The following is a 143,829-nucleotide window of genomic DNA, read 5'->3' as shown; positions in this document are numbered from 1 at the left end:
TCTCTCTCTGCCACATCTCCAGAACTGCCTAATGAACTGATAGCGTGTATCTGCTTTACTGAGACAGCGCTCACTCCACATATTGCTCACGTAGGAGAGCCGATGTCCCACCGAAGTATCCTTCATCCAGTTAGCGATTCCGCGCGCCGCCCGCGGTCCCGTCGCGCATACTTATCCGTTGACCGTCTCAGAAGAAATGGCCGCTTTTCTCAGGGATCGTTCGTCAGGCTGACGCCCCCCGCGAGCCCGGTGGCCCGCTCTGAGACATGGACCGCGGCGCTGAGCCGCAGCGAGGTGTAACTGAGGCGGCAGAGTAAAACTGCGGAACTGCCGGCGCGCGGCTCGGGTGACCGATGGGTGTCGAGACGCACGAGCGCCGATGCCAAGGAACCCGGCTAAATCAGGAAGCTCGGATTTCAGTCTCAAACACGTGAGCTGAACCGCTTGTAGAAGGCAGCTTCGAAGGGTCCCCCGAGATATTACACTATCTTTTATCTTACACTACCCGCTGGCGGTTATCCATGTCCAATAAGGCGACTTCAGCCCTCTGTTTTCACACACACACACACACACATTGCAGTCGGGTAACGCCACTTTTCCCTCAAGTCCATTTATCACATTGTTTTGGATTGAGTGTGCATGTGTTGGTATTGCAGCAGGGGGTGGGGTCTGGAATGGACCCTTCTCACACAGACTGCAGTAGAGTGTAAAGGCGGAGTGCCTCTCTGTACAGCCGAAGGGCGCTGAAAGCGTCGATTTTAATAGTCACTTGCACCGCATGCTGAGAGAACCGCTGTGCGCCTGTGTGATTATACAGTCACAGCGGTGCTGTGTCAGCGCAGCGTCAAACCTCCTGACTTCCTGCCCCAGAGCGAGGTGGACTCCCGCACCGCGGGCAGCTCGCTGACGGACAGTGACCGGGCAACGTGCGTCTTCTTCAGCCGCGCGCGCCGGTAGCGTCGGCATGAACGCGGTCACGAGCGGTCAGGAGCGGTCACGCCCGACCGGCCCACAGCTGCACACGGGGGCGTCTGCGTAACCCCGCCAGGGCACCAGCTGTTTCCCCCTCAGAGGCGTCTGCGCGGTGCGTTAGCCGCGCTCGGCTAGCGGTGTGGAAAGCGAGCCCGCCGCCCTGGTCTCTGCCCTGCCTGCTGTCACACATGTGACATACAGTGACGGGTGGTGGGGGGATGGTGGCAGGTGTGTGCTGTGTGTTTATTACTGTGGAATGAGGAAGCATACCTCTGTGTTGATATAACGGTGTGTTCTGGGGGCGTGTTCAGTGTGTGAGGTGAGACTGATGACACCGTTTCTAAGACAGGACAGATAGGAAATGAGGCGTGTCCTTTTCTCTCCTGATGGCTCCTGACACGCCGTCTCTTTTCTCTCCTGATGGCTCCTGACACGCCGTCTCTGCCCCTCTCCCCTCCCCTCACCCCCAGGCTCTCTGCACACGGGCCGTAGCTCCCCGCCTCCTGGCAGCGTCCCGGAGGAGCAGCAGCTAATCGCCAGGCAAGGCTCCTACACCAGCATCCACAGTGAGGGGGAATTCATCCCCGAAACACTGGACCAGAGAGTGAGTCCCAACCTTATCCCCAACCCCCATAACCTAACCTCAACCCCAACCCCAACCCCCATAACCTAACCCCGACCCTAACTCCCAACCCCAACCCCCATAACCTAACCTCAACCCCAACCCCAACCCCCATAACCTAACCCCGACCCTAACTCCTAACCCCAACCCTAACCCTAACCCCCCATACCATAACCCCAACCTCCTTACCCTAACCTCAGCCCCAACCCCCATAACCTAACCGCAACCCTAACCCTAACCCCCCATACCATAACCCCAACCTCCTTACCCTAACCTCAGCCCCAACCCCCATAACCTAACCGCAACCCTAACCCTAACTCCCATACCATAACCCCAACCTCCTTACCCTAACCTCAGCCCCAACCCCCATAACCTAACCGCAACCTGAACCCTAACTCCCATACCATAACCCCAACCCTAACTCTAACCCCCTTACTCTATGTATCCCTTTTCCTTACCCGTAACCACAGCAATGAGCCCCCCCATTACCCCTCTGCTTCGATCCCCTAACCGAATAAGGGAACTGGATGGTAGTGTAATATACTGGTTAGACGAACTGGTTTTGTAAACTAGAAGTTTCAGGTTCGATTCCCAGCATGGTAACCTTGAGCACATAACCTACTTTCCATACAGTGCATATCCAGCTGTATACATGTATGCATGTTATGTAAAAAATGAGGTTTAAGAGTGAGTGCTAAGAAGCGACTGCTAAATTCCAGTAATGTGAAGTAATGTAATAGAGAAGTGCTAATCACAGTCTTAATCTTTCACCGGGAAGGCGGATTTAATGAGAGGATAATGTGTACTGGTGATAGAGTTGTGTACTGTGAAATGAGGAAGTGCTCTCTGTTGGAGCTTGAATCTGTCACCTCTCTCTGACACTGCGCTTATCAGATCTCAGGATAGACACGCTGTGTATTGTCTGAGAAGAGCAGGGTAGAGGCCTGTAGACTGAGAGCTTGGTGGATTGATGATCGGCCCTGATCCTTTCAGGTCCTGGATCCCTTTGGGAGTGGAGACGTCTCGCTGTCTGACAGCTGTCAATCACTGGATCAAACGCTGGACAGGTGCGTGAGCAAGTGTCTGTGTGTCTCTGTGTGTGTGTATGTGGGCGTGTGCACTTATGTGTGTCTGTGTGTGTGTATGTGGGCGCGTGCACTTATGTTTGTCTGTGTGTGTGTATGTGGGCGTGTGCACTTATGTTTGTCTGTGTGTGTGTGTATGTGGGCGCATGCACTTATGTGTGTCTGTGTGTATGTGGGCGCGTGCACGTATGTGTGTCTCTCTGTGTGTGTGTATGTGGGCGTGTGCACTTATGCGTGCCTGCATGTATACTCGTATGTACATGTGTGTGTGCGTCTGCATTTGCTTATGTGTGGTATGCGTGTCTGTTAGTGTGTGTGTGTTATGTCTGTCTGTGTGCATGTGTGTATGTGTGTGTGTGTGTGTGTGTCTGCATGTGCTTATGTGTGGTATGCGTGTCTGTTAGTGTGCGCATGTTATGTGTGTTTGTGCCTGTGTACATGTGTGTGTGTGCTTGTGCTTCTACATGTGCTTATGTGTGGTATGTGTGTCTGTGTCTGTGTGTGTTTGTGTGTGTGTGTGTGTTTGTGTGTACGTACATGTGTGTATGCATGTGTGCGTGTCAGTCTGCCCTATTTAGCTGTAGTGGCAGTCCACATGCGGGCTAACCAGGAAGCCCCCCCATCTCCCCCTCGCACTACCATGGTGTAGCCAGATGCGGCAGTACCTGAGCGGGTCTCATCTCGACCCTCGGCCCAAAAACAATGACAGGAAATAGCTGCGTGGAAACCCCCCCTCATGCCCGTTGGCCCACATTTCCCTGCCCCACTTCAGTGTCCCTCACACTGAAACGGGGACTGCACAAAGCCGAGCGTTCACAGTGTTCAGGTAAAACCGCGAGTGGCGCTCGCCCCGAATGTTTGTCTGAATGCGCTGTATCCAGGTGCTGTCAGAGGCAGGGTCACCCCGCTGTAAATAGCTCCAGCGCGGAGCCGTGTGACAGGATCCGGTCACCTGCAGGAGCCGAATGTAGGGCAGGCTGTGCTGTGCGGAGCTGGGGGGGAGCTGGTGGGAGCGGAGACGGAAATAGCCTCGCTCATTTGTCTTCTCCCGCTTATATCTGTCATTCCAGCCCACCGTACTCCCAGGGCAGCCGGGACAATAATTACCTGAACATCGGCTGCGAGTACAAAGGTGAGATCCAGAACGCCCTCTGGGAATCGGGAAATTCCCGTGCCTTTAACCGCCTGTTAATGACAGCGGCTTTTTGGCGGCTGCAAGCCGCGGGCACGAGACTTTAAAAGATTTACGCAGAGCAATTAAGCATTATAAATGTAGCTGTCATCTAAGAGAGGCCCTTCACTTCATAATAGCGCATAGTGAACATATTCTACGAGTGCCATGAATAGTATGAATGAACTCAGAATATCATTGCTTTGCTGAGATGAGGGTCTTACACGGTACTTTTTGTATATGTGTGAGCTTTAATTGTATTTGTACAGATTTCCTAGCTCAATATTTTAATGGGGAAACTGTGTGAAACAAATCATGCATTAAAATAAATTTCCTCTCAATTATGCAAATGTTTATACACACTTCAGAATTCAGTTAGGCTGCTTGCCAAGTAAATGAATGGTAATAGTACATGAGAATTTGTCAAATATAATAAACCTTTGTTGTCTAGTCAGGATGTAATGTGTTGTGCAAACACTGCAGTAGGAGAAATAGCAGATTGGGAGCATTCATGTACTGCTTCGTCAAGGCTGTTAAATACAGTGATCTGTCCATGCATGCTTGTTATTTGCAAATTCAGTGCAAATTCAAATGAGAATGTAGCGGTTGACATAGTAACACAGATGCACAGTTACAGGCAGCCTTGCAGAGCCGCAGGGGTGTAATGCGATACGCAGTCGCACATGAACGTGCATCAACAGATGACCCGCTGATGAACACACTAACTCCTACTCAACCTGTACACATTCGTACAATGCTAATATCGTTAACTCAACCTGTACACATTCATACAATACTAATATTGTTAACTCAACCTATACGCATTCATACAATGCTAATATCGTTAACTCAACCTGTACACATTCATACAATGCTAATATCGTTAATTCAACCTGTACACATTTATACAATGCTAATATCGTTAACCTGTACACATTCATGCAATGCTAATATGTTGACATGTACAGTATGCAAACTTTGAAGAAGTACAGATGTTATGCACACACATGCACTGATTCAGTCTCCCACGTGTGTAGAGCAGATGACAAACACATGCTCAAGCACATGCTCACACACGTGCACACGCACACACACGCACACAAACACACACACACACACACACACACACACACAGCATTCTTCTACCAGTGATATAAAGCTGGACAGATGGATTAAAACATGTCCTCAGTTTCCAGACCGAGGGATACGAGGCGTTTTGCTTTTTAGTTTTCTTCCCTCCCCTGTAAAACAGACGTAAATAGTTCTGTCTCCATGGGAGACCGCCACACAAACAAGAGAGGAGAGCATTAGTCTTCTCAATTAACAGCTGTTTTCAATCCCAGCAGGCCTCAGTGCTGTGCCTCTCAGCCGCTCAGCCTGTAAAACTGGCCCAGCGCGACGTCAGGCAACCCTCAGCGGTCCGCAGCGGTCGAACCCGCCTGCGATCTCTCACTGCGAAAGGGGAAAGACGGCTGAGCGTTCAGCGTCCGGCTCTGTCGGATCGGGACCCTTTCCGCTGCCCGTCTGCAGGCCGTCAGGCCTCTTTCATCCGGCCGGGTCCCGTTCCGTTTATTCGCCGTTTAAGAGTCACACGGCGCTGCTTTGATTAGATGTATTCAGCGAGCGGGCGGTTGAGAGTTCTGCTTGCGCTTGCATTGTGCTAACGCTGTGCTCCACTGCCCCCCCTGCAGGCAGACACAGGAAAGGCGGGACGTTCCCCAGGCAGTTTCATCTGTCCAGTCACAGGTTGGATGACGGTGAGTCCAGCCCTGGCCGGCGTGTGGGGAACACATGTAGTTTTGTCTACGTGTTTGGTGATGGTTTTGACCTTATTCAGGAGAACATAAAAGTGTTTGGTGTGTCAGCCACAAACCAAAAGATAAACTCACACCAAACAATGGTGGTCAGAATGTATTTTACTTACTTTTAATGGCTTGCAGTGGTCAGCTGGACCAGGGCCTATGCAGTGTAAGGATTTATGTTTCCCTAGTTTATCACACTGCCTTTCTGAAAGGTTCCCAGGTCTGCTTTGAAGAGGGGTGTACAGAGAGAGAGAGAATGGCATTACACGCTAAAATTGCCCTGGTTTATTCTTGGAAATGAGCACTGAGTCAGTTATTTGGCTGTGACATTGTGCGTGTGTGTGTGTCCAGGTCGGAGGACCTTCCCTCGCAGTTTCATGCCTCAGGAGAGCCTGTTCCCACCGGTCTGCTCCAGTCGAACCCGCAGCTTCACCGGCGACAGCACCCTGCAGTACTGCGACCTGAACTTCCTGGGCTGGCCCTCCGACAAACCCAGCCCTGACTCCCCCACTAACTGTGAGCCCTCCTGCCTGACACAGCGCCCACTCTTCAATCACAATAGAGCAAGAAAGCCACCAGTGTGAAAGCTATCAGCCATGCTGGTTCTTGCATTCATTGATAACTTCAATTTGTATTTCTCATTATGGACTAAGGAATGATTTTAGAATCAGAAATGCATTAAATAATTAGACATACTTTGAGAATGCCTTCAGAATTTGATTTGGCGTGAGACGAGGCAACACTGCACTCCCTCTCTCAAAAAAAACTGCTCCCAAACAGGAAGTAATCGAGTAAATTAATGTTTTGAATTTTCCTCCTACTGGATAAAAACTCTTGGTACATTCTGGTACTTTGTCAGTGAACAGAAATGCGGGTCCTTCACAGTGCTCTGAGCGTCTGTGATCTGATTGGCCTGAGATTGGTCATGCCTCTGATTGGTGCTGTTTTCCTCCAGCCTCTCGCGCTCCTGTGAACTGGCGTCTGGGGAAGATGCTGGGGCGCGGCGCGTTCGGAGAGGTGTACCTGTGCTACGACGCAGACACCGGCCGAGAGCTCGCAGTCAAGCAGGTGCCCTTCGACCCCGACTGCCAGGACACCAGCAAGGTGAGCCTGCGTCCGGCCTGAAGGGCCACCGTGTCTCTGTTCAGGGCGGAGAGGCACCCGTAGGGTGTAAGAGCTCTGTGAATGTTTGCGTTTCGATTTCACTGAACTGGCCAGCGCCGGTTATGACATTATTAATAAATGCTTGAAATGCTTAAAGAAAGAATGCATGAGCAAGTCAATAAGAGTTATTTCATGAATGCTTACAATGTGCAGGTTGTGGAATGTCAAGCACAGAACTCCCCCAGAAAAAGAAAAATATATTTTGCAGCGATCACAAACCCCCTGAATCAGAAAACCTGAATCATGGCACTCTGGAACACTTGTGTCCAAATGTCCTCCCTGATAAGGAATAATCATTTCTGGAGTTATTAGGAAGACTACTGAGTTGTGGTGGGAATTATGAATCACTCTGTTCAGTTCAGTACAAAGATTCTAATCACTGACTAATTTGTTCACTGGTCTATTCAGGAAGTGTACAAATAGTCCAACACTCTACTTGGGTGGGTCAGTAAAATCCCAACCCCTGTTCTCACTGGATCTGAGTACCGATAGGCTGCCTCACGGGTGAGCCAGTCTGTGCCACCCAGCCACATTTTCTTTCTTCCCCTCTAGAAGGCCCGTGTTTACCGCTGGATGCGCTAGAGCAATGACGCCATGTTCCCTTTTAGAGATTGTTTGTTCACACTGCTCACATGCTGTGGCACCCCGCCCCTCTCGCTCTGTGCAGGAAGTGAACGCTCTGGAGTGTGAGATTCAGCTGTTGAAGAACCTGAGGCACGAGCGCATCGTGCAGTACTACGGCTGTCTGCGAGACCCAGACAGCAGGAAGCTCTCCATCTTCGTGGAGTTCATGGCAGGGGTGAGTATGAGCCTGGAGACACTGAGAATCCCCTCAGGAACCAGGCCCGGCAGGATTACTGCGCAGGATGTGCCTTTGAACTAAAATACCATATAAACTGATTCATCCGACTAAATTATTCACAATTCATTATGCCAAATTTGATTATTTGATCGTTGAACATCGGTGGGGTGGAATATCCTTTAATGCTCAATTTAAGCAAAGGTAATTAGCTGATTATAAGAGCTTTTTTTGTTTTACAGCGCATGTGTTTGAGAGGACTTGCTGTGATGTCCCTTGATGGATGATGTTGTAGCGGTCACTGAAGGTCTTAGTCATGCACTGTTTGAGTGTGAGGGGAGGGGGTGTTTATGTTACAGAGGAGGTTCCTGGCAGCTTTAGGCTTTTACAACCAGGCCTTGGCCATGCTTTGTTCCACTACATTAACCCAGTCTGGGGCCCCCCTCCACCACCTCAACACCTCCATAACACTCTTTCGTGGAGGTTGGGGTTTGGGAGGGGAAGCTTCCGATAAGGAAAGAGAGATCTTTCCAGAAAGCGCGTTCCTGCAGACTGCAGCGGAAAAGCAGCCCTCTTTGTGTCTCCATGTGTGCTTGACTTGTGTTTATGTGTGTGCGTGCGTGCGTGCATGCGTGCGTGTGTGTGTGTGTTTGTGTGTGTGTGCGTGCGTGTGTGTGGGTGCGTGTGTGTGCGTGTGTGTGTGTGAGCGACTGTTTTTCTCTCTGTGTGCTTGGCTTGTGTGTGTGTGTGTCTGAGGGAGACTGTTTTTGTCTCTCTGTTTGCTTGGCTTGTGTGTGTGTGTGTGCGTGTGCATGTGTGTGCCTGTGCATGTGTGTGCACGTGTGTGGGTGTGTGCATGTGTGTGTGTGAGAGACTGTGTTTGTCTCTCTGTGTGCTTGGCTTGTGTGTGTGTGTGTGTGTGTGTGTGTGCGTGTGTGCCTGTGATTGTGTGTGCGCGTGTGTGGGTGTGTGCATGTGTGTGTGTGAGAGACTGTGTTTGTCTCTCTGTGTGCTTGGCTTGTGTGTGTGTGTGTGTGTGTGTGTGTGTGTGTGTGTGTGTGCCTGTGATTGTGTGTGCATGTGTGTGTGTGAGAGACTGTGTTTGTCTCTCTGTGTGCTTGGCTTCCCCCTCCAGGCATCTGTCGAACACTTTTCTTGTGAAAAATAGTTTCCATGCTGGGCATGGAAAACAGGAAACAAGGGAAAAAACAGCACATCTCGAGGTGTTCTTTTTGGGAAAACTATTTACCGGAGTCTCAGTGTACCATTCTCACAGTGGCGTATTAGATGTGGAAGAACCTAAGGACCTGTTATCAGAACTGTGCAGTTTATGTCTTAAGCAGATGTCATACCCCTGGCCTGGTGCTTAAGCAGAACTGCCCCAGTAAATCGGCATCTATATGAAGTTTTTACAAACAGTAAACAGTAACCCAGCCTAATATAATTCAGCATGTTCCCCGGGACTCTGCCAAGAATACTGCTGTACTGTTCTGTCTTTCAGCGCCGACAGAGGAGAAATTAGAAATACAATTCAGCAGGAAACTAATGGAAAATCAATTGTATAAATATTCATAGCACTGCATTAATATGTAATTTTTTGACAAGCCCGCTCTAGCACGGGATCTGCTGTGTGTGTGACCCCTTCGGGTGCGTGTTTTTGGGACAGGGCTCGGTGAAAGATCAGCTGAAAGCGTACGGTGCGCTGACGGAGAAGGTGACGCGTAGATATACTCGGCAGATCCTGCAAGGGGTCTTCTACCTCCACAGCAACATGATCGTGCACAGAGACATCAAAGGTAACGTGCACCTACTGAAATGACATTTGCTGTTTTAATCTATATCTTGGTTTTGTAAGACTCCGGTGTGATCGATTAGATACCCAGATGGGTTGTCTGTGTAAATCGGAAATGAAATTAAAAAAACAATCCTCAATTTACGACTAGAAGACTACAGAAGGTCTGCAACCAGGCAGTCCACAAACAGGAGCTGTTTAGTTTGTATTTATGATAGGGGTGGATTATATTGGGCGTTTCCCATGATACTTGTTTTTGGAACTGAAAAGGGTGGCAGGAACAGATGAGGCTTGATATGTTGTCTTCAGTCTATGAGAATCACACTGCCAGGACGTGGAGCTATAGTTTGTGGGACCGATGAGTCACTGTTCAAATAAGAGGCGTCTCACAGCTGGGCGGTGCAGAGCAGGGTGAAACAGAAAGACCTGCCGGTCAAGCATTAAACTCTGTGGGACCTTCAGCTGCTTAGTCTAATATTCACATATAGATACAGAGGAATAATCCCATGCTGATAGATGGGTTTGAATAAAGCTCCTACCTCCTTTGACACAAATATTGTGTGTCATTGACTTGCTGAAATAGAATCTTCGGTTACTGTCGAAAAGGACACTCATTTCAAACTGGAGTTTTTGTTCCTGTGCGAGAACAATAACGCATCGTTCATATTGAGGAACCCCTGTTGCTTCTCTTTTTATGAAGCAGATCTGATTGTGCAACTCTGTGTCCTGCAGGCGCGAACATTCTTCGGGACTCCTCTGGGAATGTGAAGCTGGGTGACTTCGGTGCCAGTAAACGCATCCAGACCATCTGCATGTCTGGGACAGGGATCAAGTCTGTCACCGGCACCCCGTACTGGATGAGCCCGGAAGTGATCAGTGGAGAGGGATACGGACGCAAGGCAGATGTCTGGTGAGGAATCTCCACGGCCGTGCCTTTGACTCATTAACACCACGCGCTCTAATACAGCGGCCTTTTTCTATGAGTAACAATGCCGATCGCTCGGTTGACACAGGTGTTCTCCACCCCAGATTAGAGTCTGAATCACTCATTGTTCTGCAGAAACTGTGATGAAGGATCGTCTTATTGCATAATCCTATGAACATTTTTTTGGGCCAAATAGTAATTTTCATGTTTTTAACATGTATAATCAGATTTTACCTTTCACTGCCTAGATATTGCATGAAGCCGGCCTGTAGCGTAGTGGTTAAGGTAAATGTCTGGGACACCAAGGTCGGTGGTTCTAATCCCGGTGTAGCCACAATAAGATCCGCACAGCCGTTGGGCCCTTGAGCAAGACCCTTAACCTTGCATTGCTCCAGGGGAGGATTGTCTCCTGCTTAGTCTAATCAACTGCACGTTGCTCTGGATAAGAGCGTCTGCCAAATGCCAATAATGTAATGTAATGTAATGAAGCCAGATTTTCTTACAGATTTCGCCAGACATCGGCAGCTTGATATGAAACCGTATCTACGAAACTTCACTTATCCACTTATGTAGACTGAGAACCGCCTTGGGCCTTTCAGCGGGCCTGAGTTCCTCTGATAACCTTAACCCTGTAGTCCCAAGTGCCGGAACAATGACGTGCGTGTGGCACCTGTTTAAATGCTAATCCATTGTGTATTTCAGGTTCTCTATTGACTTTGCGTTTTTGTTGGTGTACAATGAGCTATCTTTAGAGATTATGTCATTTCCTGGCCAAAACTTTCCCATCTATGATATCTTTAAGTTTCATAAATGTCACTATGCATTTAAAAATATGAGTTTAACTTCCTAAAGTGGTGGTTTGGCATCTGCCATCCAAAGATTTTTTTTAAAATAATTAAGAAAATCTGTACTTTTGGAGTCATGCGGTAATTTAAAGTTAATGTCAAGTTTAATATTATGAATATCCCCAAATAAAGCTGTGATATTGCCTTGTTGTCTGGGAGACAGCTTGGCTTGGTGGACGGGATTCCTGCATTACCTCATCCCAAACCCACTCAACTCGTTTGTAAATCTCTTCTGTGTCAACATTCAGCTCAGGATATCTCAGAAAAAACTTCAGGGCAGCTCATTATCTACTATATACTTAACATTAGTCTGCCTAGAATAAGCTTGACCTCCAGTTACATTTATGCTTGATTTAAGCTGACCAGGTGGTGTGTGTGTGTGCGTGTGTGTGTGTGTGTGTGTGTGTGTGTCTCAGGAGTGTGGCCTGTACAGTGGTGGAGATGCTGACCCAGAAGCCCCCGTGGGCGGAGTTTGAGGCAATGGCCGCCATCTTCAAGATCGCCACCCAGCCCACGAAGCCCTCTCTGCCCGAGAGCGTGTCCGACGCCTGCCGGGACTTCCTGCGGCTGGTGTTCGTGGAGGAGAAGGGTCGGCCCACCGCCAAGGAGCTGCTCAGCCACCCCTTCATCCTGGGGGGCTTCTAACCAGCGCCCACCCCCGCCCCTTCCCACACCTCCACAAGCACGCTCTGACCTCCAGAGTCACCAGCAAGTCCCAACAACATGGCCTCCGCAGGGCTCTGGCTGACCGGCCACGCTCACAGCCCTGCCCCCCTCGCCCGCAGTGGGTACAGGGTGTCCCAGACAGGGCCGGGCGTGTCGCTACCCCCTTGCGAAATTAAGCTGTCGCTGCGCGTTCCTTCTCCAGAGCGAGAAGGATGAGTTTGGCTTAGAGGGGATGAGCCCCGCCCCAGTATGCTGCCATGGCGGCCCCATTTTACCACTTAGTGGTTGAAAGATACAATGCTTATGCATTTAGCTGAAAACGGTCGGAGTGTACGCCTTCCACTGACAAAGCACTTCTCTTTCTTTAGTGCCTGGCAACACTGTAGTAAGAGCTGTCAATCATTCATTAGATGCCTTATGCCCTAAACTCAGAAGCCAATCAGAAATGCCATTGCTATAGAAAAACAGCTAGTCATGTGATAAGGAAGCGTTCTCTGCCCGCACTGTAAAACTGTCCAATTTAAATCAGCTCTAATCATGTACATTTTGCCAATAGAGTAAATTCAATCCCTATTGAACTTGTACAAACTTACAGTTGAATTAACTCTGAACATTTTAATGTGAAATGATTGGGTATGGAGTTAATGGGTTTACCATATTAGCTATTATTAACGGTAATTGGACTGATGTTAAAATTTGCCACAGTGCATGTATTTCTTGCCTACAGAAGTGAATGTTTTGTCTTGAGAAGGTCGCACACACCTACATTGTACTGTATTATTTTAAGTGAGCTCCCTTACTCAAAAATGCGCACTCAAAAAGGACCCTTATGAATTAATCTAACATTTTGTCCTTGCACTTTTTATTGTATATTCATAAGGAGAACAATTTGTAGAATAATCTATTGAAATTGCAAAAGAATATTTTTGATAATATAAAATACATTTTTTATAATTTAATAACAAAAGCTGTTTTTATTGGTCACTGAAATGTTTACATAGGAATAGGAACCTCCTGTAGGTTACATGTTGTAAATAGGGAGAAGGCAAGCAATACTCCCAACACAGTGAATTAGGTCTCTGGATTGGATTAGGCTGATCTGCATGTGAATCATCCAACATCACACAAATGACCAAAGACGGTCAGTGAACTCACTCCAGTAAAGTGCTAAGGCCAGTTCATATATGAAATGTGATCTTTATTAAATTGTCCCTTTGGTTGCTCCAAAAAGCAGTTAGAAATTAACCACATAAAAACACGAACACTATTTCCCCTGACGGGAAATGTAATACAGTGCTAAATGTTGTAAATGTGTAGGAAAATACATTTGCAATATCTAAAAATGACGATAATTTCTCATATGCTCATTTGCTCATATATCGTGTATCATCATATATCATATAAGTCATGCTGTATCTTGAAAATATATTTTACTATATTTTCAGTATATTGCTATTTCACTACGATTTATTGATTTGGGGAATTCTCTTCTTATTTAGTCCCAATAATTTTAATTATCCTACAAGTGAACATTTTGTCCCTCAAAATAACTATGCACACTTTAATTAGAGTAACAGTTGCTTTGTTTAATTTGACTGGTGTGATAGCCGGTGGAAATTGTATTATCATACAGAAAGTAAAATAGTTTCTTCAGCCTGTCACCGTAGATCCCCTCCTCAGACCCTGGGACCACTGATGTACGCACAGAAGGGCGCCCGGTCTTGGGTTCACTTTGCTTAATGCTCAGTTCATTTATTTATTTGATTCTCTATGAAGTATAGATACTGGATATATGAGCCCAGATACATTTTCCCTCGAAGCAACCCCAGGGACATTTTAAAAATGATCGTAAACGAGCGTACAAGCGGTGTTCCGCCTCGTGTTTTTTTTAAAAACAGATCTTCCCGTGCAATTTTATTAATTGCACTTGTGCTGCAAGTTAATTGCTCCATTGCGTGATTACTCCTCTATATACACAACGTGAGCAGAAAATATTTTTCCTGAAAAGGAGAGTTGCTGTCACGTGGCTCATCAAACACAAGCTTAATTTTAAAATTGAAATCAAAAGATCTTGTTTGGAGAATTGTGAGTCATATTTTCATAATTCCATATGAAATCTATTTTTACCAGTTTGCCTGAGCTGATCTTTTTTGTCCTTATTCAGTGTCCTGGTAGGCAGGCAGGGCAGAGTGTTTCTCCTCCAGGATGCACTCTGCCAGTTTCCTGTTTCCTTTCCAGTCAGTTATGAGGTGCAGTCTCTGCAGAGGGTGGACTGTGCAGTCACTGTAGTGGTGGACTGCTGCACGTGTAGGTAGACGCAGGCCGTGCAGAGTGGTGTCTCGTGCGTTTATTGTGCGTCTCGAGGAGAACCCTGCGGACAGGAGCCCTCCCTCCCTCACTCCGACCAGCGACGCTGCCCTCAGCATGGTCCGGATCTGGTGGCTAAGAACGAGTGATTTCACAGGACAGCTCACCTGAAGCTCCGTTTGACGTTAAGCTCATAATTTATCATTTATATTATATTATTATATAATTTTTTGGTGTATTGGGGCAGAACATTCAAATTGCAAATGAACTGGGACTGATTTTTGAAGATGTAAAAGATGTAAAAGACTTGATATTCCACACGCAATTCCTTGAAGGGTGATTAATAACCAGAGCTGGTAATGTATTGTTTGTGCCTTCTACAAATCTGATCTTGAAAGAAATACATCTCTTTCATGTGCATTTGATGCTGAATGTGTATTCACTTTTATACGAAGAGGTTGAGTCCAGGACTTTATTCTGTATATTGAGACGGTTTGCTTAGTCTTGGCAGATTATAATGAAGATGATTGTAGAGGAGGTATATCACTGAATGAAGGGTGGGATGGAATGGTTTTGAGTGAGGCTCAGTGACATTCATAGGCCTTCCAATGACAAACCACGGACAATTTGCCAAATAAGGAATTATTGTTCAAGGAAGATGATGAAATACTTTTTCTTTCCACTTGCCAACCAACAGCATCCTCCCACTGTGGGGGTCAACTTTATTACACACACACACACACACACACACACACACACACACACACACACACACACACACACACACACTCATACTTACACACCCCCTTCCCAGTTCACCACTTCATGATACGATGTCAGTCATCCCCACCTCCGACAATGAGAAAGATAAAAAATATATAAGAATTATTATATATTAATAACAAAACAAGATCCCCTAACAAGAAAATACATGGACAAACAAACTTCAAATGATTGAATCCATGAGACAGACAGGAATCACATTAACAAACAGACGAGACCTAATAAGAGACAAGCACAGACATGAGGCGAGCATTTAGCTAATATTATAAACTGAACTGGTACTGGCTATCTTTTTATTATAATTTGTATACTAATGTTCTCGGATGGTATGGTATGGATGGGTGCATTTGGAAGCATTTGGGGAAATTCTTGTATTTTAGGTGTGAAATCGAGGAGTTTGTGGAATTAGCTCATTGGCAGCTGTTGGGAAACAGTGAATGGTATCCATATTTCATAAAATGATTGTATTTGGAGAGTGCTGTTATTTTATCCATTGAGATGTGTTTTGTCAACAAGTTTAACTATTGAGATGTATTGACTTTGTCTGTGCTTTATCCCTTCATCCATATTTCCAGTTGACTATTGTTTTTTTTGTTTGTTTTGGCAATAGTTAAGGTGATTAAGAATGGGTTGTTGATGTTTAGGTGATGGTTCAGTTCAGACAAGTCTCCAAGCAGGCACAGGGCTGGGGGAGTGGAATGCTATGGCCCAGAAGAGTGGATAGTTTGTTTATTATGCCTTTTTACAGAATAGTCTGATTGGGGGGCAGAACCAGGTGACGAAAACTATGTAATATTTCCTGATGATACCTGAATTGTTTTCAAATATGTTTCCAGGTGTATCATCCTTGTAGTCATTCCATTATTTTAAATTGAAAGTTATTAAGACAGTTTCTTTGTCTTTGTCTTTTTCTTGGGAGTTCAGTATTCACTGTGAGAAATGATGCTCCCTCTCTGCAGCTTCCTAAAGTATGGTAGATTGTATTTCTGGGGAGTCATTCAGATCAATAAAGGATATCCACTAAAAAATCCATCCAAATCCATTAAGAAAATGTTTTAAAATGATGTATCTTTCAGAAGTGTTTAGTTGAATCGCCACCTAGTGGAAGGTTTGAGTTTGGTTTTATTCATTAGGTTGAAACTACTTGGCTCATCTGATATGATTGTGAGATGAAATGGGATTTTTTTTTAACCGCCATCTATCACCCAGGCCTAGCTCAGTCATATACTGTGAGTGCCAGGGTCTATAATTGTTTGGATTAATAACTCAAAATTGCAAATGAACAATGAATGATTCGAAATGTGAACAAGTAGAATTGAGCATGATGATATTCCACACTCAATTCCTTGAAGGGTGATTAATAACCAGAAGTGGTAATGTATTGTTTGTGCCTTCTACAAATCTGATCTTGAAAGAAATACATGTCTTTCATGTGCATTTGATGCTGAATGTGTATTCACTTTTATACGACGAGTTTGAGTCCAGGACTTTATTCTGTATATTGAGACGGTTTGCTTAGTCTTGGCAGATTATAATGAAGATGATTGTAGAGGAGGTATATCACTGAATGAAGGGTGGGATGGAATGGTTTTGAGTGAGGCTCAGTGACATTCATAGGCCTTCCAATGACAAACCACGGACAATTTGCCAAATAAGGAATTATTGTATAAGGAAGATTAAATAAACTCATTTTTTAAGAGCACAATGTTTTGAGTTGTGTATTTTTTAAGACCACAAAATAGAAGACGTGATGAGGAGATCATAATTGGGTAGAGTGATCCTCGTCTGTGTTTATTTTATTTTTGAAAGTGCTCTCTTCCCCACTTCTCTGACGTAGTCAGCACTGCTCAGGGAAGTGGGAAACCTGGGTTCCTGTTTGAGCTGTAGAGCTGGCTGCAGTGGTTAATCAATGCTGATGTGCTGTGGTCAGTCCTTCCTCAGCCACTGCCTCCACCCTCCTCCCTCCCTCCCTCCCTCCCTCCCTACTCTTATTACTATCCATCTCTCCTCCCTTTCCTCCGTTCCCTCCTCTGTTTACACCTGCCAAGACTCTGTTTATCTTCCTTATCTGTCTTTCATCTCATTCTCTTCACTCTGGAGTTCCCCTTGTCACTTTCCCTCCTTCTCTGACACTTAATTTCTGCTGTTCCACCACAATCTCCCTCCTTGTGTGAGGACTGTGTCAGCTAACAGGGCCTAAACGACATCCAAGTACATTTACATGCATACTATTCTTTAAAAAATATATAATTATTCACTCCTTTTGTCCCCATTCCATGCTCTATTGGTTTGCGCTCTGTCTAAGGTATGTAGTGGCAGACGTGCAGGTTGACTGACGTTTCCTCTCAGCTGAATTTAGTGCACTTGAAGATGGTAAGGAGAACAAGGTGATATTTCTAAAGAGGGACTAGATATAAGGCAGACATATGCACCCTCGTCCACCAATTCTAGATGTTTCCAGGCCAGTTGAAGATAAAAGTGTTACATGACCAAACTCATCTGTCACCTTGCACTGCAAAGATAGATCATCATTACTGATTTACACTGAATACGCACACAGCGATAGCGGCCCAGGTACGTTTGTATAGGGCTGGTTTCCTGCATTACTCTGCTAGACTGACACCAGCTAGATACAGATCTCAGTTGGCTGAACAGATACAGACGGATAATGTCTCTGCACAGCCCTAGTGCCTACGCTTATTACATTCCATTAATACCACTCTGACACTTCCAAAACAAAATGTTAACGTTTTTTTATTTCCATTCTGTGTCCTCAGCGTCAGTCATATCGCATCATGCATTCTGCACATTGGATAGACATTGCCCTCTGCAGGTAAGCAATCATGAAAGAAAATAACTCTTGACTGCACTCTAGTGACTCTAAATATCACACAGTGGCCAAACTGCATAATGTGCCCCACTGCTTGGAAAATTACAATATTCTTTATTAGCTAGTGATGTTGTACGCATCCTTCGAGAAGGAGCACAGATCCTATCACGGTGACTTCAGATAGATTTTTTTTTAGAAATGCTATCCAGGGAGAATAACTGAACAGAGCATGAAGCGAAAAGCAACATATAAAAGGCGGAACTCCATTTGGCACTGAAAACACAGGACCCCATTCCAACCCAAAACAATTAACACTGAAGATTTTACTCAAGAGGTGAGAGGCTAACCGTATGAAAAAGCATTCACAGTTTAATGCAACAATTTATCATAAAGAGCCATGTGTCATCAATTATTGTATAAAAAAAATCATGAGAAAGGAAAAATATTTTTAGGCCCCAGTGATCCTGGACATTTTATTTGGTGAATTCAGTCTGAGATAAGCAGGATGGCTGTGCTATATTCTGAGGGTAGATTCCAAGTGTGATTGAGAAATCTGTTCAAGCTGTCGCATCCCAATGGAGCTTTTGAAAAATAATATGAAAAAACGAATCTCTTGAAATAATACAATAAATGTGTTATTTCTCCTCTGTAAATTACATTACACAACAGGCAACCGATAAGCACATTTATTCATTCTTTATTGGACTGAAAACTTAACGGGATTCTGTGAAATTTGTTATGTTGTTTTGGCACGGAGGGCACAATATTAATTTTGTGGAGTTGCTTTAAAGTGGAGACCAGCCAGCCTCCTCACTTAACCTTTTTAAGATTTTAGAAATAGACTTGAGCTTCATAATGCAGTGCCAGTTGTGCTTAATTTTGTACTTAACTTTAACTGAATTATTTCTAGTAACTTCATCAAAGCTGATGTCAGGAGTTGTAATTTTAAATAAAATATGTGAAGTCAAAGTCAGTGCAGTGCTTGAAATGTGCACTAGCTTCATCCCAGCTGTTTTTATTTTATGTTAATAGTGATAATTACATTACATTACATTACATTATTGGCATTTGGCAGATGCTCTTATCCAGAGTGATGTATAGTTGATTAGACTAAGCAGGAGACAATCCTCCCCTGGAGCAATGCAGGGTTAAGGGCCTTGCTCAAGGGCCCAACGGCTGTGCGGATCTCATTGTGGCTACACTGGGATTTGAACCACCAACCTTGCCTGTCCCAGTCATATACCTTAACCAGTACACTACAGGCTGCCCCTAAGATAAGAAGGGAAACCCATCCTTCAACTGCTTTTAACAAATTGCTGCTTTTATTGCTTTTCTTATAAACTCATTCCTTTCATATGAATCTTTTTGCTGACTTAAATGTTGACACTAGAAAACAATGATCTGTTTGTGAGGGGGCTATGACGTGCAGTAGCTATGGCAACCAGGCAGAGGAAATGGCCCCAGAGAACAGGAAGCACAATATGATCAAACAAGGATGAGACCATGTCATCACCAATACTAAAAAAAAAAGTATCCTCCTTTCCTCCAATCGGAGATGAGGTGCTTGTGGAGGAAAGGAGGATACTACCCCCAGGAAGTATTGCACCAGGTTCCAGAAGGGCTATCAAAAGCATAGTTCCATGCCTTCATGTGATTTTAACATTTAATGAAATTGAAATGATAACATGTGGTAAGGAGGTGAAGGTTGCAGCTTCAATTCCCAGTTAGGACACTGGTGTGGCGTTGAACCCTCGAGCAAGGTATTTAACCTGATTCCTTCAGTTCATATCGAGCTGTATAAATGAATACGATATAAGAATATTAAATGTTGAGTAAATGGCTCTGGATAAGAGTATCTGCAAAGCAGCAGTTTTAACTAATCAAAGTCATCGCCAACACATCAACTGCCTCAACACATATGCAAGCCATGCCTGTTTTAGGAAGGCAAGAATACGGCAGCATTTGTGTCTGTAAGTGGCGGACATTCCAAATGGGGAAGACCAATTTGTTATGTTAAGAACATTATTATATTCTCAGAAGCCAGGCTTGTGAAAACCTGCATTAATACTTAGCTGCTTATAATAGTTGTCCTTTTGTCACCTCCAGCCTAAATGCACTGGTGTGAATCATTGGTTAATTGAATGGACGGGTGGACACATTTTGTTCTGAAAAATGCGGTTGCGGATTTTATCTGATTCATCAGAGGAGTTATATAATAGTGTAACAATGAGGACTGGTGCAGAGGGCTTTGCTTTGTCCACCTCCCAGGCCTCTGTAAGCCTCTCCTGTAGTCAGCCACTGGGCTTTTCTAGATGGTAGAAGGGTCAAACAAATCACACTGATCTTGAATTAATGATAAAAACGCTCAAAGTGCAGCATCAGACATACTATTACATTCCTTTCATTTTGGTTCTCAACCTCCTGAGACCCAGCAGAGAAAAAGTCTAAATTATGGCATAATACAAGTATCTTGGATGACAAAAATATGTTGCAGTGAAAGTATTGTCATTATTGTGGTATAGTTTTCATCATTGTAGAATATGTGGTTCTTCTGATTAAGACCAGAGACTCATGTCCCAATTCACTTGCTAGGTCTTGGGATAGGTTTCTGGAGAAAATATGCTTACAGCAGCAGTACATAGCTGCCAAAGGTTAATCTCTCCCTCGGTACACCATCATATGAAACACAAATAACAGACTGTGCTTGTCTGTGGAATGGCAGAAAACTTTAGAGAAAAGTCTGTATTTCAGAACAACTACTGAGTCAGATGACCTACCAGGCAAAACACTAGAATAAAAACTGAAAAGCAAACTATCATTTACATTTGACTGAAAGGCAGCATGACACCCAGCTACCAATACAGACAGCCTGAAACGTAGTGGTTAATGTACATGACGGGGACCCGCAAGGTTGGTGGTTCAAGCCCCGGTGTAGCCAAAATACACAGCTGTTGGGCCCTTGAGCAAGGCCCTTAACCCGACATTGCTCCAGGGGAAATCGTCTCCTACTTAGTCTAATCAACTGTAAGTCGCTTTGGATAAAAGCGTCAGCTAAATAACTTTAAGGTAATGTAATGAAACCATACTGCGACTGAGAGGAATTATTCATCATTTTATTGTTCTCGCAGATTTACTTCATGATTCTGCAAAAAAGGATTAAAAAATAAAATTATACTCAATTTACTGATATTCTACAGGAAAATTTGATTGGTAAATCATATATTTTTATTTCTGTGGTAGTACTTTGCAAAAGAACGGATTTTTCTAAACAATTAAATAAATACAGTGCAACAATAAAATATCTGTACACATTTGGCACTCATAACAGAGGGTTCTCAAACACAGTATATTTGCAGTAACATTATGGTCATAATAAAATAATAGTTCATTGTTAACTTAATTTCTAACACTGAATGTGTACTTGATAAATGCAGTGTATGTAACTTGATATTTTTGGAGTGAGTTGATGAGCTGTAATACCACTACCTCTACACTGCGAGGCAGCACAGGACAGACTATTAACAGCACAAAACAAAACCTTCTGTTATGAAATGAATCTGGGACAAGATCATATGTGGCTATGAATTGGGCCCCCATTGTTCATTAGTCCCCATGTTCTCTCAGTTTTAAATTAACTGCTACCACACCAACTTTCTGGGGATTCACTGGACTCAATCAACAGCTACAGGGAGGCCTGTAGCGTAGTGGTTAAGGTACATGACTGGGACCCGCAGGGTCGGTGGTTCGATCCCCGATGTAGCCACAATAAAGTCTGCGTGGCCCTTGAGCAAGGCCCTTAACCCTGCATTGCTCCAGGGGAGGATTGTCTTCTGTTTAGTCTAATCAACTGTATGTTGCTCTGGATAAGAGCGTCTGGCAAATGCCACTAATGTAATGTACTTCTGTACAATGGTAAAACATAAAACATAAAACATGAAATAAAAGCCTACCAATGCCTTATAAACTTTTCTTTATTTAGTGAGGATTATAATCTATTTTAGATTTGACAGGCAGCATCATATACTCAAGTGTATAAACAACACAGATGTTCAAACAGGATTTATTTGTTTCTTTTAATTTAAATAACTTACTCACTGTTAAGTGTAGAGTTGACTCACATAAGGGTAAGTATATAATGGCTAAATTGTCCATTATAAATGGGGAGCACAGGGAAACTAATTTTAAGTCATTTCCCTTTCCTGTAGCCCCATCCCCACTTCTTCCTGGTGGATGCTTGAGCCGGTCTGCAACAGGGAGGGATTTCACTGGCAGGCTTATGCCATCTCATGATAGAGGCTGTAATGGTGTCAAACACACACAAAAACAAAACACAATGCAACATGATTAGATCTCCGTTAGATTCAGAGCAGTGAACATATGCACAATAGATAGACAGTAGAGTGAGCCAATCTTGCTGAGCGTCAGCGTCTTTTCTACAGGACAATTATCAGATGAAAAATGTAAACGATAATGCCTACGCTACCAAGCAACACAGACAGAGCCGTTTCACGTAGGCTACATGGCTAAACCGGTTCGTTTCTTGACGTTTTGGGATAGACTCAATATTATTGGTTTCACAAGGCGAGGACACAATTAGCCTTTTATAACTGCAGACAATGTGGCTTGTTACAGTTTATCGAACTGTGGATGGATTAACTTTTTGAACAGTATGACGCTGATCATGTGAAAGCAGCTTTAGAAGGAATTTTACATGGTAGAACCGAAGTTGATATTGTGGCCAAAATGTGGCCTGGTCTGACCGTCGTGATTTAGCAATAGCCAGCATGTTCAGGTGATATTACCTCTGCGCTGGAAGCTTCTTGTACTTTGCAGAGGGTGGAAACTGGCATGGTCTTCGAGTAGCCCATCCGTTTTAAGGTTCGGCGCGTTGTGTGTTGAGAGATGGTCTTTTGCATATTACTGTTGTAAATAGCTGTTATTTCAGCATGGGTGGCCAATCTGTCCGCTTGAATGATTGTATCGATTATCTTCTCACCTATCTCATTAACAAGGCGTTTTCGCCCACATAGCTTCCGCTGGCTGGATGTTTTTTTCTTTTGGCTCCATTCTTTGTACACTCTAGAGACTGTAGTACGTGAAAATCCCAAAAGGGCAGCTGTTTGTGAGACACTGGCACCACTACGCCTGGCACCAACAATTGTACCACGGTCAAAGTCGCTTAGATCGGACGTCTTGCCCATTATAATGTTCAGTCGAACAACAACTTCTCCTACTTTGTAGTCTTTGCATTTAATAGTGGATCACACAAAACAACGAATCCACTTCTTCTTGTCATTTAATGGCGAAAGCTAACCAACGTTTAAGGTGCATACCACCACCTACTGTACCGGAGTGTGTAGTTCATTGCAACGCTAATTTATGTCCCAGTCGTTCTAAAACTCTATTTTCTAACCCTGTGTTTCTATGAAAATACTGCTGCACTTACTTTCCGCATTCCAGCATCCACAATATCCAGCCTTTCTCATTTAAATTACATAACCAGTGATTCTCTTCATCATACTTGCAGTGCAATATGTGTTTTTTCTTCTCCATTGCATTCCTCACATACTGTACATGGAAAGTCTACCCATTAAAAATGCTGCGTTTAAGCCAGTGTAATGAGATATTTCCCTTAAACGAATGAACAACAAAAATGACCTGGGTGTTTATTTGCTATGCATAATACTTATCATTCAGTATTGAATGAATTCCACAACTTACTTATTTGGATTACAACTGGATTTGTTTTTTTTCCCTTTTTAAAAAAATAAATAAATTATTGTTATTGTTAATATCCTCTGTTGACATGGCATGGGTCAAAATTATTCACATTTATTTATGTAGTATTTCATGGATGGCGGAATGTGTTGTGTTTGTTGTATCTTTGGAAATAACTAATTTATAATTTTATATTCCAGATATTCGCATGCATTAGGCCTCATGCAAGAGCAACTCGTACGAACACATTCATTGTTAAATCGCTTGCACAAGTTATTTAAGAGAACGTGGTGTTTCCTCGAATTTTTTATTGAATTAGATTATTCTTCAGGAACAAAATTTACAAGTGGTCCCGACCTGTCGTAGAAATAATGTAAGCAAAGCCTTCCATTAATTGTCTGCGGAGAGTCTTGCAGCGTCAATTATGTAAATATTAATTCACATTTCTCATGCATATGCGCATTTAAGAACAGGTGGGTTTTCGTGGTCATTTAGGAGCCTTTGTTGAATCCAACGCGACACTCATACGAGCCCTTCTTACAGAAAAAAGAAGCGTCTCATTCATGCACTAACACACCAACGGTGATTGGCTGCCATGCAAGGCACCGACCAGCTCGTCAGGAGCAATTCAGGGTTAGGTGTCTTGCTCAGGGACACACCCTCTGACAGCCAGACGACTGCTCTTACCTCCTGAGCCAATCTTTCAGTAACCATCCTTTCCATTAATTTCCCTTCCTGATCTCCTCTGCACTGAATTGTTTCAGATCTTTAAACAAAATGTAACATCCGACAAAGGGAAACTGAGTCAACACAAAACTTTTTTTTTTTTTTTTTTTTGGAGGGCACTGTACTTTTTCATTTAGAAAGAATAATAGCATATTATACGTTTGTCAGGTAGCACAGTTTCCTCAAATGTATAGTTCAAACAAGCTTTATTTGTTTATTGTAATGTTTAGATAACCCACTGTATGTTTTGACTGACATAAATAGATATATATATATATATAATATATATAATCTTGCAGATCAGCATCTTAGCTTTCAAATGCACACACTTAGGCGTGCACAAAAATATATAAAAAATATATATAATTTGCCACATGGTGGCGAAAGGTGAAATTGCATATGATAATTTGAGGCTCCTAAACAAATTCTCAGGAATAAGTTACTGTACTAAAAGTCACAAAGAAGTTCAAGTATAAGCCTAAGTATACTTTCCTGAAGTGTATAATAGTTCAAAAGCGAACCAAGTAAGCTTTCTTATTTTAAGAAAGGATGCTACAATAGCGTGCTTATAAAACTTTGTAGATTTCACCTTGTCAAAGTTCCCTCCAGCCTAAAACTGACTATTCAGTAGTATCATACTGTATGATATCATGAACGACATCGCAGCACCACTCTATCATAAATTTAAGGGAGAAACTAGGTAGTACTTATGAAAACTGAAGTGAGCCCCTCAGCAGTGTTTTTGGGTTGTTTAAACTGACTGCACAGGCAAAGATTGTATTATAATCACTAATGTCTCAGCTTACTGAGACATTAGTGATTATATCTCTTTCCACTTTGTTTTGTTGTCAATCCTGAAGGATAGTGTACCTACATATTGCCTCTTGGACTTTCTGTCCGTTTCCCCACAAGGTCCATTCTGATCAGTTCAAATAGTTCAGACACCTATGCAGTTCCAAAACATTTAAATGGTAAATGGTCTGCATTTATATAGCACCTTTATCCAAAGAGCTGTATAATTGATGCTTCTCATTCACCCATTCACATACACACACACCAACTGGCTGCCATGCAATGCACCAACCAGCTCGTCATGGACAATTGGGGGTTTGTTATCTTAGTCACGGACACTTCGACGCACCCTGGGCAGGATCAAATCAAATCCGACTGTTCTTACCTACTGAGCCAATGTCGCCCCCATTTAAGAGTGGACAAGGAAATCTTGGTAACTTTATATACAAAGAGGCATGATTATATGAGGCTTACTTGAGCTGGTATCTATTCATTTGGCATTTATATTTTTGTCATTTGGCAGACGCTTTTAATCCAAAGCGACTTACAAGTGCATAGGTTCTACCACAAGTCAAAGCATCACATCCAGAACTAGGAAAATACACATGGAATGCTGTTCTAAACATATAGTCGTCATCATAATTTTTTTTTATTTTTATTTTTTTGGGGGGGGGGTTAGACAAGGATAGGGATATCAGAAAGGAGGGGCGGGGAAATCAGGAGGGAGGAAAGGTAGAGTTTGAAAAGGTGTGTTTTGAGTCTGCGTCGAAATAGGGGGAGGGATTCTGCTGTCCTGACAGTGGTAGGCAAGTCATTCCACCACTGAGGAACCAGAACGGAAAACAGGCGTGAACGTGCAGCTCGACCGCCAGGTGCACGTAGAGAGGGAACCATAAGGCGACCAGAGCTGGCAGACCGGAGTGGTCTAGCTGGGGAGTAGGGAGTGATCAAGGAAATTCTTCCCTACATAATCCCCTTAAACCTTGACCCGTATGCAAACAAGAGAGAAAGGTTTAATTCAGGAACAACACATCCTTATCAAAATGACCATAGGCTCACCACATAGTGGACTTAAGGAGATATGTTTGACACCACTGGATACCAGAAACAACCACAATAGAGCCGTACCAAGGGAGGGGAGTCCCAGTAGCACTAGGTGACTCTACACACAGACTGCTGTGTTCCGACTTTCATTACAGCCTTCCTTTCCCTGTACTCAGCATCCTTTTTGTGTTGTTTTATTAAAACCTGAAGGTAGTAAGTCAGAGTCGATACATCCAGTAACGCCAGTACTGATGCTGCCGTGGCTCCCTTGAAAATCAGGTCCCAGTGTGTGTCTTGGTAGTTCCCCTTTATTCCTGAGGGCGCATTAAGATAGTTGTGAATTCTCTGAATCAATCCCTTCTCATCTGCATTTATCTGTGTAAACAGGTATGGCCACAACAAACATTAATGTGTGTGTTGTATGGTTGCATGACAGTGGAGCAGTGATGGCATTCTTAACTATGTGTTACATTTTTACAGGCAGTTTGCATTCCCATTTGTATCTCTTACATACACAAATACCTTATTTAACATTTTTGTCAGTACAATTGCCACAAATAGCTTCATTATCTATTGACACCCAAACCCTTCTGTACCCTTATGGTTTGAAGTGTGTATTGACAGTCCTTTGTGTTATGTGCAGCAGCAGAATTTAGATAAAACGTAGCTAAAACTTGTTTAAGCTGCTGCAGTATTGAATTCATGTCCTCATAGGTCATAACTGGAACTGTATGAGAGATTTCTGACTATGTTATATTCTATGCTATGTTCTGACTATGACTATGTTATACTTTTTGCTGTGTTTTTCAGCCTTGGTCTTTGTCTAGCAGCACCCCCACCCCTCGACCAGCAATCCCTTTTAAAATGCCCAATCTTACCACAGTTGTGGCAAGCATCTCGAGACTCCTTACGACCCTGAGCAGAAGGAAAGATTTCTGACTGTGTTACAAATTTTACATTACATTTTACATTTTAGTCATTTGGCAGACGCTTTTAATCCAAAGCGACTTACAAGTGCATAGGTTCTACCACAAGTCAAAGCATCACATCCCGAACTAGAAAAATACACCTGGACTGCTGTTCTAAACATATAGTCGTCATCATAATTTTTTTTTTTTTTTTTTTTTTTGGGGTGGGGGGGGGGGGGTTAGGCAGGGATAGGGGTATCAGAAGGGGGGGGCGGGGTAAATCAGGAGGGACAAATGTCCCTGTGTTCTTGTACCTTGGTCTCTGTCTAGCAGCACCCCCACCCCTCAACCAGTAGTCCCTTTTAAAATGCCCTATCTTACCACAGTTGTGGCAAGCATCTTTCAACATCTTATGACCCTCCTTTGTGATGACAGCTGAAACCTTTTCATTAATGGGGGCATTTACAGTTTTTGATTCAGCCAAACTTGTCCTCAGTGATGCTAACTGTTGGCGCATTTCAATGTTATTATGTGCTGCTAAACAGCGCTCTGCCTGTCCTACTGCAGACTCACTTCTCAGAGCCTCTACAGTCTCCCCAAGTGTTTCAATTGTTTGCTGCTGTTCAGCACACAATTTCTCTGCTACTGACAAATGGCGTTTTAATTCTGTTTGACCTTGCAACAGGGCTGTTAGTACATTTGCGTGTTTATTTTTTTAACTTTTACATTTGCTATTATGCTGTTCACATGCTTCCTCAAGCCAAACTAGAGGATCAGATTTTTCTAACAGAGATCCATAGGATCCCTCTTTGCAATGTTTTGCAATATACTCAATGGCATACTCCATTATCCTAGGTTCTGAGTACACCTATGTACAAAATACCTACTGTGGTCGTTTAACTCAAGGACACAGGATAAATGTGGGATACCCTGCTTGTACTTTTTCCAAAAAGTCCAGTTCCTCTACAAACACACCTCCCGTTTAACCCTGTGAATCTAACTTCACTGCTAAACAGGTCAGAACAATATATCTACTGTGTACAATATACCAACTGTGGTGGTTTACCTCAAGGACACAGAATAACCGTGGGATACCCTGTTGGTACGTTTTCCAAAAAGTCCAGTTCCTCTACAAACACACCTCCCGTTTAACCCTGTAAATCTCACTTCACTGCTAAACAGGTCAGAACAATATATCAACTGTGTACGATATACCAACTGTGGTGCTTTACCTCAAGGACACAGAATAACTGTGAAATACTCTGCTGGTACTTTTTCCAAAAAAGTCCAGTTCCTCTACAAACACACCTCCCGTTTAACCCTGTAAAGCTAACTTAACTGTTAAACAGGTCAGAATTTACGTATTAAATTCACAGGAGAATTCTCATGCCTAAGTCTTGAATTTACTCCTAAATCTGTGCTATTTTGCTCACCTCTGCCACAGCTGACAAATCTCACTGTTACACAACCATAAAAATCTATTATCCACAGCGGGATAATGCAGAAAACCTGTAATACAAAAGGTCCCAAGGAAAATTTGTCGAAAGAGAGATTGTGATGGAGGTCCAGTCTGTCTTGTTTCCTTGCAGCAGCAAAAGGTCTATCTTCTCTCCATGTAACAAACAATGTCCTGGCTTGGTGTGGCTGTGCGAAAGTTCTTGGATTCTTTGTTGATAAACAAATTGGATGGTGTGGATTTTCTTGATGGAAAAAAATAAGTTCTCCAATCGTCCCCGCTTTTCCTCCGTCGCTGGCTCGCCAATAATGTAGGAATTTTGTGAAGTAAAAGAAGTAGTCCGATATTCAGGTTAGCAACAATGTATTAAGATAGCAAAAATAGTCTTTAATTACAGTATGAAGCATACCGGGTAAAAGCAAGGCAGTTCAATTACAAACTCATGTTACAAACGAATGAGCTTTTATGCCCCAAACCTCCTGATGTAAAATACAGGTAGTTGTCCCTGATTGGGTCACAGGCAGACAAATACACATTATTTTGTATGCATATGATGTGATCAAGGAAACCAAATGGTCATTGTCAGCAAAGCAGAGTGAAACCCCCTTGATCATTCAGTATGGGCTTCCTAACCCTCCTTGATCATTCAGATTGAGGTGTTAGGTGACCATCCAAGAACAATGAAGCAGGCAATGTATTCTTCCCTACAGTACCAACTATGGATTTTCCACTTAATTGAGGTGGAGTGGTGCTGGGGTGTCTTTCATGTTGAATAACCAACATAAACTGATGCTGTATGTGCACTTACATTGGTGTGAAAAAGTGTTTGCCCCCTTCCTGATTTCTTATTTTTTTGCATGTTTGTCACACTTAAATGTTTCAGATCATCAAACAAATTTAAATATTAGTCAAAGACAACACAAGTAAACACAAAATGCAGTTTTTAAATGAAGGTTTTTATTATTAAGGGAGAAAAAAAATCCAAACCTACATGGCCCTGTGTGAAAAAGTGATTGCCCCCTAAACCTAATAACTGGTTGGGCCACCCTTAGCAGCAACAACTGCAATCAAGCGTTTGCGATAACTTGCAATGAGTCTCTTACAGCGCTGTTGGCCTCTCATCTTTGCAGAATTGTTGTAATTCAGCCACATTGGAGGGTTTTCGAGCATGAACCGCCTTTTTAAGGTCATGCCACAGCATCTCAATAGGATTCAGGTCAGGACTTTAACTAGGCCACTCCAAAGTCTTCATTTTGTTTTTCTTCAGCCATTCAGAGGTGGACTTGCTGGTGTGTTTTGGATCATTGTCCTGCTGCAGAACCCAAGTTCGTTTCAGCTTGAGGTCACGAACAGATGGCCGGACATTCTCCTTCAGGATTTTTTGGTAGACAGCAGAATTCATGGTTCCATTTATCACAGCAAGTCTTCCAGGTCCTGAAGCAGCAAAACAGCGCCAGACCATCACAATACCACCACCATATTTTACTGTTGGTATGATGTTCTTTTTCTGAAATGCGGTGTTACTTTTACGCCAGATGTAATGGGACAAACACCTTCCAAAAAGTTCAACTTTTGTCTCATCAGACCACAGAGTATTTTCCCAAAAGTCTTGGGGAACATCAAGATGTTTTCTGGCAAAATTGAGACTAGCCTTAATGTTCTTTTTGCTCAGCAGTGGTTTTCGTCTTGGAATTCTGCCATGCAGGCCATTTTTGCCCAGTCTCTTTCTTATGGTGGAGTCATGAACACTGACCTTAACTGAGGCAAGTGAGGCCTGCAGTTCTTTGGATGTTGTTGTGGGGTCTTTTGTGACCTCTTAGATGAGTCGTCGCTGCGCTCTTGGGGTAATTTTGGTCGGCCAGCCACTCCTGGGAAGGGAAGGTTCACCACTGTTCCATGTTTTGGCCATTTGTGGATAATGGCTCTCACTGTGGTTCGCTGGAGTCCCAAAGCTTTAGAAATGGCTTTATAACCTTTTCCAGACTGATAGATCTCAATTACTTTCTTTATCATTTGTTCCTGAATTTCTTTAGATCTCGGCATGATGTCTAGCTTTTGAGGATCATTTGGTCTACTTCACTTTGTCAGGCAGGTCCTATTTAAGTGATTTCTTGATTGAGAACAGGTGTGGCAGTAATCAGGCCTGGGTGTGGCAGTAATCAGGCCTGGTGTGGCTAGAGAAATTGAAATTGAGTTTTGATAAACCACAGTTAAGTTGTGTTTTAACAGGGGGGCAATCACTTTTTCACACAGGGCCATGTAGGTTTGGATTTTTTTTCTCCCATAATAATAAAAACATTTAAAAACTGCATTTTGTGTTTACTTGTGTTGTCTTTTACTAATATTTAAATTTGTTTGATGATCTGAAACATTTAAGTGTGACAAACATGCAAAAAAATAAGAAATCAGGAAGGGGGCAAACACTTTTTCACACCACTGTATCTGCAGGCTTTAAGACTTTAATACATCAAGTAGACAATACTCAAGTACAGAAATGTATTATCTAATAAAATACTGAAGTAGTAAGCCACTAGTACTCACTGGATGTTTCAGTTCAGTTTTTAGTTGTATTGTTATACAATTGTTAGGCAGTACGGTTATTTAGTGTGGCGGAGGTATGGATATTGATGGTGTATAGCGCTGGAAATGGTTGGCTAGTGGTTAATTAGGAATCCACATAGGTGGCACCGAATAGGCCTTAACGATGCCAGTGGGGTTAGTTACAACCTTAGTGATCAGGGAGGTCTGTATGGTACTGATGTTCTGTGCATGGGTCACACTTGTGGTAAGTGAGCACCCTGTTAGTCGGTTGGTGTATACGTTTTTGATTGTTGCTTAGTTATTTTGTTGGTATGAACTACGATTAGGAAGAGCTGGGCCTTATTCTAAGCACAAAAAAAAACATTTTAAAGTGGGTCAATTTAGTAGTCAAAATCAGACTAGCAGCCTTCTATTTAAACTTGACATGTAGCAATACGTCTACACCTGCTGGTCAGGCACTCCTCAGAGTAAGAAGATATTTCCTCTTCAATCATTGCTTGAGTCGAAAGTGCTGCGACGGAAACAGCGATAGATTCGCTTGATGTCACATCTGCCCAGAATGTAAACAAAAACGTAAACCAGTGAAGCATTCTTCCTGCTAACAATTTTTACGACAATGTAACGGAGAAAATATGTAATATTATGGCCAAAATGTGACCTGGCCTGACCAGACTGATGTGATTTAGCAACAATCAACCCACTCAAGCGATATTAAAGTTATTTTGGCTCCATTCTCTGTACACTCTAGAGCAGGGCTGCCCAACCCCATTTCTGGAGATCTACCGTCCTGTAGGTTTTCATTCCAACCCTAACAAAGCACATCATATTCACCAGCTTGTTGAGCCCCTAATTTGTAGAATCAGGTGTGTCACATTTAGGGTCACATCCTCGGCGTCGCAGACTGGTTCTGGGGACGTGGAACGTCACCTCTCTGGTGGGGAAGGAACCGGAGCTAGTGCGGGAGGCGGAGCAGTACTAACTAGATATAGTTGGGCTCACCTCCACGCACAGTACTGGTTCCGGAACCAAACTCCTGGAGAGGAGCTGGACTCTGTTCTTTTCTGGAGTTGCTCAAGGTGAGAGGCGCCGGGCAGGTGTGGGGATACTCACAAGCCACCGTCTGAGCACCACTGTGTTGGAGTTCCACCCGGGGAAAGCCTCTCTGCAACTATGTGTCACTGGGGGGAAAGCTCTGACTGTCATTTGTGCTTATGCACCAAACGGCAGTTCAGAGTATCCGGCCTTCTTGGAGTCACTGGGCGGCATCCTGGAAAGGGTGCCACCTGGAGACTCCATAGTTCTGCTGGGCGACTTCAACGCTCACGTGGGCAATGACGGAGAAACCTGGAGGGGGGTGATTGGGAGGAATGGCCTGTCTGATCTGAACCCAAGTGGTGTTTTGTTATTGGACTTCTGTGCTGGTCATGGATTGTCGATAACAAACACCATGTTCGAGCATAGGATAGCTCATAAGAGCACCTTAGGCCAAAGATCAATAATCGACTTTGTGGTCGTATCATCAGACCTGTGGCTGTATGTCTTGGACACTCGGGTGAAGAGAGGAGCAGAGCTGTCAACTGATCACCACCTGGTGGTGAGTTGGATCAAGTGGCCGGGAGGCTGCCGGACAGACCCGGTAAACCCAAACGTGTAGTGAGGGTGAACTGGGAACGTCTGGCGGAGGCCCCTGTTCGCGAGGTCTTCAACTCCCACCTCCGGAGGAACTTCTCGCGCATCCCGGGGGAAGCTGGGGACATGGAGTCCGAGTGGGCCATGTTCAAAGCCTCCATTGCAGAGGCAGCAAGCAGGAGCTGTGGCCAGAAGGTCATTGGTGCCTGTCGGGGTGGCAACCCAAGAACCCACTGGTGGACACCAGCAGTGAGGGACGCCGTCAAACTGAAGAAGGAGGCCTTTTGGGCTTGGCTGGCCTGGGGGTCCCCTGAAGCAGCAGACTGGGTGGCCAGAAGGGCTGCGGCTTCGGCAGTCGCTGAAGCAAAAACCCGGGTATGGGAGGAGTTCGGGGAGGCTATGGAGAAGGACTTTCGGTTGGCCTCGAGGAAGTTCTGGCAAACCATCCGACGACTCAGAAAGGGAAAGCAGGGCTTGTCTCAGGCTGTTTTCAGCAGGGGAGGAGAACTGCTGACCCAGACTGGGGATATTGTCGGGCGGTGGAAAGAGCACTTTGAGGAGCTCCTGAACCCGAACAATACGTCCTCTGTGGAAGAGGCAGAGCCCGAAGACTCGAGGATATCTGCACCTATATCCCTGGCGGAAGTTGCTGAGGTAGTCAAAAAGCTCCTCAGTGGCAAGGCGCCGGGTGTGGATGAGATTCGCCCTGAGATGCTGAAGGCTCTGGACATTGTTGGGCTGTCTTGGCTGACACACCTCTTCAGTGTCGCGTGGAGGTCGGGGACAGTACCTGCAGAGTGGCAGACCGTGGTGGTGGTCCCCATTTTCAAGAAGGGGGACCGGAGGGTGTGCTCCAATTATCGGGGTATCACACTCCTCAGCCTCCCTGGGAAAGCTTACTCTAGGGTGCTGGAAAGGAGGCTCCGACCGACGGTCGAACCTCGGATTCAGGAGGAGCAATGTGGCTTCCGTCCTGGTCATGGAACAGTGGACCAGCTCTTTACCTTGGCAGGGTTGCTGGCGGGGTCATGGAAGTTTGCCCATCCAGTCCACATGTGCTTTGCTTTCGACCGTGTCCCCCGGGGAACCCTGTGGGGTGTACTGCAGGAGTATGGGGTACTGGGGCCATTGTTACGAGCCATCCGGTCCCTGTATAACCAAAGTGAGAGCTGTGTCCGCATTCTCGGCACAAAGTCAAGCACGTTTCCTGTGGGTGTTGGACTCCACCAAGGTTGCCCCTTGTCACCGGTCCTGTTTGTGGTATTCATGGACAGGATCTCAAGGCGCAGCCGAGGTGAGGAGAGTGTCCGGTTTGGTGACCTCAGAATCGCATCTCTGCTTTTTCCGGATGATGTGGTTCTGCTGGCTTCATCGGACCGTGACCTTCAGCACGCACTGGAGCGGTTTGCAGCCGAGTGTGAAGCGGCCGGGATGAGAGTCAGCACCTCCAAGTCCAAGGCCATGGTTCTCTGCCGGAAAACGGTGGATTGCTCCCTCCAGGTTGGGAACGAGTCTTTGCCCCAAGTGAAGGAGTTCCAGTATCTCAGGGTCTTGTTCACGAGTGAGGGTAGAAGGGAGCCTGAGATCGACAGGCGGATCGGTGCAGCGTCAGCAGTAATGCGGGCGTTGCACCGGACCATCGTGGTGAAGAGGCTCTCGATTTACTGGTTGATCTATGTCCCGACCCTCACCTATGGTCACAAGCTTTGGGTAGTGACCGAAAGAACGAGATCGCGTATACAAGCGGCCGAAATGAGCTTCCTCCGTAGGGTGGCCGGGCTCAGCCTTAGAGATAGGGTGAGGAGCTCAGACATCCGGAGGGAGCTCGGAGTAGACCCGCTGCTCCTTCGCGTCGAAAGGAGCCAATTGAGGTGGTTTGGGCGTCTGATCAGGATGCCTCACGGGCGCCTCCCTTTGGAGGTTTTCCGGGCTCGTCCAACTGGGCGGAGACCCCGAGGTAGACCCAGAGCCCGCTGGAGAGATTATATATCTCTCCTGGCCTGGGAACGCCTCGGGATCCCCCAGGAGGAGCTAGAATACGTTGCTGTGGAGAGGGACGCCTGGAATACCCGGCTTTGCCTACTGCCTCCGCGACCCGACTCCGGATAAGCGGGTGATGATGGATGAATGGATGGATGGATTAACGTTACATTTCTCACATACTGTACATCAAAATCCTGTCCAAGATGTTGCATTTAAGCCAGTGTAATAAGAAAGATCAGAGTCTTGACATAATTGCATCTAATATTTTAAGCCCCAGAATGCATAACATGAGATTTTGGATTTAATTAAAATAAAAAAAGATCATTACAAGGCATTAACAAAATGTAAATAGAAATAGAAATGACCCATATTCATCTATATATATAGCATTTTGTGCATGCCTGAATGTTTATTTGCTCTGAATATCTCTGAAACTTTTTTCCATGCATCATTTAATATTGCAGCTATTCAAAATACATTGTGTTTTCTACATCAAAAATGAGTGTTTCTTACTTACTGAGTAAAATTAGTGAGTAGAAACATTTGACCCTTGTATTTAGTCAGGAACATTATTTGCTGTCGACCTGTGAAATATCTTACAACTCTGCAGAACTTCTTTACATATCTGCTACATGCAAGTTGTTTTTTTACATTTCCACAGCTGTCCATGTTAGCTTACCTTATTAACTAGCTTACTAATAGAATAAAATAGTTGACTATTTTGAAGATTTGCAGCCATCGATGTTCATAATGGAAGAACTATATGCAACGTTCACAACAACAAACAGGTTGTTGGAATTTATCTTGAATGAATGCCCTCCAACAAATGCACGCACACACATCAAGGTGACATTAGCTCAGGAGGTAAGAGCGGTCATCTGGCATTTGGATTATTTTGCTTCTTACCAGCATGCTTCCTGTTTGTAGTGAAATCACATTTTAACGGGGATGCTCCTCAGTGCTATATTAAGTTTCACAGAAACCGTCTCTGTTGTTGCTGGTGTTGATAAGGTTGGATTCCCTGCGCCAGCATGTATCTCTCTTTGTGGGCCACTCTCTTTAACTACCACTGTAATGTACGGCCATGTGCTATTGTTTCACAAGCCGAGTGTGTATGACAATGAGGAGAGCTACAGCAGAGGGCTCAGAATGAGACGATATTCACCCACTGTGCACTTAACTTTCTGTGCCGTTTATTTCCTGATCACAACCTTTGTGCGTGTTTGAGGACATGGTTGTTCTCAGTAGTGTTTTGCATGTTGTGTGTTTTCCCTAGACCTCACGCCCCTAAGTGAAGGTGTCAGTGCAGCATAATGGTGAGGGAACAGTGGGTCTGATTCCCAGGTTGGGTGCTGTTGTTGTATCCTTGAGCAGGGTACTTAACCTGAACTGCTTCAGCTGATGGCCAGCTATGTAAATGAACTGTATGTAAATAATGCAAGCTGTATAAGTAGTGTAATAAAGCAGTGACTCTTAATAATAAACAGTTACACAGTGACTAGAGAGCAAAATCAAGCCATGTGAAATCGCAAAATTCTTTCTCTCGGTGTTGGAGTAAAATGAATAAATATTGTCACCAAACTGCCAGCTATTACACTTTTATTCCTTTTTGAAATACAGGGATCCTTAACTGAAAAACAAAAAAATTGCACACAATGTTACAAAGTGACAGAAGAAGTTTCTCTGGTTTTTATTGTGAAAACACATCTCACAGTCCAAGGTAGACACAGACAGAAGGAATAACAAAGAATCATAATCACTTGTAATATTTGTATAATTCTGAATAAATATCTGATTGAGGTTGAATTTTGTCTCAGAAAAGCCCAGATGCCCCCTGTGCAGAGAACAGCAGGCGGTGCTGTTACTTTAATGCTGGCTCATGTCAGTCCATCATAGTCGTTATATATTATATTTTTGGAGCGAGTTGATGAGCTGTAATACCACTACCTCTACACTGCGAGGCAGCACAGGACAGACTATTAACAGCACAAAGCAAAACCTTCTGTTATGAAATGAATCTGGGACAAGATCATATGTGGCTATGAATTGGGCCCCCATTGTTCATTAGTCCTCATGTTCTCTCAGTTTTAACTTCTACCACACCAACTTTCTGGGAGATTCAAGTCAAAACAGCTACCGTCTCATTCAACTTTGATCTCGGATCCCAATGCCTTATATATAAAGAACAATAAATTACACTCTACTATTTATTTTCTTTTGAAGGGCACTGTAATTTTTTATTTCGTGAGGATTATAACCTATTTTAAATTTGACAGGCAGCATCATATATTTAAGTGTGTAAACACAGATGTTCAAACAGGATTTATTTGTTCCTCTTAATTTAGATAGTGTAGAGTTTTGACTCACATAAGGGTAAGTATATAATGGCTAAAATTGTCCATTATAAATGGGGAGCACAGGGAAACATATTTAAAGTAATTTCCCTTTCCTGTAGCCCCATCCCCACTTCTTCCTGGTGGATGCTTGAGCCGGTCTGCAACAGGAAGGGATTTCACTGGCAGGCTTATGCCATCTCATGATAGAGGCTGTAATAGTGTCAAAACACACACACAAACAAAACACAATGCAACATGATTAGATCTCCGTTAGATTCAAAGCAGTGAACACATGCATATTAGATACACAGTCAGCTAATCAGCGTCTTAACTCATCTAGATGCATTTCTTTGTATTATTTTGAAGCATACTGTGTATTCAAATCTAAAAAAAATATGCCATATGGTGCCAAAAGGTGAAATTGCATATGATGAGAAAATGTATGATATTCCTGAAAGTTAGGATCTATGTGCAGCATCAAAATCAACTTAATTTGATTTAATTTATGCTTCGTATATGTTATTTTTGATGGAAATTCGATGATTTTAGAATGATTTGCTGATGTGAAAGCAGCTTTAGAATTAATTTTACATGGTAACGTAGAACCGATGTTAATATTGTGGCCAAAATGTGGCCTGGTCTGACTGACGTGATTTAGCAATAACTAGCATGTTCAGGTGATATTACCTCTGCGCTGGAAGCTTCTTGTACTTTGCAGAGGGTGGAAACTGGCATGGTCTTCGAGTAGCCCATCCGCTTTAAGGTTCGGCGCGTTGTGTGTTGAGAGATGGTCTTTTGTACATTACTGTTGTAAATGGCTGTTATTTCAGCATGGGTGGCCAATCTGTCCGCTTGAATGATTGTATCGATTATCTTCTCACCTGTCTCATTAACAAGGCGTTTTCGCCCACATAGCGTCCGCTGGCTGGATGTTTTTTGTTTTTGGCTCCATTCTTTATACACTCGAGAGACTGTAGTACGTGAAAATCCCAAAAGGGCAGCTGTTTGTGAGACACTGGCACCACCACGCCTGGCACCAACAATCGTACCACGGTCAAAGTCGCTCAGATCAGACGCCTTGCCCATTATAATGTTCAGCCGAACAACAACTTCTACCACTCTAGCCTTGTTTTCATTTAATGGCGGATCACAAAACAACAAATCCACTTCTTCTTGTCATTTAATGGTGAAATTTAACCAACGTTTAAGGTGCATACCACCACCTACTGTACCGGAGTGTGTAGTTCATGTCAATGCTAATTTATTTCCCCTTTTATTTATTTATTTATTTATTTATTTATTTATTTTCTAAAATTCTATTTTCCAAGAAAATTCCACATTCCAGCCCCTCCATCCACAATATTCCTCCCCAATCCCACCTCTCTCATCTAAATTACATAACCAGTCCTTCTCTTCATCATACTTAGTGTAGTGCAATATGTGTTAAACATTTTATTCTGCATTACATTACAAGATCACTGTACATCAAAAGTATGTCTCTACCCATTAAGATGCTGCGTTTAAGCCAATGTAATGAGATCTGAGTCTTGACGTAATTACATCTCATCTTTCCTTAAACCCGAGAATGAACAACAGAAATAACCTGGCTGGGTGTTTATTTGCTATACCTCTGTAATTAATTTTATACACAACTTACTTATTTGAATTACTACAAGGCACTGTTTTTTATTTTTTCCCTTTTTGTTTTTGTTTTTAAATAAAAAACTTTTTGTTACTATCCTTAGTTGGCATGGCATGGGCCAAATTACCCACATTTATTTCTATAGTATTTCATGGATGGCTGAATCTGTTGCGTTTGTTGTATCTTCGAAAATAACGAATTGATCATTTTATATTCCACATATTCACATGCATTAGGCCTCATGCAAGAAGCACTCATATGCACACATTCATTCTTAAATATCTTTAAGAATGCATACTTTGCATGAGGCCCATTGTGTTTTTCTTCATCAAAATAATTATTTAAAATTACTTACTTTCTGACTAAAACCAGTTAGTAGGATCATTTGATCCTTGTGATGTTTAGACAGGAACATTTTGCTGTCAACCTGTCAAACATCTTACAACTCTGCAGGACTTTACTCATTTGCTACATATACACTGCCTGTAAAAAGCTTGGGGACAGTGACTCAATTTGTGTTGTTTTGGCTCTGTACGAAGGCAGACCAGATTTGTAATGAAACATTGAATATTTTTATTGATGATGAATAATTCATGAGGATAAAGTAGACTGTCACCTTTAATTGTGTGTGTAGGAATGTGTAGGAATTGCAGTATATTGTATATTACTCATTAATACTGAAGTAGAATTTAATCTCTCAGTAACCATCCTTTCCAATACTTTACAGACAGTGTCATAAATCTATATTTGCCCCCTTCTTAATTTCCTCTACACTGAATGGTTTCATACCTTTAGACAAAATGTAATATTAGACAAAGGGAAACTGAGTGAAGACAAAACACTATTTTTAAATTAGCATTTTTTTTTTTCGTTTTTTTTTTTAAGGGCACTGTACTTTTTCATTTAGAAATAATTATAGCATATTATACATTTGTCAGGTAGCATAGTTTCATCAAATGTACAGTTCAAACAAGCTTTATTTGTTTATTTTAATATTTAGATAACTCATTGTGTGTTTTGACTGACAAGTAGATAATGACTAAATGTTCTATTTTAAATGGGGAGCACATACTGTAGAAGCTTATTCAAAGTTATTTTCCTTTCCTATAGCCCGAGCCCCACTTCTTCCTGGTGCATGCTTCAGCTGGTCTGCAACAGCACTTCTGGTGTACATTTCTCTGGACACTTTTCCATCTCATGACAGCAGCTGCAATAGTGTCACAGAAACAAATACAACATGATTAGATCTCTGGTTAGTTTCAGAGCAGTGTGTACAATAGATACACAGTAGAATGAGACAATCTTGCGGGTCAGCATCTTAGCTTTCAAATGCACACATTTAGGTGAGCACAAATGTTAATTGTTAGAGAAATAATTTAAGTAAACAATTTCTATGTATTGTCTGTTGCTTTAAAGTATATAGTAAAATGGAAAAATATATAATTTGCAACATGGTGGCGAAAGGTGAAATTGCATATGATAATTTGAGGCTCCTAAATGAATTCTCAGGAATAAGGTACTGTACTAAAAGTTGCAAAGAAGTTCAAGTATAAGCCTAAGTATACTTTGCTGAAGTGTATAATAGTTCAAAAGTGAACCAAGTATGCTTTCTTATTTTAAAAAAGGATACTATAATAGCGTGCTTATAAAGCTTTGTAGATTTCACCTCAAAGTTCCCTGCAGCCTAAAACTGGCTATTCAGTAGTATCATACTGTATGATATCATGAACAACATCCCAGCACCACTCTATCATAAATTCAAGGGAGAAAGTAGTACTTATGAAAACTGAAGTGAGCCTCAACAGTGTTTTTGGGTTGTTTCAACTGACTGCACAGGCAGAGATGTTATTATTGAGAAATCATTGGAAATACATGATGATAAGACTGATCCCTGATTTCCCTCCTCATTTACGAGCCGCAAACATATAGAGAAATTCCACAATGCATTCCAGTAAATCCTCAAATTGTGTCCGGGATTCTATTTGAAGCCGGCCTCGGATAATAGCCGGGGGCGTGGTCGATTCGGACAAATAAAGGCCGGCCCCTAAATACAAGCCGGGGTAATATTGCCTACCAGTAAGGCGATCAGTCCATGAGCACTAGAATCATTGTTTCGATTTAACTCAATGAAATAAAAGAGCTCTTCTTAATATTTTATATTGTTGGTTGGTTTAATACTGTTGCCAATGAAAAGTCGTTGTTCTACACCATGGGTCTCCAACACGTTGCTCTCAAGCTACCAGTCGCTTGCCGCCCCCTTCTGAGTAGCTTGCCAAAGGCTGAAGCAGTATACATTTAAACACAATTGTTGCCGCGAGGCATTCCAGCATACGATCTTAATAAAAAGTAAATCAGGCAAAATAAACAATTAACTCAATTTAGGCTACTTGGCTAAGGTTTCCATGTATTTAGAGCACAGCGCACGTTCAGTGAATGAATGAATGCGTTTGCCTTGGCTCGCAATAAACAGACGGGTGGAAATCCCGACACTCTTTCAACTACATAAAACTTAACAGTGAACCATCAAATACCCCCCAGATTTCAGTGCCCATCAGTCCCAACATTTAATAAAATCAAAAAAATCAATAAAATCAAACGGTCCAAAAGTAAATTAAATCCCAAACCAAAGCGAAAATCTTTTGATAGTCTATCGGTATGCTGCTCCAAACGAAACGCATGTCTCACAATAAAACGCACTTTAGGAAAAAAAGATCCTTAACTTGCCGTTATCTACGCTAATTTGTTATTGTTAATGAAGGCGTGTCTGGCAAGTTGTTATTTTATGAAGATTCTGGACTTACATGTCATTTATTGTGTTTGAGAATATTTGCAATAAACTAAGTTTGTTAAGACTGACACTATGACTTACCAAACGGTGTTCCTGATTAGCCTACACTAATTGATTTCTGAACGGTTACAGGAAGTGTTGAGCAGTGTTGGCCCAGTGTTAGCCTTTTACTTTATTTCTAAGAATAAAATTCTACAACAGAAGCCTAATAATAAATAAAGGCCTGCCTCGAATGGTCTGCACTTATATAGCACCTTTATACAAAGAGCTGTATAATTGATGCTTCTCATTCACCCATTCACATACACACTCAAGTCTGACTGGCTGCCATGCAATTCACCAACAAGCTCGTCATGGGCAATTGGGGTTCGGTATTTTACTCAGGGACACTTCGACACACCCTGGGTGGGATCAAATCAAATCCAACTGCTCTTACCTCCTGAGCCAATGTCGCCCCCATTTAAGAGTGGACAATAAAATATTGGTAACTTTATATACAAAGAGGCATGGTTATATGAGGCTTACTTGAACTGGGATCTATTTCTTTGATGTTTTATAAACATGGCTGAGGCTCACTTCACATTTCTTATGTACTATTGATTTTCTACTTAATTCTATGATGGAGTGGTGCTGGGGTGGCTTTCATGTTGAATAACCAGTAAGTATATACTGATGCTTATATGTGCACTTATCTGCTGGCTTTAGTACATCAATTAGACAATACTCAAGTACAGAAAATTATTATCATCAGGAATGTCTGTGTGGTACTGTTGTTCTGTGCATGGGGACCACTAGTGGCAAGTGAGGCCCCTTTTTAGTCGGTTGGTGCATACATTTTTGATTATTGCTTAGTTATTTTGTTGGTAGGAACTATGATTAGGAACATTTGAGCTGGGCCTTTGTGCACAGCCCCCCGAATTATAAGCACAAAAAAATATCATATCCTGTGTACCGTAAAAATGGATCCATTTAGTACCAAAGTTGTCGAAGTCAGACTAGTAGCCTTATATTTAACATGTATTTTTTCTATATTTTTTGATGCATGGTAAGTTTGATCTAAATGCAGCGACAGTCTCACAGTAAGACATTTTAGCCAGCGCTTCAATCATTGCTTGAGTCGAAAGTGCTGCGACAGAAACAGCGATAGATTCGCTTGATGTCACATCTGCCCAGAACGTAAACAAGTCAAGCATTCTTCTTCAACCATTTTTACGACAACGTAACGCAGAAATGACGTTGATATTGTGGTCTGGCCTGACGTGATTTAGCAACAATAAACCCGCTCAGGCTACATTAAAGTTACCTCTGCGCTGGGACCTTCCTGTTCTTAGCAGAGGTGGAAGCTGGCACGGTCTTCTTGTAGCCCATCCGCTTCAAGATTCGGCGCGTTGTATGTTTAGAGATGCTCTTTTGCACACTACTGTTGTAAATAGCTGTTATTTCAGCATGGGTGGCCATTCTATCAGCTTTAATGATTGTATCGATTATCTTCTCACCTGTCTCATTAACAAGGCGTTTTCGCCCACAAAGCTTCCGCTGACTGGATGTTTTTTGTTTTTGGCTCCATTCTCTGTACACTCTAGAGACGGTAGTGCATGAAAATCCCAAGAGGGCAGCTGTTTCTGAGACACTGGCGCCACCACGCCTGGCACCAACAATCGTACCACGATCAAAATCGCTTAGATCAGACGCCTTCCCCATTCTACTGTTCAGTCGAACAATAACTTAAACCACTTTTTCGTCTGCTATGCGTTTAATGGCGGATCACAGAGCAACTGCTCCACTTCTTCTTTTCATTTAAAGACGAAATATAACCAGTGTATAAGGTGCATACCACCACCTACTGTACCGGAGTGAGTAGTTCATTGCAATGCATTGCAATATGTGTTAAACATTTTATTTTGCATTACATTCCTCACAAGGTGTATTTCTGAACAAGAGTTCAGAATTTCAGCTTTTATTTCCTGGTATTTATACCTAGATGTGTTAAACTACTTAGAACTTAGCACCTTCGGTATCAGACCACCCAATTTTTAGGTGAACAAATATATTGAAAAGTAAATTAAATGAAAAGTAAATAAAACTTAATATTAAGTAGCATATCCCATGCTTGCAATAACTGCATCAAGCCTGTGACCCACTGACATCACCAAACCGTTGCATTCTTCTTTTGTGATGCTTTTCCAGGCTTTTACTGCAGCCTCAGTTGTTTTCTGGCAACTCTGTAAGTTGGCAGACATAATGTTTTTGTCGACAACCATACAGAATTCATCCTGCTGCTACTTTCATCCATGTAACTCATCCGGCTGCTACCTGATGAGTTACATCATCAATAAAGATTAGTGAGCCCACTCCAGAAGCAGCCATGCAAGCCCAAGCTATGACAATTCCTTGACCGTGCTTCACAGATGAGCTTGTATGTTTTGGATCATGAGCACATGCCTTCTTTCTTCACTTTGGCCTTTCGATCACTTTGGTAGAGGTTAATCTTGGTCTGAACAGTCCATAAAACTTTGTTCTAGAACTTGGCTCATCTCTTTGCAAATTGTCATCTCACCTTCCAATTCTTACTACTGATGAGTGGTTTGCATCTTGTGGTATAGCCTCTATATTGCGGCTCCCCAAGTCTTCTTCAAAAGGTTGATTGAGATACCTTCACCCCTGCCCTGTGGAGATTGTTTGTGATGTCACTGACTGATGTTTTCAGGTTTTTCTTCACAGCTTTCACAATGTTTCTGTCATCAACTGCTGTTTTCCTTGGTCAACCTATTTGATGTCTGTTCCTCAGTACGCCAGCAGTTTCTTTCTTTTTCAGGACATTCCAAGTTCTTGTCCAAACTATCCCCAATGCTTGGGCAATGGCTGTGATCGATTTCCTCTCTTTTCTAAGCTAGAAAATGGCTTGCTTTTCTCCCTGCTCTTCATGTTGTTTTATCTTTTCCCAAACAAATGCAGTCTTCACAGGCAAAACGCAAAACTAAAACCAAGAGTAAACATTCAGAACTATTTATTGTTTAACCAATCAAACAGGATTTTATTTTATTAAGGATGCCCATTAGCTGGTGCCATAGCAACCAGCTAGTCTTCCTGGGGTCCACATAAAAACATTCAAAAACAATCACAAGTAAAATCCACACACAATAGATGATGACAAATAACAAATTACAAATAGACAAATGGGACACCTGAGATAGCTTACAAAACAAAACATAACATAAAACAGCACAGCCAGCAAAACAAATTACAATCTTAAACAAAATTTCATTTAAAAAAATAAAAAGATTTACTATAAATGTGGCATTTACTATAAATATTTCGAGGCAGGCCATTCCAGAGATATTGATCAATAAATAAAAGATTGCAGTAAAGCATTAGTTCTCAGATGAGGCTATACAAGCTGACCATTGTCAGACTCTAGTGTTATGATCGTGCACAGTATTACTATAAACAAATTGTTCCAATAAAAAACAGGAGTTTTACTACTAATGACTGACTTGAACAATACAAGTGTATTAGATGACAACCTATTCTCAACTGTAAGCCAGGAGAGGCAAGCATGCATTCGATTCGAGTTAGTGAACAACCCAGAACCAACCGTGCTGCCCTGTTTTGGACAACCTGGAGCTACCTGTGCTCACAGCACATGACCAGATCATAGAACAATCTGAGGACGAGCAACTAAGGAAGCACATTTCCTCAAAATACCAACTGCTCTTCCCATCTTTGAAACAATATAATTGATGTGATGACACCAAGATAGAGTGCAATACAGCATCAATTTGATATTCACTGGCATTTTTATGCTTTAAATCAATGTGTTATCATCTCAGATTTAAAGTTAAACAAGTTGAAACAGTTGAATTACATAACTTTAAATCAAGCTTTGGTCTTCTAGATAACCTCTAGATAATCTGTGCTCAAAACAAACTATTATTCGACGGGTGTTTCCGTGTACAGATCTGCCCAGTCTGAACTCTGGAGAAAGTTATGTCTCTAACTACCTCAGGGGAGAGTTTGAGGTTATTGGACATAAAGTCTCTTACAGTTTTTTCAGGGTAGGTGTTATCCTCTCGGATGCCAGAAAACATCAAATTGTCTTTCATCTCCCTGCACTGTATATCCAGTAACATCTCTTTCATGCGCTTGTTATCCAAGTTGAGAGACGGCAGATTGTTGTACCTTGGCTATTGCACCTTTAGAAAGGCATTTTCCTTTCTTAAGTCCTCAATCTGCTTTTGACTAAACTCCAACTGGTTTTCCAAGTCACGGATGTCATGTTGTAGTACATCAAGGATATCCAACTTGCTTAGTCTAGCGTTGATTGATTCAAACACTGATGCATCCCGGTTCACCCGCACTCTCCGACAAATGTCAGTGGGATTGGAGCCCTGTAGACAGGAGTTTGTCCGCAGCCCTTTCAGCTGCCGCCTTGTCACTGCTTTTGTTAGGCATCCCACAGCAGGCTAGAACCTTTCATCAATAAAATGGGGCACAAAAGGACACATCTGGGCAACAAGAAACACCAGTCAGTCACATGTTCCAATACTTTTGCTCACCTAAAAATTGGGTGGTCTGATAGAAATGGTGACATGATCTAAGTTCTTTAGCAAACCTATATAAAATTACCAGGAAATAAAAGCTGAAATTCAGATCTGTCATCTGATGTACATCCTTTGACCTCAAACTCAATTGTCTTCAGTGTATAGCAAAAACAAAGGAATTGCTGTTCCAATACTTTTAGAGGGGACTGTAGATAAAGGGAAAGTGAGTCATCACAAAACACAATTTTTAAATTATCATTTCATTTATTTTTTGGAGGGCACTGTACTTTTTCATTTAGTAAGAATTATATCATATTACATGTGTCATGTAGTATCGTTATGTGTATGTAGTTTTGACTGGCATAAGGGTAAGTAGATAATGACTAAATGTTCTATTTTAAATGGGGAGCACATACTGTAGAAGCTTATTCAAAGTTATTTCCCTTTTTGTAGCCGACCCCCACTTCTTCCTGGTGCATGCTTCAGCTGGTGTGCAACGGCACTTCTGAAGATAGCAGCTGCAATAGTGCCACACACACACACACAAAATACAACATGATTACATCTCTGGTTAGTTTTAGAGCAGTGGACACGTGTACACTAGATACACTGTAGAGTGAGACAATCTTTCTGATCATCTAGATGCATTTCAAAAGCACACATTTAGGTCAACCATTTCTATGTATTGCCTGTTGTTTTGAAGTGTATCACCTAATTATTATTATATTATAATTTGCCACATAGTGCTGAAAGGTGAAATTACATAGGACAAATATTTTCTATGGATTTGTGGCTCTTAATCATTGAAAATACATTAAATTAAGACATTACCTTATTCTAGATTTCCCATCCTCATTTAGGAGCCCCAAACCTTCCACAATGCATTTCAAGTACATTGCTACATCCTCCACTGGCTTAGACCTTAGTGGTTAAATCTCTACCCACATTGTTCTGTAGGCTTGGATACATTAAGCTCACTTGAACTTGGATGTTTTTCTTCTGGCACTGAAAGGAGTATCAACACAAAAATATATCTGACGCTCACTTTTCTTATGTACCAACTATGGGTTTTTCCACTTAATTCTATGATGGAGTGGTGCTGGGGTGGCTTTCATGTTGAATAACCAGTAAGTATACTGATGCTTATATGTGCACTTATCTGCAGGCGTTAGTGCATCAAGTAGACAATACTCAAGTACAGAAAATTATTATCTACTAAAATACTGAAGTTGTAAGCCACTAGTACTCATTGGATGTTTATGTTTTGAGTTGTACTGTTATATAATTGTTTGGCAGCAAGGTTGTTTAGTGTGGCAGAGGTATGGATATTGGTGGTGTATAGTGCTGGAGATGGATGGCAGGTAAGGCTAGTGGTTATTTAGAAATCCACACGGGACTGGTGGCACCGAATAGGCCTTAATGGTGCCAGTGGGGTAAGTTACAACCTTAGTCATCAGGGAGGTCTGTGTGGTACTGATGTTCTGTGCATGGGGCAGACTAGTGGTAAGTGAGCACTTGGTTGGTTGGTGTATACGTTTTTAATTGTTGCTTAGTTATTTTGTTGGTAGGAACTATGATTAGGAACATTTGAACTGGGCCTGGACACAGCCCCCCCTAATTAGAAGCACAAGAATATTAACATCACATCCTGTGTAATGTAAAAATGAAATTGACATGTAGCCTACAGTGCTTTTATTTTTTGATGCATGGTTTGACCTAAATGCAGTGACAGCATGCCTTTTTTCCCCAACAAATATGATATGATTGACACCGTGGGAACAGGTCTACACCTGCCGATCAGGCACTCCTCACAGTAAGAAGATATTTTAGCCAGCGCTTCCATCATTGCTTGAGTCGAAAGTGCTGCGACGGAAACAGCGATAGATTCGCTTGAAGTCACATCGCAGAATGTAAACAAAACCGTCAAGCATTCTTCACCGTAAGAATTTTTACAACGTAACTGACGTTGATATTGTGGCCTGACCGACGCATTTAGCAACAATCAACCCGCTCATGCGACATTGAAGTTACCTCTGTGTTGGGCGCTTCTTGTACTTTGCAGGGGGTGGAAACTGGCATGGTCTTCGAGTAGCCCATCCGCTTTAAGGTTCGGCGCGTTGTGTGTTTAGAGATGGTCTTTTGCACACTACTGTTGTAAATAGCTGTTATTTCAGCATGGGTGGCCAATCTGTCCGCTTGAATGATTGTATCGATTATCTTCTCACCTGTCTCATTAACAAGGCGTTTTCGCCCACATAGCTTCCGCTGACTGGATGTTTTTTGTTTTTGGCTCCATTCTCTGTACACTCTAGAGACAGTAGTGCATGAAAATCCCAGAAGGGCAGCGGTTTCTTTGACATTGGCTCCACCACGCCTGGCACCAACAATCATACCACGGTCAAAGTCGCTCAGATCGGACGTCTTGCCCATTCTAATGTTCAGTCGAACAACAACTTTGTCGTCTTCTAGGCGTTTAATGGTGGATCACAGAACAACGACTCATCCACTTCTTCTTGTCATTTAATGGTGAAATTTAACCAATGTGTAAGGTGCATACCACCACCTACTGTACCGGAGTGAGTAGTTCATTGGAATGCAAATGTATTTTCCCCAGCATTAAAATTCGAAACATTTTCTTCTATATTAACGTTACATTTCTCACATACTGTACATCTAAATCCTGTCTACCAATGAACGATGTTGCATTTAAGCCAGTGTAATAAGATCAGAGTCTTGACAAAATTGCATCTAATATTTGAAGCCCTAGAATGCACAACATGCGTTAAAGATGACAAGCCCAAGTATTTATTACTCTTTAATTGATTTTTATCATTTTACACTTAATGAATTCTTAAAATAAATGAAAAACGATAATTACAAGGCATTAAACATTTTTTATAAATTGTTTCAAGGAACAATATTCATTTCTATAGCATTTCATTCATGCATGAATGTTTATTTGCTATATCTCTGAAAATAACTTTTTTCAATGTATCATTTCAAAATACATTGTGTTTTCTACATCAAAAATGAGTGTTTCTTAGTTTCTGTGTAAAAATAGTGAGTAGGAATATTTTACCCTTGTGTTTAGTCAGGAACATTATTTGCTGTCGACCTGTTAAATATCTTACAACTCTGCAGGACTTCTTTACATATCTGCTACATGCAAGTTGTATTTTACAAAAAATATATCTCAGAAATGTTTTGCAAAGTTGTGATGGCTTTCATACATTATCCTTTACATTTCCACAGCTGTTCATGTTAGCTTACCTTATTAACTTGCTTGCAAATACAATGAAATAGCTTACTATTTTGAAGATTTTCATTACTGTTGATGCCTGCCCTGCTCTCAGAGATTAAGTCATCCATTGATGTTCATAATGGAAAAGCTATATGCAAAGTTCACAACAACAAACAGCTTGTTGGAATTTATCATGAATGAATACCCTCCAACACATCAGGGTGACATTAGCTCAGGAGGTAAGAGCGGCCGTCTGGCAGTTGGAAGGTTGCCGGTTTGATCCTCTGCCCTAGGTGCGACCAATTGTCCCTGAACAAGTCCGTCATATCACTCAGTCTAGTCTAGATAGGTTCCGTGATATTTGTATACTGAAGTTACCATATTTTCTGGGAGTGTCAAGTGATCGCCTGGATGGGTGGCCGTCCATAAACCAGTTTCTGCATTCTACGGTGGAGTTTGAGTGCCCGTTACCTTCTGGGAAAGATTCAAGCCAAACACGTCCAGTAACGTCACTGGAATTTATAAACTTTATATGGCATGCCTCTTTACAGTACAAAAACAATGAAAATACTGCATCCGAATACAGTGAGGAGGTCAAAAGTCATGGTCTATGAGATGAGTAATAAGGCCTGAGGTCCTATGGTCACAAATATTAATTGAATTCAACACAATTAGTTGTGCTGTGAAGGTGCATTAAGTGCAATGGATGCACCCACTGTATGGGTGACGAAATCCTGATGAAAGTCAATGTACTGGTTTGTATTTTGTCTGAAAGAATGGAATCTGCCTGATGTCAATTAAATACATTTGTTTAATTAATTCCTAGATAAAGACTCCTTAATGGAAGCATTTTCTCACAAAAGTACATAATGTTTGACAGTAATTATAATTGTGTTCAATTCAACTTTGTGACCACTAAAAATGCAGAATCATGATGTACGTTATAACACAGTCATATACATGCTATTTAATAGAACACATTTATTTAAATGTAACGCATACAAAGCATCTTTGTTCATTTCAACATTTAGATATTTAATTGCATCTGGTTCACTGACATCCATTGTTTGTTTCAAGCATGTAATGTTCGTGAAGCATCATTGATCACTGTGCTTTCCAATCGTCTCAAAGCCGTAAATTGCTTTTTAATACAGTAAGATCAATCTCATCCAAATGGAGGCCATTTAATCATTACCTCCACAGCACTTTGACAGGGATAACTTGGAACAAGACGATTAAGAACCGGAGCCATTATGCTCAACAATTTGTAATTGGTTCACTAGACACGAGTGGAATCCGGCGTGGTCTTCTACAGCTGTAGCCCAACCGTTTCAATATCCAACGCGTTGTGCGAAGAGAGATACTCTTCACCACGCCACTATTGTAAACAGTGTTTTCGCCCACATGACTGCCGCTCACTGGATGTTTTCTGTTTATTGCGTTTAATGACGGTATAAAACCAATGTTGAAGTTGCATACCACCACCTACAGTACCGTTGTGTGTAGTTCATTTCAATCCATATTACCAATATGATATTCCCCCATCATTTTAAAATCCAATTTTCTAATGATATGTCTCTAAAAAACTAGTGCTCTGTATTTGTTTCCCACATTCCATGCCTAACATCCATCCAAATCCCACACAGTCCAACTTCTCTCACCCAGTCTATTACATGGCTATTGAAATAGGCCTACATGTCTAAATCCCTAGGTCACATGGTGGAGACAAACTGGTGGCCCTAATCATAATATCTCCAGTCCCTATTTTTCCCATTTCCCAGGCGGAAGGTTCTGTGTCCCACACTGATTTCTATTTAACCGACAGCTGAAAGAACCATGGATTAATACCAACATGCACTCTGCTCCTGCTAAATGGCTGAATCTAAGCAGGTGTGGGCTTATACTTGGATGGGAGACCTCCTTTGAAAGCTCAGTTGCTGCTGGAAGAGGTGTTGGTGATCCACTAGGGGTTGATCTTCCCTCTGGTTGATGAGATGAAATACTCACTGTGGTCATGATTGGCATCTCCTTCTCCACCTTAGGTGTGATTAGTATTATAGCACAAAATGGCTGTGGTTACATCACCCAGGTGGGCGCTGCACATTGGTGGTGGTTGAGGTGAGTTCCCCCACATCACTGAAAAGTGCTTTGAGTGTCAGTAAATATCAAATGGTTTTACTCAATCTTCCATTACAAGTGTGATCTTACCCAGTGTCATAATTTTTTGAGCGGCTGACAGCAATGAGACGACAGAACTTTGTTTTCGTGTTAGCCCAAAATCTCTGTTGCGCACACCCATGATGTGCATCAACAACTCGTTGATGACGTTTATTGGACGAACAATTGCTGCAGTACAAAATTAACTACAGCATGATCGACCTGGGAGAGTATATGCCACACAAAAGATGGCCGCTTTACGCGTCTCTATGGCTCTGTCAGGGACGTGGTGGGCGGGGAGTGTCGTGCTAGTGGCAAAGTTTGGGAATGATAGTAGGAGCTGTGAAAGATTGCAACTGAGGGGGGAGAGTAGCATTTGTGATCCGCGTGGAATAATAACCATATTTCATTTTCAGGAAGGAAATTAGGCGCAGTTTCGAGATTCAGTACTGCCTGCATTGTGCACCTTGAAAAGCAAACTAAAGCCATGTCGGAGGACCTGAGCTCCCAACCTTGGTCCATCAACAAAGATGATTATGAGCTACAGGAGGTGATTGGTGAGTGCTTAGTTTGCCAGTCACCTAGCCGTAAGGTTCTTTAGATGAGCGATAAATGAAATGTATAGCAAACTCGTTTGGTGCTTGTACAGATTTGGCCTGATAATGTGTGTTCAAACTTTCTGGAAAATGATAACGGTAGTTATCCGTTCCTGTCGGGCAGTTGTAGCGAGATGGCTAGCTAGCAGCTAGTTGACATTACCTTTCATGTGGAGTCATCACTACGCTTGCAGGCAGTATATAGGCAGCTATCTAGCTTAGCTAGTCAGCTAAATGACCAGGAAAGGTGGTTGTTTCTGTCAGCTTTCCTTAGCTAACGTTATTTTGCAGGAAAACATTAGATGGCTAATATGTTAACTAGCACCGGCTAGCGTTAGCTAGTGAGCTAGCAAGCTAAATTATGTCTGGGCTGGGATACGTTAGCTAGCTGCCGGCTGGCTGGGTGGCTTCAGCAGTAGAAGTTGGAATATAAGCAGTGGCTAGCTAGCTAGCTACCCAGCTGTGTGGAATTGGCTAGCTAGTAGAACATAGCTACGTGTGTAAAGTTAACTTGCTACAGCTTGTCTTTTTCATGAGCGCTCTTGCTGTCATCAGACTGTGTTGCTCGTTCGCGTTAACTAGCCGCAGTGAGCCAACTGCATTTCTAGATCAGCAAGTTGGCTGAAACACACTGGTCCTGGAGACCAGGTAGTTAGCCAGATAGATCGCTAGCTCTAATGTGACTGACAAGCAAGGCTGTCATATCTTAAACTTAACGTCAGCTATCTTTCTAATTGCCTCCCACAGTAACAGGCTAGGTAAGTTAGCTTGCTAAAAGCTAGCCTGGTGTCCATATGTCTGTCAAAGTGGGTGGTGCTCCATTGCAATATCAAAGGCTTTGGGCCCAATATAACGCTACTTTTGCGCTGTTGATGCGTTAATAGTAGCTATGCAGCTTTTTTTCATAACGTTAACGAAAATATATGAGTTATCTATGCTGAAACCACTCGTTAATCACCTGATTGTATAAAAGAAAGCATAGTGTGTCAAGTTAACCCTAGCAGCTAACGTTAGCTATGTCTTTTGCTGGCTAGAGCACGCTAGCTAGCCAGCGTGAGTTAAGTTGTAGCTACGAGATATCGCTGCATCGTTGGATTTAGTCATTTATAATGTACATCATATTCAAACGGTCATGTATTTTGTGCAGTGTCTGCTGATAAATGGATAAATTGAGATTGACTGTCCCAAAACTACAAGTAGGTTGTGGAATGGTCGGTGACATTCGGCTCTCAGATGCCTACTGCTCTGGAGATTCTCATTCCTAAAGTTTTGAATTTTGCACCAAAGTACAACCTAACAGCTTTTTGAATATAACACCTTTGCTAGATTTTTCCAAGTCAGAATAAAGTTGAAAAGAAGGAAATGCCAAATACCTTTTCACTTTCTATCTAACGTTACAGACAAGTCTGCATTGTCAGAAGGCTTTTAATGAAGGAAGCCTTGTAATGGCTTCTAAAATCTAACTAGCTGTATATTGTGGTTTTAATGTGTGACTAGACCTTCATAATGTGTACATCATCACGTTTAGTTTTAGTTGTAAAGTATTAGTGCACAGTAACGAAATATGACTTTGTTTCCTGGCATATTCAGACAAGGGATCGTCTCAAATTTCCTCAGTGAATGAGTAGGGCGGACTACAATTCGCCGTGAATGAGTCTTATCTTTTATTCATGAACTATGAATGAATCATATTTACATATGATTGAGGAATGTTCTTTCTGTTCTTGTGAAAAGAAAAGTAGTAGATCCATCAGTCCACCCCTCCTCCACCCCTGCCTTCTTCAGATCCTGAGATTTCTGCAGGTCCCTCTTCTCCCACACAGACATTAATCCTTTAGCTTGGAGGGCAGCTGCTGTGTCCTGTGATTTTGATCTGCTAGTTAAACCAATTTCCTATCTGGAAACCTAATCAGTGGTTCCTTAAAGGTCCCCCCTCTCAACATGATGTTCAGTAACTGTTTCAGTGCTTTTTGTTCATTGAACACATGGATAACAATGAACAGGCACAGTACTTGTCATTTGATTTTAGTACATTGTTTTGTGATCTGTGATCTGTCACAGATTCTTTTTACTTGGTAATCTATGTCCTATTAAGTATTTTCGTTTGTAATGGATTATATTTTGTGTGTAGTATAACACTTGTGTGTAGTCCTTTCTTCCATTTGCCCCTCTAAAATTTCATTTTGGCTAACACCTACTTGGTGTTATGTGAGTAGCCCTTGGCACATACCCCACGCTTGCTTCACAGATGCGTACTAGCAGGCCTGGTTGTCAGGGTGGTTTCAGGCTCTCACATGATTGCCTGCTCTCAGGCTATTGCCTGCAGTGGTCGGTAAATCATGAGACCATTTTAGCATGTCCTGGTTGTTTTGCTCTGACCCCAGGCTGAAGCAAGTTGAAAATCCCACTCTACGCATCAATTCATAAGAGGTTCATGTGGGATACAAGTGTGACAGGTTGTTGGAAGGTGGAGGTCCAATGAAAGTATAGGAAGATTCCACACACTTCCCTGATCAAATGGTTCAATAGGGTTCCCACAGATCATGGACATTTTTGATTCAGTCATGGAACATGGGTGGTTTGCCAAAATGGCTTGGAAAACAATCATTTGTCCTTGAAATTATGTTTAGTGTATTATGTTATCGGCCAAAACCACTGGTGCGCTTTGCAAAAGCAAGATTACTTTTTATATACATATTTAACAGTTTCAAAATAATAATAAAAGGAAAAAGGCCCTGTAGCAAACATACAGATTCATTGTAATAGACATTTAAACCAGGGTTGCCAACATTTTTGCATCCCACTATAAGGTCCTGTAAACACACTAATTTTGATGTCAGGAAATTAAGTTGTCAGCATTGCTCCTGTTGGCATCTTGTCTTTACTTCCGGGGGAGAGACTTCTTTATGGTCAGATCAGGGTCAAAGGTTTTGCAACTTGGTAAAAAAATAAAAGAAATGTAACTGAAAACGAAAAAGTTGAAACTGAACACACTTTGAAACCGAAAAGAAAAAAATGAAATCAAGAACATTATATAAAAAAAGGTACGATTTGCCGGGAAAAATACATTTAGGCCTACTTTGGAATTTTGTTTGATCAAATATCTTGTTTTGAGTTTACAATGTTCTCCTGCTGTTTTCATTTTATTTTTTAGTTTTAAATCTTTCTCTTTCAGTTTGAAATGATGAACACTTGCATTATGACTGCTTCGTGGACTTCTATGTAACTAGCTAACGAACGCTAATATGACCATCAGTATATGATGAAGCATGACAATATTATCCTCTTCTACTGTACTCATTAGCTACATTGGCTTTCTTTGATCAAAGGTGAAGTTATATAATTTCATCATATCGACAATGCATGGCAGTTGCATCCCAAATCGTTTCTCAATATTCCTGAACTGTCATTTAAGGGAGACCATGCTCCCATCATGACTCTCTCTTCTAAACTCCACCCCACACCAAAACAGGGTCAAAACGTGGTTGGAAAATAAAGATTTGAAAATGGGGGAAAAAAATATTGAAAACAAATCTATTCTGAACTAAAAATAAGATATTTGATCAAATGAAAAAAAGAAAATTGGTTTTAATTTTTGGTTTCAAGACATGTTCAGTTTCAAGTTTTCTGTTTTCAGTTAAGTTTATTATTTATTTCCCCCCAAGTTTAGAAACCTTTTTACCTGATCTGACTCCATAGACTTAATCTGTTGTCGCCATTGCCCTCACCCTCTCAGAAAGGCTGACTCCAGAGGCCCCTGTAAAAGTGCTTATTTGCAGAATTAATCGGTGCAGACCACTGTGGATAAAGCTATGTTTAGACAAGGCACAAGCCATGACCTTCTGGTTTTGCAAGTGATGGCAGATGAATTGGGTCGACCTGGACAATTCAGACGGGGTCGTGATCTGCAAGAAGTGGAGCGGCTCCACAGGTCAGCTGTTTTTTTTTGCAATGAATAGGACATCCTTTTTTAACTTGAGTCAGGTTCTGATGGGATGAATCCACCTCAAAGGGCACATTCTTTCTGTGTTAGCCCATATCTCTGTAATTGTCTTCTGTCAGAGGTTTGCCATTTGTATTCCTTTGTCTGCCGAGAAAGTTCTGGAACGGTGAAGCCTGAGTTGTTTTATATATTCATTTGCATGAAAGGCGTCATTGCTGGTGTTGACTGAACTTGAATGCACTTTTTCAAATACTGGCTGCCCCACCTAGAAGACCTAACATGTTGGCTTGCTTCACCCCCTGTTTGATGCACATGTTCAAAGTAATGAATAATTCATTTGAAATTTGTCATTCTGAAGTGAACTGCTGATTTATCTTCTCAGAAAATGGCATGGTACCCGTATCGTCTTCCAAAGTTCAGCACTCTTTCAATTCCTTGCAGTTAACTTGTGTTTACCTTTTGTATAAGCACTAAGGTGACTCATTAGTCTATAAATACCCAGAAACGTTTTTGTCTTGACTGAAGGAGACACTGTGCTCTCAAGTCATTTGAGTGCCACTGAGCATGCACAGTTTAGGATAATCTCAATAAGAGGACCATTCTTGTCAGACCTTGGTACAACGTTGGTTCATTTGCTCAGGTTCAGATATACTATCCGCTTCTCAAATCAGAGATAAAGTCTGGCCTCGAGTCATGTTTTTAAGAAATGAAAGTGAGATTGTAGTTAAATTAAATAGGCACACACTTTGTGTGATTGAATTATTTGACTTAATTTGGATTGGTCTTGTAATGATTGTGAATGTAATAATTTCGGGGAGGCAGGCTGAGACATGGGCCGGAGAGAGCTCCTGAATGACTGCACCCCCGGAGAGATGTGCTCCTGAATGACTGCATCCCCAGAGAGATGTGCTCCTGAATGACTGCATCCCCAGAGAGATGTGCTCCTATATGACTGCACCCCTGGAGAGATGTGCTCCTGAATGACTGCACCCCCAGAGAGATGTGGTCCTGAATGACTGCACCCCCAGAGAGATGTGCCCCTGTATGACTGCACCCCCAGAGAGATGTGCTCCTGTATGACTGCACCCCCAGAGAGATGTGCTCCTGTATGACTGCACCCCCAGAGAGATGTGCTCCTGTATGACTGCACCCCCAGAGAGATGTGCTCCTGAATGTCTGCACCCCCTGAAGAGATGTGCTCCTGAATGACTGCACCCCCTGAGAGATGTGCTCCTGAATGACTGCACCCCTGGAGAGAGCTCCTGAATGACTGCACCCCCAGAGAGATGTGCTCCTGTATGACTGCACCCCTGGAGAGATGTGCTCCTGAATGACTGCACCCCCTGAGAGATGTGCTCCTGAATGACTGCACCCCCAGAGAGATGTGCTCCTGAATGACTGCACCCCCAGAGAGATGTGCTCCTGAATGACTGCACCCCCAGAGAGATGTGCTCCTGAATGACTGCACCCCCAGAGAGATGTGCTCCTGAATGACTGCACCCCCAGAGAGATGTGCTCCTGAATGACTGCACCCCCAGAGAGATGTGCTCCTGAATGACTGCACCCCCAGAGAGATGTGCTCCTGTATGACTGCACCCCCGGAGAGATGTGCTCCTGTATGACTGCACCCCCGGAGAGATGTGCTCCTGAATGACTGCACCCCCAGAGAGATGTGCTCCTGAATGACTGCACCCCTGGAGAGATGTGCTCCTGTATGACTGCACCCCCAGAGAGATGTGCTCCTGAATGACTGCACCCCTCACTGTGTTTCCCATGTCATCGCCATATCAACAGCATACCAGGCACCTGCTCTTACACTCTCAAGTCCAACAATTCAAACGCGCACACTATCTAGACAGTGACAGTCAGCACATTATTGAAAAGTGATGTGAAGAAATGGTGATTGTGGAAATATTCTCAGGTCAGTACTCTGTGGCGTAACACTAATGCATATTTCCATTAATTGATCTTAACAGGGCGGCCTGTAGCGTAGTGGTTAATGTAAGTGACTGGGACACGCAAGGTCAGTGGTTCTAATCCCGGTGTAGCTCCAGGGGAGGATTGTCTCCTGCTTAATCTAATCAACTGTACGTCGCTCTGGATCAGACCGTCTGCCAAATGCCAATAATGTAATGTAATGTAATGTAATATTAGAGATATTGCCATTGCTTATTAAGGGTTCTGATTTGATATTGGCTGCAATTGGCTAGTATACATTTTTCATTGCACATTATCAGTTTCATAGCTAGCATTATTACCACATCTGTGCAATTCAATGCTATGTATTCATCACATTGGAATTCAGGGTAGTCCATCATCAGATGAGATTTCTTCCCACTCAGTAATTTAAGAAATTAGGGCTCCCTCACCACCTGACTTATGAGCCACCATCTCTGAAAAAGATTTGAAGGAAATACTGATTCACTATACTACACAGTTTAATAGTACCACTGCAGTAAGCAAACTATGTCAAATTACAAATAGAAAAAGCAGTTGCGATCTGACTAGAGGTAATTATACTGCAATGATACTTTCTAGTGAATTATTTAGAGCAGTTGAGCAAGGCCAAACGGCAGAGCTGGGATTGATTCAGATCTTGGTTCCGAGCGCTTTCAGAAGCCCAGATGGTCGATAACACAAGGCTCACATGGCTGGCAGATAAGGGATGGGACCATAAGTAGGAGGGAAGAATGGACCAGTACTCAGGCAGGCCTAATTACTGGCCTTGTGCACTTTAGGGAAGGGAGAGCGAGAGAAAGGAAGGAGAGGTGCAGAAAATGGATAGATGAGAAGGAAAAAGCTGAGCCCTAGGCCCCTAGCCCCCCCGATTGAAGAAGTACCAAGCGATTGAGTAATGATTTGCCATCCCCTTGTGGAATGTGGGGAAGGTCATCGCTGCGTTCATTACGACGTGCTCTCGGTCTCCCGTGAGGCCACACGGAATGATGCCATTGGATGGTTGACTTGCCTTAACGTGCTGAAATCACACTGGTTTTGTTATCTTGCTTTGCTGAAAATCACGGTCCAGCATACCCGCCCTAACGTCGCGGCTAACTCGGTTTCCCCTCTTATGTTCTGAGAACTGCCGTTGACTGCTTAGATGACTTAGAGAGCACCGCTTCCGGCTTTTGTGTGTGGATATTGGTCTAAGTTAATTGCAGCGTTAGTGTTTTAAATGCACTGGACACAGAGGCGCATATCAAGTTGCCTCAGGCGGTTGTAATGAAAGCACAGCACAGATGTTGGGAACTTCTGTATTCCAACTGTGTTCAAATCACTTCTGTTATGCATGGGAATGGAGAGATAATCCTACCGAAAACACTTTGGGTATAGACTTGCACAGCAATAACTAGTGCAACAAACTTTTGATTTGCAATAGAGACAGTTTTCACAGATTATTTACTTGTTTTACTTAATTTAGTGTTATATTGTGCTAAGCAGAAGGTAATGGACTGGATAAATACCTGGCTGAGAGGAAGAGTGATATGTTCCTCATTCGGCAATGGGCTGTTTGTCTCCAGACTGGTTTCGGGTCTGAGAAGGTTTTGATACTGATCTCGGTGGTTGGGGGGAGGGAGGTAGCTTGTGTGCCACAGTGGCTAACATCATTTCTGTCCTAGCGGGTTTTTGTGTGGCACTCTTCCCTCTCCTTTCTGTCTTTAAATTTCTCAGTCTAGTTTAACTTCACAAAGCTTTACTGCCGTGGTGTACAGTTAGCTGGCCAGAGCACAATCGCTGTAATGCAGACCATGAAACGAGTCCTTCAGGCTAAAACAATACTGGCAGAGTAACTCTTAATGATATCTGATTGTAAACATGGCCACAATTTCTTTTACTGTGACCACTATTAGTGGCACCATTATAATGAACAACACATAAATCAGCACTTTTCTCTCAGTCTCATTTACAGGCTCTCCGTCTCTGCGTGATTCATCCCCTCTCTCTCTCCCTCCCTCCCTCTATCATGCGCATGCAGGCAGACGCGCTCACACACTGTCTGGCACTGTCTCTCGTGGTGGAGGGATATTTCTCTGCGGTGCTGAGTCACACTGCAGCCTTCTCTCCCTGGCTGCACACAGATCAGTGCTCAGGCTCTTCCTCGGTGCTCCTCCACACTGTCTCACCCTTCAGATTTCACTGAATGAAAACCGGCTACTGGATCCCACCGGCCTATAAGAAAGTGATTTATTCCAGTTTGAATACTCGTCTTTGCTAATTAACGGGGTCCCAGAACTGTCTCTCATTCATTAGGTTTCTGGTTACTCATTTGGTCTTTGTTACTTTATCTGTCTGCTCAGTCAGAGGATATTATTGGAGACGTATCAACATTAGAGGAACGGATTTGTTAAACCAGCTACTGCAAATTCCTTCGCATCAGAACCAAATGATATGGAATTCCTTTGGGTCCCACTGCATTACATTGCCCTCAATGATCTACTGCTTAATCATTGTTCATCCAGTCTTCTTGTTCATCCTTCTGTCTGTCAAATTTTCTGTTTGCAGTGTGCCCCCCCCCAGAATTAATTTAATCCTAGAATTCACTCTTAGCAGGTTAATGATTTATTCATTTTATTTCTTAGATTTTCAAGTGATTCCCACTACTGCACATCAGCACGTTTTTGAGGGAGCATTGTCCAACCCAAATGAGAAAAACGCCTTTCAAAGCCTTTCAATATGGCGTCCCACTGAGGAAACGGAAAGTGACGATCACATCTGCCGCCCTGCGGAAAATAGCGAATCTGGCAGCTGCCTTTCCTGGACACCGCGTTCGGTAACCTGAGCAAGGGTGACACTGAACAGAAACACTCCCGTACCGCTGCGCTGCCTTTTCCTCCGTGTGAACTAATCTTTCAGCGTGCTTGTCACCGGAGCCCTGACTGGAGCGGGGCTCTTTTTCCTAGGAGCTGAGGCTGCAGAGGAGTATTGCGCTCGTCGCTGATTAGGGCCCCGGAGAATTCCTCTCTGTAGTATGTGTTAAATGCCATTCCTGCCTCTTCGGTCACAGTGTCTGCTCGGTTTACACCCCTGACATTTCACTCAGGTCGCCGGCCGCGTCTTTTACCGGCTCTCCCGCCACAGGCCGTAGCACCGGGGCGTGAAAGCGAAGCTCCTGGCCTTCTGATGGACTGTCGTGTGCAGACCCTCACGTATAACACCACCGCACCTTTCGCCCTTGGAGAGGGAGAGCTGAGTTCCGTGTTGGATGGTCAGAGCCTTCCCCCCCCTCCCATTCCTCCCATCCTCGTTCACATGAGCTTGGCCTTTCCTCAAGCTCCAGGATGTATGGAATCGGCAACGTATCTGAAACGTATGGTCATCCATCTCTTTCAGTGCCCCATACAGCGAGAGACCTCCTTATTCAGTCCTCGTAGAGACAATGTTTTGTCATGTGGTTCGCTCACTTCAGAGATACAAATTTGGCATCACTTTTAGGAAAAAAAAACTGTCATTTTGCGAATGTATGTATCCTCTAATTACAGGGTTGGCTGTAATTCATAGGCCAGGATCTCATTATTATTTAGTGGAGGAAATAGCGGCTGAGCTTAGTGGCAGATTTCTTTGCGTTATGCAGTAAATGGCAACCGTTCAAAACTGTGGAGAATGCCACCATCTCACCTAACAGCTTACAGGAGCGCAATCCTCAGAACATAATTTTGGAAGGAGTTTCCCAGGGGAGGGCTTTTGTTTTCACGCGTCTCATTCTGCTGTCTCAAGCTGCTCGCCGAATGAATCTTGCAAGGGAAGAGAGATTTTTCAGTCTGCATTTTCATTCTTCTGTTCTGTTGCAGTGCATATGTCTGTCCTGACTCGGCTCACTGAATGTAACGCACGGCTCCTCCTGCTTTACCTGTAACAGGCTGCTTGAAGGGTGCTCCCACATTTATGTTCAGAGTAGTTTGGGGCAGAGAAACTGCTGGATTTTTTTACTGCCGGTAGGACTGCATTTGTTCTGCAGTGTGAGTGTATGAGGAGGGGGGAGAGCTGTTCGGCAGTTTGGGGCAGAAATGGTGTCAGTTATTGAACCCGGTGCCCGGGAATGTCTGGGAAGGTGACCTCATGCCATAATGACTCTAGACAAATATTACTGACTTGTAAAAGGTGTCTCGGGCACAGTTTCAGTGTTTGGGGTGAGGTTTTTTTTCTTCTTCCTGCCTTATTGCGAGTATATTCTGACTGCAGCACTCCGGTTTCTCTGCCTGGTTGGCCTACACACGTATCTGGCTGAAATGTCAGGTCTTGAAGTGGAGACCACCTCGGCAGTGACTGGCCTGCTCCGCTCTGAGCTCTGAGAAGCAGCTCTGACTTCTAGACTGGAGTCCCTGACAGCTCTTAAGAGGCACCTCTTAGTTTTTCCAGTTTGGAGTGTTTGTTTGCGTCCGTCTTATGTTTGTTTTCATTTATTGCAACTGATTCCAACTAGGAGGTGCTTGTTTGACTTGATCTGGGTGGGAATATGAGATGAATGTTTTGAATTGCTTTGAGCAGTTGCCCCAATATTTAGCCTTTGTGAAGTCATTAATATAAGTGCTTCTGGACTGTAGTGACTTCCCAGAGTTTAAGTAGCGTGAGTATAAAATATTGCATTACCATCAGCGTTTAGTCCGAAAACTATTTAAATGCTTACAGTAGGATGTGGGTGATAATTTATTTATTTATTGGTGTAGCCCAGTTTTAAGGGTCATGTTGGTAAAATCCAGCCAGATATCTGAAATTCTAGAAGTCCTGTCTGAAAAAGCACATTTTGCATACTCGTAGATACTGAACTGATCATTAGTGTGCATTTACTTGATCAGTTTTACTTACTACCAAGGTTACCCTGGGCTCACCGCAATGCAGGCTGCGCTGAAACGGCTGCCTCTCTCCGCTTCTCACTGGAGCTGCCAGCACTCAGCTTCTGCTTTCCTGCCTGTGACTGAACAGGTCCTTCTGAACTGCGGAGCTGATTACATGACTCCTCCAACAAGTATCTAGTGTATTCCCCAGTGCATTATTAACCTTTGTGATGCTGTCTGCATTCTGTCACAGCGAGAGACTAATAAACTGCCTAGCTGTGGATGATCCTGCTTGCGGGAAGACGGGTGTTATTTGTCCTATAAACCTGCCCTGTAAACTTATATTAATTGTCTCCTATTATAATATTCAAATAACATTCTTATGAAGGGACAAAATGCATGCATGCATCTAGCATTTGAGCTGGCTATTGTGATTTCAGAATTAGACATGAACTAACTTGGTTCATGGTGCTTGGTCCTATTAACTTTCATCAGATTGCATTTATCATGTGTTCTGTGCATTTCTTCCCTGGGTGAGTACCCCAAGGCTCTAATTTAGAGTGGTCTTGTTTTTGTGGTGCTTGGGTATTTCACTGGTATCTCATGGCTTTGCTTTATCTGGTCTGTGGAGCTGGTCCTGAGCTTTCCCCATCTTTGCTCCCGGCCAGTACTCAGGTTTACATTTGGATTCTAGTATTCCTGTTGGCCATCTTCCCATGAAAGCATTCCATCCATCTTACATGAACATTTCCCCAATGTCCCTGACCCCTGCTTATTTCTTCCACTTCACCCATGTAGGTTGACCAATGATCTCTGTACCTCAATGGAGTCATCAATCTCATCCCTCACTCCTGCTCTAGGCTCCGGCCTCTCTCCATTCTCATAATTCCCTCTGTACATTCTACAGGAACACTCCTCAGCCAGGTTTCCTTGCTTACCCTAGCTCTGTGCTCATTGGTTATAGCTGACTGCTAAAGTAGGATGGATAGATAGGGTGGAAGTGGAAACATAATTTAATGACATTTTTTGGTGAACTGCCCCTTTAACATATCTGGATAGTGGAAGATGTTCTGCATTTGGCCTCTTTCATCCAGGCTTGTTAGTACGTTTCTCACGCGTCTGCAGAGACTTGAGTGCCACAGCCCTGCTGTGACCTGTCTTCCCAGAAGCCTTGAGGAGCTTCATCCAGTAATTCCTGCATTACCACAGACGGTCACATGGCCACTGTGAATGTTCCTCCTCGTTTGGCTCAATGCCTTCACAGAAAGGACCTGAATTGCCTCATTTTCCTCCAGTCGCTTCACGTGACCTGAAGATGACCTTCTTGTCAGCTTTTTCCTGTCATGGTGGACTGATCCGTAGCATTTCTGTGTCTGTCTTGCATTCTTTGCTATTTTCATCACAGCAGAGAAACTCTTAGACATGAGGCCATGATATCCGCAGGGTTTCTCCTGGACATTAGAATTTATAAAAGGCCTTGTAGGCAAGCATTTTACTTTGCTTCATTTTCATTTGTCTTTTTGTCTAGAAACGTTGAGACTTATGTCCAGTTCCAGTTCAGTTGGATGTAGGCCTCTTGTTGAATGGTTGTTCTCCAATAAAGTGCTTAGAATATGGCTTTGGGTGACTGCTGTCATGCTGTGAAGGCATGCAGGCTACGTTCTTAAGGCTGAGCTGGGTTTACTGAACAAAGCGATACCCACGGTACTCATTCCTGCTGAATTGGAAACTTTATTAAGCAGGGATTTGTTTCAGCGGCGTGTCACCTGCCAGATTTGACAGAAATGAAAACGTTCATGAAATCTGCGTAGTGCTTACTGGCAGCTTGATGTTTACGCCCACGTGCTGTGGTCTCCACTGTGTACTTAAAATCAGTGAATGAACAGTTTGCCAAGAGAAGATGAATGGTTATTTATGTGGTTGGTAAAAGAAGTAGTAGCCTAACTGAACTTGTAGTTTGGTTTTTTTCTTTGCTGTTTTTAGAAAGTCTCTTGTGTGAAATTGATTTGAGGAAAGCTGTAGGTTCCTGTGTTTCCGACATGTGTAGGCTACCTTCTAGACTTTGATTGCTTACAGATTAGGTTACTTGTGACCTAATCCGCATCATTGTGTCTGCGGTTTCTCCAATCCAAACAGAACTTTAAATAAATCATGCTTTCATGTAAATTTTTGGAAATAACTATGCTTTGCTATTTGGAAAAACAATAAACCAAGGACAGGACATTCTTATTAATAATTAAGAACTGTTACCAGATTTTTTTCTTTCCTTTTTTTAAAGCCATTATGCCTATGCAGGCTCAGAGTAATGAAGGACCTTGTTTGAATCTGGAAGTTGATGCGAGCTCACTGTAAACAAATTGTGCTTCTGAGCTCTCTTAGTCACCTTAACTTTGGCAAAAACCTCTTTCCATTAAACAAAGTGGGGTGTAAATGACTCTGTCGCGTGAGGCTCAGGTTCCAGTTGTTGGCCACAGCGCTGAGTGTGAACATGGCGGCCTGTGTCCCATCGGGTGAAGGGCTCTGCAGTTTACGGTGCGTACTCGCCCTACGGAGATGTTTAGGTAGCGCTCCTTTGGTAGTTTTTTGATCCGACCAATCAGCTGCATGAGGTAGCCTAAGTCTCTCGTGCCGTATGCCACTCCGCAGAGGTAGCGGAACAGAGGTCATCCCCGTAACGATGGAGTCCCGCGCAGAAGGAGGTTTGAAGGTGACTCTTGGTGAGAGCTGCCAATTTAGCTGTGTATTTGCCAAATAAGAGACAAATATGGAAACTGCAGGCATGACTGCAAAGAATAGATCTATAAATTCCTTGAAACCAAACTGTGTCTGTGCCGTGCAACAAAAACCTTCCGTGCCTTTGCTCAGAGGTAATCGGTGTGAATGCCGCCAGTTTTAACACAGCAGTGTGAATTCCACTTGGGATGGCATTCCTGTGGTCGGTATAGTTAGCAGCACCACTGAGAGGGATGAGTCTTTTTGACTTTGACGGTGCCGACGCTCCTGGCTGTTAGTCTTGGCTCTGAATCTGGTGAAATGACCGAGAACACTAACCCTTGGTGTGAGATTTTTTACAAATATTTAAATATTGCCACATTATATCAGGTGCAGAATGATATGTTATGTGTTGCCTCCCATCCATGAGTTTGCTGACCTACACTCACCGAGCACTTTATTAGGAACATTTATTACACTTACTTATACATGCGATTATCTAATCAGCCAGTCGTTTGGCAGCAATGCAATGCATACAATCAGATAGATACGGGTGAGTAGCTTCAGTTAATGTTCACATCAACCATCAGAATGGGGGAAAAATGTGATCTAAGTGACTTGGAATGGTGGAATGATTGTTAGTGACATACAGAGTTGTTTGACTATCTCAGAAACTGCTGATCTCCTGGGTTTTTAATGCACACTAGTCTCTTGAGTTTGCAAAGAATGGTGCAAAAAAACCCCAAAAAATCCAGTGAACAGCAGTTCTGCAGAGAGAAACACCTTGTTAATGAGAGACGTCAGGGGAGAATGGCCAGACTGGTCAAAACTGACAGGAAGGTGACAGTAATGCAAATAACCACACATTACAACCGTGGTATTCAGGAAAGCATCTCTGAACACACAACACATCATAACTCTAAGTGGATAGGCTACCGCAGTAGAAGTCTGAAATATAAGTCTAATAAATACCTAATAAAGTGCTCACTGAGTGTATATCTGGAGGATGAATGGAGAGAGACAGGGAATAATAGTTCACTTGAAAGCATTGTTGTGTAATCTCTTAGGAGAGCATTACCTGCATAGGAGTCAGAGATCAGTCATCGTAGAAACACTTGGGGGAGGGGGGTGTTGCTTTTTTGAGTGGTGTGGGTAGGGAACGGTTTGGCTTGGAGTCAGGCAGCCCCCCCCCGCCTCCCTGTGCCTGTCTGTGTGGGGGCGGTGATCGTGTCCCTCTCTGGTGGCGATTCGCTGACTCAGGGCTCCGGCTGTACCCTCGCTGGGAGCTGCCGTTCGTACCGCGGCCCAGCTCTCGCGCTGCACGGGGATGCCCTTGTCCGCATTGAGCCACGGCTAAAGACCGTCGCCTCCCTGAGTCTGTCTGTTCTCCGGCCGTGTGCCGCCCCCCCAAACCCCCCACAGCAGTACCCCGCCCACGGCCGCCCCGTCCACCAACCCTCACCTTTTGAAGGTGTGTCTCAACACGCATGAGTTGTGACAAGTCATTTCTCACATCACTGGAGATTTATGGCCCCAAATGACTTTTCTCATGATGTTTTGGTGTGTTTTTGTGTCAGTGGCATCATCTTCAAATGTGGCAAAATGTCCTTGGTCTTATGGATTTTTAACGTTTTAATGTTTAATATAGCACCAGAACATACATATCTCCCTTTCTAACCTCTCCTCTTCTGACCTCTGCTTCTATTGAGAATGCGTTTCACCATTACCGTTTCCGAGTGATGACTGATAATTTTCATTTTGAGGCTTCAACTGGCTTTTCACAACAGGATTTCAAGGGTTGGGCTGCAGTGGCTTTAGGAGGCAAATGCGTGCCCTAAAATAATACATCACATTTGTTTAACATTTTCCGTGGTTCAAGCACTTTACGGAGTAAAGGAATGATGTATGTCATCCACTTCCAGTGTGTGGCACTCGTTGGATGATGTATGGCAGTCATTTTGCAGGAAAACGCTCAGTACATAATAACTGAGGGGGAGAGGGAGAAAGAGTGATGGATGCAGTGAGACTCCTACCCATTTTCTGGCAGAAGATCTGTGGTGGCCACAGTCAGGACCTCTGTTTAACTCCTTCACTGCACAAGGTCCTTGGTTTTCTGTTTAATCAAGATTGAAGTCTGCTCCCTGTTATTTGACAGACGCTACGGTCCGCTACGGGTTTGTGCGTTGGTCTCCAATTAATATTAGTTCACCCCCATGTTTCAAGGTGCTGTGGCTGGATATAGCACAGCCACCCCTCCCAGTGTTCGGGTAGCAAGCGAGCACATGTATCCCAGCCTTTTTCATGTTCCGGTTTCACACAGTAGAGCCACAATGGTGGTTTTAATTTGGCAGTTTCAGCAAGTTGAGTACCTGCGTTTGATATATTTCTCTGACTGTTTTTTGAGAGTGGAGCCATAATGGTGGTTCCGGTTGTGTAATTTTGGGAATTAATGTTTACCTGTGTCTCATCTCTTTCTCTGTCTGCTTTCAGGGAGTGGAGCCACGGCGGTGGTCCAGGCGGCCTACTGTGTGCCCAGGAAGGAGAAGGTGGCAATCAAGCGCATCAACCTGGAGAAATGCCAGACCAGCATGGATGAGCTTTTGGTAACGTCATCATAAAATACACACATTTCAACAGTCCACTGCTGGTTTCTTACTCCGTCTTTTAAACTGGGTAGATTTTAATCTCCAGAGAGTATCAGTGCTAGAGAATGCGTTAAGGTCTCCCGTGGCCCTGCGTTAAGGTCTCCCGTGGCCCTGCGTTAAGGCCTCCCGTGGCCCTGCGTTAAGGTCTCCCGTGGCCCTGCGTTAAGGTCTCCCGTGGCTCTGCGTTAAGCTCTCCCGTGGCCCTGCGTTAAGCTCTCCCGTGGCCCTGCGTTAAGCTCTCCCGTGGCCCTGCGTCAAACTCTCCCGTGGCCCTGCGTTAAGCTCTCCCGTGGCCCTGCGTTAAGGTCTCCCGTGGCCCTGCGTTAAGGTCTCCCGTGGCCCTGCGTTAAGGTCTCCCGTGGCCCTGCGTTAAGGTCTCCCGTGGCCCTGCGTTAAGCTCTCCCGTGGCCCTGCGTTAAGCTCTCCCATGGCCCTGCGTTAAGCTCTCCCGTGGCCCTGCGTTAAGCTCTCCCGTGGCCCTGCGTTAAGCTCTCCCGTGGCCCTGCGTTAAGCTCTCCCGTGGCCCTGCGTTAAGCTCTCCCGTGGCCCTGCGTTAAGCTCTCCCGTGGCCCTGCGTTAAGCTCTCCCGTGGCCCTGCGTTAAGCTCTCCCGTGGCCCTTCCTCTATTCCTGCATCTCAAGTTCCTAGAAATGAAAAGTCAACCGCCGGCCTTGGATAGTCACATTCTGGGCCATGTGCTGCTGTGATTGGACGTGCTTGTTTTCATTTGGGATAAAGCCGTCTTTTTATCAGTAGCCATCCAGGAGCCTGCAGGCCCATGAACCCAGGATAACGTGCTCTCCTTTCCTGAGCTCACCAACTTCAGCCCCTCTTATAACCACCTCCTTTACTTTTTGCCCTTGGGAATGGTGACCACCGGTACTGTGGTGAAACCTGACCTTCAGATCCCACAGAGCAAAGCTGTATAGTTGTGTTTTTACCAAATGTCGTGCATGTAGTCTGAGATTTATGAAGGGCATTCTGTAGTCTGTCTGAGTTCAGGTTACATTATTTAACTAGGCTGTGCCCCATGTGTAGTGATGTGTCCAGATCTAACCCCACTTTGATGCTTCTGCAGTAGTGGACAGACAGAAAAGTTGCTTTTTCTATAAATATGAATGCGAGAAATTCTCCCTCGGTATCATCACCCCCAAACCCCTCTGGATGGACATGCCAGGAAAATGCCGTAAGGGTCCGTATTGTTCAGTCCAACAGTGGACCAGTCAGAACAACTGCGGATTCCGATTTAGTGAAACAAGTGTTGCATGGCCCCCGGTCCAGTGATGGGTGTCTAAAATAGCCGCAACTGTCACGTTTGTATATCCGTAACAGAACGCCATAGCCATGCAGGGTGAGTCCATTGTTCCGTGTCTGGAACTCTGTCCTAATGCAGTTAAAAATTGGTGCCACCAACAAGGTAATCCCAACTGGCCTGCTGTCTTGCATTGTGAATGTACTGTTGAGTACAGGACAATAATGGTAGCGTAATGGTTGGGGAAATGGGGCTTTTAGCTCAAAGTTTGTAGGCTTGAATCCCATGTTTAGGCACTGCCATTGGTCCAGTACTTAACCCTGAATTGCTTAAGTAAAGGGTTTGTGTGTGAAAGGATATAGTGCGGGTAAGTGATCCGGGTAAGAGCATCTGTTAAATGACTAAAATATAAAATGTAATGGTGATTACATTGCAGAGTGCATATACAGTATTATGAACTGCTCTGGGCTACACACAGGCGTCACCTCATGCAATGCAGCCGTTTGAATGATGAAAGAAGAACGCCGTTCGTCTTTGCTTTCTGAAATGTCCGACCGATCGACAGCCCCCCTGTCCCGCAGGGTGACGGGAAATGAACAAAGCTGCAGTGGAAGTATAAAAGGTGGAGTAATGGGGACTGTGTGTTGGAGGGGGGGGGGGGGGCAGTGACCCATGATTGGTAGCGGGACGGTGGTGCTGAGGCTCCAGAGAGGACTGGCGAAGGCCCCCCCCCCCACAGGCTGTCAGCGTGAATTAGCCGCCCCCGGTCTGGCGGCTGGACGCTACGCTGTCTGGCAGTCACGTAACAAAAAGTCCCGGACTCACGACACCGCCTCCATTCAGGCTCTCTCTCCGGCTGAATACGGCAGAGCAGTGATGTAACCGGGGGCGCGAGCACACAGAACGAACAGTGCTTGAAACGTTTAACAGGCGCAAGGACAAATGTCTTCTTGGCGAGGCCTACTTCAGCGATGGTGTCTGGTGTGACTTTTTTGGGGTGAGGGGGTGGGGGAGGGGAGAGGGTGTACATAGTCTCACAATGCTAAACTGTATTAAATATGCACATAACTTTACTTTGATATTCACATAATCACTAGCTCCTATAAGAAGTTGAATAAGAACAAATGATAAAATGTGTTCCCTAAATGTTACGAAACGGTGCTCTGTGTGTCGATAATGCCCAGTGACCACGGATATGCATTAACTAAAATTTTCTGGTGAGACAGTTTATTATATCAATGAAAGACAGCTGTTGATTTGTGAGCTCATTGGCTGTTATTTGAAAAGTATGTGTAGTCTGACATGAAAGCAGAATGCATTATGACAATGTCACAAGCAGCTTCCAACACCGTCAGAGTCATGCAACATGAATGCAGTCTGTCTGATGCAAATAATCCACAACGCTTGTTGCCAGTATTTAAAAGCAAAGATATTTTGCTTTATTTTTACAACTAATATAATTATTTTGCTTTGGTCCCTTGACAAGATGGAAAAAAAGGAAACCAGTAAAACCTGTCCTAGCCTATCAGTTTCCTTTGTAAAGAATTTTCATTCAATCGTGAGCATTAAATATGGCGTCTGTGCAATTAGCCTTTAGCATCCAGTGTCGGTGAAACTCTTTTTAAGCACTAAATATGGAGTCTGTGTGATTAGCCTTTAGCATCCAGTGTTGGTGAAACTCTTTCTAAGCACTAAATATGGAGTCTGTGTGATTAGCCTTTAGCATCCAGAAACCCTCTCTGTTCTGGTCTGTTTCAGTCTCTCTTGAGGTAGCGTGCAGTACATGTGTATCCACTGCAGAGGTGTGTGTATATATATATATATATATATATATATATATATATATATATATATATATATATATATATATATATATATATATATATATATATATATATATATATATATACACACACACACACATGTGCATGCGTGTGTGTATATTAACACTGTTCCAGTCTGTCTGGAGGTAACAAGCAGTACATGTGTCTCGACCACGCAGAGCTGTGTGTGTGTTAACACCGGTCCGCTCTCTCTGGGGGTAGCAAGCAGTACATGTATCGCCAATGCAGAGCTGTGTGTGTGTGTTAACGCTTTTCCGCTCTCTCTGGAGGTAACGAGCAGTCTCGACCACGCAGAACTGTGTGTGTGGTGTGTTAATGCTGTTCCGGTTTCTCTGGAAGTAGCGACCAGTACGTGTGTGTGTGTGTGTGTGTCTGTGTGTGTGTGTGTGTGTGTGTGTGTGTGTGTGTCCGGTCTCTCCAGATGTAGCTTCAGCACTGCCCTGTCAGCTGTGGTTTATGGCCATTGCCTGAAGAAGAATGCCCCTTGAACTCTGTCCACATGACATGGTAGAACATCCTGCTGACCTAAGCTGTTTGCTGTTGATGCTAATGAATGTCTTCTTTATGGAATGGGGAGATCTGGAGATCCACCTCCTTTAGCCATCTTACTTTCTCCACCAACCAGGGATATGTCATTTTTGTTGATAATTGGATCCTTGGCACAGGATAAAATAAGTCCTTGTTTTCTATAATGTGTCACGTATAGGTGCAGATTTCGGCCATCTAATAATAATTTAGAAAAGATGTAATAAATAGTCCTAGGTATCATTTCCAGTATGTTATCTAGCCTTAATTTAGCTTTAGCCAAATTATTGCCCTCTATCCATTGTCAAATCACTGCTAGTTTACCACCGTGTCGAACAACTGTCGAAACAACATTTCCTTCAGGTCAACCCAAATGCTTACTTTCTTGTGCATGTATTTGTGATACCCTGCCCAGTAGACCAGCACGACTCGGTAATGTTTTCAGGGGCGGTGTTAGGTAATGTTTGCAGTTAATGGCGGTGGTAATTGATTTCAGGATGGATGGGATGTTGGTTACTGGTTAGTGCTCCATCGGTCTTCCCTGCAGCATGACTGGAGGGGGGACATGGTAGTGTAGTGTTTTCCGAGCGGGCAGCATTGACAGATTTAATATACGTAATGGATCTGCAGATAAACACTGTGTCACACGTCTGTCAATTATATGGATTAACGGGCAGACTTTCCACCACTCTGGTCACTGACACTAATGGAGGCTTCTGCAATGATGTAAGCCTAGCCATGAAGCAGTTCAAAATGTACCCAACGCCCTCCCAGTTTACTCAAAAGCAAGAGGATGTGTTTTTATCATTTTTTAAATTTTTTTATTTGCTCTATCACAAATCTGACCAAAGGCTAGAAAAGGGTGCTGCAGGCAGAGTGGTTGCAGAGGCAAGAGGAAGTCGGAGTGTGAGGGGAGGATGAGATTCATCACTGGAGAATGATGCATTCTTAACTCCCAGGGGGTCTTGGCACGACAAAGCAGCTCCTCTTGCACGGGACAGCGCAGATCCAATAGTGCTGATGCTGGACTCTGCGGGCCGGAGTGATTCAGAAACAAACTGTCGGAGGAGAATTAATGGGCTGGCTGTGGCGGCACGCTGCCGGCTGCCGTCCCCATATTCTTCTGTCCTCGTCTCGTTGTGCCACAGTGGGTCCTGCTTGGTCTCTTTGCTCCAGCTGTTTCCAGGACGGGCCCTGAAGCTCTCTCGCACTCTCCATCTGTAGACTGATGGTGTTCGCACTGTGCAGTGAAAATGCCGCTTTGTCACAGGAGTGAAAAGTTATACTTAGGACTGTAGGGGCAGGCCTGTAGCGTAGTAGGTAAGGTACGTGACTGGGACCCGCAAGGTCGGTGTAGCCACGATAAGGTCCGCACAGCCGTTGGTCCCTTGAGCAAGGCCCTTAACCCTGCATTGCTCCAGGGGAGGATTGTCTCCTGCTCAGTCTAATGAACTGTAAGTTGCTTTGGATAAAAGCTTCAGCCAAATGACATGTAATGACTGCCTTGTCTCGTGAGTTTCTGGTTTAAAGGTGAGCAGGGGCGCCTTGAGGTCTATCATGAGGACATGTGTGAAATGGTGAACATCAGTCCCATTGTTTCAAAGGGGGAAGGGCTTCCCCTTAACCTTAACCTTAACCTTAGCGTTTGCTCATTATTATTGTCTTTATTATTGTGGGTGTAGTGCCAGTGCCCGCATTGTGCTTTTCTGTTGACCACATCGGCTGAGTTTTCCATTTGATTTTCCCTTCAGCTCAAACGCTGCTGCTGTAGACCCTTCTTTCAGGTCCGGTGTCCAGTTCCTGCATTTCAGCGGCGGTAATGCAGTGCTGTTTGGCGGCTTCTCTCTGGGTTTCCCACCAGATACGCTGTGGAGGCCCCTGGCCTGAGGGTTCCTTCTATGTTTGGCCCAAGCTCTTTTAATCCCATTAAAGCTGCTCATTGCCACAGTCACCTGAGACAGTGAAGCAGGCAGGGAGAAGAAAGGGGTTTCTTTTCCATCTCTAAAAATAAACGCATATTCTCTGAGAAAAGTTCTGAAATCCACTTATAGATGCCGGCTCCCAAATTTGGCATGCCCTGGGAGCTAATTTTTTTGCTTCCTTGGCCCACAGATTATGTTTGTGTTTTTCTTGCTGCTCTTAACCACAAACATGTGGGTTGTGTGTAATATCCTGGGTTCAGTTGTTAATTTGAAAGGGTAGTGTCATGTTATGAAATATGGGTGTATACACAACTGACAGTGCAAACAGGAGCGCTTTGTATTTAGTTGTCAAGCCAACCAGAGTGTGTACATAATATCCATAGCACTTTTTTTTTGTAATGCTCTGTGGAGGGTCTTTGGGAATCCTATGCAGCTGTTGGAGCTGCTCTTAAACCCTTAAGTGAGAATGGTTCCTTCAACTTCTGCAGTTAAAATTCAGCTATATGAATGTGTTGCATGGTGTGCTAAATGTTGTGAAATGTGCAGGATAAAACTGTACAATATCTTTTTTCATACAATATATGTGTTCATTAAGTCAAAGGATAATATTGACTTTTTTGTACAGTAGTATGTTTTGCAGGATCTAGATGTGATCCCATGAAGACTGACATTATGTGACTTCTGTGTGGATACTGATTGGCAGCCCACGAAACATTGCACCCCTGATTGGTTAAATGTCAGTCCAACAACCAATCTTCCGATAGTGAGCACTATAAGAACTGAACTGACGAAAACAGACTTGATTGTGTAAGTAGGTAACAAAATTAACTAGAGAGCACTGTGATGGAAAATTTCACTGTTAAGTCTAAATAGTCTTGCATTTTCTCTGTGGTATGCTGTTCTTGAACAAGCGTAACAAGGGTATGCAGGTCTTGATTTGTTCTCACTCGCACACTCCTCTGAATATAAAAACAAAGCAGAGTTATATCACTGCATTGAGAGCCAGTTAATATGCTGAGAATTTAAACATGAACAAATTTCCTTTTGTGTTTTATTTGTTTAATCTTTCATCTTCTGGTCCCTGAAGATGCAATAACCGGAGCTTGTGCTGGCATGCAATTTCCTGCAGTTGATCCTAGTGTTCCTGTCGCACCGCGAGCATTTCTGGCCCTCCTTTGATTTAGTAGCACACAGCAGTGATTGAATATTCACAGCGTGATTAACGTCAGGCGACGGGGGGCTGGTGTTGTAAATTTCCAGTCCTGCGTATGCGGTCTGAAATGCGTCACCGATTGGATGCGTTGAGCATCAGACGGTGCGATCGTGTCACCGCAGAGGCGGACCCAATCACCAGACGCACACAGTATTTACAATTTACATATATTAAGATGGACATGATGGCGCTTCAGTGAAAAGATATATGCTTTAGTGTTGAAGACGTGTAGTTACCTTGCGGAATGCACTTTTTATTGCACTCTGAAGCCCTCTGCGGCCCAAGTGCATGGAGGAAATGGACCCTGGACCCATTCAGTCATACAGTGTATCTGCTCTGGAGGGCGGGCAGCAGGGAGAGGGTATAGAAGAGCTGACCCATTCAGTCATACGGTATAACTGCTCTGGAGGGCGGGCAGCAGGGAGAGGGGATGGAAGAGCTGACTCATTCAGTCATAAAGTGTATCTGCTCTGGAGGGCGGGCAGCAGGGAGAGGGGATGGAAGAGCTGACCCATTCAGTCATACGGTATAACTGCTCTGGAGGGCTGGTGGCAGGGAGAGGGGATGGAAGAGCTGACCCATTCAGTCATATGGTATAACTGCTCTGGAGGGCGGGTGGCAGGGAGAGGGGGGTGTCGATTCGGCAGAATCACTGCAGTCGTGGGCTCTGATTTATCACAGTCACCTTTAAATAAGAAGTGACTTGATGAAGATGCGCTCTTTTGGTGTGCAGCGGGTCACTGTGCCTGTAGTAGGCTGAGCTTCAGCAGTGTATGGAAAAGTACCGCTATGGCGGTCCGTGCGTTCGTTTACACACGACTCATTTGTTTAACAGGACAGTTTCTGATGCCTTACTCAAAGGTAGAGCAGCAGTACTCCACCTGCGAATCGAACCCACAACCTTGCAGTTGAAGTCGCAGTTCCCTAACCACTATGCACCCCTACTGTCCATGTATACACACGATTAACTTGAGGCATATTGTTCCAAGATGGCTGCTACTGTAATGTCATTATCCCAGTTTTGCAGGAAAGAAATTGGTGAAAGTGCTCTTACTGTAATTGGGTTTGTCTTACATGAGCAGTTGATTAATTGCACGTATGCCATGCTAATTTCTGAATGTAATGAGGAGACACCTCACTGTATAATCATTTGCTTGCTGTAAATAATCAGGAGGTGGGCTTCCCTCTGCAATAATCCAATGCTGCGGTGTGGCTCTCGTTGAGTCTGCTGGATTACATGTTATATTGGCTGACCATGGTCATTTAAGTTCCTGTGGCTCTTACCAAAAAGTTAAGAGGTGTTAACTCTAGTCCTGGCCCAAAATCTATGTCCAGCCATGTAATTAACCCTCTCAGCTGCAAAATCCTGGTAATGTGTAGGTCTGATTTAAGCAGATTCAAGCTGTTTGGCAGTATGCTTACACAACTGGTCTGCCTAGGCCTACAGTATATCTGTAAAATGAGGCATCAAACGACAGGTAAGACTTCATAAATCATCGCTGAATTGAATTGATGATTGTGCAGCAGAGCACCTTACCTTTTTTCTCCAGTGCTTCTGTCAAAAGCTGCAGATTTAACAAGGTTAATTAGCGGTGTAATGACTGACTGCTCAACCTGTGCAGAGCCGCTGCCTCTGGATAGAGCAGCGTTGAACCACTCCATTGTTCCTACTCAGCGTAACAATAATAATGAGCTCAGAGCTCATCGTGAGCGATGGACCTCTCACCACTCACCAGGCCGCGCTAGCTGAGTTCTATATTCGCAAGTCGTATTTCTAGTTGTAGTTTGTATTTTATCGATTTTAATTGCAGTTAACGTTGAACTGTTGTTTCTGATTGGATAATAGCTCTGCTCTAATGAAGATTAGATGTGTTGATACCGGTGGAATGTACTAGAGCGCTTGTACAGAGACTCTCTGGTTCGGAAGCCTGTTTGCTGCGCATTATGTTTTAGTCTGTGTTGAGGGCAGATATGTGGCTGAGGTTTGAGGGAGTAGCATTGCTGTTGTACCTCTGAACTGGATCAATGCCACCCAGGAACTTCAAAAGGACGTAAAAAATAATGAATTAAAGGGTTTTACAAATTAATTCAACCGCACCTAAACAAATAAGCATGAGTAATAAAGTGAATTCTGCTGGCATCATTTACATGCTGTCCTTCGAAGTATTGGAAACATACCGACTACTCAGTGCATCGCCTGTGGCACCTTTAACTAGTTAACTTTGTGTTAAAGGCATATGGTTTTAAACATTTTTTGATGGTCAACAGCTATCAAATACAATCTCAAGTTGGATGTACTCCACTGAACATCTAGGCACAAATTTGTCAGTCTGAAGTCTTTGCTTGTCCAGGCACATACTTTCCCATGGGTTCAGTTTCTTACTGTTGCGTTCTAGCTGCCTTTGAAGTCGGTTCTGTTGATAATAGTTGGCTCCTCACAGTCAGTGTTTTTACTGTGTGAATAGGGTGGATCCTGTTGAGATCTTTGGTGTAAGTCTGTATCGTACTGTACTGTGCACAAGTTTTAGCCACCCTAGACTTTATTATATATAGGCCTATTTTTTGTGTATGTTAGTATAAAAGAACACATTTGAGATTTCCAAATATTCATTTTCCAAAAGATTTAATTTTACAGGGACATTTATGTATTTAATTTTAAAAAGTAACATATTACTGTAAGCAGTTGACTACTTTTCACATAAAAACTTGATCAAGGCTGTCTGAGATCAGAAGCAAGGAGCCAACCAAAGTCTGCAGAAGAACTGTGGCAAGTTCTCCAACATGCTTGGAACAACCTCCCTACTAATTGTCTTATAGACCTGCAGGACAGCGTTGGCTATCTCAGAGAAGTTTTAGCACCGAAGGGTGGTCACGAAAAATATTGATTGGATTCAGTTTTTAACTATTCTGCCAAATTACTAAAATGTAATGTAAAATGTATACTAGAGAGTATGTATGTATACTAAAGAATCCTATCTGTACAGATTGTTATACAGGTGCCTAAGACTTTTGCACAGTACGGTACATCCGGCGGGGTCACTGAAGTGTAGGCAGGGAGAGAGTAAGAGCAGTGCTGAAATCTGAATCCAGAGGAGAGAGAGAGAGAAACCTGTTACATCACCTCAGTGTTTGACTTGCCGAGACCTCTAAATTATCACCACAAATACAGCTTTCGCGTTCATACCTTTGCTACGTTTCCCAGAAAAGACTTGGAGTGTTTGTGCGATTTCATGGAATCGGGGGCCAACTGCACCCCAACAGCTCTGACACTCACGCCTCACTGTTCCGCCGTGGGCCATGTTTAAAGCCACGGTGGTCCAGATGATGTCAGAGGATGACGTTGGGGGAACATTTAGCACGCTGTGCAGAAGTGCTGAACAGTTTTTCTTCACAATGCTTTAGTTCTCTTCATTTCTTCTCCTGATCCCATGTTTGTTGGGAACTCTGTGGGCCATATGGGCCGGTCCTTCTTCCTGTATTCACAGTGTGCTTTATTCACAAGGGACATTTGGATGTAAACCTACCAGTGGTTTTAGAGCCAATTTCCTGCTTATTTTAGAATCAGTCATGCAGAAAAATATACTATGATGGCATTTTTTTGTTGCTTTTTATAGTGATCTATGCAGGTCTAGGTGGATGAATAAGAATTTTCTCATGAATTTTAAATCCTAGTCTATCACTTCCACACCTCTTCTATTATTGTCTCTGTCTCTGGAGACAGTCTTGAAATGAATAACATGCTGAGATGTTTTTAAAGGAATGTGGCCTCAACACTGCTGATTTTAGTTTCCCTGATTGCTCAGAACTTTATTTCAGTTTTTTTAAGTAGATGTCTGTGTGTTGTTTTGGTCATTGCATTGCAGGTTGGGATACACATTGCTTAACTGAACCCTGGTGTTGCTAGCTGCATGCCTCAAAACTAGCTGCATGCCTCAAAACTCAACTGTACAGTTGATTAGACTAAGCAGGAGACAATCCTCCCCTGGAGCAATGCAGGGTTAAGGGCCTTGCTCGAGGGCCCAATGGCTGTGCAGATCTTATTGTAGCTACACTGGGATTCAAACTACCAACCTTGCGGGTCCCAGTCACCTTAACCACTATGCTACAGGCCGCCCTTTCCTTCACATCCTCGCTGTCCAGGGCTGCTTGGGCCTCATAAACCACCTCTCTCTCAGTAATGCGGTGTGTTTAAGGTTGCTGGGTGCTTTAATGTGATCTGGGTTTCAGCAGGGCAGGGCTTTACTGGCACAAATCAAAAGGGCGTGAAAGGAGAGCAGTCCTGCCCCTGGCTCCAGGGAATCTCTGGCGCAGGGAAAATTAGCATTAAATTCCCATCAAGCCACACCAGGTGAGACAGGTGAGCACAGGAATGCGAGACGCGGTGACTAAGAATACAGAAGCACACACACCATTCAGGAATTTGCATTTAAGGAAACCAGTCGGCCATGATTATTGCTTTAGTTTACTCAAATTGCCGAGGACGGTCGGGTAATTATCATTTCAACAGTAACAATGTCAAGTCAAATTTATTCTCAGCAGGGTTTTGTGTTTGTAGAATTCTAGTATAAATCCAGGACTTGTGGAACTGCTCATGCCAAGACTTCAGGCAATACACAAATGTCTGACAATCATGCCTATTTAGACCTCAGAACCTCGTATCTGATAAGAGCCCTTCAATGAAACTGGATGCATAAATACATTACTATCTTGCCCTATCAGGATGATTAACTTAACCGTATATTTCTATAATTCTATAAGCCATTTACTGAGGCTATTGTAGTCATTTCTCAGAGCAATGATGGCGGTCGCCTGTCTAAGACTCGGACTTGCAACAGTTTGTAAATGGCACCTTCACATTTTGGCTAAATGGTCTGTTTTGAGCCAAACTGGAAGGGTCTACCTTCTCTCAAATCCAGCCAGTCTTGCATCAGAATTCACTACAATTCAAACTGAACTACAACAGCCGGTATCATTAACCAGAGATATGACACCCTGGCTGGATGACACCACAGGCATTGAGAGGACTTCTGGAAGGCGCTTGTCTCAGAATTGCAAGCCCGGATGCAGTGCCATGTAAAACCGTTCAGCAGTGAATGCAGGCCAGAGGGTGGGCTTGTAAGGGTGCTTTGGGAATGCTCTTTTAGCTCATTTGGGAGAAGGGGGCAAATTAAATATTATTATGCTTGAAGAAACAGAATGGTGTTAAATTTGCTGTGTCACCCGTATCCTAGTACCTCGCTCTTTCTTTGTCTAGGAACTTACACGGCAAATTATAGTTTTGTAAGAGGACTTGTTCTGCTGAAGGGGGCTCTTTGCTTTGTTTATTGAATCTGGTGCTTCATTCATTGCATTGTGAAAGGCCTCCACAAGGCAGCGGTCTTCAGAAGAGCAGGGTGTGTCCTGGTTTTTCAGGCTTTGGTGGAGACGCAGTGTGGGACTTGGTCTTCGAAGGTGTCAGTGCAGCTGTTCGATTATGGTTTTGTTTTCCTGTCTCTCCCTCATTATGATTGAGATCGTCCCGTCTGTTTTCGATCAGGAGCAGCACGGTGCCTTGGCGATGGCCGAGGTTTTCTGTTGGACGGGGTTCTTCACAGGGTCCGTTTGCTCACGAGAGTGAGGGGAAGGCTGGTGACCCCCGCAGCCCCTGAGGGTTGTGCTAACGGGTTGACCTTGGCTCCTGGGGCGCAGCCAGACCAGCGGTCTCCTCGCACCTGGGACTGGACCCCCTCCCGTCCCTGAACATAGTCCTGGAACGGTCTCAGTTGTCCAATCATTTCAGAATAATCGCATTTTGGCAAATCTGAGCTATTGTTGTGAGGCTATGCCAGGAATATGACATTGAATATTGAAGGGATGGTGCCGTGTTTACTTTTGATCAGTCTTGCTCCCTGGCACAAAAGATTTCCTGTGTCCTATCACTGGACATGACCCATCGGATATTTTCTTTGTATTACATCTGCCATCAGGATGGCCATCATGTTGAGTATATGTGAGTTTAGCACTTTTTTGGTTTATCCTATCATGGCCTTTTCTATTGGACGTGTTTGATAATGAAAATCTCTGCTCTCATTGCAACGTCAATTATATGGTGGAAAATGGAATAGGCCTTCTTTTATTAAACTGCAGGACTGCAGGATTGCATTTTAGATGGATCATATTGCCAAGGTGATTTGATCACTCCCCTGTCTCAGGCTCCTGGAGCCTGATTCACTGTTTCGTCACTGTAGCCCAGATGAGCCGGAGGGAGCAAACAGCCCCATATTCCCTTTTGTTATGTGGGAAAAACCTCTCTTATAGCCCTGTATCTCTACTGAATGCTGAGGTCATTGGTGCCGGGAGGCGACCTTGCTTAGTTTCACCCTGCAATACGAGATATGAAACGAAAATCTTGGTAGTCGTTCGCATTTATTTTACTCATTGTTGGTTTACCAAAGTCATTTAATTATTAAATCTGCACCAACAATATTTAGCTATGAAATGGGTGTTTTATGATCATGGGTTAGTTTTATTGCTCTCACAAAAACAATACTGGGCTGTGTATTCCAGTCTGTTGTGCTTTGTCCTAATCTCTGGTTGGGACATTTTTAGTAAGTGTGCTTTTTTTCTTTGCTATATCGCATTGCACCTTTAGTGGTTGCATAATTTCATACAGTTGGCTGAAAGAGAAAATCAGTCAACGTGCTTAAATTTGACTTCAGTACAATTAGCATTTTGCATTTGAGCGGCAGCCTTCGATGATACAAAGCGATAGGAGACTAGCGGCTATATTAGTCATATTAACAAGGAGTATTGGCTTATAATTTACTACACACATCATCATTCATACAAATTTATCTCTCTCCCCCTCTCTCCCTTTATCTCTCTCTCTTTACAGAAAGAAATCCAGGCCATGAGTCAGTGCCATCACCCTAACATAGTGTCGTACTACACCTCCTTTGTGGTGAAGGATGAGCTGTGGCTGGTGATGAAGCTGCTCAGTGGTGGTAAGTGACATCCCCTCTCTCCATCGCGGTTCCCGCCGTCCCTCGGGGCCCTGCCTGTTTTTTCGGAGCCTGGCGCCACCCCTGTGCTTCCCTGTCTGCGCCCCGCCCGTACCTTGCTCCCTGCTGGGACAGGGCTCTGGGCTCTGGGCTCTGGGCTCTGTGCTCCAGAACCTCCCTGAAGAGGCCTTAACAAATTCACTCATCACGCTGAGCTACTGATAATGAGAAATTTATCGCACCCTTATTGGTAACCGTTCATCTGCACCGTTGAAGCAAAGCAGAGCAGAATGTTCTCTTAATTCAGTGGCCTCTCTGGGGCCCCATGTACCTTTCTGTGACATCACCCCCCCCCCTCCCTCTGCACCAACTTAAATATCCGTGTCCCTGCCTACACTTCTGTTGACCAGTCTGACTAGTTAACTCTACATTGGGATGGGATAAAGTGAGAATCCCTGTATTCCCTTTACCTGTGACTGTGGACAGTGCCGCACACCTTTGTTACCTGTAGCATTGCAGAGGAGCTATGCTGAAATGATGCTCAGACAAAAAGGTGCACATGGAGAGCTTACTAAGACTACATTTGCAATAACACCCAAAAGCAGCAAACATGCAAATGGAGGACCTGAATTCCTGCAGTACAGTATATCAACACTTCTGCTTTTCATATATTTAACTTTGTGTGTCGTTTATGCAACCATTTTCTACATTGACGGAAAGTTCAACTAAGTTCATCTGGGTATCTCTCAATTCATTCTCTGTTTTCTTTGAGACCTAATGATTGTGAGTAGTCTTAAATTTACTGCGACCAAGGGCTCTGTTTCAGCCGTGTGGCATTGATGATGCCTCTTAGATGTACTGAAGTTGCCATGACCATACTACCCAAGCCTACTGTAGACCGTTCTTGCAGCCTGCTGTGGACGGTCAGATTTGGGGCCCATTGCTCTTCCCAGACCATGTAGGCAGGCAGGTCCATAATCCTGCCCTCTGTACTGGAGCCTTCTCTCCCCCCAGGGTTACCCCATCCTATCAGATCTGGGACGTTGTGCACAGAGTCCGATATCTAAACCATGGAGGACTACCTCACCAATACACTGGTGCCTATGGCTAGGGTTTACCAAAATTTCACTGGGCTTCCACCAGGATGTGTAAAATCATAAGTAAAAACATAATGGTCATTGTTAGAATCTTACACATCATGCCTGTACTCGGCAGGTAGTTTTTCTGTCTGTTACACCATCACATCACCAGTCACACCAGAGTAGAAATCCAGTCATGATCCAAATCTCTAGCATTGCTTTACATGATAGCAGACCTGAAGTACAGCCGTCGTAAGCACAGCATAAGCACATTGTGAGTGTGTTATAAGGTGTAATAAGCAAACCTCGGTCCTGGTGTCACACAAGCATCGCTCACCCCTGCCAGGGCAGTTCAGGGTCCTGATCTGATCTGGGCCTGTGATGAAATGCCAACGGGAAGGAGACACAAGGTGAGGATTAGATCTTTATCGTAGCCCACGCTAAACTCTGGCGGGTCCCCGGAGGAGCATGCCAGCACGCCGGCCTGCTAATGGCATTTCAAGGCTGCGTTTCAGAACAGTGAACCGGGCCTACTGCACCGTTGGGGTGGAATGGAGACCTGTGGTCAGCCAGTCTTCTTCGAAGACTCCCCACCTGAAAGAATTAAGTATATTTGTCGAATAAATATTCTGATAAAGAAGTTCATGGTAAGGCATGCAGGATTATAGTTCCACCACCACCAATGTGTGGCATCCACGTGGGTGATGCAACAGCAGCCATTTTGCGCCAGAATGCTCACCACACATCAGCTGAGGTGGAGAGGGAGGGAACACATTTTTTAGCTTATTAAATCTGGGGAAGATTAAGTGGCAAGTCAAGAGAGGCAGGTTGTTTTTTTGGGGAAAGGTATTAATTAATATTTATTCTGAATAAGTGGTTTCACTAACAGAAACAGATCAATTTTTAGGAATCCATCTGGCAATTTGTACATTGACTTTTTTTTTACTGAAGAAAGAAAATTTTCCCTGTTCCATGAAGTGCTATACTTAAAAATGTATGACTCATTGTGGCTCAGATGTATTGGGATTGATTGATTGAGAAAGGACATAATTTAATACATTACATTACATTAAAGGCATGTAGCAGATGCTCTTATACAGAGTGACGTACAATGAAGTGCAAATCAAACCCAGGGGCAAGTACGTTCAGGACCCTAGAGGAAAGTGCAGTTCCGTAATACAAACCATCTAACAGTTTGGTTTTTATTTTAACACTCCTTTGAAAGCAAGCTGATCTTAATCTTTCCCCTAGAGGTCATACAGAAATGCAGTAATTCCTTATGTTGGATATGTTTTGTAATCAGACAATGTGAGTTATGTGTTTTGAATTTTGTAATACTTTTTATATCTGAGAGATTTCTCACAGCGTTACGATGCGATAGACCTTTTTGGGAGACAGAGCTGTAATATAGTGATCATGATTCATGAGCCGTGTGTGAGGAAGTGATTGTAACACTATCATCAGGTAGCTTAATACAGCTCCCACCCAAACAACACCCCCTCCAGCCAAACTGAAATGACACACCACCACTGTAGTCACTGCGGTCTGCAGGAGCACCTCATGAGGATAACTTACTCCCAGGCTGTCCTGTCATTTTTATTTCTCTTGGCCAGCTACTGTGTTTGATATTGTCTTTCAACTCTTTAACGTTAATGGGAAATAATAGTACAGAAAGTGAACTGTAAAATGAAATTGAAATCCCAGGAAGAGAAGGCTGGTTTTACATTACAGCGGCTAAACAACAACGCAAAACCCAAAATATGTTTTTATACATTGCCACCAAAATCACAGACATATCCCCAATTTACCATACAGTCAGCGTAAAGGATATTGTTTGTGTTAAAATTGAAAGTCGGGTTGAGATGGCCATAAAGTAATCCAGTAATTCCTGATGATGATGGATATGTTCTGTAATCAGACATGTTATGTATGCATGATTCAAATTGTGCCATGATTTCAACTTTCACCTCGTGACTTTAGTAAAGCGAACACATGTTGAAGCATTTTTAAAGCTGCATAAATCCCTGTTGGTTTAGAATTATTATTATTTGTATTTATTTTACTTTTCTTGGCTCTGAGGTTCTTAGTCTTCAGAACTATTGCCAGGTTAGATTTGCCTCATGTTCAGATTTGTGTACAGTGGACTGCAGTTTTGTGTTGGCAATATTTTTTTAATGATGACATACTGTAGGCTATGCTGTTTTATGTGGTCAAAAGAGAATGTGTGACTAGAAAATGGTTTGCAGTGTTTTTTAATTTTTTTATACATTTCATATCAGATATTTGTCACAGCGTTACGATGCGATAGCCCTTTTTGGAGGAGACAGAGCTGTATTATAGTGATCATGATTCATGGGCCGTGTGTGAGGAAGTGATTGTAACACTATCATCAGGTAGCTTAATACAGCTCCCACCCAAACAACACCCCCTCCAGCCAAACTGAAATGCCACACCACCACTGCAGTCACTGCGGTCTGCAGGAGCACCTCATGAGGATAACTTACTCTCAGGCTCTGTCCTGTCATTTTTATTTCTCTTGGCCAGCTACTGTGTTTGATATTGTCTTTCATCTCTTTAACGTTAATGGGAAATAATAGTACAGAAAGTGAACCGTAAAATGAAATTGAAATCCCAGGAAGAGAAGGCTGGTTTTACATTACAGCGGCTAAACAACAACGTGAAACCCAAAATATTTTTTTATACATTGCCACCAAAATCACTGACATATCCCCAATTTACCATACAGTGAGCGTAAAGGATATTGGTTGTGTTAAAACTAAAAGTCGGGTTGAGATGGCCATAAAGTACTACTGTAATTCCTGATGATGATGGATATGTTCTGTAATCAGACATGTTATGTATGCATGATTCAAATTGTGCCATGATTTCAACTTTCACCTCGTGACTTTAGTAAAGCGAACACAGCATGTTGAAGCATTTTTAAAGCTGCATAAATCCCTGTTGGTTTAGAATTATTATTATTTGTATTTATTTTACTTTTCTTGGTTCTGAGGTTCTTAGTCTTCAGAACTATTGCCAGGTTAGATTTGCCTCATGTTCAGATTTGTGTACAGTGGACTGCAGTTTTGTGTTGGCAATATTTTTTCAATGATAACATACTGTAGGCTATGCTGTTTTATGCGGTCAAAAGAAAATGTGGACCTAGAAAATGGTTTGCGGTGTTTTTAATTTTTTTTATACATGTCATATCGGATATTTCTCACAGCGTTACGATGCAATAGCCCTTTTTGGGGGAGACAGAGCTGTATTATAGTGATCATGATTCATGGGCCGTGTGTGAGGAAGTGATTGTAACACTATCATCAGGTAGCTTAATACAGCTCCCCCGCCCCCCACCAAAACAGCCCCCCCCCCCCCCCCCGCCCTAGCCAAACTGAAATGTCACACCCCCACTGCAGTCTGCAGCAGTGATAGTGCTGCAAGATCTCACCCACACTTCATTCTGCAAGGAGCACCCTCTCCAACCAATGTTTTAAACTCTGCCGGTGTCAGCTGCCCCTGGTGCAGTCACACCCCCCCCAGATTTGAGTCGTACCCACAGCTCTGCGGCCACTTCAGCCCCGTGGCTGTGGGGTGTTGAGCTGCTGTATAAAATGGCTGAAGGTGCGCGTCTCGGTGCTTGTGCTGATAAGGAGCTGTGTTCCTGCCCTGGCTGGCACTCTGCCCTGTCTGTGCCCACGGCTGTGCCAGCCTGAAGCCTGAGACCTTGGAAAATTCCACAGTGTGAAAATGGTTTTTGTTCTTTAGGCAGTGGATTAATAATTTAAGAAGGCCCAGCAGCCTTGATGAATATGTTATTTTTCCCATTAGTTTGGCTGTTAGAGGTTGCAGTTGCTTCACTAAACAAAATGTACTGTGGTAATATGCTAGCCCATTTTTTGCTAGATTCTCATATCATTCTCAGCTTGTGGTGATTGGACTTTTATCTTATTTCTGGAATTGTAATTAAGGAAATGTTAGTCATATTTTGACATGACTGTCTAAAATGCTTTATACTACCAAGGATCCAGCACTTGATGAGGATAAATTATTCCCAGGCATGCTTCTGTAATTCTTATTTCTCTTGGCCAGCTACTGTGTATCATCTTTCATCTCTTTCACATTATTGGGAAGTAATAGTAGTGAAAAAGTGAAATTGTAAAATGAGATTGAAATTTGCGGAAAAGAAGCCTGCTTTTACATTACAGCTGTTAACAGCATGGAACCCAAAAATATATTTTTTAACATTGTCAGTTGCCACCAAAATCACAGACCCCAATTCACCAAACGGCAGAAAGGATGTTGTGGTGTTAAAGCTGAAAGTTGGGCTGAGATGATGTTTGTGTCGTGGCTCTGATGTGTTGGTCTTCCTCCGGTCTCTGGCAGGCTCGGTGCTGGACGTTATCAAGCACATCATCTCCCGGGGCGAGCACAAGACGGGGGTCCTGGACGAGCCCAGCATCGCCACCATCCTGAAGGAGGTGCTGGAGGGCCTGGAGTACCTGCACAAGAACGGCCAGATCCACAGGTGAGCCGCTCTTCTGCAGCCTAGCACCAGCACTACTCTACACTGTCTCTCTCAAATGCCTTTTTCAAAGTTGTTCTTGGGTGCAATTCTTGATTGTTTAGTTCTTCGAGGGAACTTTCAGTAATAATTCTAAGCAAGAACAGTCAGGTGAACAAGTGATTTTTCCAGGGGAGACAGCATTTTTATTGTTAGCAGTAACAGTGAGTAAGAGCCCCATAGAGTGAGGCAAGTCTTCTGTGCTGAGGCACTGCAGAAAGCCTGACGGCCATCAGCGCTCTGTGGCCTGTGGCCAGTGCTGAAGACTATTACATTATTCATCACCTGTGGGAAGCCCCTGCTCTCACACCGCTGCTGTGTAGCTTTAGTGATGTTATGGCACTCTACCAAGAGAAAGGACATAACTCTTAAAATGTAGTTGAGTGTTTTATCATGCAAGTTCTTTATTATATAGTCTTTAATTTAATTATTGGGGCCTTGATAAGTGATAAGGTCTGTAGTCGACTGAAACTTTGAACCGTGACTTATTTTAATAAATTAAATTAAATTATTTGGGTGTTTACGATGACGTTTTGGCTATTGGCATGCTTGAGACCACAGAGTAAATGATGAGTGTTTGGGGAGATGGTTGGCTATGAATTTGAATGATCTTTCATTGATAGGGCCTTAAATATTCTCCGATAGCTATCCTTAAGGCTGTTCCGTGGTCCTTAGGAGAACCTGGTTATACTCCTGAGGCGCTGTGTTATGAAACCAGGCAGGTGAGACACGTTTTTTTCAGAAAAGGCTGCATTCCGCGGATGACTGAACTCAAAAGAGCGGACCAGATGTGATTTTCGAAGCCATTCATTTCCAGTTGTCTTCTCCGTCTACTTAAAAATGGCACAGGAAGTTCTTTTTCAAAAGGTCATTTTTGTGAACTAATTAATTTTTGTAGTCTCATGAATAGTATCATCCACCTGAATTTAAAAGTGATATTTGGAGAGGAGCACAGTGGGGAGAAAATAAATAAATAAATAAAAAAGTTAAATATTATTAGATACCTCAGGCTCTTTGCTGCGTTTTATTTATTTTTCATTTTGAAATTGATTGAACACAGGTGCATTTTTCACTTGTCTATATTATAGAGAGGGCCTTCCGGACAGATTTTCATTGTTCTCTTTAGCCTAAATCTGTCAAGGATAGAGACATGAGGACATGAGTAAATCTCTGCCCCCTGACAGCCACTGTCTTCACCGCGCCATGGGGGGGCCTAAACCCCCCTCACAGAGTCGGGATGTCGTTAGGAAACCCTGTGTGAGGTGTACACTGGACATAAATCTTCTCTCTGAGAGGTTGTGATGCGGGGGGGTAAGATGTGTCTGCATTTCGATAATTAAACGTGGCTGATTACAGCCCAGGCAGGAGACCCGTCCGTCACGACCTCGTCTGAGACCGGCGCCTGATTGGCTCGCCGCGCGTCCTCCCGGCGACCTCCGGCAGCGGGTTATGATGGCGCCTGGGTGCGCCGGCATGCCAAACCAGAGCCTCGGGAGGCGATTTATGCCTATGATGGGCCACACCGACGCCATGAAAATGCCAGGAGGGTCTGCCGTTTAACGAGGAAGAGACAGGTAGCCGAGGAGGGAAGGGGGCAAGGCGGAGAGATCGCAGAGCTCCAGGGCGGAGAACCGTACGGTTTAAGAAAGATGATGGCAGTAAAGATGAGCAGTGTTTAATTGGGAGTGTTTTGGGCCTTGGGAATCTTCGTGGGGAAGTGACGCTGTCGGACACTGGCCGAGCCTCTCCGGGTTCGGGAAGAGCTCATCACCTGTGACTTCGTCCCTCGATGAGTCTGCAGACGTCAGACAAGGGCCAGCGGATATTCTCTGTGACACCGGGCTTGGTTGCCTGGTGACGTCTCTCTTGGATCATTACTCAGAGATGAGTCAGAACCGGAGACAATAGAATCCTTCCTCCTGCAGAGAAGGCAAGGTCACAGCACACCTTACTGTGGTTCAGACACCCTGGGTTTCCCTTCACGCTCAGTCAAATGACCACCGCCTTACGGTAACTGGCCTCTGAAGAGCCGCTGCATCTGCATGGTGTGTCATCATGCGTAACACGGCACCCAGTCTCGTCAATATGCCAATGCATGACCAGCATACTGATATGTCAGTAGTACTGGCCTGGGAGTGTCCAACAGTATACAGAGAGGCTGATGAAGAGAGGGAGAGAGTAGAGGTATGCATCCATGGTGATGCAGTCTATGCCAGACAGGCAGGCTGACAGACAAAGGCATATGAGTCCTGCGGAGGCATAGCAATGTAGATTTGTAGGTTTCTATTTTTAGGAATCTGTACATTTCTATTTTTAGAAAATCTGTACATTAAAAGAAACCTTTGCTTGAAATTGGATTGTGAATGGTTGATGCATTTATGTTATTTGGAATGAAAGCCCTTTGGACATATGGGTTCAGGCCATACAGTAGATAAGGGGGCATATTTCCCCAAGCTGTTATCTGCAGAGCACGGAACTATCAACTCTGGCCAAATCCAGCCCTGGTTTTCTGTTCTCCCGGGTAATTAGTGCTACTGATTGTCCAGCTTGTCTTCACACCTGACTCTCAGGTAAAGGGAGGGTGGAAAATCAGCAGTTGTCAGCCCTCCCGGACTGTGATTTAGTGATCCCTGCTGTACAGGGTCTAATGGAGCCTGCCTGTCTCCTGTGGTGGTCACATGGTTACCAGCCAGACCCTCTCTGCAGAAACAATCTCTCCCTCCCAGCTGAGACTCTCTCTCCCACGATGATGTCAGCGCTGCAGAATCCCGCCCGGACACCGGCTCTCCTGCGACAGGAGGCTAACGGGCTGAGCTCACCGCCTTAATAACGCCCCAAGAGCCGATGCAGCTACTGTGTGTGTTGTGCATAACCTGGGTGAAATATCAGAACTTAAACCAAGCCTTAAAACAAATCTTCAGAGTGAGATGGGAATAAGAGCCTTGCTTTTCTGTCCTCCCCAGTGTGCTATGGCAAGAGGAGCGATATCAGCCCTGTTCTTTAAAATTCTGCGACAGTATCGTGCCTCTATAAGAGCAGGGGATCATGGGAGCAGGGGATCATTTCATCAGAGGCTCCCTGTGGAAAGCGGAGTGAAGTGAAAGGGGGAGACAGAAACTCAGACACTGCTGATCTGCGCTGTTCTCAGGCCTGTCCCTCGCTCTGCTGCCTGAGGCGGTGCAGGAGATGAAGCGCTAAATAAGCTGATGCAGTGGGGTTATGGCGCCATTGGCGGTGTTCTTGTCTCCATCTGTAATTTTTCACCGGCTGAACCCGCTCTCTGTGCTCTTCAGGTCAATGCAGGGCACCACCTTATGATGGCGGAAGAACACGTGTGAGCTTTTTATTAGGGCAATAAAAAGTGGAGAAATCGGTTGCACTGTGTCAAGAAGCTGGTTGCTCTGTCTGTGCTGTTGAAGGTTCATTTGAGATTTCTAGGAAGTCCCCGTGAAGCTGAACTTGGAAAGTGAGTGCGTTGCCATCCCGTTGTCTCTTGAGGAACCGGGCATCTCGTTTCTGTGTGGAAACAGTGGAAGGCTGGAGAAACGATACCGTCTCGAACGCGGGAGGCTCCAACCTCATCTGGGGTTAATGCGTGCTCCTGCCACCTGATTGGCTGATTTGCTGAAGTGATTGCTTTAACTGAACATGTGATTAAAGATGTGATGGCATAAGACCGAGAACTCCTGGTATGTGCATGTGACCAGCTGAAGCTGTGAGAGAGGCCCAGACAGGCCCTGAAAGAGGAGTCGCATGTTTAAATGCGCCTGGCAGAGTTAAAGGCGCTATGCTGCTGTAGCCCAACAGCATGTGGACGATGGGTGGGAGAGCTCTGAGCTGTGCTGGCACCAGTGAGTCTGGCATCGATGGACCTAAAGCCTGATTTATACTCGTCCCACGACCCTTGCTACAAGTGTGATATGACGAAAATGAAAGTGTCGCACAACGTTTTGCATTTATACTTCTGGGAAGCTCTGTGATAATGGTTTTCTTGTCTCTATGGTAGCAAGATGCCAAACAGCTGATGTTTACATTTTTAGAAACACGGCGGAGCCTGGCGTAGCCTAGCCATTCTGCAGGTGTGAGACACTGAGGAAAAACTGTCGTACTAGACTTTTTTTCAGTTGAAAATGCGTCATTTTTGTCATACAGCACTTGTCGCTAGGGTCGTACGATGAATACAAACCAGGCTTTAGCCAAATACATACACTCAGTCTGTCTCTTTGTTCGGTAGACCTGTATACCAGCTTGTTGATGCAAATATTTGATCAGCCAATCATGTGGCAGCAACTAAATGCATAAAAGCATGCAGACATGATTAAGAGGTTCAGCTGTTTTTCAGACCAAGTGTCAGAATGGGGAAGAAATGACTTTCTAAGTGATTTTGACCGTTAAATGATTGTTGGTCCCAGACATGGTGGTTTGAGTCTCTCAAAAATCGCTGATCTTCTGGGAGTTTGCAGAGAATGGTGCAAAAAACAAAAAACATCCAGTGAGCAGCAGTTCTGCGGGCAGAAACGCGTTGTTAATCAGAGAGGTCAGATGAATAGGGCCAGACTGGTTGAAGCTGACAGGAAGGTGACAGTAACAGTAATGCAGACAACCTCACATTACAACAGTGGTATGCAGAAGAGCATCTCTGAACAAACAATGTGTCAAACCTCTAAATGGATAGACTACAGCAGAAGAAGACCTAACCTAAGTCTGAAAAAGAGGTCTAATAAATGCAGAATAAAGTGCTCATATATGTGTATATATATTTTTCAAGATTATGCATTGACTTCTCGTGATGTAATTTACAGTTTCATAGTGAGGAATCTTTAAATGTCATCCTGCCAACTGACTGAATGGTGGGGCATACTTGAAAATTCACAGGGACGAATTTATCATGAATTTATAAATGGAACAAAAAATGTGGAGAACCACACTTAATAGCATTGGCCTATGGGGCCATTGATTGACGCGTGAGTTTTTAAAGCGTCTGAGCGCAGTCTGTCTCTGATGACCCATCCCACCCCCTGTCTGATCACCGCTCCTGAGGCAGTCCTGTCTGCAGGCGACAGACTCGCAGAAATCTCTTTATCTGCGGTAGATAAAAGCCGTAGATTGAAAGCCAGCCAGCCTGTCTGCAGCAGAATGCGTTTTATAGTGCACGATGTCAGTTTGGTGGATGTGGGAGGTGGAGGAAGGCGGCTCTGCCAGAGAGGGACGGCTGTTTGCGGTGGGCTGGCGGCTCTGGCAGACCGCCGTCTGCTGACCGCAGGGACGGGGCCGGTCAAGGGGCCGGGCGTCGTGGGGCATCGCGGGGCAGCTCTGGGCAGCGCTGGGCATTACCACCTCAGGGCTTCCACACCCAGGTCCCGCAGGGCTGCAGTGTCTGTAGGCCTCAGTTCAGGGCTCCCTAACCCTTTTCCTGGAGTTCTGTTGTCCTGTCTGTTGTTCTCCATTTCTACCCTCATTGGCACACCTGACTCTTCTAGTTAGAAGCTCTATGGCATCTCTAGCTGTTGAGTGTGGTGTGCTTTGTCAGGGTTGGAGTGAACACGTACAGGACGGTAGATCTCCAGGAACAGTGTTGGGCGGCCCTGCTCTAGCTGTTGAGTGAGGTTTGCTATGTCAGGGTGGAGTGAAAACGTACAGGATGGTAGATCTCCAGGAACAGGGTTGGGCGGTCCTGCTCTAGATGTTGAGTGAGGTTTGCTATGTCAGGGTTGGAGTGAAAACGTACAGGACGGTAGATCTCCAGGAACAGTGTTGGGCGGCCCTGCTCTAGCTGTTGAGTGAGGTTTGCTATGTCAGGGTTGGAGTGAACACGTACAGAACGGTAGATCTCCAGGAACAGTGTTGGGCGGCCCTGCTCTAGCTGTTGAATGAGGTTTGCTATGTCAGGGTTGGAGTGAACACGTACAGAACGGTAGATCTCCAGGAACAGGGCTGGGCGGCTCTGCTTTAGATCCACACAGGCTCTTAACCTCATTCAGCTCTTCGGTACTTCTGTAGGCCCGTTTCTCTTCCGTCTCCAGCTTTGCATAACGGATTGGGAACTGGGCTCGTAACTCCCGAGGTTATGGGTTCGATTCGCGGGCGGGGCTCTGCCGTTGTACCCTTGAGCCAGACACCGAGCCTGAGCCCTAATTATCCCGCTGTGTAAATGGATTGTATGCAAAAAGAATGTTAAGCTGTTTAAGTCCCTCTGGATGAAAGCGTCCACTAAACGCCAGAAATGTAAATAATGTAAATGATCGCAGGCCTGAGAGCGAAGGTACGGCCCTGGACAGGCAGGACTCCACGCGTCTGCCCCTCGGATGTAAACAGCCCTGAAGCGGCCGTGCTCGTTTCATCTGATAATTTTATTATCTATAATGGGAGGAATGAAGCTCCTCCCAGAATGCTTTGGGGCCTGACTGCAAATGTACATTAAAGGCCCCGGCTAGATCCATCATAATGTTCCTTCTAGCATGTAATGGCTGGTGGTTAGGTAACGGGGATTACGTCAGGCTGATGTGTGCATGTGCGTGCGTGCACGAGCGTAGGCCTGTGAATGTATATGTGCGTGTTTGTGTGCTTGCGTGTACGTGTGTGTGTGTTCACGAGGGTGTTTTTTCAGCTCAGCTAGGCCGGTATGTTGAGTGAGATTCTGCTGAATTATTAATTTTCTTGGGAGATGCCTGCATTCGCTGATGTTTTACCCCCCAGCTGACCCTCAGTTAACCCTTTGGTTGGCGGTGTTGAAAGCGTCTGAATGAGGGGTGCTGGTCTCTTGTCATGGGCAGTGGAACTCGGAGCTTAAATCAGACAAATTAGTGTGTTTCAGTGTGTTGAGCCTGTCAGAAGGGAGGAGAACCAAACACCTTAAATGACAGGTGTAATCTGGGCCGCAAAAAACTTCTAGAATAGGAAAACAATTGCACCTTCTGTTCTACGGTGAATCTATGTTCATGTTTGATGACTGCGGTTAAGAAGGTTGTCATGGGTTGGTTTGTGTTTAACGCGATCGTCCATCCCAGTTTAATGAAATGTGGCTGTGTGTGCTATAGGTTATTCAATCTCATTCATCAGTGAATTGAGTGTTTTTTTCTGAAGCATGATCATTCAAAACGTGTTGTATAATGACATCACTCCATTAGTTAATAGATCACTATATATTGGGTAGTCGCTGAGATAAAGCAGTTGTAACAACTCAAATCCCAAGTTCTTAAGAAGTAAAGATGAAAGACTGGTGGCCTAATTGAGGCTTCTGTTTGACAGTTTTCTGTTTTCCTTTTCTTAAATTTGGTGCATTTAGGTTACCACAAACATGCATTGAAAAGTTTGCAAAAGGGTGTCTTGTTTTATTTCTGTGCTCCTTTACCACAGGAAGGTGTTTTTTTCAGTAACAACAGCCTTTATGTTAACATTGTAACTCCATCTCCCTGTCGGACTGTCAAACAAATCGATGAAGGAAAACATAACCTCTTTCTGAAAGCAGGCGGAGTGCATCGCAGAAAAATAAAGCCCTTTATTTGTCTGACGATTGAGCCGATCTGGCAGCGAGTCCATTAATACAAACGGAATATTATCTCTCTGTTCTTCAGACTTCAGTGTTGCTGCCTCTGAGAGCTGATCGCAGTAAGTGGGCAATTTGTTTTGACGTAGTGTAGCAGCGTGTTTGCAGATGCACGGAGCGTAGGAGTCCCAGCCTCTGACGGGTTTCCCCCGGCGCGTATATCGCATGCGAGTGGAGCGTTACTGACGCCGGCGCGTATGGCATGAGAGTGGAGCGTTACTGACCCCGAAGCGTTACTGACCCCGGAGCGTTACTGACCCCGGCGCGTTACTGACCCCGGCGCGTTACTGACCCCGGCGCGTTACTGACCCCGAAGCGTTACTGACCCCGGCGCGTATCGCATGTGAGTGGAGCGTTACTGACCCCGGCGCGTTACTGACCCCGGCGCGTTACTGACCCCGGCGCGTTACTGACCCCGGCGCGTTACTGACCCCGGAGCGTTACTGACCCCGGCGCGTATCGCATGCAAGTGGAGCGTTACTGACCCCGAAGCGTTACTGACCCCGGCGCGTTACTGACCCCGGCGCGTTACTGACCCCGGCGCGTTACTGACCCTGGCGCGTTACTGACCCCGGCGCGTTACTGACCCCGGCGCGTTACTGACCCCGGCGCGTTACTGACCCCGGAGCGTTACTGACCCCGGCGCGTATCGCATGCAAGTGGAGCGTTACTGACCCCGGCGCGTTACTGACCCCGGCGCGTTACTGACCCCGGCGCGTTACTGACCCCGGCGCGTTACTGACCCCGGCGCGTTACTGACCCCGGAGCGTTACTGACCCCGGCGCGTATCGCATGCAAGTGGAGCGTTACTGACCCCGAAGCGTTACTGACCCCGGAGCGTTACTGACCCCGGCGCGTATCGCATGCGAGTGGAGCGTTACTGACCCCGAAGCGTTACTGACCCCGGCGCGTATCGCATGCCAGTGGAGCGTTACTGACCCCGGCGCGTTACTGACCCCGGCGCGTTACTGACCCCGATGCGTTACTGACCCCGGAGCGTTACTGACCCCGGAGCGTTACTGACCCCGGAGCGTTACTGACCCCGGCGCGTATCGCATGTGAGTGGAGCGTTACTGACCCCGGCACGTTACTGACCCCGGCGCGTTACTGACCCCGGCGCGTTACTGACCCCGGCGCGTTACTGACCCCGGAGCGTTACTGACCCCGGCGCGTATCGCATGCAAGTGGAGCGTTACTGACCCCGAAGCGTTACTGACCCCGGCGCGTTACTGACCCCGGCGCGTTACTGACCCTGGCGCGTTACTGACCCCGGCGCGTTACTGACCCCGGAGCGTTACTGACCCCGGCACGTATCGCATGCAAGTGGAGCGTTACTGACCCCGAAGCGTTACTGACCCCGGCGCGTTACTGACCCCGGCGCGTTACTGACCCCGGCGCGTTACTGACCCTGGCGCGTTACTGACCCCGGCGCGTTACTGACCCCGGCGCGTTACTGACCCCGGCGCGTTACTGACCCCGGAGCGTTACTGACCCCGGCGCGTATCGCATGCAAGTGGAGCGTTACTGACCCCGAAGCGTTACTGACCCCGGAGCGTTACTGACCCCGGCGCGTATCGCATGCGAGTGGAGCGTTACTGACCCCGAAGCGTTACTGACCCCGGCGCGTATCGCATGCCAGTGAAGCGTTACTGACCCCGGCGCGTTACTGACCCCGGCACGTTACTGACCCCGATGCGTTACTGACCCCGGCGCGTATCACATGCCAGTGGAGCGTTGCTGACCCCGGCGCGTATCGCATGCGAGTGGAGCGTTACTGACCCCGGCGCGTATCGCATGCGAGTGGAGCGTTACTGACCCCGGCACGTATCGCATGCAAGTGGAGCGTTACTGACCCCGAAGCGTTACTGACCCCGGAGCATTACTGACCCCGGCGCGTTACTGACCCCGGAGCGTTACTGACCCCGGTGCGTTACTGACCCCGGAGCGTTACTGACCCCGGCGCGTTACTGACCCCGGAGCGTTACTGACCCCGAAGCGTTACTGACCCCGGAGCGTTACTGACCCCGGCGCGTATCGCATGCAAGTGGAGCGTTACTGACCCCGAAGCGTTACTGACCCCGGCGCGTATCACATGCCAGTGGAGCGTTACTGACCCCGGCGCGTTACTGACCCCGGCGCGTTACTGACCCCGGAGCGTTACTGACCCCGGAGCGTTACTGACCCCGGAGCGTATCGCATGCAAGTGGAGCGTTACTGACCGCAGCTGCTCTGAGCTCTGAGGCTGCACGGCCTCCCTGGTCCGGCACAGCTGCCAGAAGGTCGCCCGCTCCCCTCCAGACCACCTGTGCGGAAACTAAACCCGGCGCTTTCCAGGGAGACGACGACGACGACGACGACGGGGGCGCCTGAACGCACACACTGGACGGGGTTCCCCTGACACCAGAGGTCAAAGGTCGTTTCTGCTGAAAGTGTTCTGTAGCCACTGAAATGTCATCGCCGCATTTGGCAGGATTTTGTGAGCAGCCGTGCTGGATCTTGGTACTGTGGTGTGCGTTTCAAAGCGTGGCCCTCGCTACACGCACGCACCAAGAGAGGGAAGGTGGAACGCACAGCCTTTCGAGGCCAGGTATACTGCTCAGAACCATTATACTACTGTCATTACTGTACAACAAGGTACTGTCAGCCCACTTTGCTAACGTCCAAGGTTCCCTGCCAAGGGTCACCTTGCCATGTTCCCATGCTAATCTTTGGCAGTTCATGCCTTTTTCCTCCCTCTAAAGAGCCATTTTTGTGGGCTGCAGAGTGACCTGGTAAGGTTGGAGCAGTTTGACACTCCCTCCAAAACACTGCCCCCATATACAGAGAAACATATCTGCTTAAACAGAATTCAGCACCCAGTTTACTGACGCGCTCAAACACTAAAGTATGCACTTCCAGGTTGGCAGGCCTTCATTTGTATTCTTCAGTAGCGTATGAAGTTTACTTTATACTACCTTAATATTGAAGTTCACCAAAGTTGACTTTTTCGCAGTAATTATAAGTAATGCATTACATTCTGTGCATTATTAAACCCCCTACCTCTTTTTTACTTTGTTCTTTTCCATAATAAATAACAGCGAGAACATTGATCCAATTAAACGGAGTATGAAATATAGATTGACCGGTGAAAAATGGTGTCCTTAGCTCATCTTTCTTGAGAGTTAAAGGTTAATGGAGACATGAATGATTTCCTCTAAATGTTCTGTGGAGTGCTCTTTGTGCTGCTACCTTAGTCCTAGTGGTAATTACAGCACTCTTACACGGGATTAGCCGAGCTGTGATTGATAGCATTGGGCACAGGTCATTACAGATAAGTGCTCTTTTAGGTTTCTGTTGGACGTTGGAATGCGCACTCCCCTTCCTGTTCCCCTGGCCGGGGGGTGGTGGTGAGGGGGTTCGCCCACGTTGGAAGCCCAGCTCATCCCTGAAATTTAATCTAATGTACCGTGTCCTGCTGTGGACGCTAGAGGCCACATATAGGTCTGGCCTCAGAAGCACATGACATAAACTACAGAATCTGACATTTTAATCTCCTTCGCTCAAAGACCGTAGGGGGCAGTGGATTGACAGTCGCTCCAGGAGACGATGTCACTTCCTGTCCTGCCGCCGCGGAGCAAAGTGCGTTTGCGTGGCTAATGCACGCGGTAAATTACCGTGCTGAGGCCTCGTGTTCACATAGAGGGGCTCTGGTCGGGGGGCTGAAGAGACTTTCCTCGAGTGCCCCGTGTGGTCCCAGCAAGGCCACAGGCTGCACGCTCTCTCCTGCTGACACAGTCTGCCCGCTTCCTCTGCTAGTGCCCTGCTTCAAGGTCGAATAAAGCTTCTAAATAAAGACTTTTTACAGTTTGCAGCACGTTCAATATTTGATAAGGGGGCTCTATTATTGAAGAGGCTTGTTTTACGTAACCGGTCTGCTCCTAGAACACTGTGACCGGTCTTAGCACGAGTGGGGGGTGAAGCCGGGTGTTAAGTCATGCAGGCAGTATCTAATGTATGTAACTTCTCAAATATGTGCTGCTGTTTATTTGCCTAGCAACTGCTCTTAACTCTAGCCACCTTAAGTTAACCCCTTCAGTACCAGGTGCGAGAGGAGAAGGCACTTTTCAGCACTTTTAACCTTAGCTCAACTTTTTGTCCTCTAGTGGCAGAATACTGTTACTGTCATTCTTTTTTTAGGCTGGATGTGTGCTTGCTTAGACAGTGAGTGAGGGACTAATAAATCATTTCAGGTTGGGTTAGGTTCAGTTAAGTCCAATTCACACACGCAAATTATTGTATTGTGTGTAAAAATGGCAAGAGACTGATATGATTCTAAGGGTGAACTTTGAGTTTTATGATAATTGATAGTTCTCGCTTGAATGACACAAAATTATATTTTTGCGAATTATTTGCTTTGTTTGTACCCTCCTTTGAGTTCTGATAAATTGGTCTTTTTAATCTGGCGACTCTTATACATGTATGAGTTAAAACTGTCAAGAAAAGCTGCGTCCCTCGCACTACGCTCAAACTGAGAGACCGTGTGCCAGGCCATGGTGGCATGGAACCTGTGCTCAAAGCGGGGCTCTGCGGGACAGGAAGTCCAGCGTAACTGTCTGATGTCAGCTCACAGCGGGAGGCAGAAGGGCATGGGTCAGGAACAAAAGGGTGATGTCAGCAGACGCCGCGGGCGGGACTGGAGGCGAAACGCACGGTCGTGCTCATCAGGTCCACGGCAGCCCGGTGAATGGGGGTCAGCGGGGAGCCGGTGAGGCCGGGGCCCCCTCCGGGCGTTCCCCAGGCTCCTCTGTACCCCAACAAAAGCCTCACACTCACTCCACTCCTCTCAGGATTAACCAGCACTCTCTAAGGCCCCTTTAATTGTTCCGGGTCTCAAACACTCTTTGGGTGCAGTGAGTGGTGATTCATTTTTTTCCTGAGCAAACTCCTCCAGAAAATCATAAGCCGGTGTTTCACTTTTTTTTTCAAGCCAGGAAAAAGCGCCCGAGTAATTTGGCTCATAGCAGGAGGGCTTCGTTTCCACATTTAAACAAACCCCCAAATGAAGATGTGTGTTAGTACAGAGTGCCTCATTATGAGAGATGGGCTAATCCTTTCTTCTTTGCTCTACGGACAGAGAGTCTTTTTTGTCCATGGTTCTGAAACTGCTGGGGTTTTGACTGGCCATGTTCTCAAACATTATATTAATTAATAATTAATTAATTAATTAATAATTCATGTCAATCAGTTTCGGCTGTACATGCATACAGGGCGTTAGATGCATTCCTTTTTGCAAGAATGTTCTCTTTCTCCCTTTCAAAGGAATCGATGCGTTGTTGTTCTCGTATGAACTTATTTTTGGGGGTTGGTGTATTCAAGCACGTCACTGTTATTGCATGAATTTGAATTGTTTACTTGAAGTCTGATTGAAAAAAGGTGCAACATGCTAAAAAAAATAAAGTTGACTTGACTTAAAAAGAAGCGTGACGTTAATTTTATTTCACATTTTTTGTGCGGTCGGGAACGTCTTCAGCCGGTGAGCTCACCCCACGTCACCCGCTGTGTCCATTATCATAAAAGTTCAGGTCTGCTCCCTCTGTAAATACTCCTACAGCCCCCAGAGATGCTCCCATTTACCCGCCCTACTGAGTTCCAGGGAGCCCGCGGGTCCATGTTCAAGAGAACCTTCTGGAGAGATGAACTCAGGACAGGACTGGGGTGTGAAACCGGGTCAGGGGCTCTGCCAACGGGCATTAAGGCCTGACGGGAGAGGCCAGCCGCGAAAAGCATCTTGTCCCGGGATGAGCCCCATACAGGCACATTGATTTACGGTCTGTCAAGGACAGACAGGCAGTGAAAAGCAAGGCCAGGGGGTGTTGGGTTGCTGCTCCTTTAGCATAATTCTCATTCCTGTAAAGCTTTATGTAATTTCAGCCATTTCTTTTATTTTGTTTTGGCATACTGTGTGCTCTTTCAATGTTTTTGACCGCTTCTTCCTGTTCAACGCAGTTAAACAAGATCAAAGACGCTACACCAAGCCACACGCATTTACTGTCAGCCTGAAGGAAGACCCCACAGGGGGGACTGTGCCTTTTTGTCCTTACGGTAATTGGCTGAAAGCTTTCTTTGTCCCATACGAGACTACGAGGCACCAGAAAGAGACACGCCACATGTTGCAGAACATCCAGAGAGTAAATTACAGTGCTGCGTGCGCATTCCCAACGGCACCTGCATGCAGTTAAGACGCGTGTGGGCCGGGTTCTTCCAGCCGTAACACCGCCTGCGTCCCTCTCACGGGCTCTTTACGCTGTCCGTCACATCGCCCGCTCTTCCCTGATTGGTGGGAACTGGCTGTGCTCAAAGCGTTCCGTTTGTCGTGCTCAGAATGAACCCCTTGGTTTTCACAGTGCTCGAGAGGAGACGTGCTCCACTTTGATGCAGCCACATGGGGTTTAAACCCAGAAGTGATGTCTCTGTGGGTGGCCACCGTATTGCAGTGATGTTTTTGTGGGTGGCCAGTGTATTGCCCGCTCGACCTTCGACATCCAAACGTCCATTTCACGGTCTCTGTGGTGTAGTGGTTTTTGAAATGGACTGCGTACGAGGTCCCTGTTCCCGTTGGGAGAAACCTCAGTGTTTTTCAGCAGTGTTTCAACCTGAATTTAGTCCATTTGATTGACTTGGGCATTTGTGTTTTCTAGATGTTTCAGGTTTAGCTCGACAATGGATCAGCTTTTAGCAAGGTACCCAACCAGAGTAGAGTCAAATATTGCTTGAATGGAAGTTTCACATTTGATTTCAAGGTGTATTATGAGCCCACGCTATCATTGTACCCTTAATCTGAGTCACGCTTGTAAATACCCATCACAAATGCATGATTTCTAAAGCACTGTATTAACTATGTCAGTTATCTTGTAATGGTTGCATCTTACAGAGGCAAGCTTATGCCTAGTCGCAGAATAAGCTTGCCTTTGTGGAGAGGTTATTTCTGGGTAACTGGAGATGGGGAGATGGAGGATGTGGGGGAAATCCCGCACCCAGAAGCAAGAACATTTCTTACTTTTCCTCTCTGTGTGTGTGTGTGGTATAGTCAGTTTTGTTTTGCTATTTTAAGCTGTGCTTGCATTTACTTTAAATAGAATATGCATATGATTTTCCCATGTCTCACCAAAATGAATGAATATATAAAGGAACTTATGTTTGAAACTCCAGAATGGTGCCTGGTCTGGCCTGTACCAAACCCTGGAATTCCTTTACCCCTTTACCACGCTATTTAAATATTTAATATTTAATTGAAATACGTGGACTTTCTCGAAAATATAATCATGAATGAGACCTATTTTGCAATTGTATCGTTTAAAAAAAAAATATATATATATATATATATATATATATATGGCTCTATCCAAAAATGACAATAATATGTAAATTTGTCAATCTGCTTTGAAGTTGTGCAGTATTTTGTGTTTTATTCCAGTGTATTTGCAGTGTGTTTAACCTGTGCTGTGTGTCTTTACCCGGACAGGGACGTGAAGGCCGGAAACATTCTTCTGGGAGAAGACGGCTCGGTACAAATCGCAGGTAATCCATTCTTTTATGATTACATAACCAAGCTGCTATCCCCAGCCCCTCCCCTGGGGAGCTGAGGAGAGGGAGTGCCGGAGAAACTCTGCTTGTGTCTCTCGTCTTCAACACAAGTGACGAAAATATCCACGTCCCAACACTGCCTGCTGCTCAGAGCTGCTCGCAGGTCCAGTGTTTCTACTGATCAGCGTCACTATGCGTTTAGCGGGGTGTTTGTGTCCATATAGAACTGTGGTTAGCTGGGAACATGTTGATGCAGTGTGTATACCCTCACCGAGCACTTTATTAGGAACTTTCTTACAGCTTCTTATTCATGCAATTATCTAATCAGCCAATCGTGTGGCAGCAGTGCAATGCATACAGTCATGTAGACACGGGTCAGTTACTGTGAACAATAGAAGCCCTAATAGGAGGGTTAGTTGAGGTCTCCTGTGCAGTACGTGCCAAAACTGAAGACATCATATCCCCCGCAGCTGTTTTAGGGCTTTTTCTGAATGCCCCATTATTCATTTCAGTCCTAAATAGTACTTAGCATTTTCTGTAAAAGTTGGACATGGCAACTTTTTTTTTTATTTTTAAGAAATGGGGTTTAACCCTTGTGTAGTGCCAGTGTGTTTGCAGTTCTGAGTGTGGGGGAGGGGGTGGAAGGCCTGGAGTGTTCAGGTCCCGGTAGACAAGCGGGGCTTTGTGATGTGCGGTTGGAGGCTGAGTGGGGGCTGGGTGGGGGCTGGGTGGGGGCTGGGTGAAGGCTGGGTGAAGGCTGGGTGAAGGCTGGGTGGGGGCTGGTGAAGGCTGGTGAAGGCTGGGTGGGGGCTGGTGAAGGCTGGTGAAGGCTGGGTGGGGGCTGGTGAAGGCTGGTGAAGGCTGGGTGAAGGCTGGGTGGGGGCTGGTGAAGGCTGGTGAAGGCTGGTGGGGGGCTGGTTGGGGGCTGGGTGGAGGCTGGGTGGAGGCTGGATAGAGGCTGGTTGCGGGCTGGGTGGGGGCTGGGTGGAGGCTGGTTGAGGGCTGGGTGGAGGCTGGGTGGAGGCTGGGTGGAGGCTGGGTGGAGGCTGGGTGGGGGCTCGAATGCTCCCATGTGTGCGCTCGAATGCACAAGCAGAGCGGCACTCCCCCACATGCTGGCCCGCGCTGTACCGTACCGCTGAGCAACAGGGCTCCTTTCTCCAGAAGAGTTCCTGGAAACACGGGGGCTGCTTTCCTGGAAAGGACTCGGGGCCCCGCCTCGGTCCAGGTGCCTGTCAGCGGGGGTACGTTCCTGTGCCAAACTTACTGTTTATCCCAAACAAAGGGCCTGAGGTGGGGGCGCCCCAACTCCCAAAAGTGCGCCTCGCTGTGTAATGAGCGATCGGCCAGACGCAGAGCCAGCAGGTTTCTGCTTCAGACTCCAAACAGGCCTTACTTCCCTGGCCCTGGGGATGAGGCACTTTGCCCGACCTCCATCAGTGGCTATGGAGCTGTATTTATGTCTGATTTTAGCTATGTGAGTGACTCCAGCAAACAGCAGGGCTCCATTAAGCTGATAACTAATAATGTAATGCTGCCCTTGCTTAAGCCTGCGTGCCCCTGCGTGCCCCTGCGTGCCCCTGCGTGCCCCTGTGTGCCCCTGTGTGTACCTGTGTGCCCCTGTGTGTACCTGTGTGCCCCTGTGTGCCCCTGTCTGTACCTGTGTGCCCCTGTCTGTACCTGTGTGCCCCTGTCTGTACCTGTGTGCCCCTGTCTGTACCTGTGTGCCCCTGTGTGCCCATGTCTGTACCTGTGTGCCCCTGTGTGCCCATGTCTGTACCTGTGTGCCCCTGTGTGCCCCTGTCTGTACCTGTGTCCCCCTGTGTCCCCCTGTGTCCCCCTGTGTCCCCCTGTGTGCCCCTGTGTGCCCCTGTCTGTACCTGTGTGCCCCTGTGTGCCCATGTCTGTACCTGTGTGCCCCTGTCTGTACCTGTGTCCCCCTGTGTCCCCCTGTGTCCCCCTGTGTCCCCCTGTGTCCCCCTGTGTCCCCCTGTCTGTACCTGTGTCCCCCTGTCTGTACCTGTGTGCCCCTGTCTGTACCTGTGTGCCCATGTCTGTACCTGTGTGCCCCTGTCTGTACCTGTGTGCGCACCTGTAGAGCGAGAGAGCGAGAGAGCGAGAGAGCGAGAGAGCGAGAGAGCGAGAGAGGGAGAGAGATGGTGCAAGATGCAGAGTTTCACTGCCGCAGTCTTTTAATGCCCTTCTGTTGGACTCCTGAAGGTAAACGTTTCTTGCACCACATGGTCCATTTCAATAGCGTATAACCTTAAGCTCTGTAAATTCAGGTTCAGAAGTCAGTGCTCCTGTAGGAAGATATTGAGCAAATAAAGCAGCCTCATTTCAGAATGTCACAGCGTGCTCTCAGTGCAGTTTAGGATGCTCCTCTCTAAAATCACAGCTTTTACGAGTCTTTGAGCCAGCACCTGTGGACATTTAGCCATGGTAGCTGCGTTTTATTCTGCTTTTGACAGAAATGCAAGCTGCAAATCGGTCTCCTCGCTCTTTATCTTCCCTAGCAGATAATGTCAGTTATATCTAACTCTAAATACATTATTGTATTGCAACTGCAGTATTTCAGAATCCCCCGTGTTTCTGAATGGTTTCATTTGAAAAATATAAAATTGTGTCATAATTATGATTGAAATTATATAATATATAAGCACTTTGGGTGAACAAATTATTATATATTTCAGCTTTGACTAAGATACTGCTGTTGGCTAAATTAAGCATTATATTGTTTTATTATTGGATGTTTGTTGTGTGGAGAAAGGAAAATCCCCTGGTGAGCTGAAAGGACTTATATAAATCCCCTTGTTAGGCTGTGTCTAATTGTTAGGTGTTTTTATTTTTATAGTTAGGTAGTTAGGCTTGTTTGCCCTGCAAGCTGCTTTGATTTTCCTCATTGATTAAACCACAACAAAAGAAATAGAAACTGCAGGCAAGGCCATTACCATTAGTGCTGTTATTAAAAACATGCTGCAGCCTGTGGAACACGCAGCTCTGTCTCGGACAAACCCGCTGTTCAGGTGAGGAATGTTCCGGTAAGGCCTCCAGACCCAAACACAAACACAACACACTGTCCTGGCGGTGTTTCCTATCCGGCCGCACCGGCTCACCCCGGGATTGTGGGCCTGTGGTTCCTGTGTGCAATCCAGCAGGATTATTCAGCCCACCAATGTTCACTCTGCAGAATGCTCTTTTCTTAGCCTTTTGAAAGCACTTCTTCTGGGTTTGTATGGTTGGATTTTGACCAGGGCGGCCTGTAGCATAGTGGTTAAGGTACAAGACTAGGACCCACAAGGTCGGTGGTTCGATCCCCGGTGTAGCCACAATACCATCCGCACAGCCATTGGGCCCTTGAGCAAGGCCTTTAACCCTGCATTGCTCCAGGGGACGATTGACTCCTGCTTAGTCTAACCAACTGTATCTTGCTCTGGATAAGAGCGTCTGCCAAAATGCCATTCATGTAATGCAATGTAATGACCATATCCCTGAACCCTGCTGTGTTTCTGTGGGGGCCACAGCCCAGTTTTCCATTACTGCCGTCGGCCGATGGGGGACTGGCTCGTACACGCCTGCCGTTTCGCTCGTGTTCAGCTTTCGGCCGCTCCTAAATATTGCTCGTCATCCTCGGCTTAAGGCAAATTGCTGGCCTCCGTGGCCAAACGCATCCCGTTCATTGTGAATGAGACGGTTTGATTTATATTTCATTTTGGAAGGAGGCTCCTCTTGGAAAGGCCGGTGATGTGGTCTGATAAAGAGCTGAAAGGTCAAGGCCAGCCCTGATGGATGAGTCTCTATTGCAGACGTTCTCTCAAGAGAAATTGAAAGTTTCGGATTTATATAAAGGTGATTTATAATCTTCTGAGTCCACGCCTGCAACAGTTTCGCCTGTGCTGCTCAGTGTCCTTGTACACCCCTGCAACAAAAGGTTGAGTTTTTTTTACTGTGCTTCTTTCCAAAAGAGTTCAGGCTCCTAAAAGAAGAGTTTATGCCAAACCAATGCCACACCTCTCCACTGGGCATACATTCACTCAGAGCCTGGTTAGTGTGCACTACAGAGGAATGGTCTTAAGAGCTCATTTCACTTGAAAGGCATTCAAATTTGATTACTTGAGCCCTGGACATTTCCTGGGCTTCATTAATGGGTATGCAATTGATAAGTGTCCTTTGGAATAACAGGTAGTAGGTAGTACTTACTGATAGATGTTGTTATGTAATGTGCTCTGTTGTACTTTGTAGGTTACCTCTAGCCTTGACCAGATGTAGACCACTCCTTTAAAAGAGAGACCTATGCAGCTATGCCTTGTTGTATCTGTGGTGTAACATGGCCGTGCTGTTGTTTTTGGGGTCTGTGGTGCTGTTAATGAGCCCAGTGTCCAGTTACCTGCAGGAGCAGCGGAGGCTGAGGCATGTACTGGTTTAGCGCTGATATTTTTGGAACTGACGGAATGAGCACTGAAACGGTGGAAACTGATGCCGTCAGCAGTGACATGACGGACGCTGAGTCCGGGAGGTTTCTCCCCATCAGCCGGGAGAAAGGCCAGGCTGTTCCTGACTCCCCCCACGCTCCCCCGCTACTGAAGGTCCTCTCTGAGCATATGACCACTGCAGACGCCAGGACCGTGAAACCCGAACGCTTACGACAGACTCCGCACCTCTGCCGTTCCGTTCACAGCTCTTGAGCCATGAAATCAGATTCCTGAGTATTTATAACGGGCCTTTAAAAGCAAAGCAAACCAGGAGTTTGTTTTCCCGGATGTGTCTGTTATGTTAACGCCGATGGTCCCTGTCCAACTAATGAAGACGGCCTTGTTACCGTCCTCCCAACGGGAAGCTCTATAGTCTTCCACATCAGCGTTAGCTCCTGTGCTTTGAACATCCACACGGCTGCTTTCTCCTGTGAGGGTCAAAGATCCCTGTGTCCTAACGGAAAAGCCGAGCGGCCTCTCTGTCAGAGAAGGAAAGCTCCGGATCACACACTATGGCGGCTGCGTTAGCCTAACGAGCTAACACACTCACTAACATACTCACTTCCTTATACCAGCTTGTCCATTCACCGTGTCGATGCCCATACTGGATCCTGACGACCCCTATTGACCCCTCCCCTCTCGTACATCGAGTGTGAGTGTGTGTCAGAGTGTGTGTCAGAGTGTGTGTCAGAGTGTGTGTCAGAGTGTGTGTCAGAGTGTGTGTCAGAGTGTGAGTCTCGGCTACGTCAGGGCCCTGCTGTATAATGAAAGCTGTGAGCAACAACAGCTCTTTCTCCACAGACGAGTGAGAGCATCTGCTCTAATTGCTCTGAAAGGTTATTAACGGAGCTGCTGTTATTAAGACCAGGCCCTTCCGCCTCTCTCTCCACCACTGTTTGTGTGCGCTCTCATGGCCCGCTAACAGGGCTAGCAGAGCATGCACGCCACACAGACCACACAGACCACACAGACCACACAGACCACACAGACCACACAGACCACACAGACCACCCAGACCACGTAGACCACATACACCACCCAGACCACGTAGACCACGTAGACCACATACACCACATAGACCACGTAGACCACATAGACCACACAGACCACATAGACCACACAGACCACACAGACCACACAGACCACACAGACCACACAGACCACGTAGACCACGTAGACCACGTAGACCACGTAGACCACGTAGACCACGTAGACCACGTAGACCGCACGCACTGCACCCATAGCTTGTGATTGTCTGAGCCCTGGCTTGGTTGTGAACCTGTGTGATGTCACTACCTTTCCGCTCCCTGTTAATATGTCTGGAATTACTTCTGGATTTCCTGATATGGAAAAAACGAAACCGAAGAACTCTGATATTGGGCTCTGACAGTGATGGAATGGGTGATATCTTTATGTACTGTAGATGGCCGCATAATGTACAATTCTATTCAAGAATTGCTCTAAATAAGACCAGATGAAATCAGTATTTTAAGTCTGACATCATCGTCCACACAGCCTAGTTTTATTTGGCTTGCCCCTCATCTGATCTCTGTTGTGTTCATGCAGTTTGCACACACTGCTCATTGTATATATGGCGGTCTGCTCTGGGCTGTGGGGGTTAAACCTGTGTGCGGTATTGAGCTCACTGCAGTGGCTTATGAATGAGAGTCAGTTAGCAGCACGTGGAAACCAGGCCGATTAAAGCGGGGACTTCCAGGAAGCTCATTTCTCACATGCTTGTGGGTGATTTAGTGTGGCCTGTCTGGGCATGGCAGGGATCACCGCCCCCCTGGCTCTGCGTCCGTAACATCACCCCGCAGAGGTCTGCCAAACTCTGACCAGCCCATGACATCAGCGCCATTTTCGGAATGCCGACAACATCTGCTGACTTGGCAACCACCTCTCCATATCTGGCCACCCTGCACTCTGACCCTGGCCCCTCCTGGCCTCTCTCCTCCCCAGACTTCGGCGTCAGTGCCTTCTTAGCCACCGGGGGCGACATCACCAGGAATAAGGTACGGAAGACGTTCGTGGGGACCCCCTGCTGGATGGCCCCGGAGGTGATGGAGCAGGTGAGCGTCATGGTGATTTCCCAGAATGCCCTTTGGGGTGTCTACTGCAGGAAGGCGACGCCATCTTTGGAACTTGTGTACCTTTAGTATTGTTTAGAAATCACCTTCTGGCCATTATGAGGGCTCTGTAGGAAAACTGAGTTGTGAGACGTTGGTTAGATGAAACGGGTCTTCATTCGTTGGAGGAACCATATGTCCTCCTTTATATTTTCATAAAAAAATAATTTCACATTTTCTTTAATGTTGGAAAATGTAAATTTGATACATGTATAATAAGCACTATGATTAGACTCGCCCGTGTCCCAGTAAGGCATCCTGGCAGAAGAAATAATGAGAATTGCCATTTTTCCCCATAGGTCCGGGGTTATGACTTCAAAGCGGACATCTGGAGTTTTGGGATTACAGCCATCGAACTGGCGACAGGAGCCGCCCCCTACCACAAGTACCCACCCATGAAGGTAAACTGGAGAATACCTGTGAGTATTCTGCACTGTGTGTGACTGGACTGTACACAGTACCGTCCTGTGGCATTGTCTACGGTGGGTAGTGAACCGGGCTTGTAGCTGTGATGTTGATTACTGAACTACTTCAAGAAGTACCCAGCTGTATAAACAGATTGTACATAGTGAATGTAATCAGTAGAAGGCATCTTGTAAATGACAAAATTGTAAATGTAAGATGCAGTGTAAAAATTGATTGTACAAAGTTAGAGGCTTTGAAGTTATTGAAGTCAGAAAGCTGTAACTTCGGGCTTGATCTGAATAACATTGATTAGCTGTAATGGAGGACTCGTGCTTTGGGGAGCTGTGCTCTTTAGGTCTTGCCAGCTGGCGTTCAGGATTAGATCCTATGTCCCTCAGGGGCTGTGACCCCATCCTGTCCCGGTGCGCTGCTTCACAAGCCCTCGCCGCATTGCAGGTGCTGATGCTGACTCTGCAGAACGACCCTCCTGGGCTGGAGACGGGCGTCACCGACAAGGAGATGGTGAAGAAATACGGCAAGTCCTTAAGGAAGATGATCTCTTTGTGTATGCAGAAGGACCCGGAGAAAAGGTGACCACACACAGGCACACACACAGACACACACACATAGACCCACTCACTCACTCACTCACTCACGCACTCACACGCACTCACACGCACACACACACACACACACACACACACACACACACACACACACACACACACACACAGACACACACACACACACACACACACACACACACACACAAAGGCAGTGCTGTTTAGCTGTGTGTGTGAGGAAAATGTGATTCAGTGCACATCACCACATCACCTCTGCAGGCACAGACCTGGGCAGCCCTTTAATACCAAGGCCAGTTTTTATATGTGGTATGAGTCATTTTTATGTGTGTGTGTGTGAAGTGTTTCCCTCATGTTTAACTCTGTTACTGGCTGCATTACAGACCAGTCACTGTGTGTTTGCTCCCCTATGATTTTCAGCTTGTGTTGCTGAGGTGCTATAAACTAATTAAGGAAGAGGTTTTTCTTCCGTTTGTGGCTAAAACTACAGAATTCCCAACAGATATATTTCCTGTTATGCGTTTCCTCTCACCTTGTGGCACAACGGGCTGCTTTGATTGCTGGGTGTTACTTTTACAGAGTCCTCAGTCATCATTAGCCAGTTGCACATTAGTGAATGCCTTGCATTCACACTATTATGAGTTATAAGTTGTACAGTAGGTGCTGTGAGCTATGATCTAAGACTGTTTTTAACTGTGACTCATTTCAGACCTACCTCTGCTGAGCTCCTCAAACACAAATTCTTCACGAAAGCCAAGGTGAGTCCTGTCTGAGCGCCCCACCCTCTCACCCCAGATGCCCCGCCCTGAGGGCACCGGCGGGTCACTCTGTCGCCCCGGCCCGGGCGGAATCGGACCAGGTGCTGAATGTGTAGCGTGGGCCTACCGGAACATTCCGCTGGCCGCTGCAGGCGGGTTGCTATTGAAGAGCTGTGCGCTGTCACAATGGGGGGGGGATTAGCCTCCAGGCCAACTGATACAGGCCCTGCCCTAACAACTGGTGTGCTGGGTCAGCAGTGTACTGTTTGGAAGAACAGATCGCACCCCTTACCCCCCACAGACACACATTCACAGACACACCCTCCACACAGACACACCCCTCTTCCCCCTCTCACAGACGCACACCCCCTCGACACAGACACACCCCTTGTTAGTATACTATGAATCCATGGCAATATTCTTGAGACCACAGCATTTTCAGCAGGGTCGGACACTTCCAGCTACTGCTACACCTGCTAACGTTTGTGGTTAATTAGCACTTAGTGGAAAATCACATTCCTGCTTATCATTTGACCTGCAAATATTTCCCCTAAGCTTGCTCTTTCTCTCTAGAAGTGACTGACTACCACGTCTGTACACTGGCGACTGCATATCAGCACGGTAACTTTAACTGATAAATTACAAGGTCTCTCAGCCATAGAATCCCCCATGTTGTACACACAGAGGTCATTACCACGGGGGAGAAAGAGCTGAATCACTCCCATAAAGCTACACGTTCAAACGTTCGCGGTCGCTCGGTCTGCTTTGCTTTTCTGTCTGAGCATCTGCACCAGGACGACTCCTCATGAATGAATCTGTGTATATCACTGGCTCAGTGTTTTTGATGACAGCTCAGGGCGAATACTTTTTTCTGGGTCTAATTTGCTACCTATAACTGTTCTGTGACATTGTCCTTTATTTACGGTAGTGCTATCCAAGGTTTTCTTCCAGGAAAGTTCTTGACTTGCATTGAAGTGAGACAGATGATAATTTAAATGTACTGTGTATGATCACAAATATTTGATTAGAATGTTCTTAACTAGACATTGCTGAATTTTGAATAGAAATTCCCCCAAAAACACCTACTCTGAAAAGTAGTCATCTAATGCGCAATGTTTTTTTTCAACATTTTTCATTTTGTTTTCTTCTTCAGAACAATGAATACTTGCAAGAAAGGCTAATACAGAGGGCCCCCACAATAGGAGAACGGTCCAAAAGGGTAAGAGAACCGAGCAGAACCTACGGATGAATGGTGCCTGGATTTCAGGCAGCCCCTCCTTAGATTTACTCCGACACTCAAACTCCCCCGCGCTGCATAGCTGTCTCCGCCTCGTATGGCTTGTGTTTCTGCAGCCGGCGATGGCAGACAGGAAATTAGTCTCTTCAGAAGCACTTAATGTCACAGAGTTCCTCCTCTGATGTTCGGCTTGAGCTCTTACGCATGTTTCAAAAGACGATATCGTGGCGGACTTTGGATACGCCACTCTGTCATGTTATATGCCCCCCCCCCCCACTCATCCTGAGGCAGTGCCACACGTCTGAAGTTTCTCGGTTTTGTGAGGGGATTCTGTGTTTAATATAACCTGTTGCCATCTCTCTCTACTGTTTGAAGAGACCTCCATCTCTGGTCTGCTCATAGATTGCTTTTCGATATACATTTTCAGCGTTTTGGCCAAACTCTGTCTCGGCAGGGGGGTTGAGGGGTGCGTGGGGGCTGCCCGTGTCCGAGTGGGGCTGTGTTAAGCCGTGCTGGAGGGAGGGAGAGAGAGGTGGAACAGAGAAAGGAACAGATTAATATTTGAGCAGCGCAGTCGTACGCGAGGGAACAGCCGGGAAGTCTGGACACTGGAGTGGAAAACGGAGGATGATGATCGCTTCACCGTTCTGGGACTTTCCCCCGTTAGAGAGAGCCGGGGTTCTGTTTCATAACACTGGCCTGCTCACGTGTAGAAGCAGTGTGATTGGGAGTGCGTGACATGACCGCGCCTGCTCTCTTGGTATTGGTGGATTGCTGATTGTGTTTTTGTGTGCATGTGTGTGCGTGTGTGTGTGTGCGTGTGTGTGCGTGTGTGTGCGTGTGTGTGCGTGTGTGTGCGTGTGTGTGCGTGTGCGTGTGCGTTTGTGTGTGTGCGTGTGTGCGCGTGTGCGCGTGTGCGCGTGTGCGTGTGTGCGCTGCAGGTGCGGAGAGTTCCGGGCTCCAGCGGCAGGCTGCATAAGACAGAAGACGGGGAGTGGGAGTGGAGCGATGATGAGCTGGACGAGGAGAGCGAGGAGGGAAAGGCTGCTGTGGCTGCACTACGGGTGAGCGTCCCATTCACACCCCATTCACATTCACATCACACCCCATTCACATTCACACCACACCCCATTCACATTCACATCACATTCACACCCCATTCACATTCACATCACACCCCATTCACATTCACACCCCATTCACATTCACACCCCATTCACATTCACACCACACCCCATTCACATTCACACCACATTCACACCCCATTCACATTCACATCACACCCCATTCACATTCACACCCCATTCACATTCACACCCCATTCACATTCACACCACACCCCATTCACATTCACACCACATTCACACCCCATTCACATTCACACCACACCCCATTAACACCGCACCCCATTCATACCCCATTCACACCCCATTCACTCCTCATTCACATCCACACCTCATTCACATTCACACCCCTTTCACATTCACACCCCATTCACATCTCATTCACATTCATGGTATGGAAATTTTACCATTTTCAAGTAATTATACCAGATGTACCCTTATATCCAGTACACACCAAACTGATATGGGCGGATTAGGTTTAAGGTCCATGACAAAGTGTCCCCCCATGTGCTACAGCTCACCCTTGGCTTGGGCTCCGACTATGTTTCCCCTTCTGCCTTTGCTTGGCTGTTGCTGTTACCTCAATGCAATCATTCAGTCTGGATTAGATCCAAGCACAAATTGCAGAAAGCACAATTAATGCACTCAAGTGCAGTTTTCTTTTTAATGAGTCCAAATAACTCTCATGCTAGAATCAGCCAGACGCATTGAAATAAATAATTGTCACAAAACCGCATGAAGCAACTGATCTCTATTTACTTTAGAATAACTGTCTCTAAGTAAGTGACTGCAGTGCTCGCTTACTGTGAGTTATGAAGTGGCAAATATGTAAACCCAGATCAAATCAGGGTCAGTTTCTGAAGGAGGAAGGGTTAAGTAATGTTCAGACTTTCTTCCAGTGACCGATGAGGTACTGGGGTTGTGGGACGGGGGCGGGAGTCGTGGGGATGCCTGTTTGGCATCTCAGCTCAGCTCCGTCCGGCCTGGAAAGCCTCAGGGAGTCACCTCATAACTCCGGCTTCTGGCAGGGACTTACTAGAAGTCTGATAGGTTGAGGAGCACTGTGATGTCACTCACAGACGTTTCCCTCACAGGTATTTGTTGAGAGAGTTGTAGGGTACTGGTCAGAGGTTGTCTGGGAGACCTTAGGTAATGTGTCAGCAGTACAGTTGCCATTTAGTGGTTTTCCCATTAGGGGAAAACCACTGGTAAGAGCTACCTTTGACATGGCAAACACACGCTGGTCAGTCGTCCTCACAAGTTGGGTTGAATTTCTATTTCAGTTCAGTCATTTGAGGAGGTGAATCAAACTTAAAACCATCATAGAACATTACATAAAGGGTGAATTTCCTTATTTGACTGAACTGAAAAGGGATTGACACCAGCCTTGTTCTTAGCAGATGTTTCTAATTGTTTGTGTGCTTGGTTGTATGTATCAGTGTATTTCTCTTTTCTCTGTAGAAAATGTAATTATTTGAAGCCCTTGTTTTTATTTTCACAGCGCAGCTACTGCAGCTATGTATGAGATTCACCTCTTTGGCTGAATGTCGGTCTTATTGTAGGGCCATTACCCATAATCCATCACTTTTAGTGGCTGTGGGTACATTTGTAAATGTCCTTCGGATAGCCGCTAGGTCACTGGTTCAGTTTCATGTCACCCTGTACTGCTCCTAGTAACCGCAAAAACCGCAAAACTACATTTGTCCGTATTCCAGAGAAGCCGTTCTGACTGAACTTGTGTGTTTTTCAGTCTCCTCGAGTAAAGGAAGCAGCACAGCAGAATTCAGAGGTGGGTTCTAAATGCAATTGTGCTATTTTTATACATCGTAGTGTGTGTGGATCCGTCTTTAAAACTCGGCATACGTTTATGGTGAATGTGTTTTCACCTATAAAAATATGGTAATAAAATGTGTCTATTTCATTCCACGATGATGCACTCAGGGTAGGTTTTGCTGAAAAGAAGGCTAATATTGTTGAAGTAAAACAAGCCCATCTAATTGTATTGCCTTGCTTTGCTAAATTAACATAATTGAAGGCGAATTGCCCTAACCTGTTTAACGTTACAGCGCATTGTTTGTGTTTTTTCTGTCAGGTTTAAATGAGTGCCTGTTGTCTGTTTTCTAGATTTTTCAATCATCAGAGCCTTCAGGTAGTCACCTTCAGCCTTTAGCCTCAGCCACGGCCCCGACCCAGACCCCGACCCCGGCTCCAGCACCGGCCCCGGCCCAGCTACCTCAGCCTGCTGCCCCAGCCCCCACGCAGGCCCCTGCAGCCAGCGCTCTACCCGCTGCCCAGGCTCCAGCTCAGGCCCAGGCCCCGGCCGTGGCTCCAGGCCCAACCGTGGCCGCACAGGTACGGCACCTCCCAGACCTCCCCGCGTCGCGGTGTTAGCATTGAGCGTAGCATCCAACCTTTCACACTTCACATTACCCCTTTGCTCAACTGGGCGGCTACCAAATCGATTCAGCTGCTATGGTGTCAGCAGAATAACTGGCCACCTGCGGCATTTTAATCATCGGTCCCCTCAACCGCTACACCATACACTTTATCTGTACTAGACCCACCATTCACTCTCGGCTTACGCTTCTCGACATTTTCTCACAGCTACTGCGGATTTACTGTAAACGGCTCGGCCCGTGAGGAATGATACGGTGGTTTGAGGCCGTGTTAGTGATGCAGAATGTGAAGCGATTCCGTTCCCTGCGTCGAGAGTAAATGTTTACGCCTCCGGGGCTGTGTCTGGAGCGTGTGTGCGTTCGTCTCCCACGCGCGGCGAGCCGGGCTGGCGGTGCAGGTGTGCTCCGAGCCCGGCGGCTGGCGGGGGGGGTGGGGTGGTTGGGGGGAGGTTTGATCGCTAATCCAGCCGCCAGCTCATTTCACCAGGAGTAAGCCTCTCCCCGCTCAAAGCCGCTTTCCCCTCAAAATCCTCATTTTCGTTGAGCTGGCAGTTGGCGCTTGGCGTTTGGCAGTTGGCGGGTGATAGTTGGCAGTTGTGGTTGCCGCTGCTGGAGTGCTTTAGTTAGCGCCTCTAAACGCCTCGGTTTTTGTGCGCTTGTGTGTCCCAGCGTCCCATCTGAGCTCCTGCCTTTCGCTGAACCAGATAAAGAGGATGAAATATGGGGGGGATGTTGAGCTTGAAAGGGGCTGATATTTGCAAACACCCTCCAACAGCTGCAAACATCAAGGATTTTTTTTTATTTTTTATAGATTAAATCTTCTTTACAATTTCCCATTCCTCTGGGATCCATGACTAGGATTGTTAATTGCTGGTGTAATTGTATAAGATGTTTACATTTTGAGCTGCTGACCTCCTGGCTGTAAGACTTCAAACTGAGCGATGTTAAAACAATACAGCAAATGTTGACACAAGCTTGCACACAGGACAAATCAGAATGCTGGACGCCCCACAAGTTGCCCTCAAGGCTAAGTAATATTCATATTGATGAATATTCAGGATGAAGAGGGCACGTTCCTTGTGATATTCTCTGCTTACACACTTCTGCCATTTTCTCCTGTCCTAACCTCTTATTTCTGTTCCAGAACCCCGCTCCAGTTCTCTCGCAGGACACCAAGTCTCCCATTAGCTTGGTATTAAGGCTGAGGTATGTATCGTGTAGTACTTACTGTGCAAATGGCTTTGTTCAGACAGTCTGAACTGGATACAATTCAATGTGCTCATGCATGGTTTGCTGTCCTGTTTTGGTTCTCCTTTAGCTTGTGTTCATCCTACCAAAAACGGATGTATGGAAGATTCTGTCTTTCTTTACATTCCTCAGAGCCTTATTGTTTTCTGTACCCTAAGACTCCACTAAGTGGAGTCCAAAATGTACTCTACTTTTAGTTAGCCTGGATGACCAGAAGAGGGCAGCAGCATTCAGCCTTTTTTTCCTTTTATGACACGCAGTGCAGCAGTTATTGGTGCAGTTAAAATACCGAACCAGTGAATTTAAAGTGAGAAAAAGTAAATGCTGTTAATAAAAACAACAATAATCATAATGACCAAACATACATTTACAAATAAATACATTTAACAATAACCAAAGTGCATTACTAGTTGATTTAATGATAGATTATTTTATAGATTATAGATTCTATTTTAAGGGTAATTTCACAAATGATGTGTCTGTTAAAATCTGAATAGGGTTGATTCCATTATGATTTGTACACTGTTTGGGAGAAAGTAACAACCAGGAAGTTACTAAACTAGTAATTATACATTCTCCACAGTGTGAACTTGATCCCTTTTTCCTTTTAAATTCCACTGTGTCAGCAGTGTCACCTGATCTCTGCTGAACCAGGCTTTTGTGCTGACATTTCAGTGCGGATAGGCTCTCCCTTTAATTACCTCTCCTCTGTTTCAGAAATTTAAAGAAGGAGCTAAACGACATACGATTCGAGTTCATGCCTGGAAGGGGTGAGTATTTCTGCTGAAATGAAGCGTAATTATAATACAACTTAAAGGCTTATTAGTATCATATGCTAATAATAATAATAATAATTATATACTGATAATAATAACCTGCTAACAATTTCAATGTTGGCATAAATGGTGGGAGTGCTACAGGGGTGTGGAAGGGAACCAAAATGAAGAGGTGGGCCTTCAGTCTCTGTTGAGCGAGGGCCACTGTTGGAAACTGTAAAGAAATATCATCAAATGAGGACGCATCTTTGGGTGCTCTTGCAGGCTGGCGCCTCTCTGAACGCACTCCCCTCTCGCTCTCTCTCCTCAGACACGGCGGTCGGAGTATCTCAGGAGCTGGTGTCTGCAGGCCTGGTGGACGGCCGGGACGTGGTAATAGGTGAGTGAGAGAGCCCCGCCCCCGAGGCTGCAGAGGCCCAATGGCTGAATGCGCTGGTTGCTACAGCAACATCACAAAAGTCTCTCCACTATACCTGGGTTTGAGGTGAATCTGCTGTCATATCCGGGGCTAGCAAGTCTATTAACAACAGTACACCTTCGGCACACAGAAAGATTTTGTGTGCAAAACACTCCCTTCATACATTTAAAAGCTTCAATTGAAATGATACAGTATGCGGTAACACTGGTTAACGTTTCAATCATGTGTAAACTATCGGAGCCGCTACTCTTTGCTAGAACCCAAAAGGTATGGACTGCACTGGATGCTGTTAAAGGACAGATTTGTGATGTGTCGTGCTATGCAGAAATGTGTGGGAAATGTGTGCATGCGGGTCAGAGTTGGGTCCAGTTCTGCTCTCAGTGCAGAGGCTCTTCTCTTACCACCACCTCTCTACTCCTTTCAGTTGCTGCTAATTTGCAGAAAATTGTCGATGAGCCTCAAACAAACAAAAATGTCACTTTCAAGTTGGTAAGTTATGAAATATTATTTGCTGTATACGTAGTGCATGCTTCGAAAGCTTCCAAGCTGTTCCCTGCTGTGATGGTTGTTGGGCTAACTGGACTACCACCACTGACAGTGATAGTAATGGTTAGTAGTAGTAGTAGTAGTAGTAGTAGTTGTTGTAGTAGTAGGAGTAATTGACAGACAAATATAATTAGAAAAATAATTTTGAATTGTAAAATTATGGCCTAACAATTTTGTTTGTACTTCTAGGCTTCAGGAGTGGAAGGCTCTGAGATTCCTGACGATGTTAAACTTATGGGATTTGCACAGCTCAGCATTAGTTAAACCATAGTACTACTACCAGGGACACCACTTGCCTAAAAAAAAAAGAAAGAAACAGAAACAGTATGGCACACCTGTGCATTTTAATGACTTTCATTGGCCTAAAGAAACCACTACTGCCAAAGAGAAAGACCTTGTCATCAGCCCATAGGAAGCAGAACCATTGAATAGGATGTGCATTGAGGATGCGTTGTACAGTGTAGGAATCACAGTTAAAGGTTTACATGTGTGTGTAAAAAGACGCAATCATCAGAACTCGCCCGTCTCCCATTTCCTCCTTCCCGTCTTTTTCGGTCTTTGTAATTTAAGACGTATGTTTGCACAATCTGAACCAACTCCTGCAAGTCCTGGTAATGTAAAAAATGCCTTATTTACAACAGTACTACTGAGAAAATGCTGGGGCTATCCCCGGTTTAGTCGTGGAGCTTAACAGTAGATTGAGTTTAATGTGGTTTCAGTTACTCGTGTTAAACCTTCACATTTTGGAGCTGTGAATGCCAGCCATCACAATGCCAACACCTTGCCATGTAAGCCAACACACAGACACACTCACGCGCACACACACGCACACACGCACACACGCACACGCACACACACACACACACACACAGATTTTTCAGCCGAACATGGAGCTGCAGTATCTCCCCCAAAGCACTTGCGTCCATCGCAGCTGTGTGTGTGTATTGAATGATGAAAGCGTTGCATTGAAGTGGCTTCGCTTGGCTGCAGCACAGTGCGTTTGGATGATAGTCTGCTTGAGCACTGGCCAGAAACGCCACCAAAATCCAAAACCCGCCACACGGAGAGGGCTCCGAGGTTTGGCTGTGGGACAGGTTTAAGATGAGCACCAAACTGTTTCACCTTGAATAAAAGTGACACTCCCATTGCAAAACAGTGTGAGCGATTCCAGGTTTTGCTAAATGCTCATGCGCTTCCCTTGTGGAATTCCATCATTTTATTCCAGCCTGCCTCTAGAAATGCTGTGGATCAGAAGTGCTTTTTCCATCCCTGCTTTAATCCATTTGATTAATTTCCTAATTTGTCATTCTATGGCAAGGGTCTTAAATTCCAGTCCTGGAGGGCCATCGTCTCTGCTGGTTTTTGTCATTTCCTTTCAATCAGCCGCCAATCTGGGTCTTGGAAACAAGCTGTGCAGACTCTTCCACCAATCAGTGACTTAAATTAAGCACTTTAGCACAGGAACGCATCAAAAACCAGCAGATACAGTAGCCCTCCGGGATTTGACTTTGTGATCCCTATTCTTTAAAAGTAAAGGAATGTTAAAATGTCATTTCTTTAAAGTGCCCACCAAAAGATGTTTGTCAACTTCTGGTCAATCATTTGAAATACACAATAAATGTCAAGTCGCATACAATTATGGACATTATCTTTTTAAGGCTTGAGGATAATGCTAAAGCCCTACAACCCAAGGGTCTGGTCCCAGAAGGGGTCGCAGCTCTGGTGCCCACCAAATAAATAAATGGTCTATTTTCCCCTTGCTAGGCCTCCACAATCCTGCCCACAGGCGCAGGATTGGCACCCCAGCCCAGCCCTGACTATCCCTCTTCCCATTCAAGTGACATTGACTGTCCGAAAACAGGCCACTCATTCTCCTCAGGGCCTGGAGCCAGAAAGAGGATTGGCCAACCCTCTGGTGTTCTATTGGCTGTTTCAGACTTTCTCAGACTACGTTCTGGCAAAAAGGCACTTTTTTATATAAGCGTACCCCACTTATTCACGATGTATTCCACAGCTCTATATCTGAATTCTGATCTGCACGGTGATGTATTTAAATGTGTACATATCTAGTATATATTAAAAAACTTTTTAAGAAGTTTAACGGTGGAGTAACTGAAGCCACACAGTTTGCCGCGTTAGTGTCCGTTCGTGGGCTGCGGCTCAGACTTCGGATTCGGAAAAAAGTTTCTGGAAAGGAGACCGTAGCGCACGTTAGCTTCACGAGGATGACAAACAACTGCAGAGTACTTGATTAGTAACTTTAGAATGTAAATAATGAAATTTGGTGTTGATTTGTTTTTATACTGGGTGTTTCACACTTGGCCTTTGTATCTTAAAAGAGGAGAGGAGGTGGAGGCACACAGAGGCCGGAAAAAAGAGAAAGTAAAATACGCGTTTTTGTTTTTGTTCGCTTTTTCTTTGGCAGTCGATATCGCGGTAGGGTTTGATCCAGAAACGGCCGTTCTCTCTCCCTGCTTCACTCGTGGCCTCGTGCTCGTCTCGCTGGAGATGCTTTCTCTCATCAAACCTTTAAGCCTTTTGAATTGCACGAGTGAATAGAGTGCCAGATATCACAGACCCTTTCTCTCAATCTTTCTCAGCTTGACAAAACTGACCCACTGATGTATTTGACTGTGCACGCTTGAAAACTTGGGGTTATCTGTCTCTTTATAATTGGTGTTCGTATTCCCTAGATTGCCATGTGTAAACAAAGAAAAAATGTATTTTGTGATTTTTGGCTAGTCCTTTTTGAAACGCCACTCCTAATTTTAAGGAATATTGTGATGGTGGACTTGTATGTCAGCATGTTTTATTCAGCCTACTGACTGCTCTCAACTGCCTATTGCTTCTCTGAAACTACAAAGGAAAAAACAATAGTCTCATTAGCTTTTCATGAGTTTACGCTCATGAGTCGAGCTACAAGAATACGCACACACTCTTAATAGTGATGTCATCTGTAGTGTTTGAACTGTGCTTTTGTTCAGCAGTCTGTGTTCCCACAATGCTTTGCGATGTCACAATATAGTGTCAGTGATTGTGTGACATCATTTGTCCTCATTAATTCTCCATGGCGGGCAGTTTTTATTGGCTTAATGTTTTATTGGTCAAATATAAAGTTGGATGTAGTGGGCTGTCTGACATTTGACATGAGAATTGCATATAATCAATCTGATGTAAGTCGTGGTCTTTCTTGATTTATGTAGCACTGTATGTTAAATCCTGTGAATTGTAGAGTAGTGTGACTTGAATGCTTGGATTGGGAGAGAGTTTAGTTATGTCAAGTTGATTTGATTTTGATTTTATGGGTCTCCTGACAGAAGATGCTTATTTACCAGTAAATGTTTCCGTCAGATGTACAGTTATCATTATGTCTGGCCTAACACTCCTCCACTGTACTTCCAATAGCACCTTTTTCCCATTGTCCATTCGACCGGTCACCTTCGATACTCAAAGCCCCAGTGGAACCTCACAAAATATTGGCCCAACGTTCTCGTAAGGTTGTCACAATAACGTGGCGCACCATTGTGGTTTAAAATGATATGTTTGGTGGTGGGTGTTATGCAGGCTAGTGTTATTAATTGTCCAGCAGGTAAATAAATGCTTTTTTCTGTAATGGTATTGATTTAATTGAGGAGTAATAATGAGATTTAGGTATTATCCCAACCTTGAAGTATTGAGTGCCATTTGCCTGTACTTGACTGATGTGGCTCGTATGGCTGTGTGATTATAATCCTCCTACGATCAGTGGCACCCACTGGATTGAACCCTGGATCAAACTGCATTCAAATCTTCATTTATTTGATTTTGTTACACTTCTTTATTTTTGTTTTCTGTCCGTTTTCTTATCTGTGATAAATCAATCTTAATTAGCAGCATTGTATCAGTGGGACAGAACACCTTTACACATGACTTTGTGTGGTGTGGATTAAAAATGCAAAGCTGTAAGATATTTCAGTTTCCCTTTGTTTTATTTTCAAGTTTTTTTTTTTGTTTCGGATTTCAGTGCATGTTTCCATAATTATTATTTTTAATCAATAAAGAATGAACTTGTCAGATCCTTCTCCTGGTTGTTTTATTTAATGTGTCATCATAAAGGCAGTGGATGTAATTGCAGAGGTTCAGTATTCTCACTGTAAGAAGGGTGAGTGTGACTGATTCTCCCTGCGTGTGTGATTACTCGTGGTAATTGTATTTGTGTTTGCCTGTATGTGCTGTTCATTGCTGATGTGCTCTTGCTGTATGCAAACACACTCTGCATCTTTAACACGGACACAGAGCAACGGGGACAGGAAATATTACTGCAGTCTGAGACTACAGGTCTGATTGATTGATATATATATATATATCCACCTCAACTGGAATACATTTTTTTATTTTGCTTTGTTTGTGTTTGTCATTAAGAAGAGAAGAGAAGTGAAGGAAGAATGAAGAAGAGAGTGGCCGCCTTCATATGAACAATGCATGTTATAATAAAGGGATCCAGTGTCACTGTGACCTTTTCCATCTTTAAACAGGATGATACTGCAGAGTGTTCTAGTGTAAAGGGACGTACAGTATATTTACAATACAAAATCTACATGTATGACTGCTTCTCAACATTCAGTACATATGAACAGTGTGCAAATATGAAAGAATGGTGTAATCGCATACAAACCACAAATCTCAGTTCAAATTTGAATCAGCTTTTTAATGTACAAATAGTTTTTGTTACTTATCAGTAATACAAGATGTGCTAGTACACGTGCGTCTATAAAAATAACTGAAATTAAGAATGAAAAAAAGGACAGAATTATAAAAAGTATTTTTAAAATCTAAAATACATTCACGGTTTGACTGTTTCACTCCAATAATATGATGTACTTTCATTTCCTTCGAGAAATTATATTGTTATTAGTAAAAATGTTTAAAATATAATTATTAAACTGGAAATACATGATCTGCTTGCAATATGTTAGGACTAATATAGTTTAGTCTTCTAATGGCAATTATGAGCCCTTAGTTTTAAAGATGGTGACTTCATTTGTTTACATGGTGTCTTACTGGTTTGTCACATACATGCAAACATCAGTCTGTCTTAGCCATGATTTATTAACGCAAAGCAGTGAGCTTGGTATATCTGATCTGTTAACAGTGTCTTAGTGGTCTACAATAATTTCTCCAGCGTGGAAAAAATACATCTCGGAAGGAGTAAGAAGATAATGTACTTCCTATGTCAGTCCACTAGATGTCAGGGTCTTATTTTATCCTCCGATACTATATCCTCTAAGGCAACAATTCTGGCAACAATTGGTTTAATTGCAAAACTAATCCATTTCAAATGTGTATGTTTAACAATTAATAATTGATCTTAATAATTGAGTTTTTCGTTTGACTTTAGATTAGATACCTGACTGGCAGAGAAATTTAGGTTCCATTGTTAATCCATTCTCTTGAGCAGTTACACCATTCAAACCAGTCAAAGACACCATTAACCCAGCAGGTCATCCATCCATTTGTTGTCGTTCATGATGTCTGGTGATGCTGCTGTGTCCATACTAGCTGGACTCATTTGTGCCATCCCATCCAATTTTGGACCTGCTGTGTTTGGGATGCCTAATGGGGTACCAAAGGGATCAGATGCAAATATGTCATCAGCAAACAGACTTTCCTGATTGGTCATTGTTGGATTTGCCACAGTTGATTGGCTCAAACCCAGGAAGTCATCAAAGGTGTTCGAGTGTCCAGGAGATGCTGTCATAGCCGGGTTGTCTCCACTCTCTGAAAAATCAACTGTCCCAAATGGGTCATCAAGAAGAGTTGAAGACAACGGAGCTGAAACGGTACCTAAACCACCAAAGTTGTTGTCAAACACATTGGAGGTGCTTGCAAGACCTGGGATTCCGCTGTCGGAACTAAATATGTCTAGGCCGACCTGTTTGGCTTGGGATTCATCAAGCTGAGGTGCCAGCTTCGGATCAAACTGATTACCAGTTTTGTCAGGTTGAACAAATGCTTGATCAGGAATCACGAATCCACTGTTGATCCCAAACACATCAAGCTGATCTTCCCCAGAATTAAGTGTAGAGTGACTGGTATCTGAGTGTGACATATCACGTATGCTTTGAACGTCTGGTTTTGGTTTGTTCGGACCAAATGGATTGAGGGTCTCAGTGATACTGTTATCTACAGAGCCCCTGTCACTCAAGTCTGTGCCTGATGCCGCTAGCTCCACACCAAATGGACTTACAGTGGTATCTGTATGTATTTGGGGAAGTGAGTCTCCTGATTGGTTAAGATCTACTCCAATGGGTGTGCTGAGATCTGGAAATGGAGGATTTATCTCCCCATTACTGTTTTTCATTTGAGATTGATAGACTGGCTTTTTGGATGAGGCGAACGCATCTGTGGTGTCTGTCCCAAGAATGCGGGGACTAGGACTGTGAACAGTAGAATCAGATCGGTCCTGGATAGGGTCAGAAACGCTCTGCGTTATTGGAGCACTGCTGGCTTCATTCATGCCATTTTCATTCACTTCCCCTTGCATGCAGGCATATTGATTCTCCTGAGACTCTGCTATGTCTGTGTCGCTGGTTTCTTCAGCTTTGATTGGGAGTGAAGGATCATGAATATCTTCATTGCCCTTTTTTTCACCTTTGAGGAGCTCATCACCCTTGAAAACCTCTGAAGCATTCTCATTGGTCACATCTGACACCTTACCTGGTGAGTCGGTATTAATCTCCTGGGAATTATTTGGGTCTTTCTCCTTCTCTGTTGATGACTGGAAAAATTTTCCCAGGATGGATCTTGGTTTAGCCTCTGGTTTCTTGCTCTCCACAGGTTCCTTCTTGTCTGTTTTCCCACCAGAAGAAAAGAGTTTGGATATGGGGCTTTTACCTGACAGTTTAGACCATGACTCCTTTCGAATGTGTGTCTTCCCATTCTGTTTGTTAGAGGGACCTTGGGCATTGGGTTTCTCTGAGGCCTTCGGCTTCTCCTCAGCCATTTTGGATACATTCCCTTGATTAGCATCAACCTCAGGAGTGTTTGTGTCTTCCTTTTTGTCAATTCCTGTTTCTGTTGGTTTCAATCTTGCGTCTTTGGAAGATACTCTAGATTCTGGATCCATATTCTCAAAATTTACTTTTTTGTCATCCTGTTCCCTCTCATGTTGCTCCATATTAGTCATTTCCTTTACTTCTTGTATAGCCTGTTTCATCAGGCCTTCGTGAACACTGTCCCCAACTGTGATGGAAGCCTCAGACAGCTCTGAAATAGCAGAGGTAGGTGGAATGTTCATGCCCGTTTCCTCTGGTACATTTGTTTGAGAAAAATCCAAATGTCTTTTGCTTCTGTAATCTGCTTCTTTCTCACTTTGTTGTAGTTTTGTGTAAGGATTATGAATTTTGTCAGTGCCACCCTCATTTAACTTGTCCTTTAATAGGGAATCCTCAGTATCCACTTCCGAGGTCAATTCTGTCAAGTTATTAATCTTGTCATGTTTAGGATCAACTTCAGGGTTGCCTCTTTTAGATGTGTTGTCATTATTTTTAGGTTCTTTACCTGCACCGGTTGTCAGTGTATGTTCCTGCTCAGTGTCTCTGCTTGATGCAAATCGAACAGATTTTCTCATTTTAGCAGAGGATGTGTTCACTTCATTTGAAATGGACCAGTAGTCTTTTACTGTAGTTGGCACTGTGACTACATTTTTGCTTGGAATAGAAGCCATTGTTTGAGATTTTTCTGTGTCTTTAGGAGAAGTATAAGGAGGTTTAAACTTTGTTGGTGTACCTTCTTGGAAAAGTGCAATTTTTGATGCAACCTTCCATGGTTGAGAAGCATCGGATGATGTGGAAGCTTGAATGAATGATTCTACCTTGGCCTTCTCCTTCGATGCTACAACAGGAGAAGAGCTGGTCTTGTTTTTTGGTGTTAAAGAGGAAGGGTCTGTTGTATTCACATCTAGCTCTCTTGGCTTAGAAATTTTTCTGTCTGGACTTTTTAGATCCTTCCCTGAACCATATTTGTCTTGAGAGAATTCTGTCTTTTTCTCAGTGGTCAGATTATTCGATTTATTTTTCTTACAGTCCTGTGGCACCGAATGAATACCACTGTTCTTCTTTTCTGGCGGCCAACTGATTCTCAATTTGTTCCGGGCATCTGAACCTTTCTCGGTCTTCGCTGCTTGGAATTTTTTATCTGGCGATGGAGTGAACATCCCAGCAGGGGGTTCTAAAATGACCTCTGTAGCCTTCACATCCCTTTTGGGAACATTGTCGTTGCTTGTGTCGTTAGCTTCTTTCTCTTTTGCCTTTGGAAGCCAGCGGTCCTTGTGCTGTATATGACCAAATCCCTCATCATAATTGCCTTTTCTTTTGAAAAGCTGCTGATAATGAAACATGCAGTAGAATTCCCCATAAAGTGCTGCATAGTTCTGAATTCTGTGACAAAGAGAGACAAGAAACAAGCAAATGAAATGAATGTGATCAGAATGCTGTTTTTCCATAAATGGAAATTACAACTGGTACAATTCATGATGATATTTTTGGAAGGTTTATTAAGGCTTTGAATGTCCATTAAATGCAGTTTAATATACTGCAGTAGGTAAGATATCAGAGTAAAAACTGATAGATTCCCATGAACAGCTTGATGCAAATCCTTTGTCTTTGAGGTTCACTATTCATGTCATGGTTTATTAAAGCATGCTTTGTTCATGGTGTGATAAGGTTCCTATCATCAGAAAGGCTTTTTTGATTGTCAATACAATATTGCATATCTCACCTCAGCTTTTTGTTACAGTGTTTACAGCAAAAGCAGTTGTAGTGGAGGATTAATTTATCAGCCACCATTTTCTCCATTGGGTAGACTGGTGCCAAACAAGCAGAGCACAGTTCCGTTGGAGGCAGCTGGAACTATCATAACATCACCACAATTAGAAACTTAAATGACATCAAAATTATTTCATGTTAACACTTTACTTTCATGGTAAATTGAGACTGAGAAGCATATGCCATATAAATGATTCTCCCTGCCATGATAGTGAATGAATAGGTTGTTTTACAGCATACACAATAAGAAAATTATGACAATTGAAGTGTGAACAGTCACCATGAGATGGGAGAGACTGAGATTGATTTTTGTCGCGGAGGGTTGCCATTGGATACATCCTGTACATATATATGTAGATGTGTAGTGAAGCAGACACTTTTTTATTCATTATTTCCACTCATAAAAGTTGACAGATATGCAAGTTCAGCGCAACATATTTATTTAATTGCTTGCTTACAACAATATACATTTCAAAAAAATTGTTTGGAAATGTGAATTGTTTGTGGATTAATTAATTAATCAACAAGTTACTTGTACATAACACAAAAGGAGCCTACATTTACAGTAATTATAGAAGAAAATATTATGAAATTATACAAATGCAATCAAATAAAATAGTTATACACAATACTATAATAACAACATAATAAAAACAAAAGAACAAATCACAGTGGATAAAACATCTATATTACATGAGAAGCACAACAGGAGATATATAGCATTGGATCTATGAGTGATAAAACATTAAGGAATCACCCAGAACCTCCTGCAACACTGAATGAGCATTGCACTGAATGTGATATTAATGTTTCCCTGCCTTTGAGTGGCCAAAGGTGACAAAAACCCTTCCTTCCTCTTTGCATGTGTTTTGTGGATTTTCTGAGTAAGTGTGAACAGGTCTCCGGATAAGAGGTGATGTCATTACTTCATATCTGGTAGGGTTGGCAACTACTTCATAGGTAGATGAGGTTTTAGTTTCAGATTGCTTAGTAACAATTGTTGAAGTTGTAGAGGAGACAAATTTGTTGCCAAAGCAGTCAGTCTTTTCATATTTTTCACTGACAGTCTTGGTGCCCACAATTCCAGCAGCCTCTGGGATTGTCTGTACCTCTAGCACGCTAACTTTACGCTTAGGGCGAAGTGTACTGCTGACTTCGCCCTCAGACTCCTTATGAGCCGAAGGCTGACCATGGTCACCGTTAACTTCAAGAGAACTGGGACTGTGCTGTGTTCTCTCAGCTCCCTGATGAGTGGTGGCTGAATGAGACCGTGGTGTTTTAGGAGACTCAACAGGTTTTCTGGCAGCAGATTGAATGGAGATGAAGCAAGGAGAAGAGGGAGAAACTGCTTGTGGTCTGGACGTGGGTACTTGTAGTACTGGCTTTTGTACTTTCTCTGATTTTCCTGACAACCCAGTTGTTTGCTTTGCATTTGTTCCTGATGCTTCCCTTCCTTGTTCTGTTTTGGTTCTGCTGGAAACGATACTAATCTTCCTTATGTTATTTGGTGTGGCAGGACTTTGTTCTGTTCTCAGGGATTCATTGAAGAGCCCAGATAGCCCAGCAATATCAGACTCTGTTTTTAAATTTGACACAGAATACAAGGCCTTTTTTATGGCTTCCTCTATATCCATAAGCCTAGCCAACGTTTGCTCTTTCAAATTAATTATTTCTGCACTTGCTCTTTCAAGATCACCGAACACAACCTCCACCGAGGATGTACTTTCTGAATAATCTTTCAGTGAGTCTGTCCTTTCAACATTCTTTTCCATGTTGGATTTTCCCTCATTTACATTTTTGCCAGGGGCAACAAACCAAGCTGGCACATTCTCAAATACATTTTTCAAAGATCTCACATCAACTTTGCTCGTCTCTCCTTCTATTTCCTCTACCTTTGAGAGAATTATCTTTAGTTCCTCTCGCTTCCTTAGATTTTCAAAAATCTCCATTGCCGCCTTCACATTACCTCTCATAATTTCATCCTTATGGACTGATAGTCTTTGCCTACGTTCATCTTCTGTCTCTCTTTTAGATTTTTTCTCCCTGAGAATTACTTTATTCTCTTGTACTTCATGGCTGTTGTTATTACAATGACTATTGTCTGTGGAAGGGGTATGTGTTTCAGAATGAGAAAAAAGGCTTTTTTGAGAAGCACTGCTACATTTTAGTCTGTCCAAGTGAAGGTTTTCTTGGTCTTTGACAGACATTTGCTTACTGCAGGTGTCTTTTGTAGCCATTTGCTTTATTTCATTATTGTCCTCTACTCGAACCACACTAATTTTTTTGGGTACGACCGGATTAGTGACCACAACACTCTTTTTCCTCCCTCCAAAATTCTGAAGAGCTGCCTGAAAATCGAGATGGATCTCATTACTGCTGTCACTATTCTGAGAATCCATGCATGTATGGATCTCATCTGCTTTATGCGTCCTCTGATGTTGCTTCAGTTTCTCACTCTCTGCTCCTATACAGGTTTCAGTTGAGTCATTACGGATGTGTTCTGCCTGCTTGTCTGTTATAGCCTCTGTATATTTAACTTCTTTTTTAAGTTGTTTAGTACTTCCATGACTTGTCTCGGTGTTCTGAATTATCTCTTTCTTGATGTGTTGATGTTCTTTTTTGTCAATGACATTTACAGAATGATGCTTTTGTGACTGGTCACTGTCTACCTGTACAGCTTCTGTAATGTGTGTTAAGTCCTTGGATAGTTCTTGATTGGATGCAGGTCTTGCTGTCAATAGCGGGGGAGACAGTGGTCTTCCTAGGCGTCTTGCCTTGGGGGGTATTACTGGAATTTGCTGGCTTGCTTCAAGTTGTTCAGGGAGGTTAGGTGGAACAGATGCACTTCCTGTGACATCATCAGAGGTTGTCTTTGAGTGAAAGGGTTTTGGCGGTAGGGCTGGCCTTTGAGCCACAGGCTTTTCACATGCTTTGGCAGGAAGTGGTGGTGGGCTCTTGGGTTTACTTGTCAAAGCAGAAGAAATGGGTGGTTTCTCTGAGTTGTCATCAGGACAGGGGTCTGCTACTGGTGTCAAATTCAGTGCTGGGGTGGCTGGTTGCTCTCCATAAGTCACTGAAACTGAAGGAGATAACTTGGTGTCACATGGACATACAGACTTTACATCAGACTGCTTGCAAACAGTGTCTGAACCTTTTTTATTTTTCTGTCCTGCATTCCTGTATATCATTGCTGCCTTAAAGTCACCCCTGGAAACATTAATGCTCGACTTCTCCAGAGAATCAAGAGCTGCCTGCATGTTTCCTCTTACAATGTCTTCTTTTTCTACTGGCCTGGGTTCTGTGGAAGCACTCTGCAGAGATCTTATAGCAGCCTTGACATCTCCTCTCACAACAATCTCTGCTTCTGCCTGTTCTTCTGAACTCTGAGAATCACTCTCTGACTTTACAACAGGATTTACAAGAGAGGAGGCTGGCTGTATGTCGCCTGAATTAACATTTATATCTGCACCCCTTGTACTTTTCTGGGAAACTTGACATTTTTCATCAGTTCCCTGAGTCTTCTCAGAATCACTGACCTTTTGATTAGCTGAGATGACCTGCTGGCTCCTTGAAGATGATGTAGACTGCTTTGATGTTGAGGCATGAGTTTCCTTCTTTTGAGTGAACTGCACTGATGTCTGCTGGCTCCTCGCTTGCTGGACACTTGTAGTCTTCTGAGAAGTGACCTGCTTCTTTTGTGCGGAGTGTTCCTGAGAAACAACTTGTTGCTTTCCTTGGACAACTATGTGATGATTCTCTTGTGTTGCCTGTCGAATGACCTTAACTTCTCTTGAGGTCTGGCTGAGGCTCTGTGTAGATGCTTGAAGGTTGGATCTTTGTTCGTTTGACTTAACCTCAACAGATTTCACTTGGCATGCTTTCCCCATTTCTAGTTTTTCACAAGAGGCCTCGTCTGTCTGGGTCCTCTGTTGCTTTTCTGTAAAGGAAGATTGTTCTTGGGATGGAAGATTCAGATCATATATTTTTCCTGGAACAATAACTTCACGGTCCACATGGTTGCTGTATTTTCTCGCTCTCTCCAGAGATTTCTTTGCAGCCTTGACATCACCTGACACAATTTCTTCCTTTGTTACTGTGACATGCTGCTGGGCTCTGTTTGTTTCTTCTGCAGAGGTTTCCTGTGATGTAAGATCCAGGTCATAGATGGTTCCCGGATTGATGACTTCACGCTCCACCCGCATGCTCTGTTCTTTGGCTCGTTCCAGAGACTGCATAGTAGCCTTAATATCACCTGATACTATCTCCTCCTTTTCCACTACAAATGGCTGCTTGATGACTTCCCCAAGTGACTGCTTTGCAGAGGAAACATCTCCCGGAATTACCTCCTCTTTCTGCATGCAATTGGACTGGTCAATTGAACCTTCAGAGGAAAAGACCTTCTTGGCATTCTTCACATCACCAGGTACAATGTCCAGTACTGTTCTCTCTACTTGTTCCTTTTGTTGGTTGAGGTGTCTCTTTGCTTCCTTCACATCTCCCTGCACAATTTCAATCTGATCTTTTGAGGCAGAGTCAAGTTCATCTTCGGATGTTTCCACTTGAAGGCTTTTTAGATATTGTAGGTCACCTTTCTCAATGCAATTCCTGTACAGATTGACATTTCCTTTTTCACTTTGCTCTGGTCGGTATGATGCTTGGGTCCTCTGATCTTGGGCAGTGGCTAATAGGGTGCCAATGGTAGACTTCACATCTCCTTTTATTATTTCACAGCTCTCTTCTGTATTTTCGATGTGAACATGGAGTGAGTAGACAGTCATCTCCGCATAACCACTTTCAGTTTCTTGTATCACAATTCCTCTTTTCAAAGACATATCTTGACTGAGAAGATTCTCAATAACATGAGCTACAGTTTCCATCTTGTTTCCCTCGTCTTGTTTGGCACTTGATGTGGTTTGCTGGGTTGGCATCTCTACTTTGGTGGCTTGCACATGTCCTTTTTCATCTTCTTTAAGGAGCATTACCTGTGGTGTCAGGTTTGTTCTGTATAATAACTGCAGCATGATATTCTTGATGTTCCCTTCAACTATCTCTTCCTTTTGAATTTTTGGTCCCTCACTGCTTGTGTAATGGTATTTGGCCATTTTTACACTTTGGGACTCATTGGCTTCAATCACAATTCCATGAGAATGAATGGCATTGAAAGCTGAGAGATAGCATAAAGTCTCTTTCACACTTTCATAGGTGACTGACTGTTCCCTGCATTGAAAACTGATTTTGTCAAGAGGTGTTGATTCAAACAGCCAAGTTGTGCTCTTCACATCTGCCTGTGGAAGTTCCTCTTGACCGGTGATGTTGGTAATGGAATCAGCATCCTTGAGTGTGTCTAGTGGCTGTGTTTCAAATAGCCAGGTGCTTCTTTTCACATCTCCTTTTTGAACATCCTCTCTGTGCACTGTTTTCACAGGAGCTGTCTCGATAAGTTCCCCCTTGAGGGAGTCAATGGGTTGATTCTCAAAAAGCCAAGTGGATGTTCTGACATCACCTTGCTGGACATCCGTAACACTCACCATCCTCACATACTTATTTTTGGCAGTTGCTTGAGATTCAAAATGCTGTTTATTCAGCTGGACATCACCTTTTTGAATGTCCTCCACTGTTTTGACCATGGGTGTCTCTCGGGTCATGAGGGAATCCAGCGGTTGTGTTTCAAACCTCCATCTGGCTGATTTAACATCACCTTTCAGGACATCCTCCTGGGTCACTGCTCGTATAACAAAAATCTCCTCCTGGGGCTTGATTGTGTCGAGGGGCTTTGTTTCAAACATCCATCGAGCTCCTCTGACATCTCCACTCATGACCTCCTCTTTTTTAACAGTGGTAACTTCGTGGAATTGTCCATCTTTGTCTTTAATGGCATACAGAGGCTGGGATTCAAACTGCATCGTACTCGATTTTACATTTACATTACTCATACTCATAGGCTGTTCCACAAAGACAGAGGAGTGCTCAAGAAGCTTGTCCTTATCCTGGATCTTGTCCAGTGAGAAGGTCTCAAATATAAACTTTTTACTGCCAACATCTCCACCTTCAACATCACTGACTGTGAATTTGTTTGTGTTGCCATCCTCCTGATCCTTCAAGCTGTCAATTGGATTGTTCTCAAAAAGCCAAGTAAATTTGTGGACAGAGCCTGCCTGGATGTTATCACCCTGGTCCTCTTCACTCAGGGTTTCTGAAACCCTCACAGATGACAGGCCTATTTCATCAAGGGACTTTGACTCAAAGATTTCTTTGACTCGAGAAACATCTCCCGACTGCACATCAACTTTGCTGACATACCGGACATCTTGCTCTGCATCAGTCGTCATTGCAAGGTGGTCCAATGTCTCTGTCTCAAAAAGGTGCTTCACTGTTTTCACATTGACATCCCTCTTTGTTTCATCCTGAAAGGTGCTGCACAATTTCAAATGATGCTCCTCATTGTCTTTTATGCTATCCAGAGGTTGTGTCTCAAAAAGCCATGTGTGGGATTTCACATCCGATTTTGGAATTATTTCTTCTTCTGATTTCTTTTCAGCTTTTTCATATAAAATGTCCATAGGCTGTGTCTCAAATAGCCACTTGCATGTCTTCACATCCCCTCCTTGTGATTCCTTCTTCTGCACAGATGAATGCTGTTCTGCCTGGTTGACTGTGGAATGGATGCAGTCAAGAGGCTGTGTTTCAAAAAGCCATTTTGCTGTCTTGACATCACCAGCTTGCTCCTCCTGTCTGGTGATGCCTCTAATGACCTCCACATTTTCCTGCTCATCTTCAAACTGGTCCAGAGGTCGGGTTTCAAACATCCATTTGTAGTTTTGGACATTTCCGTTGATGGATTCCTCCCTGCTCACGGTTGTGACCTTGTGAAAGTTCCCAGACCAGTCTTTGATAGCATACAGAGGTGCGGCCTCAAATAACGCTCTGTTGCCTTTCACATCCCCAGCTGTGATGTCGTAAGAATTTTCAACTTGCAAATTCTCAGGGTGTGAAATAGTGCCGAGTGGAATGGTTTCAAAGAGGTTCTTGTAGACTTTAACATCACCCCTGAGTATCTCCTGGGCTTCACCTTTGGATTCTCCATCAGCTTCTTCTTTGTTGATTGCATCTAAGGTGCAGGTCTCAAATGTGAGCTTTTTGTTTTTCACCATTCCCTTTTCATCCTCAGAAACCGTAACTTTCTGCAGATGTCCAACCTCATAGTTTTCCTTCAGGGTCTCCATGGGCTGGGTTTCAAACAGCCAAAGGCTGGATTGTACATTTCCTCCAATTACCTCCTCCTTCGATGGAGCCTCCCCTGTGGGCTCCCCTTTCAGTGCAGCCAGAGGCTGTGTTTCAAAAAGTTGCCGCTTGCTCCCAACGTCGGCTGCTTCCACAACCTCCACAGTGCCTTTGAATTGGTCTTCCTGGATATTCTCATGAATGGAGTCTAAGGTCTGGGTTTCAAACATCCATCTCTTGCTGTCAACCCCACCTTTCTGAGCCTCCTCCAACGAGATCCCACGAATGATTTGCACCCCGGACATGTCCTTGTTTATGACATCCAGGGGCTGCGTCTCAAACAGCCAGCGGGCTGTTCTGACATTACTGGTCTGGATTTCTTCACGACAGATGGACTTGATCTCATGGATGTTTCCATGGCTGTCCTGGAGGGCACAGCAGGGCTCTGCTTGGAAGAGCTTTACTGTCTTCTGAACATCTCCTTTCTGCTCCTGAATCTCTGACTTCAGCTTGAGGAAGCTGTGATCCTCAATGGAGTTGCAGCGGCCGAGGGCATCAAGGGGCTTTGACTCAAACAACAATCTTGCACCTCTCACATCTCCTCTTGGGATGGGTTCCTTCAGCACGGCCTCCACCAGCTCTCCTTCCTCTGGACTGATTTTGTTAAGAGAGTCCATGGGTTGAGTTTCAAACAGCCATGTTGCTGTGTGAACATCTCCTTTGACTTGGCTTCTCCTTGAAGTGGAGGTGGAAAACTGAGCGCTGTCTAATTCATGGGACTCGAACATCGACGAAGTACCTCTCACATCACCCCCCTGTAGAGCTTCTTCCTCAAGCAGTTTTTTAGTAGCGTGAGGATCTCCAATGTTGTCCAGAGTCCAGTTTTCAAAGATCCACCTCATGGATTGGACCTCGCCCCCTGCCTCTGCTGAGGTTTGTGTGTTTTCTGAATTCAACACTTCCACCAGCTCCTCATCCACAACATCATCCAGGTTTTTACCAAGCTCTGGGTGAATGTGTTTAAAGAGCCTTTTCAGCTCGCTTTTGTGACGCTGTTGGTAAAACGAGGAGAATGTTTCCTTTGGTGGAGGAATAGGCAACGATTGACCTTGGTCCCCAATAACAGATGAGCCCTCCATTCTGGGCAGGGGAGGGGGAGGAGGAAGGGGCACATCCTCCTCATTGGATCCATATGAAACCTTTACGTGTCGGGTTTTGTCAGCCATCTTAGGTGAAAACAGAAGGGATTCCTCATATTATTTTTCATCCTCCAATGAAATTACCAGTGAAATGAGTGTAATATTTGTTTTAAATAAACAATGTTAGATAGCAATGCACAAGACATTTTAAGCCACTGTACCTTTGTGTGAGTTGCGTTGACATCACAGAATACGAGCCACTGCAAACCATCTTCACTCCAAGCAAGGTTAGCTGAACTCCACACCGGTTAGTATCCTGTATTTATTTGATTCTGGGTGTCAAACTGGCCCCAAATGCACTTTGATGCTGAGATTGAATTTATCTCATCTGTGATTTGATTTGAGTGAAGACTTCAGAGAAGCATATGAGACATAATAGGTTTGAGTCACAGAGGATTCTATTGCTACTTGTGTGTTCAGTTGCGTCCGTATGTTTTATGTGAGACAACGTAATTGATACCACCATATTAATAATATTGCAACCAATGGTAAAATGGCAAACCAACATGACATTGATTATTTCTACAGTTATATGGGATAATGTGATAATTATCTAAACTGATAATTTATTATAAGATGCATTGCTCCTGGAATTGAATGAAGTGACTCCATAAATTATTCTGGTATTTGGTTCAGGTAATTAAATCAGCTTTATTGGCTGTCAGCCCAGGATTAGAAGACTATATAACTACAGAACATTATTTTAAGATGATTATTTCTATATAAAAATTTGAGCTATTTATCACTGAAACATTTTTGGTAATGTATCACAGACGTGCCCTCCAAAATTGGCTCAATTCTTTTCATGAGTTGTTAGCACCTATCCTGGACAACTTTTCTTACAAGGTGCTAAATGATCATCTGGAAATAACTTATTGAAATTAAAGTTTAAATTAATTAATTAATTTTTCGTTTGTTCTATAAATACAGCAAAACCACATGGTTTCCCTATTTTTTCAGTTCAGTAAACCTTAACCTAAATTTCTTTCATCCTTCACCTATCAAGAAAACCTTTCCACATATAACAAACTAATGGTACTAGTTTAGGTCAAAACAGAACATTAATGCACCAGAACATTAATGCATCCACTTATAGACTTGCTGTTTGGTACTGTTGGTGGTTAGTCAGTTGCACTGCACACCATATGCTTTTAGCAATGGCTAAACAACTTTGGACATACCTTGCTTGGTTTTGCTTGCTTTTTAGAAGTGGAGCTTTCTTGTATCACACCACCCTGTTAAAAAGAAGTGGAATAAAAAGTGAATAGAATATTCATTAATTTATTTTATTTTTTTTAAATCATAGAAATCACTGGATAATTAATGTATTCTTTCAATTTTAAGATATATATCATTATTGAACATACTTTGACAGGAGTTTAATTAGTGTTAATTTAATAATCACCCAATAAATCACCCACTTTCTTTAACATAGAATATTTAAGAACATTACTTGCAGAAAAAAGCAGCTCATTATCTAGTGGTTGCTCACAATTTAAACTGTGCTTCGAAAGTGTAAAGTAATGTTTATCTAATATGTATTAATTGACTTCATTAACTCAGTTCATTTAAGAGCAATAAATAAACAGAAAAGCCACCCAAGTGAAAAAAATCTCTATGATAATGATTATTTTGGGTGGAGAGGCTTTGATGCCAGAATGCTGACTGTATATTTGACATTGCCCTTAACAATCTTCCCCCCCCAACCACAAAAAGGCTATTGGAACACTGACAACCTGACCCTTGACACCAAGGTCAACGGTCACACTGGAAGGCTGGTGGGAATGACAGGCATTTACTTGTTTTATGGGACTGACTGTGGAGTCAGCAGCTGCTGCCTTTGAGAGAAAGAATGCAGATCTGGCTTTCACCGAAGACGATGATTTCTCTAGTTGTGTGATGGGAGATTTTCCCCTCAGGTCTGGCTGTGTTGGCCTCTTCTCCCCTACAGTACATAATGAGAAATGCAATGTTATTATTTTTTTCTTTCTGACAGTATTATTTAATCTTTGTCTGAAGATTGGGTAACATAGGTATTCACTAATAATGGAGGAAATACAATCAGAACATTGTGTGTCCTGTAGCTACCTCAGGCTATGACATAAAACCCCAGTTATCTGTCTAACTCCATGGAATCTGTCAGTGGGGACATGTTTAAAAATAATAAAATATACATGGTATGGTAGACCATAAAGTGTATGTTTGGCCTCCCTTTATGAAGATATCATGGATTATTTAATTATTTAACCAGATGTCATTTTCAATGCATTTAAAAAAAACTGTTCCACTCTGACACTGATTTTAACCAGATTAATGCAAATCAGTTTAACAGTTCCCTTTAAGCATTGTTAATAAGCAAAATTGACTGTCTCTCCTTGTCACAAACATGTTCTCCAGCACTAGTAAATCACTGTATTTTGAGCAGTATCATAGCATGATACTGAAATACGGAATTTCTCGACGTGCCTTTTGCTGAGAATTCCCTGACCCTGTTGTGAAGAGTGTGATAAAGCAGTAACGGTCCTTGCCCTGTGCCATGCCTGGCCGTGGCATTCTGAAATGTGTGTCTGGTGTCTGTTAAGACATGAGCCCCGATAGCAGGGTATAAATAGCAGCAGGCCGCTTGTATGACCCTTATCTATTTACTGTTGTTATACCTCAAATTCCTGTGGAAACTATGCTGCCCCAGTCATTAAAGGGTGTGACAGCAGTCAAGGCTGACCCCTGAAACGTGTAAGAGCAGCCTTTGCAGTGATTAACACGGAAGAATACCCTATCTAAAAAACTAACATTCCTTAAAGTCAGCTTCAGGGTACAACTACCTGCGTTACATTTTTACTGAGGGTAGGAGTCTGAAATAACATTCAGCAACATCTACTGTTGATTGTGTTGCCATGACTGAGTTTTTCTCAACCTGAGATAAAATATGTCAGTGAAATTAGAAGAAAAAATACAATCCAACACACAAATAGAATTTCATATGCCAGTATATCAAAGAGGTCTTTCAGACAAATTCTGTCTGCAGCATGCTTTGTCCACAGCCACAAAAACAGTGATATCTCTACACATTGTTTTTAGTGTGTTCTGTTTCTTTGGTAACATTTTAGCCAGATCTAAGATTAGAGTATATCAGTTCCCACTGATGTTGGCTCAGTGAAGCTGCTGTATACTGTAGCTGTGATGGACCCTCAGCAATAAGAGCGTCAGATATCCCCCTCTTGGCTGCACAACCATGCCAACAATCTGCCGGCTGGCCAAATACCGCAAAAAAAGAGCTGCAAGCTCAGCTGGACCTCGCCCTCGATTGTCAGCCAACAATGTGTGTGGCTTACCTCTGAGGCCATGGACACTGGGCAGGCTCAACAGGCAGGGGGTATGCCCTTTCCTGTCATTGTACACGACTCTCTAATCCTCATTAGAAGCACTCACTTCCTTTTTTATATTACAGCATTTTAGCAAATGCTTGAGCACAGCAGTGTCCATTTTATACAGCTGGATATATACTGTACTTAATCACTTAAGTACCTTTTTCAAGGGTACAATAGCAGTGCCCCTACTGGGAATCAAACCGATCAACTTTGAGTTAAAGTCCAGATCCCTGACCATTATGCTACCGAGGTGTTTAGTATTAAATAATAAAAGCTATTATTAAAGCTATTTTAAGAACATCGGCACTCTTTGCCCACAGACCTTTGAACAGCAAGCAGCTAGCCTTCCCTGGGCCTGGGATGGCTGTAGCGTACAGCCAGGGTGGAACTACATTTTGTTTTTCACACCGTAAGCGCTCGCTAAACAAAGGACCGCCAGGAAGCTGGCGCCACACACGGGTTTGGTATTAAAACATTTTCACAGCTGGGTGACCGTGCAGAATGAGTGCACATAACACTGTTTAAGCCTGGCTGAGGTTAGGACAGCTTTCTGCTGTATGCAGACATATTTACACACACTGTATATTCTTCACTGAAGCCAGAGTTATAGAGCATGTTTATCACTTTATACCCATTCATGTTACTCATTTGGCCTGCTATTTTAGTCACAAGTAAGAAATCACAAATTTGGTCTTGCTCAATAAGATATATATTTTTTGTTGACTTATGATTTTCTTATGGTGTGGCAGATACAATTTAGTTTATAATCGGTAGTAAAAGCTGACACTTCACTTATCTCAGACTTTGGACTTTCGCTGATACCTCTTTCTAACACACAGCGCATAGTTGGATACCATAGCTGTTTTGCGTACACCAACATAAACAAAAACACGTAAAAAAAGTTTCCAAATACATAAAATATATAACATTAATGATCAAATCAATTAATTTTGAAAGATGAGAGTCGACAAATAGCTTTGGCCAATAATAATCTCTCATATTGCATGGTTTATAGTTGTTGCATCCAAACCAGATTTCCAGCGTGTTAACAAGGCCAAAACCTTTTTGCACTGTAAAATGAACATAAAGAGGGATCTGGCGGATTCTCAGCCGTGGCTATTGTCTGCCTTTGTCAAGCCTTGGGAATGAGAGGCAGAGCTATTAGAAGCACAGAAATGTGAAGAGCTTTAAGCTCGTTGACAGCTGCTCAAATGGTTGGGAGATGCAGTTGGTGTTTAAAAAAGCTTTCAGCTGTTTTGTCAGAATCCACATTACTGCAGTGTCTCAGTCTAGGTTAAATTTACAATCAACTTCAAATGTTTGTCTGTTTAACTTCAGAGACGAAGACCTTATATCAACTCGATGGTATTATGAAGACATGCTACTAATAGCTGATGTGAACGGGACCTTTGAATTCTCATTAGCAGATAAATAATACAACCACATGGCCTGACTTTATGGAATGTTGCATTGCCAAACAATCTGTGAAAAGAAGCCTGCAAAAATAATTTCCACTTTCCAAAGGATTATTTAAATATATTTGCTGTAAAACACCATTAACATCAATTTGAAAACTTTGTAAATTAGAACTATTATTATTTTATTTGTGAGTTGAAGAGTTGTCTGGGTGCAAGTCATTGCCACACTGAGATAACTCAGTGCCTCAGAGACCGGGGGCAGTCGTTGGGCAGGATTGACCCTTGACCCTGGACACTTTACAAGCTTACAGGATAAAAAGATGAGAGGAACAAGCCCCTCTAGGCATGGAGAAAGGCCTGAAACCAATGCCTTCTTAAAGCTATGTGACTGCATGCACGTCAAGTCCTACACATTTACATATAAACAACGGTACATAACACTACTACATACAGAATGAGAGTGATGTAAATATACTACAAAATTATAGATCTGTGTGATCACAATGATAATTTACTCTGTTCCTACTGTCTCTGATAATGAAAGCACTTGTTGAAATGACAAACTAAAGGACAATATTACTTACTTATTCATAATATAATATTTCTTATTTTTGCATCTTCATCAATACTTTCAGTTGAAACCATAAATGCCATATTCTATTGCTACATCAGACATGAAATTGTTAAACTACTGCACAGCTACAACTTTAATTATAAAAAACAGTATATACAATCTTTCATATCTATCCTTGATATGTAGCATATAACTAATATAATATGAGCGATTCACATCCACTGATTGATTGCTATATCCCATGCTCTGGAATGGCCACCGAAGCTCTTTATCACCCAGTCAAACACAAAACTATCTTAACGCATCACCATCACATCAAACGATTCCAGAGCATCCTGTAATGAGTAATGTTCATCACTAACCTTGTGCTATTGTTATTTTCTGTGAAAAACAGGCCAGCCACTCGCTCAGAAGACAACACCTTTAAAAACTCAGTTGCCGAATACAATGTGCATGCTGCAACGTCCTTCAGTACTCACGCAGATTAAAGATTTCTGAGTCTCTTTCCCTGGGTCTTCTCCGCTCGTGTTCGTTTTAAAGCCTGGTTTCTGAGACGGTACGCTGCTCTCTGTGTTTCTGCTCTGTGTACTGGAACTTCAGCTCAGCTCAGCTCAGCTCTGCACTGCTCCCTCTCTCTCTGTCAGTGTCACTGTGCTTCTCACTGGCCCCCCTCCACTGACAGCTGATTTTTATCAGCCCCGGTCAGGTCGCACGGATGAAGCCAGACCGCTATTTTTGGAGCGGGCAATGACCAGTATTCCACCAGGCTGAGTCAATCACTACTTCTGGAAGTGACCGGGGTGGGGGGGGGGGTTGACGGGACGCCCCCGTTCCCTGTTTCCACCGTTATGACCCCACCTGTTTGTGCCGGTGGAACAGCCCACTCCGTGACATCATCAGGTGTTTCGCAAGCGAGGGGCTCCTACGTCACGCCGGCAGGCTTCGCTCAGGTCCTCTTTCAGATTGAGTGTCAGTGAGAAAATGTTTGGTGAATCCTTAACGTGCCCCGTCTATTAATAATTATGCTCGCTCATAAGAGCATACAAGTACTGGAAGTCATGGATGAGCAATGCCAAACGGCAACAGTTAAATATGGGAGCTCAGAACAATCTTACTGAAAGGTGTGTGTCATATCAAAAAGTGCAATAATAGTGCCGCGGCTGATAAGGCCATAATCAAAATCTCGAACGAAAACTCTCAATTTGTTCAAATTGTGTTTCCACTAGCTGTAAATGTTTTTCCCGTTCTATACTCATCATTTTTCTTTAAAAAAAGGTTAATTCATTGTATTTTTTTATTTATTGACTGCTCCACAAAAAGGTAAGCCCTTCAATACAACAATTATGAAAATAATTATTTGAGTATTTCATCTTTTTATGGGTGAATTTACTTCAAGTAATCTGATTTTTTGATTTCTTATAGTTTGGGTTACTGTTTTCAATGTAAAGTCATCGAAGTCATGGACACAGCATGGAATTACTTAAACCAAAAGGACATTAGTTTGATATAATTTTCTTTGATGCTCCTGAATTAAAATCTCTTATTCTTAATTCAGTAAATGCTATATTTACTAAGATTTACTCAGAACAAAATGCTATAAAAATGACGTACTGTCACAGATCTCCCACCCCTAAATGGTCCTAGATTATGAGGAAGGTGATGAAGATGTTGAGCCTTCAGGGCTGAAGGTTAATCCTACACCCATAAACCAGTGAGCCTCAGTCTCCTTGCTGACACTGCAGGTCAAAGAGTTGTGAATAATATGAACATAACATGACAGTCATTGGAGTCGCTGTCATATCCTTGGGGCTTGCGACTGTGTCACTTACCAAAACGGGACCAGCTGTGTGTCTTTTGGCATGAGCGCAGTACGCATAGAGAGTTGTTCGCCTGGGTGTTGTTGGGCTAATTTTATCCTGGCAATTTCCCATGGTTCTAGGTCAGGAAACAGGAGCTACTGCTGGCTTAATGGCTTTCTGTGCAGACAGAATTCCAGAGCATTGCGATGTTTGGGTTACCATGGGAATATCTGTAATGCTTTGGGAACAGGCAGCCATTGCTTTGTTGGCCGTGAGCGAACGAAGACTCGCCCGGGAGGGTGTGCGGAAGTGACCGGAAGCCCTGCTCCTCAGCTCCTTCAGACTGGCTCAGTCTACGGCACTAAGAGCTCACTGGCAGTCACCATAGCAAGATGAAGAAAGTGGTTGCTGATGGATGTGTCTGAACGTTGGGGGTGGGGGGGTTAGGGGGGGGACTGTCTCAGATGCCAGCTAACAACTGTCCTGCCGTCTGAGTGCAGGGGCGAGGAGAGGTCGGTGTCATGTTCGGGGGCTCTTTGATCTTCCAAAATTCCACTGCAGAGGCTGCATTCACTATCTGCGACATACCATCCAAACTTATTTGTAATTTGAGATAAAAGGGAAAAAAACTTTTGACAAATTATCAATCTCCCCTCTTCAAAATGTAATGTGAAATAGAGCCGCAAGAAGTGATTAGCGTGCAAATAGGTTCCAGGAAAATACTGCAGAAATACTTCTGTAATGATACGCTTATTCAGAGCGGCTTGGAAACATTGAGCGTTAAACTACACCTCAGGACTGAACGACCTTGCGAAGGTCACTCCAAGGGCAGCGTCTTATCACCTGCACAACCAAACTCAATACATCACGTGTTCAGGACTACTGTTGAGTAAATCAACAGTCCAATGGCAAATATGATGAGAGCAATGTATGA

At 44.2% G+C, this 143,829-nt stretch overlaps 5 protein-coding genes and 4 long non-coding RNA genes across 14 annotated transcripts in view; 2 read left to right on the top strand and 7 right to left on the bottom strand.

Moving 5' to 3' along the window:
* LOC133137103 (mitogen-activated protein kinase kinase kinase 3-like) overlaps positions 1-16,638 on the top strand; it is a 47,785-nt gene extending 31,147 nt beyond the window's left edge. For all 4 annotated transcript variants that reach the window (XM_061255144.1, XM_061255141.1, XM_061255145.1 and 1 more), the window contains 10 exons: positions 1,443-1,576; positions 2,588-2,661; positions 3,750-3,811; positions 5,542-5,607; positions 6,004-6,168; positions 6,608-6,756; positions 7,484-7,615; positions 9,282-9,411; positions 10,140-10,317; positions 11,594-16,638. In XM_061255144.1, coding sequence (XP_061111128.1) covers positions 1,443-1,576; positions 2,588-2,661; positions 3,750-3,811; positions 5,542-5,607; positions 6,004-6,168; positions 6,608-6,756; positions 7,484-7,615; positions 9,282-9,411; positions 10,140-10,317; positions 11,594-11,822 — 1,319 coding nt within the window. In that variant the 3' untranslated portion in view covers positions 11,823-16,638. The remainder of the gene's footprint in view (positions 1-1,442; positions 1,577-2,587; positions 2,662-3,749; positions 3,812-5,541; positions 5,608-6,003; positions 6,169-6,607; positions 6,757-7,483; positions 7,616-9,281; positions 9,412-10,139; positions 10,318-11,593) is intronic.
* Positions 16,639-20,855: 4,217 nt separating this feature from the next.
* Positions 20,856-23,080, bottom strand: LOC133137800 (uncharacterized). 2 transcript variants are annotated; one of them, XR_009709623.1, is made up of 3 exons: positions 22,566-23,078; positions 21,859-22,059; positions 20,856-20,906 (listed from the first exon to the last, which is right to left on the bottom strand). It is a non-coding gene; the product is annotated as an uncharacterized LOC133137800 (long non-coding RNA). The 2 variants fall into 2 exon arrangements; XR_009709622.1 differs by lacking the exon at positions 20,856-20,906 and having other exon boundaries at positions 21,717-22,059; positions 22,566-23,080.
* Positions 23,081-36,142: 13,062 nt separating this feature from the next.
* LOC133137491 (uncharacterized) lies at positions 36,143-38,079 on the bottom strand. Its single transcript, XR_009709609.1, has 2 exons — positions 37,584-38,079; positions 36,143-37,106 (listed from the first exon to the last, which is right to left on the bottom strand). It is a non-coding gene; the product is annotated as an uncharacterized LOC133137491 (long non-coding RNA).
* Positions 38,080-39,382: 1,303 nt separating this feature from the next.
* LOC133137462 (uncharacterized) lies at positions 39,383-43,164 on the bottom strand. The gene is made up of 2 exons (XR_009709603.1): positions 42,630-43,164; positions 39,383-39,745 (listed from the first exon to the last, which is right to left on the bottom strand). It is a non-coding gene; the product is annotated as an uncharacterized LOC133137462 (long non-coding RNA).
* A 2,947-nt stretch (positions 43,165-46,111) lies between these two features.
* Positions 46,112-48,387, bottom strand: LOC133137305 (uncharacterized). The gene is made up of 2 exons (XR_009709592.1): positions 47,899-48,387; positions 46,112-46,385 (listed from the first exon to the last, which is right to left on the bottom strand). It is a non-coding gene; the product is annotated as an uncharacterized LOC133137305 (long non-coding RNA).
* Positions 48,388-51,593: 3,206 nt separating this feature from the next.
* Positions 51,594-122,565, top strand: LOC133137926 (serine/threonine-protein kinase OSR1-like). 2 transcript variants are annotated; one of them, XM_061256344.1, is made up of 18 exons: positions 51,594-51,822; positions 67,780-67,892; positions 81,565-81,673; positions 87,136-87,277; positions 102,361-102,416; positions 108,857-108,966; positions 109,323-109,424; positions 109,885-110,018; positions 110,719-110,767; positions 111,921-111,986; positions 112,946-113,068; positions 114,879-114,917; positions 115,253-115,480; positions 116,669-116,730; positions 117,490-117,542; positions 117,859-117,927; positions 118,391-118,455; positions 118,702-122,565. In XM_061256344.1, the coding sequence occupies exons 1-18, from the start codon at positions 51,753-51,755 to the stop codon at positions 118,774-118,776; spliced, it is 1,665 nt and encodes a 554-aa protein (XP_061112328.1). In that variant the 5' UTR covers positions 51,594-51,752; the 3' UTR covers positions 118,777-122,565. The 2 variants fall into 2 exon arrangements, with proteins under 2 accessions (XP_061112328.1, XP_061112329.1); XM_061256345.1 differs by lacking the exon at positions 114,879-114,917.
* A 619-nt stretch (positions 122,566-123,184) lies between these two features.
* Positions 123,185-127,596, bottom strand: LOC133137924 (uncharacterized). The gene is made up of 2 exons (XM_061256342.1): positions 127,270-127,596; positions 123,185-126,929 (listed from the first exon to the last, which is right to left on the bottom strand). The coding sequence occupies exons 1-2, from the start codon at positions 127,344-127,346 to the stop codon at positions 123,980-123,982; spliced, it is 3,027 nt and encodes a 1,008-aa protein (XP_061112326.1). The 5' UTR covers positions 127,347-127,596; the 3' UTR covers positions 123,185-123,979.
* A 143-nt stretch (positions 127,597-127,739) lies between these two features.
* On the bottom strand, positions 127,740-129,715 carry LOC133137925 (xin actin-binding repeat-containing protein 1-like). The gene has a single exon (XM_061256343.1). It carries the CDS (start codon positions 129,713-129,715, stop codon positions 128,120-128,122), a length of 1,596 nt encoding a protein of 531 aa, XP_061112327.1. The 3' UTR covers positions 127,740-128,119.
* Positions 129,716-130,256: 541 nt separating this feature from the next.
* On the bottom strand, positions 130,257-141,754 carry LOC133137923 (xin actin-binding repeat-containing protein 1-like). The gene is made up of 5 exons (XM_061256340.1): positions 141,576-141,754; positions 137,536-137,681; positions 136,918-136,971; positions 130,853-135,763; positions 130,257-130,395 (listed from the first exon to the last, which is right to left on the bottom strand). Exons 4-5 carry the CDS (start codon positions 135,761-135,763, stop codon positions 130,387-130,389), a joined length of 4,920 nt encoding a protein of 1,639 aa, XP_061112324.1. The 5' UTR covers positions 136,918-136,971; positions 137,536-137,681; positions 141,576-141,754; the 3' UTR covers positions 130,257-130,386.
* Between the last annotated feature and the right edge of the window lie 2,075 nt (positions 141,755-143,829).

Source organism: Conger conger, chromosome 9, assembly GCF_963514075.1.
Source record: "Conger conger chromosome 9, fConCon1.1, whole genome shotgun sequence".
NCBI lineage: Eukaryota > Metazoa > Chordata > Actinopteri > Anguilliformes > Congridae > Conger > Conger conger.
This window is presented reverse-complemented; position numbering and strand designations above follow the sequence as displayed.

Coding starts and splice junctions, on each gene's coding strand:
- LOC133137924 (XM_061256342.1), bottom strand. CDS start 127,346: ATGGAGAAAATGGTGGCTGATAAATTAATCCTCCACTACAACTGCTTT. Junction 126,930..127,269: donor CACTGTAACAAAAAGCTGAG/GTGAGATATGCA, acceptor TCTTTGTCACAG/AATTCAGAACTATGCAGCAC.
- LOC133137925 (XM_061256343.1), bottom strand. CDS start 129,715: ATGGATTCTCAGAATAGTGACAGCAGTAATGAGATCCATCTCGATTTT.
- LOC133137926 (XM_061256344.1), top strand. CDS start 51,753: ATGTCGGAGGACCTGAGCTCCCAACCTTGGTCCATCAACAAAGATGAT. Junction 67,893..81,564: donor CCAGCATGGATGAGCTTTTG/GTAACGTCATCA, acceptor CTCTCTTTACAG/AAAGAAATCCAGGCCATGAG. Junction 116,731..117,489: donor AGCTTGGTATTAAGGCTGAG/GTATGTATCGTG, acceptor CCTCTGTTTCAG/AAATTTAAAGAAGGAGCTAA.
- LOC133137923 (XM_061256340.1), bottom strand. CDS start 135,763: ATGGCTGACAAAACCCGACACGTAAAGGTTTCATATGGATCCAATGAG.